At 33.3% G+C, this 122983-nt stretch overlaps 7 protein-coding genes, 2 long non-coding RNA genes and 2 pseudogenes across 11 annotated transcripts; 6 read left to right on the top strand and 5 right to left on the bottom strand.

Annotated features, from left to right (window-relative positions):
* Positions 1 to 1761: 1761 nt before the first annotated feature.
* LOC114738633 (cysteine-rich receptor-like protein kinase 2) lies at positions 1762 to 9293 on the top strand. The gene is made up of 9 exons (XM_028926701.1): positions 1762 to 1783; positions 3344 to 3743; positions 6161 to 6384; positions 6469 to 6567; positions 6944 to 7063; positions 7183 to 7310; positions 7425 to 7638; positions 8396 to 8552; positions 8727 to 9293. The coding sequence occupies exons 1-8, from the start codon at positions 1762 to 1764 to the stop codon at positions 8476 to 8478; spliced, it is 1290 nt and encodes a 429-aa protein (XP_028782534.1). The 3' UTR covers positions 8479 to 8552; positions 8727 to 9293.
* A 1224-nt stretch (positions 9294 to 10517) lies between these two features.
* On the bottom strand, positions 10518 to 16386 carry LOC114738634 (cysteine-rich receptor-like protein kinase 2; annotated as a pseudogene).
* A 17671-nt stretch (positions 16387 to 34057) lies between these two features.
* On the top strand, positions 34058 to 35966 carry LOC114738632 (cysteine-rich receptor-like protein kinase 2). Its single transcript, XM_028926699.1, has 2 exons — positions 34058 to 34496; positions 35705 to 35966. The coding sequence occupies exons 1-2, from the start codon at positions 34096 to 34098 to the stop codon at positions 35964 to 35966; spliced, it is 663 nt and encodes a 220-aa protein (XP_028782532.1). The 5' UTR covers positions 34058 to 34095.
* A 400-nt stretch (positions 35967 to 36366) lies between these two features.
* Positions 36367 to 36609, top strand: LOC114738638 (uncharacterized). Its single transcript, XR_003739548.1, has 2 exons — positions 36367 to 36405; positions 36540 to 36609. It is a non-coding gene; the product is annotated as an uncharacterized LOC114738638 (long non-coding RNA).
* Positions 36610 to 36639: 30 nt separating this feature from the next.
* On the top strand, positions 36640 to 38417 carry LOC114738637 (uncharacterized). The gene is made up of 3 exons (XR_003739547.1): positions 36640 to 37108; positions 37562 to 37718; positions 37944 to 38417. It is a non-coding gene; the product is annotated as an uncharacterized LOC114738637 (long non-coding RNA).
* A 2416-nt stretch (positions 38418 to 40833) lies between these two features.
* Positions 40834 to 45465, bottom strand: LOC114738635 (cysteine-rich receptor-like protein kinase 2). 2 transcript variants are annotated; one of them, XM_028926702.1, is made up of 9 exons: positions 44992 to 45465; positions 43524 to 43921; positions 43300 to 43425; positions 43037 to 43164; positions 42438 to 42651; positions 42095 to 42326; positions 41771 to 41921; positions 41359 to 41645; positions 40834 to 40896 (listed from the first exon to the last, which is right to left on the bottom strand). In XM_028926702.1, the coding sequence occupies exons 1-9, from the start codon at positions 45393 to 45395 to the stop codon at positions 40869 to 40871; spliced, it is 1968 nt and encodes a 655-aa protein (XP_028782535.1). In that variant the 5' UTR covers positions 45396 to 45465; the 3' UTR covers positions 40834 to 40868. The 2 variants fall into 2 exon arrangements, with proteins under 2 accessions (XP_028782535.1, XP_028782536.1); XM_028926703.1 differs by having other exon boundaries at positions 40834 to 40906; positions 41369 to 41645.
* Positions 45466 to 49721: 4256 nt separating this feature from the next.
* On the top strand, positions 49722 to 53415 carry LOC114738636 (uncharacterized). 2 transcript variants are annotated; one of them, XM_028926704.1, is made up of 4 exons: positions 49722 to 49769; positions 50535 to 50832; positions 51282 to 51430; positions 52862 to 53415. In XM_028926704.1, exons 2-4 carry the CDS (start codon positions 50748 to 50750, stop codon positions 52937 to 52939), a joined length of 312 nt encoding a protein of 103 aa, XP_028782537.1. In that variant the 5' UTR covers positions 49722 to 49769; positions 50535 to 50747; the 3' UTR covers positions 52940 to 53415. The 2 variants fall into 2 exon arrangements, with proteins under 2 accessions (XP_028782537.1, XP_028782538.1); XM_028926705.1 differs by having other exon boundaries at positions 49735 to 49769; positions 50539 to 50832.
* A 602-nt stretch (positions 53416 to 54017) lies between these two features.
* LOC114738631 (intermediate cleaving peptidase 55, mitochondrial-like) lies at positions 54018 to 60096 on the bottom strand (annotated as a pseudogene).
* A 1068-nt stretch (positions 60097 to 61164) lies between these two features.
* LOC114738630 (cysteine-rich receptor-like protein kinase 2) lies at positions 61165 to 78989 on the bottom strand. Its single transcript, XM_028926698.1, has 8 exons — positions 78598 to 78989; positions 63720 to 64120; positions 63136 to 63252; positions 62834 to 62961; positions 62325 to 62538; positions 61980 to 62211; positions 61504 to 61654; positions 61165 to 61407 (listed from the first exon to the last, which is right to left on the bottom strand). The coding sequence occupies exons 1-8, from the start codon at positions 78987 to 78989 to the stop codon at positions 61165 to 61167; spliced, it is 1878 nt and encodes a 625-aa protein (XP_028782531.1).
* Positions 78990 to 84827: 5838 nt separating this feature from the next.
* LOC114738628 (putative receptor-like protein kinase At4g00960) lies at positions 84828 to 88070 on the top strand. Its single transcript, XM_028926697.1, has 8 exons — positions 84828 to 85222; positions 85455 to 85600; positions 85950 to 86072; positions 86172 to 86299; positions 86619 to 86832; positions 86940 to 87171; positions 87454 to 87604; positions 87756 to 88070. Exons 1-8 carry the CDS (start codon positions 84828 to 84830, stop codon positions 88068 to 88070), a joined length of 1704 nt encoding a protein of 567 aa, XP_028782530.1.
* A 22349-nt stretch (positions 88071 to 110419) lies between these two features.
* Positions 110420 to 114671, bottom strand: LOC114738627 (cysteine-rich receptor-like protein kinase 2). Its single transcript, XM_028926696.1, has 8 exons — positions 114247 to 114671; positions 113551 to 113954; positions 113300 to 113425; positions 113038 to 113165; positions 112644 to 112857; positions 111757 to 111988; positions 111259 to 111415; positions 110420 to 110650 (listed from the first exon to the last, which is right to left on the bottom strand). The coding sequence occupies exons 1-8, from the start codon at positions 114669 to 114671 to the stop codon at positions 110420 to 110422; spliced, it is 1917 nt and encodes a 638-aa protein (XP_028782529.1).
* Positions 114672 to 122983: the final 8312 nt, after the last annotated feature.

Here is a 122983-nt window from a genome sequence, read left to right as displayed (position 1 = left end):
TTATGAAAAGAGATTAATTTGGTTAACGTTTTCCACTTATATCAGGGGACATACCTGAAGCAAGCACGCTAAAAGGCCCAGTTACTTCTAGTTACAATGTTTTGAAGACCGCAACCAAGAGTTTTAGTGAAGAAAATAAAATAGAAGGTGGATTTGGCATGGTATACAAGGTATAGTTATTTTTCTTGAGTTTCAATATTTCAATAAGTATGTCCCAAAGCTAAATGAGGTTTATATACGGTACGTTAAAAGGTTATATTTCTAAAAGGACAAATGCATTACTTGAAATAAGTAATAAAGATATATACTTACATGATTATATTGAAATTCTAATCATCGCATGTAGGGCACTTTGTGGAATGGTAAAGTAGTTGCAATCATAAAATTAGCTTCACACTACTCCAAAAAAGTAGATGAAGAATTTGAAAGTGAAGTGAAGCTGATAAGTCATGTCCATCATCGGAATCTTGTTCGACTTTTGGGATGTTGTAGTAAAGGCCATGACAGAATTTTTGTTTATGAGTACATGAAAAACAATAGCCTCGACAAATTTTTATATGGTATCTTATTTCATTCCACAAAACTTAATTACTAATTACAATTCCTTACGCATTATTAGTTTTTCTTCATAATACCATTATGATATGTGAACATATTTCAACTTAAGAACAGAACACATCGTTGACTCATCAAACAAAACTTGACTTCGTAGTTTTATTAGAGAATTTACACGTTTATATATCAATTATCTTTTGTATATTTGACCTTTTGTCTTTAATTACTTACATTCCAAATTATGTGAACCTGGAAAATAGGTGACAAGAAATACTCTCTCAAGTGGAAGCAACGATATAAAGTCATTTTAGGAATAGCAAGGGGTTGGCTTATCTACATGAAGAGTTTCATGTTCGCATTATACATAGAGATATAAAGACTAACAATATCCTCCTAGATGATGATCTACAACCTAGAATTGCTGATTTTGGCTTGGAGAGACTTATACCTGAGGATAAAACTCATCTTAACACAAATTCGCAGGCACATTGTAAGTTGAAACTATTACTTTTGTTTAATTTAATTTTCAATTCTCTTGATAAAATTATAGTACATGGATTGCCCAAGGTATATTGATAAAATCTATATATAAGACTTCAAGAAAGAATTCATACCCACGTCAAACATAACATAATATATATACTTTATATTTTAGATTTTGTAATCAGATTTTAGTTTGAGATATTTTATTCTAATTTCATTATATCATATATATTATTTTGTTAGAGGATACACGCTACCGGAATATGCAATTTATGGCCAATTATCAGAAAAAGTTGATGTCTACAGCTATGGTATTGTAGTGTTAGAGATAATCAGTGGTCAGAAGCGCAATAAATTAGAGACTGATGGTGATGTCGCAGGCGAATACCTCCTCCAAAAAGTGAGAAAATTCTCATGACTATTTTTAAATCGTGCAATCTTTTATTTTGAGAAATTTTAGATAAAAAGCCTTTTAACGGGCTAATTAGTCTTTTGCAAAAGCTATTCCTTCTTTACGTAAGAATCTATATCTAACCTATGCTTTCTCCTTTTTTGCCCACTTGACAGGCTTGGAATTTATATGAGAGGGGCATGCACTTAGAGTTGGTGGATAATGCCTTAGACCCTAAAGATTATGATGCAGATGAAGTTAAGAAAATTATAGAGATTGGTTTGCTTTGCACCCAACCATCTGCAGAAACAAGGCCAATGATGTCTGAAATAATGGTTGTGCTCAAGAAGAAGGGTTTATTAGAGAATATGAGGCCAACAATGCCTATATTCATTGAAACTAATTAAAAATTCATGCATGGAAGATGCCTTTGCCTCTATGGTTTCCAATATATCCAATGCTATTATTTGCCTTCATTTTTATCTATCACCAAGATAATTCTATTTTGTGTAGGAATATGTATTATGGGTGACTTCAAATTTTGAATCCATAAATTAAATAAAAGAACTAATAACATAGAAAGAAGGTATAATAGAACGTGACTGCCCTTCATTTAATTCCATTCTGCAACTTTTAGGTGCAATTAATTATAAATCACTCGGACATTATTATGTATGAATGTGTGAATAAATTGTACAATTTTGAGTAATAGTTTTGTTGGATTATTGCATATGATATTTCTTTTATTTTTAAAGCGCGATCATGAATCAAATTATATTATTTTTCTTTATAATCACATATGGGGGCGACTATATTTTGGAGTTTAGCATCATCTCCATTACTTTTATGATCACATGGAGAATAAATGACAATTAAAGATGCATGTCATTAATTATAAGAAAAATAAAGTTGTCGAGAGCATCATATGAAATAATAGAAGAAGGCAAACAATTTCCAGACCATACATGTTAAATGTTCATAAATTTGGATATAAATATAAAGAATGCACAGTTTTAGAACTATTGGTAACCTTGTATAATCGAGCTTTAACAAGTAGTGGCCAATCAAGTATAAAAAAACTCGATTCCTTATTCGTATCATATGTGCTGTCATATCATAGGACTCGACTCTTTATCTTGTCTTGATAATGTTTCTGGCAAAAAAAAAAAAAAAAGAAACAGAAAAGAAAAAAAAATCATAATGTTGTGATTTAATCGATAATACTTCTATGATCTTATTTATAAGACATTTTCAGTATATTTTGCATAGACCAAAAAATTTTTAACTATATTAACTCTCGATTAAAAATATAACTTTTTAATTTTATCCTTATTTAATATATATACTTTTCAAAGAGAAAATAAATATATCTACATTATAATCAATAAAGAATGAAATAATATATTCATGCTAAAAATTTAATGAAATGATTTATAAATAGGATCAAGAAAAAATTTCACTTCTTTTTAAATAGGATTAGAAGAGTACTTAGATAAATATAAAAACATAAAAAATTGTTCTTCCTACATTTAATTTTCTGCAAAGGAATGCATGTGTATTATCCCCTCCCTCAAAAAGGGCCTACCACCACAATATAAGGTCGCTATCAGTTACCACTTGCAGTAGTCTGTTTTCCTTTATGTCATTATTGTTAGAAATTTCCCAATTCTTGTTGACCCAAGAAGCAAATTAGAATTGAACAAGTCAATGGTCAACTCACAATTCGAAAGCGTGTGGAAATTAAACTTCTATTACATGGAACAGTCAATTTCTTATTCATTTGTTTTCCACAAATTGCTATTGAATCCTTCAAAAAAAAAAAAAGGATTAACAGTTCCAGCCACTGGTTTCCCAATATTTATAAAATTTGACCCATTACCTCTCTTTGCTTCTTCATTCTCACTCTCTCAACAGAAGATGCTTCAAGGTCGTCCTCATCTCCTTCTTCGTTCATCTTCATATTCTGTTCATGCTGCTCCATCCTCAACGGCGTCGTTTCGGACCCACAGACCAATCTTCTTAAGAGCGAGTGTAATCCGTCCTTCGTCTACCTCGTGTCCAGCATCTCCATCTTCGACAGAAACCTAAACGCGACGTTGAGAGATATCAGAGGGCAGATCAGTGAACAGAACAAGCACTTCGCCACCGCACATGAAGGTAACGGAGGAAACCCAGTTTCCACTCTTCTCCAATGCAGAAACTACCTCTCCATCGCCGACTGTCTTGATTGCTTCGACGTCGCCGCCGCTCGAATACTCAGCTGCACCGCCGGAGCCTCGGGTGCCCATGTTGTCTACGACGGCTGCTTCCTCAGGTACTTCTACCCAAAAAATTTCAAATTTTAGTCTCTCTCTTTACTACATACGCACGTATATATGGATATTTATGTTGGATTTTGGATTCGTTGTTGAAGGGTCGACTTATTTAATGAGATTATTTAGTTTCATCAAATAATATTAAATTGATTAGTATTTAATTTAGTATGAGTTAAATTAGTGTTTAAGTTAGAGAGATTGGATGAGAAGAGTATGTGTGCCCAATCATATGGGACAATCATGGCAGGGAGATTGTGGGGATGTTGGGCATTTGAGAGAATCGCTTTTAAAAAGTATTTTTAACAAATCAAGATAAACTCTTTTAAATATTTACTTCATATATCATAAAATTACTTTTAAAACTATAGTTTAGGTTTTGTCCAAACATTCAATAATTTTATCCCCCAGGTATACTTCAACAAACTACGGACCACCATTTTACAAAAATGCTAATTCATTTAATCTTGCTTAAGAGTAGAATTAAGAATTTGACTTTATTGTAATTATAAATATTATCCTCTCATTCTATTCATAGGGGGAGAGAGAAGAAAATTTTTAGTTATATTTATAAGGCAGAGAGAAAAAAAAATTTGATCTTGTTTATAGGGTAAAGAAAGAAATTTTTTATATGAATGTATAATTTTACTTTTTCATTTATTATTTTGTTGATTTTGTTCTTATAAAGTGTAATATATCTTAAATGGGGATAAAGTTGGAATATTATTGAATTTTAAAAGGGAGTTAATAAAGTTTTAGATTTTATTGATCTGTATGAAATATATTAAAAGTAACTTATAAATAGGATTAGAGGAATACTTCTTCTGGTGTTTTGTAGAAGTCACTTCCTGCACTCGCATCGGAATCAAAGAAAGGCTTCAAAATTATTAACGTTGTCTGAAAACTAACATAATTTTCAGTTACGCCCTTAATTTTCATAATTATTAATTACTACGTCAACTCCTCAATATAAATGTCAGTTAGGGATTAAATTTGGGCAAAAATATAAGAATCTCTCATCTTTTTTTAAAATATCCCTATTGATTGCAAGAAATTTTTACTAAGAGATAATTTTAATCATCCAATATATATAGATGAAAATGATAGTTTAGATAAATCAGCACACATTTTTGACAAATAACTAATTTAATTAATTTTTTCAAACATATCCTTTGAAAAGTCAAAAGGCCAAGTTTGAAAAACTGACTTTGAATAAGGGGGAGTTTGGCATCTCATATAAGCACTTAAAAAGGGGGGGAAGACATTAAGATATCCTCAAAAATGCTAAAAGATAAATTAGAGTTGGTGAATTTCAAAATCCTAAATCAGATCCCTTGTACTATTTTGAAATTTTAAAATACTGTTAAATGACAACGTAGCCTTTACTTTCAGTTACTCTTTCATATAACTATTGACTATTCTAATTTTACTATTGATTACTTTTTTCTTCAAATTTTGATGACTACTTTTGTATAACTATTGACTACACAAAGACAGTAAATGACTGAATTAAAAGTAGTTACCAGATCTCCAACAACACTTAATATATTTTTTGAATTTTTAAAATAAAAGTAGTCAATAGGTAAACAAAAGTAGTCACCAAATTTTTTAAAAATGAAAATAGTTAATAACAATAGTAGAGTAGCCAGTAGCTAAATAAAAGTGTCATCGGCGTTTTAAAAACAAATATAATTCATAGCTAAAAAAGTAATCAATACATAAGAAAGAGTAGGCACTGGAGCTCCGGCAGCTAGCCCTTGGCAGGGTTGTTGGTGGTCAGAAACCGGCCAGCTAAAAGTGCTAAGGTGACAATATTTAAAAAAAAAAAGAAAAAAATAGCGAAGGGCATTTGCATAATTTTGGTAGACTTGAAAGTTCTAAAATAATACAAGGGGTTTGAATGTTTGAATTGGAATTATGAAATTCACCCATATCGATTTGTCATTTAACAATTTTCAAGGTATTTTATTGTCTTTTTTCCTTAAAAAAATGCTTTGACGTAGGTCGAGACAAGTTTTCTAACATATTTATCCTGAACTCTACAAAATTACTTTTAAAAAAGTTAATCCAAATAGCGCAATGTGGTAAAGATGTAATAAATGTTCCATATATTGCCTTATAAAAAGACCCAAAAAAAAAAAAAACGTATCCGAGTACCTTGTACAATGGACAAGAGGGAGTATATCATAATAATATATGAATGTTAATGACATAAAGAAGAAAGACATTATTCTTCATAAGTATAAAGGTTAAATGACTATATATTTATGTTATGTACTAAACACTCCATCAGGTAAATGAGAAGCATTTCTCAATTTCCCTATAAAACTCTCCTTTTCATTAGCTTTCTGATCTGTACATATTATAAACTTGAAAAAAAAAAAAAAAAAGATGATATGGTAGACTCTGGCGTGTTCAGGTTCGACATTAGCGGTGCTTTCCTTGATGAGACAACACAAACTTTCAACACAGCATATTGTGGTAATCAGACTGAAGATGACGATGGAGCCACAAGACTCACATCAGTTGCACAACAATTGCTGATGAATCTTCAAACTGTAACACCAAATATCAGAGGATCTTCTGCAGCCATGAAGATGACAGTGTCTAACGTTGGTCCAACTATTTATGCCTTTGCCCAATGTATTGAAACCATATCACAAAATGAGTGCCTCAGTTGCTTGAATGCTGGATACAACAATATAAAGACTTGTCTTTCCTACTCAGATGGTAGGGCTTTTGCCGATGGGTGTTTCATGAGATACTCCACAACTTCCTTTTTTCCTGATAACCAGACTATTGATATCGTACCTGCCTTCAAACAAGGTAAGGCTTCATTTAGATTCTTTGTCACCAGTTTATAAGTCTGATAAATTAGTTTGGAAAAAAATTATGCATGATAAATATGATGTAAAATGGATTAAAGCATTATATTTATGATCAAAATCCACTCTCCAACTAATTCCTACATTTAGGATATACAGGAGGAGTAAATTTTCAATTTGAAAATTTATATGAATCCTTAGTTTGAATGTTTATTTAGGTTATTAGAATGATTTGATCAAGTATTATTATTGACATTTTAATTTTATACTTTAGAGCATGATACGTTTCAAAATAACTTGGTATTATTTGAAATTACATGTACATATATTCACTCATATATGTGTACATTTGTATTTGTACAAATCTTTGTTCGTAGGTTCAAGTAACAAGGGGGCCATTGCTGCTGGAGTTGTTTCAGGTGCTGCTCTTGCTTTGCTCCTCGTTGCATTATTTGCTTGGATGAGACGAACTAAAAGCCCAAAGAGGGTTCCTAGAGGTAAACAAATTAAAAATTATGAGGCTACTATTTTATCAATTTGGAAAATGAACAAAATCTTCAACTGCTAGTTATTTTAATTTATGAACAAAAGGTTTGATTTTTGTTTTCCATGGCAGGAGAGATACCTGGAGCGAGTAAGTTGAAAGGCTCAATAACTTTTAGTTATAAGGATTTAAAGTCTGCAACTAAGAATTTTAGTGACGAAAATAAAATAGGAGAAGGTGGATTTGGTGTTGTATACAAGGTACAACTTTATTATGAGTTTCAATGTAAGGATATCTTTAAGCGTGGTTTATATATTATTTTTGAAAGATAGTCTGATAACAATCTCATGTTTAAAATTCTCAATTATGATTAGGGCATTTTGGGGAATGGGAAAGTAGTTGCAGTAAAGAAATTAGCTTTACGAGCCTCCAATAGGATCGATGAAGATTTTGAGAGTGAAGTGATGCTGATAAGTAATGTTCATCATCGAAATCTTGTTCGACTTTTGGGATCTTGTAGCAAAGGTCACGATAGAATCCTTGTTTACGAATACATGAAAAACAACAGTCTTGACAGATTCTTATTTGGTATGTTATTTCAATTACCAAAGCTTATGCACACTATCTTAAGCATTATGAGATGTGGACATATTTTCAACATGACAACATTTCATTCGCTCGTTAGGAAAAATGTGCTCATATGTCATGGTTTCATTAGATAATTTGATTGGAACATAGATATTGAAAGGACATTGTTATGTTTCGCCCTTCGTTCTTTTTTCTCACCTTTCAAATTTTGGAAACTTGGGAAATAGGTGAAAGGAAAGGTTCTCTCAATTGGAAGCAACGATATGAAGTGATTTTAGGAATAGCAAAGGCTTGACTTATCTTCATGAGGAATTTCATATTCGCATTATTCATAGAGATATAAAGACAAATAACATTCTGTTAGATGATGATCTACAACCACGAATTGCTGATTTTGGGTTGGCAAGGCTTATACCTGAGAATAGAACTCATCTTAGTACAAAATTTGCAGGAACATTGTAAGTTGATTGAAATAACTACTTTGCTCCAGTTAATTTTCAATTCTATTAATTTTTATTACAGTAAATGGATTGTTAAAGGTATTAATGAAATCTATACATTAGTCTATTAAACAATCCTATGACATGGACAATACATGATTATGCAAGAAGGAATTCATACTTATGTTGAAGATGATGATGACACAATACTTTATATTCCATGTCTATTTTGGATTTTGTAGCATCACAATAATTACATGTTTTAGTTTGAGCTATTATTCTAATTAACTACATCATAAATAATATATGATTGACAGAGGATACACTGCACCAGAGTATGCAATTCATGGACAACTATCCGAAAAGGCTGATATTTATAGTTATGGTATTGTTGTCTTAGAAATCATTAGCGGCCAAAAAAGCAATGAATTGAAAGTTGATGGTGATGTTGAAGGCGAATTCCTCCTCCAAAAAGTGAGAAAATTCACATGCCTATTTGAAAAAGCTTTTCTTTATTTTGAAAAAAAAAACTTAGATGTTGGATTTTTTAACAGCACATCTAAAATTCTTTCAAAAAAGCTTACTTTATGAGAGAAAATAATCTTATGATAAATGCTTATTTCGTTTCACTTTCATCCTACTTGATAGGCTTGGAAACTATATGAGAGAGGCATGCATTTAGAGTTGGTGGACAATGCCTTAGACAGTAATGATTATGATGCAGAAGAAGTGAAGAAAATTATAGAAATTGGTTTGCTATGCACTCAAGCATCTGCAGAAATAAGACCGGCAATATCTGAAATAGTGGTTTTGCTTCAGAACAAGGGTTTATTAGAGAATATGAGGCCGACTATGCCTATCTTGATTGAACCTAATTAGAGCTTCATGGAATACACCTCCATCCCTACTGCTTCCGTTACATCAAATGATATTGCTTTTACTTTTTAATACCATCAACAAGATAATTGTACTTTACAAGAATGTGCTTTTCTAAATGGCTGATGAGAGTAGTCTTAGTCGCATCAGCTACCAACTAGTTCTAGATCCAACTATAAATACAATATAGTGTAAATCATTCTCTTAGGGATCAGTTTTAGAATTGTAATTGCAAAGGGGACATAGTTATTTATATGCAAATACAGTACAGCTACTCTAGAATGATGCAAGCATACTCTAAATGCAATTTTGTTATGATTATGCACCTAAGTAAACTAATGCAGACTACAGCTATATGCTTAATGCACATAGGGATGTGATCCCAAATGTAGGACCTGGCTTAGGTTCCCGGCAATGGATGGGCACAAAAAATAATTGGGACCAACTTATGGAAGGTACTGAGAGGGCGGTTCTTCTCCCCGCGCCCCCCCCCGGGGGGTACTGTTAAGTGGAAGACGGAAAAGCATGACATGTTCTCTCTCAGGTTTGCCTACAATATGTGAAGAAAGCTTATGAAGCCTTGTTTAGTAGCTAATGTTTTTCTCCGCAAATCTCTGGGAATGGTGGACAATGGGAAGACTGGCTGTGGAGGCACACTGAGATTACATGGGAAAGTAGTTATATACTTTTATGCTTAGTTTTTTAATGGGACTAAGGCGTGGATGGGATGGACTTGATAGATGATTCTACAGATTCTACTTCGTTGACCCAACAAAGTGAGACAAGAGAGACAAACTCAAAAGAGATATAATTTAAATGATTAATTAAATTATTATCTCTTATCTTAAATATAAAAACCAGTTTGTTGTGTAAATTAGCTCTTATATTTAGAATCAGATGTTGTATCTAAAGCTTAAATTATATGGTATTATGTTAGTTCTCAATAATGGTAAAATTAAAATTTTTATTTTAAAAGTAACATCAAGAATTAAATTTTTATGTTTAAATTCTGAAACAAATTTTTGCTGCTTTAGGAGGCTGTTGTTACCCAAGATTAGACATCCTCTCATGGAAATGAGTGTTCAAAAAATGGCTCGGGCGAGCGACATAAATTTGGTTCATGTAGCTCTTAAACTCCCGCAGCAATATAAATTAACCTGGAGCGATCTCTCAGTCAGCTACTGCTAGTTGATCTGAGTGAGTGCATGGTCCCCTTATAGCAACAGTAGAATATAGGTAAAACTTAGTGTTATTTGAAAAACCCAAATGATCAATTACGTTGGTATACTATCTCTGCCTGAAGACCTTTACAGAAACTACTTTGCCGTAATCAAGTACCTATAATAGGGTGATTCTTTTGAATGTTCTCTATAACTCTGAAAATTATCTTCCTCATTTATTCTGCGTTTCCATATTTAAGGGGAACCCTTTTTTGGGTGGGTTTGATCACCATCCTTGCAGTTTCGTGCATGAAATTCCTCCATCAATATTTCAGACAAGACATGACATTTTCCTTCTCTGCTTCAATGCTATGTTCTGGTGATAATGTATATCAGCAAAAGATGAAGGCACCCAACTAGACTTGTTGAACAAGGATAGCAGTGTTACAACAGTATAGTCGTGGCAATCACAAACTACCCAAATTATATTGCACAATTCATGTTTCAATGTTTCATTGTACTGAAATCTTCAGTAATGAATGAAAGCGAATGCGTACTCCAGTTGTTTCCTTCTTAAATATTATTATTGTTATTTTCTGGGGGTTCAAAATCACATCGCCTTCCTGATGCAATAGAAGCGGAGACAGTAGCATTTGATAGAGATGAACTATTACTGAGCATCTCTTCTATTCCCCACATTAGAATCAACATAAACAGGCATAGCGGGTCGCTTGTGATCCATTAAGCCACCTTTGCTTTCGATCATATCAACAACTTCAAACATTGTTGGCCTTGCTGCAGGAGATGCTTGCGTGCAAAGCAATCCAATCTCTATGATTTTCTTTACTTCTTCTGCATCATACTCATTTAGATCTAAGGTTTCATCCACAAACTCCATGTGCATTCCTCTCTCGTACAGTTTCCAAGCCTGCCGAGGGGCATCAAAGTCATACAAGATAGAGGAAAAAAGATTGCGTGGTGTTGAGCAGTCAAAAACAATCGTTTGTCACGCTATATTGAAAATAATTTGATTAGTTATATCTGCATTTGTAATTTCTCCAAATAAAAACCTTTCCTTTGGTATATCGATTTTGAGAATTCACTTACTCTTTGAAGAAGGAATTCGCCTTGATCATCATTCTTTAATTCACCACTCTTCTGTCCGCTTATAATTTCTAAGACTACAACACCATAGCAATAGGTGTCAACCTTCTCAGATAATTGTCCATGCATTACATACTCAGGTGCAGTGTATCCCCTATATAACAGAAGCAAAAGGATCAAAAATTACCATATGTAAGAGACGAGTCACAACAAGACATGGAAACTTACACTAACAATGATAAAAACAAATTTCAAATATTCGTGTGCAACTTAAAAGTGTTGTATCATGTTTCTAGTGAGTCATAAACATACACAAGTCTTCATGCTTTGTAGAAACAACTAAACATTTGAGAAGAGATCTAGTTGCTAAAGTAGTGTCACGTTTGATCAACAAATGACTTGTTACAATCATTTGCGTTAATATGATATATATTGAGTGCAGAAAATATGAATAGTTACATATGTTACTACTTACATTGTTCCTGCAAATTTTGTGTTCAGATGAGATTGGTCCCTTGGCAAAAGCCTTGCCAATCCAAAATCTGCAATTTTAGGCTGGAAATCAACATCCAAGAGGATGTTGCTGGGCTTTATATCTCTATGTATGATGCAAATGTGAAATCCCTCATGAAGATATGCCAAACCCCTTGCAGTGCCTAAAATTATACCATAACGTTGCTTCCAATTGAGAGAACCTTTATTGTCACCTATTTCCAGCACTTTAGATAGTAAGAGAGAGGGGACCAAAAAAAACATAAAAATAGAGGAAGCAGATGAATTTCAAGTACAAAGGAAATTTCTTCAAGTACTAAATTGAATATACCAAATAAGAACTGGCCAACATTGTTGTTCTTCATGTACTCATAGACAAGGAATCTCTCTTGGCCTTTACTGCAACATCCAAGAAGTCGAACAAGATTTCGATGATGAACATTACTTATTAGCTTCACTTCACTTTCAAAATCTTCATCCATCTTTTTGGATTGCTCTAGAGCCAATTTCTTTATGGCAATTACTTTTCCATTTTTCAGAGTACCCTGTTCAATGAAGAGATCACATTTCTAGACTATAGAGTGTGCTTGAGGGAAGTGCCATCCTTTTATTAAGAATTAGACACATTTTCCTGTGTATTTCATGGAATCTAAGAAATACATTGTACTTTCTATATATCTGGCAGACAAATATTATATTAACAAGTGTACCTAAATTGAATTTATACAAAAAAGCCTCTATACAAAGTGTCTCTCAAAAAGATATGGACTGTAATAACACAAATGACTGTTTATATTTGTGTGTGTGGGGGCGTGGGGTATACCTTGTATACATCACCAAAACCTCCTTCTCCTAATTTATTCTCTTCACTGAAATTTTTTGTTGCAGACTTCAGATCTTTATACCTGTAGTTAACCGGGCCTTTCAACTCAGTTGCTCCCAAAATGTCAACTGCAAGAAAAACCTCAGTCAGAAATCTCTCAATAAAGTATGAAGTAGTTAGGGGTTCATCCCTTTCAAATTAAAACCGTCACATCCCTTTGGCAGGAAAAAGTTAAAACTAGAGCATCACAATGAATCATTTCAAATTGAATAATAAAGATTTTTCTAGTTATCTTACCTCTATGAACTCTCTTGGACAATGATCGTCTATACAAAGCAAATAATGCAAGGAGAATCAAAATAAAAGATGCACCTCCAACGACCCCACCAATAATGGCCTTCTTGCTTGAATCTCCTACGAGTCACAATTGTTTGAAGTTAAATTGTACTATATTTGCTCATGTCAATTGTTTCTTGGTATGCAATGCACATAGTCATTCGGGAGTTTAAAGTTAAGAACTTTACCTTGTTTCAAGATGTGTTTGATATCAGTGGTCTGATTAGTGGCAAAAAATGCAGAGGTGGAGTATCTCATGAAGCAACCAGCATAAAAAATCTTAGCATTTGAGTTGGGAATACAAATCTGAAAATTTCTTAAGCCAGACTCCAAGCAATCTTGGCAGCCACTTTGAGTGACGGTCTCGAGACATTGAGCAAAGGCATAAATATTTGAACCATTACTTTTAGGTACTGGCGTTACAGCGGCTGCAAAGAAACCAGGTATTCTTGGTGTTGCTTCCACCAGATTCTTTAGCACTTGTTGCACAGTTGAAGCAAGTTCTGTGGAGCTTTTAGCCACAAGATTCCCACACATAATGTGGTTCCCACCGTCTGTGGACTGGTCGAAGAAAATACTGCTCTCATACCTTGAAAAACACACAAAAATATGCCATCTTTATGATTGTAAAAAATGTCACTGTTTTGACCACATTAAGAGACATCGGTTACCTGAGATGTTAGTGATATGATTGTTTTATGGTGTTGCAAACTATGCAGTTGTCTCTACTGTGGAACACTTTTCAATTAGTTGAAGGATTTTATGTGTTTAGAATTAATATAGAGTATGAAGCAAAGCAAAGCAACTAAGGATTTTAAGCATAATGAGGACAAAGTACAGCAACAACAAAGTTGTCAATTCCATGATTCATCAACCCAAAATCATTGGAGCTCAAGGTTTTGTCCCATAGGTGAGCAACGGCAGAAAAAATCCGAACACACAAGCTTCTTCGTCATGCGCTTCCTGGTAGCAAATTTCTCTGTCACAAACCGGAACAACAAGAAATGCAGAACCAAAGATCGCATGGAACAATTAAAATACAGCAAGACTTCGTCGTCGTCGTCGTCGCTCAGCATGATTTGAGGGAAATTTCAAAAAAAATTCCGCAAAAGTTTCAGGGCAAGAGCAAGGGGGAAATTTCAGAGCATAAACACGAACAAAATTTATCGAAGAAGAAGAAAAATTCATCGCCGTCGTTGTGCATGCTCTGGTTAATCACTCCGTCATCCTCCTTCAGAGCAAGAACAAGATAGCCGAGAAGGCAGGAGGAAGAGCGGCGGTCGCCGAGACGGCGTTGGGCAAGCGACTGTGACGAGTGTGGCGGTGAAGTGGTGACATGCGACGGTGACTGGGAAGACAGATTGAGGGCAGTGCCGAGAACTCCCTGTAATCGGGCCCATTCGTCTTTGGAAAACAATATCATCAATAAAAAAGGTAAACATAGGTATCCTTCAGAGATTACCTTCGAAAAACACTGTTAAATATTAGATGTGATACCTCTCTTAACAGGAATTAGAATCTTAGGGCTTGTTTGTTTTTGTTCTTTCTTTTCTTGTTTTCAAAACAATTTTATAAAATCGTTTTTAGAACAAGTTTTGAAAACAAAAAACAAAAGAATTTGTTTGGATAATAATTTTAAAAAAAATTATGTTTGAAAAAAAAAACTCATAAAAAACCATACTTGTTAGATGATAGTTGTGATTGATAATAATAAGTAGTGAATAGTAGATGAGAAGAAAATAAAATTTCTCAAAATTTTTCAAAACAAAAACAGAAAAACATATAAAAATTGTTTTGGTTTTTTGGTTTTTAAAAACTTGTTACTGTTTTTTGTTTTTTAAAACAATAGACTAAAAACAATTTACCAAACAAGTTTTTTGATTTTTCTGTTTTAAAAAACTAAAAATTGTTTCCAAAACAAGAAACCAAACAACCCCTTAGTCTTTTAACTTTTAAATGATAAGTTTTGGTCTTTTAAAATCTAAAATTATCTAAATTTTTATTAAATTATAAAGACTAATTCTTAAAGAATTAAAACTAAAATAAAAACGAGTATGTCAAAAATTGTGTTAACCTCAAAATAAATAAATACTTGAAATAAAATTTTTCTCACATATTATTATTATTATTTTATTTTTGGCAATGGATTTTACACATTGGATTTTAGTTACGTTTCCAGTTTGTCTTTCAAGTTTCAACAATTCTTTTGTGCAAACATAGCCTGAATCCTCAGAAATGACTTATATATCTTAATGGCCAAAAGCATATCTTCATGTTGTAACTTCGTATACTCCTTTCCCCGTAATCTTTTAACTAAATTAAGTATTTTTTAAAAAAAAAGTTAAAATTAATTAGGAGCAATAAATATATAAAAATTAAATCTTATTTTTTTTAAGTAAGTCATTATTTAATAAGGAAGCAAATAAATAAGAGAAATACCATAATGAAATAAAAGACTAAAGAAAATATAGCATGAGAAAAAGATGATGAGAATGAATAAAAAAAATTAAGGAGTAAAATAGTGAAAATATATTTAATATTAAGACACTCCTTCGCTGAATCTTATAGAAAAAACCAAGTCAATTCAAATTTTTATAATCTTGCAAAAAAGAGCAGATGGAGTAACATTTTAGCTTAAACTCTTAATTTTAATAGTATTTTTCTTTTTGAATCATTAGTTTCAACTTCAAATCATGAATTTTACCGATTATTGTTATTGAGAAGGGAAAACCATCTTGCATATACCTAAAGTTTGCCTCAATTTCTAATTTAGTACCTCTGTAGTTTACCCTGTTGGCATAATTAACCTTTACACAAGGATTAACGGTACTAATAAGAAAAAAAATACACAAATACCAAATGAAAAATTGAAAGAAACTATAGTTACCTTCAAAATGATTTTTCATTTAAAACAAGGAAAACAAGAGCAATTTTGCCTATCCTAGACTTTATACAAATATGGGTCTCATTCTTTAACTTCAGTGAAATTCTTCTTTTAAATTTTACAAAGGAATATTAAAAACAAAAGTTTAAAAAAATGTCCAAGTTGGTCAGATACCTGAGGAAGCAACCTTCGTATATGACCCGGGCACCAGTGGCGGAGACGGAGCAGTTCTCGTATATATGAACGGCGGCGAAGTCGAAGCAAGCGAGGCAGTCTTTGATAGAGAGGTAGTTTCTGCACTGAAAAACGCCGTACGCCGGATTGTTACCCTTCACGGCCTGCGCCACCGCGGAGTGTTTGCTCTGGTTGCTGACCTGCGCTCTCAGGCTTCGCATCGTCGCGTTTAGGTTCTTGTTGAAGATGGCCACGTCACTGACATTATAGCTGCTGCAACCTGATTTCACATAACTGAGCTGCGGCTCTGAAACGACGCCGTCAAGAGTCCACCACGTCCAGATTGTGAAGCTCAACAAGAAGGTGAAGAGCAAGGGATTTTGTTGCAGGTTTAGCAGCAGCATGGTGTTTTACTTTTTCCTTGCAGAGTATAGAGAGAGAGAGAGAGAGAGAGAGAGAGAGAGAGGATGAAGAATGAACAATGAAGGTGGAGATCTCTTTGAAAAGTATAAGCCGGCATAGTGCTTCAAAGTCACTTCAAATTTCTGAGAGAGATAGATTTTCAATTAGCATTGATTTTTACTCCCTCCCCTGATAAATATAACAGAACAGTTGGTAGATGAGTTTATTTTTATCCTAAATATAATATTTCTCCGGTTCTAAATATAAGACTCATTTTGTAATGCGAATTACATTATAAAATATATCTTGTATTTAAGATCGGAGAAGTACTTCAATCTCATTTTTCTTTTAAATTTATAATTTTTTTAGACTCTCTATATGGATTCCACATATTATATTAAAGATCCGTTTTCCATCTTAAAGGAAACAATTTTTCATGCAAATTTTATTAATTTATATAAATTAGTTATTTAAATCTTACATTTAGGAGTGAATATAAATAACTAGTACATCTACCACTGAGACTATTTGGTCTGGGAGTAAGATTTTGTGTATGGTGCTATAGGCTTTATGTGTTCCCTGTTTGGGAGAAGGAGGCAGTCAGCTTTAGATTAAAAACTAGAAAATTTTTAATTTTAATCTTATTAAATTTAATAATTTTTATTTAAAAAAAGCAAAGATCCTTGTTTAGCAGGGGCAGTATGAAAAATGTAATAAATATCTTAAATGGTTGGGCGCGCTTTTCTACAAGGATTGGGACGAAGATCTTGTAAATTTTTATACTAGCTTTTTTTAATATAAATTAAGATTTGCAGATTTTGTCAGGAATTATTAGTTGTCACAGTGTATGTGCGATTATAAATTCACGTGCAAAATATATTATTACCGAAAAAAAACTTTCAGCGATAACTTTTATAATAATAAGTCGTATTAATGAACAAAATTTTATTGAAATATAATTTTTTTATACTTAAATTTAAAATGATAGTAAAAAGTTAAAATAAACTTTTAACAGTGACAAAAAATCACCACTAAAAAACGCTTTTAGCACTGACATGTTGAGTCATCGTAAAAAGTCTTTTTTCCAGTGACAATAATAGGAGTCGCCACTAAAAATCTCACTTTTAAAAATTGACCTTCAGTAGAGACTCTAAAAAGCCTATGTAGAAAGTCACACTTTCCACAGGGATATTTTGTGTTGCCGTTGAAAGTCGTCATTGAAATTTTTTTTTGGTAGTGTATATGAATACTTATGATTTTGTTCTTATTAATTAGTAAAATACATATATACATTTATAAATTTATTTATGAACCTGACTTGGTATATATAAACCACTTGACTTCTCTGGAAAAGACGCATCTCAATTCTCTCTCTCTCGTTTCCTAATGCTCTTAATAAAAGTTTTTAGCTTCTACGTCTATTCTAGTTGCTGGCATAAGAGTGGGGTCAAAAAGCACAATTGATGATAAAGGGAGTTTTTCAGCAGACTTATTAATTTAAAACTCGTTTAGAATAGTTTATAAATAATTTTTTAATTACGATTTACGGAATATAAAGTAAGTATGTTAGAAGAGTTTTATCTTGAATTTATGTAAAACGTGTTTACATGTAATTTGTAATACATCCCAAACAGGGCCTTACTTTATATGCTTATGAATTCACCTACTGGCCATCAAAATCTTTATTGGATATAATATTCTCGCTTGCTTTAAGTATTATATAAATAACTTTTTCCATACGTAGATTTAAATACACATTAAACGAAAGAAACAAATGAAATTATGCAGACAAAACTATCATATAATGCTCATTTGCTGAGTTATTAAGCTACGCTGAACAAATAGCAAGTTAATTTCATCGAGGGGGAAAAAAATAGCAAGTTAAACTAGTTTGTACGTTTAATTAGAAACTTGATGTTAAAACAAATAATAAAATAATTTTCAATAAATTAATATTAACAAGCTGCATGAACTAACCATGCGGAATCTAAATCCTGTGTATATCTAGGCTTAGGGATGCATAAATTTCTTCTATCCCCCACTTTTAATTTGCATCGCCCAACATTTTTTGGGTTTTCTTTTTCTTTTATAAATTAATCCAAATAATGAGAATAGGGCATATTTTGTGTTCCACATAAATAGTCCTAATTTTGTATCAAGAAATAAAAGCATAATTAATAAACCGGTCTATCCCACAGCAACCTTCGTCACTTTTCTCAGTATGTTTTGCCGCCGCCTTTTGAAAAAGGGAAAGATTAAGGCAATAACCAAAGGCTAATCATGTGAATTCTCTCGTTTTCCTTTTGAAGAAAATAATAAATAGTGTATGAATTATATAACATATTACATCTAGTTCTTTTTATAAGATACAAATAATTCGATTATACATATAGAAAGGTTAGTTATGATTGGTTAAAAGTAATAAATATGAGGAATGGATGCAAATTATTATTTTCCAAAAAGAACACTTACTATGGGGATAGTGAAAGAGAACGAGTAAATAGGAAAAAGGTGTGATCTGAGTAAGAGAGAGACTAATCAACGATGCAAAAATAAAAAATACTCCATCCGATTTTAAATATAAGATTCATTTTGCAATGTAAATTACATTACAAAATAGATCTTATACTAGTAATACTTAAATAGGTTATTATTGTCTTTTACAAACAAGAACATGTCATTCTCACCCAAAAAGAAGAAAGAACCTTTTAGTATGCGATAGACAGAGTGTTGTTCTAAGGAGTGTGTTTTGGCATTCTTCAAAAGCAATTTAACAAAAAAAAGTATTTTCATACAAGTTACTCCTCCGGTCCTTATTATAAGACCCCATTTGATTTTTTATTTGGTTCTAATTATAAGACCCCAATCCATTTTGTCTCTTATATTTATGTATTTTTTTCCAAGATAATCCTTCTAATAATGATAGTTTTAGCCAATATACTTAATTAGCAAGGATATTTTAGGAATGACAACACTTATTTATTATAAATAACCAATTTAATTTACTTTCTTAATCTCCTCAAATAAGTCAATTGGGTCTTATAATTAGGACCAGAGAAGTAATACAAAACTTTTTTTATATAGTTATTTTGTATATCGTAAATTTATTTTTAAAAAACTAATCCAAACTTAATTAATACTATTAACATCTAAAGCCAATATCTTTGTGGCCATGTGAACATGTAGTGGCATGACAAGGACGACTAATTATGACATCATCTCCTACAATTATCCATCGAATCTCACGAGTCATTCCAAAAGCCGCGACGACTCATTTAACGTGCGTCTTTTATTAATTTGCGTGAACTTTCATAGTCGGTGTCTTTTTTTTAATCCCTGGCCGCGACGACTCAATTCATGGAAATTTCTAAGATGCCTTCATCATACGTCGTCTCAACAAGAAATGTCCTTATTATCTCTGGCCACACTAAAAGAAAAAATAACAAGCACAAGTCATTGTCATTGTTCTAAGTTGCCTCAATTATGCGTCGCCTCCATCCACTTGTTTTTCAATATCATTTTCTTAGTTGTCTTTGGAACCAAGATGAGAGGAGGAAAAAAAAAAGAATTGCAGGTCCATTCCATTTTGAGTCCAGTCGTTTTCAAAATTATCTTTGGTTGGAAGTAGACTTGGATATTTCTTAAAATAAGTCCAAAAGAATAATTAATAGGTGTGGGGTCTTTCTTTCTTTGTCACTGTTAGAAGTTCAAATATGGAGTACTAATATAATAAATAATCTTTCATGTCAATAATTGGAAAAATTATGGCATTATTTGATATTGGGGCGTCACTTTCGGCGTGCTCAATAGGAAGTTTGGTAGTTGTCTCTTTCCTAGTCGATCGGATCTAGCAAAAGGATCAAGTCGCCAATAACATAATACATTAATACTACCTCCGGTCCTTAGACCCTATTTGACTTTTATTTTGATCTTAAATATAAGACCCCAATCCACTTTGTCTCTCATATCTGTACATTTTTTTTCAAGATAGTCCTTCTAATAATTGTAGTTCTAGCCAATATAGTTGATGAGTAAGGATATTTTAGGAAAGACAACACCTATTTATTACAAATAACTAATTTAACTTCTTTCCTTAATCTCTTCAAATTAGTCAACTGAGTCTTATAATTAAGATCGGAGGTAGTATTTGAATTCTCATTAAGAGATGCTCATATTTAGATTCCGCTTACACTACAAAAAAAATGTCAATTGTAGCGGTTAGAGTGACACATTTCTAGCGGTTTTAACCGCAACAAATAACATTTGTAGCGGTTAACAAAACTGCTAGAAAACCAGGCACAAGAAAAAATTTCTAGCGGTTATGGCAACCGCTACACATCATGGTAAAAACGCTAGAAACTTTCTAGCGGTTTTTAACTGCTAGAAAATGTCTAAAGGAAAAACATTTCTAGCAGTTATAAAACCGCTAGAAAATGTTCAATGGAATAAAATTTATAGCGGTTTTATAACCGCTAAAAACATGCTAAACCAAATCTATTTTGCCGGGAATTAAATAATTTCAATAGCGCGCCGAAATTTCTAGCGGTTAGAGAACTGCTAGAAATGTTTGGGAAATTAAATTTTCCTACCAATTAAATTTTTGGAATGGCGGCAAAAAAATTTTCTAGCAGTTTGAACCGCTAGAAATTTTGGTGCAAAATTTAAATTTGACGAAATATTTCTAGCGGTTTGGAACCGCTAGAAATGTTTACCGTGCCAGAAAAAAAATTTATGGTTTTTCATATTATAATTTTAAAAACCATTAAATAAATTATATTGAAGAATTTTTGTTAATTTGTATAATTAGTTATATGTTACATTTTATATATTTAAATTTTGTAATAAACAATATGTAATTAAATTATGAGTGTGTCAAAAGAAGTGAATTTAATTTAATAAGATAATTGAATTGAATATTTAATAAGATAGTTGAATTGAAGATGATATATTTTGTAATATTGAACCTATAGTGTTAGGTTGAGGAGTATTTGAATCAGTTGAGGAAGGCATGACAAGTGTGAAGAAGAAAAATCTGAAAGAAAAGGAGAAATAAATATGTTAGTAAATTTTAAATAAAAACAAATAAAAGATACAATGAATTATAAAATAAAATTTACTTACCATACAGTAAAGAGAAAGAAACCACTATATGAGATAGTAAGAAAAAAAGAGAGAATTATGAAGAAGAATAGGAGAGGAAAGAAAAGAGATGGAGTAAATGAATGTAGAGAAGATATGGTATTTATAGATATCAGCGACACATTTGTAGCGGTGTTTTTGTAGCGTTTTATTGCATTTTGTAGCTGTTATTCATTTTCTAGTGTATACTTAACCGCTAGTATTTTGTAGCGGTTAATAACCGCTACAAATTATAATTTTGTATAATAAAATTGTAGCGGTTACACATAACCGCTACAAATTTAATTTTTTTTATTTTTTAAAAATCTGAACGAATTTTAATTTATAGATATGTATTTGTAGCGGTTAATAACCGCTACAAATTATAATTTTGTATAATAAATTTGTAGCGGTTATGTAACCGCTACAAATTTAATTTTTTTTATTTTTAAAAAAACTATACGAATTTTAATTTATACATATGTATTTATGGACGGAAAATTTTTTTAATAATTTATTTTGGATACTGCTATTCTCCATCATCATCCGGCCTGAAAGGACACATTTTAAAAAAATTTGTTAAATTTATAATGTATTTGGAAAAAATTAGTAGTTAGTAGTTAATTATTTAAATAATTTAAGAAAAGACGTGTACCTGATAATTGGCAAATTATCATCTCCTTGAGGAAAGAAGTCTTCAAAATTCGAGGGTTGGAAGGGTTCACTGTCATAAATAATGTCACCATCACCCATATCATAAAGATCCCATGGCTTGAGGTGAACGACCATATTCCAATCTTTATGTTTCTCGTTCTCGACATAGTAAATTTGGTGTGCCTCAGAAGCAAGGATATATGGCTCATCATCTTCAGATGCCCCCGTATGAATAAGTCTAGAGAAATTAACTGAGGTGATGCCCAAATGGTCAGTAGCGAGTCCCCGTGAAGTTGTCATATTTGCCCAGGAGCACTTGAACAGTGTCACGGTGAAAAGCTGGTAACTCAACTCAATAATGTCAATTAGCTTTCCATAGTAAGTGACGCCTCCAAAGCGCATATCGCCATCACTACTGCTAGCATAACATCTCGTTCCGAATGTCCCGCAAACTCCAGAGTTTTGTGTGAGCAATCCCTGATCACGTCCAACCGTACAGAACTTGAAGCCGTGGACATTGTACGCGGTAAACCTTCGTGCATGGTCTAACGGACCGAGAGAAAGAGCTTTGAATTCATCTGTGTATGGGCTGTTGTCATTACATATTCGACGTGTAAACCAACTGGGAAACTCTTTGTGGACTCTTTTATCAATGTCAGCAGAACGCGCACGGCCCCATAGCTGACGCCTGAGATAACTCCTAAACTCACTATAGTAAAGTGTAATTTGTTAAAAGAGTCAGTAAGAAACAAATATAAAGTGTAAAAGCTAGTGAGCTTATATGATATATATACTTACTGCATGAAGGGTTCAACTTGGCTGCAATTTATCAAAACTTGTCTGTGTGCCTGGAGTTTCTCTGTAGGAGTGAGTCTGAAGAATTCATATCCTCCAACTGGTTTTCCAACAGGAGGAAATAAAGTTGACGTGGAAGGACCAGGAGGAGAATCATCTACGCGACGCGGGCGGTTAAAAGATGTCTCCATGTCATCAAAGTACCTCGAATAGAAAGTTAGGACCTCATCTACGGAATAACCTTCTGCTATTGACCCCTCAGGCCATGCCTTATTCCTAACATATGATTTTAATTTTCTCAAGTACCTGTAAGTTAAAATTGCATTAATAATTACGAGTAAATGAAAGAACAATGTGAAATTTAAAGAGGCGGGAATAAAAGATAATCTAGTACCTCTCTATAGGGTACATCCATCGATAGTGAACTGGGCCAGCAACTTTGCTTCTCGAACAAGGTGGACAGTCAAGTGAACCATAACAGTAAAGAATGATGGAGGAAATATCATCTCCAAGTGACAAAGTGTAAGAATAATTTTATTTTGCAACTGATCAAGCTCTTCCGCTATCAAGACCTTTGCACACAACTTCTTGAAAAATGAACATAATTCTATCAAAACCACTGATACATCAGAAGGAAGTGTGTTTTTCAAGGCCAATGGAAGTAACTGTTGCATAAGAACATGAGAGTCATGACTTTTCAACCCAGTAACCTTTCGAGCCTGCAGATCGATACACCTTGAGATGTTGCTAGAATATCCATCTGGTACTTTTATGTTCTTCAATGTCGAGAGGAAGATATCCTTGTTCTGCTTTGTCAAGGTGAATTTAGCTGGCTGAAACTTGTCGTTTTCATCATGCCAAGCCTCTTCATGAATTCCCCAGGCCCGTAAATCTTTTCTAGCTGCGAGATGGTCTTTGGATTTTCCAGCTTCATTGAGCAACGTATATAGCACATTATCGCACACATTTTTTTCAATGTGCATAACATCCAAACTGTGTCGTAGCAAATTAGATTCCCAATAAGGAAGAGTGAAAAATATGCTTCTCTTCCGCCATTGCATAGGTTGCATATCAGATGTCCCACGAGATCGTCGTCCCAATCGTTCGGTACCAAACTCGACATTAACATCTTCTAACTGCCGCAAAATATCCATACCAGACAAAGTAACAGGAGGATCTCTCTTCTTCTGTTTCCCATCAAAGCGAATCCGTTGCAATCTAAGTCTGTGCTTGGAATCAAGGAACCGTCGATGTCCTATGAAGCACCACTTGCGACTGTGTGGAAGGCGACATGGCACAGAATCAAAATTGCACTCAGGATAGGCCAACCCAATATGCACATTCCAGCCAGACAAAGTTCCCAAACCGGGAAAATCACTTATTGTCCACATCAAGGCTGCACGGAGATTGAATAGTTGCTTGTCATGTGAGTCATATGCCTCAACACCATTCGTCCATAGGCCGATCAATTCGTGTATCAACGGTTGCAGGTATACGTCAATATCATTTCCTGGTGCTTTCTTGCCTAGAATGATCATGGAAAGCAAAAAGGAGCTCTGCTTCATGCACATCCAAGGTGGTAGATTGTATGGAATTAACACCACCGGCCAGATACTGTAACTTGTGCTCATGTTTCCGAAGGGATTGAAACCATCGGTTGCCAATGCAAGACGTACATTTCTAGGATCATTGGCAAAGTCTGGAAATTTCGCATCAAATGCTTTCCACGCCTCCAAGTCTCGTGGGTGCCTTAACCTACCATCTAGATTTTCCTCAGTCACGTGCCACCTCATGTGCTGAGCCATTTTTGATGACATATACATTCTTTGCAACCGTGGTTTCAAAGGAAAATATCTAAGAAAATAATATATTAAAAATTTAAAATACCAAATATTTAAATACTAAATATCGACTCAATTTAAAAAAATTGATGACATAATCAATTGTTTTAAGAATTTCAAATATCGAATATTTAGAGACGGAACAAGTAACACACTGTAATAATTTGTACTTGAGAATTTTGGCCGGTTTCTTCTTTTGCTTCTTGCCCTTCCGTACCGACTTATAGCGTGACGTCTTGCATCTCGTACAAATCTCTTTGTTGGCATCATCTCCCCAGTATAGCATACAGTCGTTTGGGCATGCATCTATCTTCTTATAGTTCAAGCCAAGCTTGTTAATAATCTTTTTTGCTTCGTAAAAAGATGGAGGGAATTCAGCTTGGGGGAAAGCATATCCCAGTAATTCCAGCAACATGGACATCGCCTTGTCAGTCATATCGCACAAGCATTTGATGTGATACAGCCTCACCAAGAATGACAACTTCGAATACTTTGTGCACCCAGAATAAAGAGACTTGTCAGCTTCGGTTATGAGGTCAAAAAATTCCCGAGCAGTTTCGTTTCTTAGAAACTCCAGTTGAGGTCCCTCTACTTCATCTTCGTTGAGATTCGGGCTTTCGTGAACACCAAAAGCATCACGCACAGCATCATTCACGGCATCGGCTTCATCCACTCGAACTCCCATCCGTGAAACTACTGGAACTGACTCAACACCCATATCTAGTCGTTCCCCATGTAGTTGTCAAAATACGTACTCTCGCGGAAAAGGCTTAAAGATTAAATGTTCCCTAACAATATCTTTGGGATGCCACTTTTTGAAATTACATTTAGGACAGGGACACTGAATCTTACCATTTACGGCAGCATTGGCGAAAGCAAAATCCAAGAAATAGTTTAGACCAGCCAAGTATTGCGGAGTCGACCGGTACAAGTTGATCCACGACCTATCCATCACTAATAATGCTCAAATTTCGTGAAAATATGACACAGGAAGCTCAAAGAGAAGTTAAAATGGAATTCAGTTGGAGTGCTTCAGCTTATAAAGGAGGCTGTCAACGAAGTGGAACGATCATTTTTTTGTAGCGGTTACAAACCGCTACAAATTTGTAGCGGTTTTAACGGAAATTTTCATTTTCCAGCGGTTATTAACCGCTAGAAATTCAAAATATCGGTTACAACCCGATAGAAATTTCTAGCGGTTTTAACAAGAATTTTGTCTCCAACGGTTTTGAAATTTCTAGCGGTTTTGTAACCGCTAGAAAAGTTCGCGTTGTAATGAAATTCGGTTGAATTTTGTAACGGTTTTAGAACCGCTACAAATATTTCGCTGTGATTTTCTTGCGGTTTATAAACCGCTAGAAATGATATTATTTTTAAATATTAAATATAAATACTGCGCAATAAATTAATAACATTACAAAAATAAATATTTATTAAATTAATAAATGATTATAGAATTATTTTGATTAATTAACATGTTTAATGTGTTTAATAAATTGTAATGTTCATGTTGTAATAAATAAATAAATATTTCAATATTAATTAATACTTGACATAAATAAAATTATAGAAATAAATAAATAAAGTAAACAAATAAATATAAAATTTAAATAAATATCTAAATAGTATATAAAATCATAAAATCAAAATTCTAATAAAATCCTATACAATGAAAGCAAGATAAATCATGGGTGAGGGGTAGAAGCAGCATCATCGTGATCATCCTCTGCTGGATCCTCCGACTGGGGGTGGGCAAGCCGCTCAACCTGCTGGGACTGGACTGGCGGATGGGGGGGTTAGGGGCGGGACTGGTGGCAGGTGTAGGTTGGGGGTCTCAGGAATCGAGATGTTTGGAGCTATACTGACCACCACATGACGCATAGCCGTAGCAGTTGCCAAGAGCTGGTCAAGCTGCGCCTGGAGCTGACGATCACGCTCCTGCAGCTGACGATCACGCTCCACGATCTTGGCCTCCATCTTGGCCTCGAACTCTTGTCTGAGCTCCTCTCGCAATTCCTCTGAGGATGAGGAACCCGGCCGCTTCGCTCTCGCACTCGCCTGAGAGCTCCCGGCAGTATATGAAGGGCCAACATCACTTGAGCGGGGCAACCTAGTCGGTGTAGGTCCAAGTCCAAGCCCGCTAACTCGACCATGGTGCTGCGGCCGGCCACGACTCGCTAAAAGTGAGGCGGTGGGATCCAAGGCAGACTCCTGAGACTCACGCAACTCGGTATCGACCTGAGTCATCCGTGCCTACCAAAATTAATATAAAGAAGTTAATTATAATATAATGATATTTACACTGTGATATTATATTAATATTTAATTTATTACTTACCGCTATCTCCTCAACCTCATCCGACGCACGCCCGTCTCGAGGTCTATACACCATCAGCCACATCTCGCCATAAGTGGCCGTGTATCCCCGCTCCTGCCGTATCTTTTCCCTCTGTAAATGAAATCAAAGAAATAATTAGTTACAAATTAAATACATATACATATTTAATAAATTTATTTCAAGTACTTACAATCTCGTCATAAGTGATCGCAAAGCTCCTGGATCCAGCCCTATGACGTATCGTCTAATGCCTGACGCTCCCAGCATTTCTCCTAGAAAGAGCCTGAAGCAAAATGTAAAAAAATTAAATTAAATTAGTCAAGTCAGATAAAAAATAAAGAAATTATAATTAATACAATATTATCATACCATCTGGTCAGCCGTCATTCTAAAATAGACGTAACTGGACCAGTCTTGCTCCGGGACTCCACTAGGTACATCTGCCAGTATCTCCTGGAGGGGCCTCGTCCCGTCACCTTTCTTCTCCCTCCACAGGTCGGCCCTCCTGTTCTTCCATGCCATCCCAAGCCTCTTGATCGTGTCAGCCCTCAACTTCTCCCCCAGAATAAATTTATTCTATGATTAAAATAATAAATTAACTAAATAACAAATTATAAACAAATAATTAAGCAATTTCAATAAAAATATTTAGTTTTTAACTAATTTAAGAATATTATAAATAAAATATAAATTAATAAAAAACAAATAATAATTAAAAATTAAGTAATTTAAATGAAAAAATATTTTTACTCAACTAAATTTAAAATTATTATAAGTAATAAATTAATGAAATCAATAACAAATTATTTTCATTTAACTACTTTTAAATAATTTAAATAAAAATATATATATTCATTTAACTACTTTTAAAAATATTATAAATAACAAACAAATTAAATAAATAAAAAATTATAATCAAACAATTAAATTATTTGAAAACAAAATATATAATCATTTATTTAAATTAAAAAAATTATAAATAACAATTTTATATTACCTTCATCATTTCCCAACCTTGCTGCTTCTTCTCTGAGGTGATCTTCTTCCAGTCCTGCACGTAATGGGGAACAGCGTCCACTGCTGACCAAGGAGGCGCACGTACTTGTTGTACAACTGGCCACCTTTCTTTGTCGATTGGCCCAACTCATTGAGCAGCACAACCACTCGTCCGCTCGTCATCATAGACAGCTCTCTGGCTGTCAGCCTCCTATAGGACCTATTCCCCTCAGTGTCTGTAAAATTTAATTAAGAAATAAATTATATATCAATGAATTAATACAATTTCTATATAAATTAAATACTTATCAAAATTTAAAAAAGTTAAATAAATACTAACTGACAAATTCCACCTCAAAACCAGCCTGACGTCTCGGAGCAGGACGCTGTGCAGCCTGGGGATTCTCTTTCCCCTGATCCTGCTCCTCCTCCTCCTCCTCCTCCTCGTCAGCAGCATCAGCATCAGCATGGGGTTGCTCATCCCCAGTAAAATGAGCCTCATCAGTCCTCCGCTCAATATCATTCTGCTCCATAAAACTGAAGATATCCTCCTCGCTGAGATCATAGTCATGAATGCTGGGGAATGGCTCACCAGCATCATGATGAACCTCATTGGGTCCAGCTCTCTCAGGATCAACTAGGTTCTTCCCTGGCCGACGACTCATTCTAATAATAACAAATAGTAATTATTTATAAATAAAATAAAAAGAAAAATTATTTATAAGCCACAACATAATAAATTAAATAAAATAAAACATAAAAATAAAAATTATCTATCAATAAATTACTACTTTTACCTAAAAATAAGGATCTGCAACTGAACTAGAACTCGAATATATTTTGTGGAGAAAATTCAGCAGAGCTTCGCTTCCTGAACGATTGAAGAAGTGAAAGTGAGGGGGGTATATATAGGCCGAGCATTTCTAGCGGTTTTTGTCAAAACCGCTAGAAATTTCTAGCGGTTCTGGGAAAAACCGCTAGAAAAGCCTAACGGTCATCAAGCGCCTCGGGAATTTACAGAAATTTCTAGCGGTTCATGTAACAACCGCTAGTAATTTCTAGCGGTTTTTACATGAACTGCTAGCAATTTCTAGCGGTTTCTAGATGAATCGCTAGAAATTTCTAAACTCCTCGGGAAATTAAAACCTTTTTAGCGGTTCATGTATCAACCGCTAGAAATTTTCAGTATCTAGCGGTTTATTGGCCTGAACCACTAGAAAATAAACGCTACAATTTTGGCGCCAAGTTCTCGCCAAAACCCGGAAAATTTTCTAGCTCTGAATTTCTAGTGGTTAGGTGATAACCGCTAGAAATATGCGGGCAATGGTCAAACCGTCTGTAATTTGTAGCGGTTTTTCTAAAAACCGCTAGAAATGTTGGAATTTCTAGCGGTTTTGTTGAACCGCTAGAAATGTTCCGCTGCTAATTCAACATTTTCTTGTAGTGTTAGCACGAAGTATTAAAAGTTAAAAGTAAGGATTGTCATTGGAATTGAAAAATATGTTAAACAAGTGTTTAATATAAGAAATTACTTATTACTTGGAATTAGACAAACTTATATATACGGATTGAGAAATACCATGGGAGGATACAGTATTCCTAAATCCCACCTACATAGGATTGCCTAATCCCATGTGATAAAAAATTACTCATACTAAACATTCTTTAATGATTTTTCTCAATTTTAATCTCAATTTTTACCTCGCGTTCTCAATACTTTGTACCAAAGGAGAACAAAATTTTTTCTAATAGAAAGATACCTGTGCCTAAAAAAAAACTACTAAAATCAAATGGTTCAAAATGTTAGCTAAATTTAGCTAAAAATAATAAATGTGTAAGATATATACATATGTTTCCGATTGTATACTCTTGTCTGTACAAAGAGTATATGAGAAATAATGAGTGAAAATTTATTAGAGAGAGGTAATGAATGACATATATTTAATTGAGATAAAAGTTAATTAAACGACTAATTTAAAATTTTAGACAAAGATAATTTGTTCATGATATATAAGGACATCACTATGAGAGAGATTATTTCTTATAAAAAGGAAAGGACGGAGTATGTATTTCGCTATTTCTTATTCTATTTCTTTCAAAGTATTTTCCACGTACTAAACTCTTCTGATCATTAATATAAGACTTACTTAACTAATTTAAATAGATTAAAAACATTATTTAAATAAGTTAATATGATATATGTTTTTTTTAAATACCCTAATTATTTTTCTTAATTTTCTTCCTCCCCTCCTACTTGATTATTGTGGAGGGAATATCAAGAGAATTAATTCTGCTTGTGGGAGACTGAAAGGCGAGGAGTAAGCTAGAAGATAATGAAGGCACCGTTTGGGTGACACCCCAAACCGTGGTTTGGGTGATAAGTCACCCAAACACCCACCCAATTTGCACAAACCGTGATTTTGGACTAAAACTATGGTTTTGGCTCCAAAACCATGGTTTTGGAAAAAGTAAAAAAATTTTGTTTTTGGAGAAAAAAGAGAGAGTGTGAGAGCCTATAGGATATGTATCTTGTTATTTTTTTTTATAAACATATTTTTTTATAAACATATTTAATCTTATATTTTATAAATATATATACATATTAATTAATTATTAATTATATTATCTTATGTATTATTAATTATGTTAATAAAAAATATATTATTAACAATTTTATTCCTTTAAATTAAAATATATCATAAAATCTATTTTTTCTGTAATTATCATATTAACTTATGTCTTTGTTTTAGTAATTTGTATATATAAAAAGTGCTTCTAATAACAACTATTCAAACACTCTCACTTCTCAAAATCACTTTTTCATAACATTTATTTTTTTCAGAATCTATTCTTCTCAGGATCTATTCTCCAGAATTATTTTTTCAATCTATGGTTTGGTTTCATCTAAATACATCTGAAGTGGGATAAGCTGTATACAAAGAAAGAAAAATAAGAATGGAGAGCACGAGAGGTGCAAGAAGCAACTGAGAAAACAAGAGTGATGATCAGTGTTTTCAAAAATCAAAATGCAAAGTCTGAATCTTCTGGTGCATGTGTACATTATTCAAGGGAGAGAGAGAGAAACGGGTCCGGATTGTCTCGGCGTCTTTTTTCTCAGCATCCCTCAGAAGCCTAAAATCTTGACCGTCCAAATGATCTAAAGGCCCATTGTGTATCATCCATTCATCCTCAACCTATGACTTCTCTCTCCTCTTCCTACTCCCTCTCCCTCCCAACTAGCTGTTGTGGCCTGCCCTTCACGCTTCCCGCCTATCACTGCAATCGCCTCCTTGGCTCCTTCCACTACCATGCTTTCCATATCAAATATTTTTTTTAAAAGAAAAATTAATATTAATGATTAAAGATTCATCAAAATCAAAATATCTGCAGTTTGATTGTGGTTGGGACCTAGGACCTGTAACTTTCCTCTTCCAATTCGATTATGAGAATGACGTGAAAGATGAAGAATGGGATAGACAGAATAGCTTCATGCATTTTGGATTCATGGTTATTAAGCAACTCAAGCGTAAATTACAAATTTTAAACAAAACATCACTCAACTCTCTCCCTTGGCCATTTAAAATGAAGATGTTAGAGGCAGATAAATATAAGAAATGCTCAATGCTCATATTTATGACTGGCACCAGAACAAAATGTGGCGATCAACGAGGTATTGGTGCAGAGCTCACTGTCCACCCAGTGAGTGAAGGTTTCACAACACCACCAAAGGGTCGGAACCCAACATTATGTCTTGAAATTTATGGTCCATTTGACACAAGGTCGAACACCAGCACCCATTTTGGCATATTGAACCTGAAATAGTCTACCTTCTTGCCTGACAGACTCGCGTCGCCTTCACACTCTCAAAACAGATCTCACACTTTGGCTGCCTCCGTCTTGGTCTTAACTTTCTTTCTTCGTTTTGCTTGCCCTCTTGCCCAAAAAATGATTGTTAACCAGTAGTAGTCCAATACCAGTTCTTGGGAGTCGAAAGAGGAGAGAGAAGCAAAAGGTTGAAGATGGTTGACTATGAGCCTTTGGATTATTTGGACGGCAAGAATTTCAGGATTCTGAGGGATTCTGAGAAATAAGACGCTGAGAGGATCTACTTCCGAGAGAAACAATGAAAGAAAAAGCTGACTTGGTATGCGTGTTGTGGTGGGAAATGGCAGTAGCATCACGTGAGGTGAGAAGAAAGAGGTAAAATAATAAAAAGATGGGGATTTTAATAGGTAAGAAGAAAAGGAGAAGGGATAAAATAGAATAAAAAAATAAAAAATTATATTATTTTAATAAGTACTAGTTTGATCACAGTTAGATTCCGATTTGACCCATTAACTCTTAAACCACTATATTAACCGGTTTAGTATTGTATCTGGTTTTTTGTTCTTTGCATATTAGACTAATATCAACTTTTAAAGTAAGTCCTATATCAAGTACTGAAATACATAGATTATTAAATGACAAATGAATCTAGTCAACAAACTTAGGGGGTGTTTGGATGAAATCAAACTATGGTTTGGAGAATAGATTCTGGGAAGAATAGATTCTGTGAAGAATAGATTTTGTAAAAAAGTGATTCTAAAAAGTGAGAGTGTTTGAATAGTTGTTATCAGAAGCACTTTTTATATATACAAATTACTAAAGAAAAGACATAAGTTAATATGATAATTACAGAAAATTAGATTTTATGATATATTTTAATTTGAAGGAATAAAATTGTTAATTATATTTTTTTACCAACATAATTAATAATACATAAGATAATATAATTAATAAATAATTAATATGTATATATATTTATAAAATATAAGATTAAATATGTTTATAAAAAAAATAACAAGATACATATCCTATAGGCTCTTATACTCTCCCTTTTTTCTCTAAAAGCAAAATTTTTTTGCTTTTTTCAAAACCATGGTTTTGGCTTTTGGGTGGGTGTTTGGGTGATTTATTTTCCAAACCATGGTTTGGGGTGTTACCCAAACACAGCCTTAGTCTTACTGGTAAAAATGTAGACGATAACTCATGATAGGACCATGGGTTCTGGCCCTATTGACTACTCTCCCGGTCCTAAATATAAAATCTTTATATGTATAAGACCCTTCTACATAAAAGGATCTTATATTTAGGATCGGAGGATTTTTTTTTTTTTTTTACCTGAAGCCCTGTTGACTATTTGAGACTTGCTCATATTAACTTTATTCAGTTATAAATAACAAATGAGTCTGAATATTTTTACTATTAATTTACAAATAATCTTAATTTCAACTAGGATTCAAGAAAGAAAAAATCTAGGGCTAGTTTTGCTACTCATCATTTTAAAATAAGATCACGTAGGTATTAATTTTGTTCATAAAGTTTGAATATAATTATTTATCTTAACCTTTTGTCTTATAATATGGTTCATGTGCATTACATAGAGTATGGGATAAACTACATTTTTCTTAATTACCTGGATCATGAATATGTAGAGTTTTATTTTATATTACATAGAGATATATTATATATATATTTGTAATAAAAATCATACATCTCAAAACCTTTATTATTATTAGTATTATCTATATATATATCTACAACATTATTTTCCTCAGATAATATTATTAATATATATAATAAACTCTGTAGAAAATCATACTAATTCATAAACACGGTACAAAGTTCTGAGCCTACAGTCTACGAGTAATTCTTTCCAAGCATTTGAAAACTAAAAACTTTCCTGTATTCTTTCTAACTTTTTTAATATTTTTTGTATGGTTAATATATAATAAGTATATATTCTCATTGATATGTATTGACCAACTTATGCTAGTACATATTACAAAATTGCCTTAAAAATTATTGGTAATAAAAACCAAACCTAAAAATTCAAAATTATAATTATAATTATATATATAAGTTTATATTTTCATTATTTTACAAAATATTTTGGGCCCCTCCTCTTCTGATCTCATCCTAGTTCCGCCATCACTTGCCCCTCTTTCATTCTTCATCGCTTCTGTAAAGTAAGAAAAAAACAGCATGCAGCCTCAACTACCGCAACAAAAGCCTCTGTTCTTCTTCTTATTGAGCTTCATAATCTGGTCATGGTGGACTCTTAACGACGTCGTTTCGGACCCTCAGACGAATCTAGTGCGACTATGGTGTGACCCCCAAGACGGTGACAACGATGGGTCCATCATGAAGGAGATCCTGAACGAAACGTTTGGAGATCTGAGATCTCAGATCCAAAACCAAAACAAACACTTCGCCATAGCTCAATCAGTGAAGGCTAACATCCCCGTTTATGGCCTTTTTCAGTGCAGAAACTACCTCTCCGTTGCCGATTGCCTCGCTTGCTTTGACGTCGCCGCCGTAAACATCCGCAACTGCTCCGCCAGGGCATACGCTGCTCGTCTTGTCTACGACGGCTGCTTCCTCAGGTACAACTAGCTACTCCCCCAACCTCAAGTTGGACTTTTCCTTTTCTTTCTCTGTCTTCTCCCCCCCCCCCCGGGGATAAATATTGTGAGTTGTGATATTACTGTGTTTGCGCTTTTTGCGTTAAAAGTTAGAACAGCAGAGAGTAGAGAGGGTAGAGACAAAGGAGAAAACGAGAAACTAATTAATTTCTCTGTGATGTATATATGATTCTGTAATTACAATATATACCATGATATGAAATAATAATAATTTCAAATACTACCTCCAGTTCCAAAAGCTAAATAAAGGTTGAATTTGATTATAAATATAAAAATTATAATCTAATTTATCTTTTGTATTTATCATTTTTTGTTAAACTAATTTACCTAACTTATATAGATTAATATATAATCTAATGTTATAGAAGTATTTTAGGAAGATTATCTCATATTGGTTATCATTAACTAGTCTATTTAACTTTTTTAACCAACTCAAATTAATTAAGCATTTCTTATACTAAAGGGACTGAAGGGAGTATTATAATTTTAATGACGAAGTAACATTTCTTTTGTGACTAAACTTACGTTGTATGATCATTAAATGTACGTTGTACTTTTTTCTATAAAATTTTTGTACAATACATGAATATTTAAAAAAAAAAAAAAGTATTTATATTGTTCTTAAAGAAACAAATCCATTTCAATTTGATAATAACCTTCAAGAGGCGTGTAGCCTTCGCACTTAATGAGTTGTAGAGGTTTGAGGCACCTCTATTGGTGGTGGATACTTATTTGAGAGACTTAGTGGGTGGTTTTTGTCCACGTTTTTGTTTTGTTAATGAACAAAGGTTTATAGGGTGTTTTTCCCTATTTCTTACCCAAGAAAAAAAAAATTCTTCTTTAAAAGCCGTAGGCCGCAAGTAAATTTCAAGAAACCCACTTTATCCATTCACTTTTTAATCAAAAACTGGTAATAATTATATGACACTTCAAAAAAAAATTGGTGAAGGAACTTTACTCCATCACTAATTCACTGTTTTTTTTTAAGCTTCTAAATAAAAAAAAATGAATTCACTTTTTAGACAAATGTATAAATTATACAGAGCACCCACCCTGTCCCAAATTACAAGTTAAATAGGATCGGAGGCAGTAGAAATGAGATGGCCGAACTAATTTACATCTTTTAGAAACTTACTCATTTGTTACTTTGATGTGTGTTTAAAATGAAGGTATGAGAGCAGTCAAAGCTTCGACTGGGCCACCGATAGTTGGAACAACATAGTATGTGGGAATCAGACAATAAAAGATTCGCCTGCTCTTGCTTCAACTGTGCAACAAGTGCTAAGGAATCTAGGCATAGCAACCCCAAGAATCCCTGGTTCCTATGTGGCCACTAAGACGCCTGTCCCTGACAGTAATGATCTGAATATTTATGGCTTGGCTCAATGTGTTGACACTGTCCCTACAAAATGGGTGCCGGACTTGTATTAACATTGCTTTAGACACTTTCAGAATTGCCTTACCAACACAGATGCCAAGAGTTACGACATTGGCTGTTTCGTGAGATACTCCACCACTGCCTTCTTTGCTTTTAATCAAACCATTGATATCAACCCCTTCTTGAAACAAGGTAAAGTTATAATCTTCAAATGCATAATTATTGTATATATACATATTTGCTTTGACATGTGAAATTTTAATAAGTCCCAGGCTAGCATATAAATATATATGATTATAGGGAGTATCCATAGACTTCAAATGGCATCGTTGTACTTAGAGCTTGATTAGAAAAATTTCCTGCCCTGCAGGTTCAAGCAATAAAGGGGCCATCATTGGCATTGTTATTGGATGTCTAGTGCTTTTCTTTATCTTCCTTATTGCATTATTTGCCTGGATGAGATCACGAAGAAGCCAAAGAAGGTTCCCAGAGGTAAATAAGGTCTCCATTTGATTTTTCTCAACATAAAACCTATGGGCTTTCATCTTTATGAAAGCAGAAATCTCTGGCTTTTTTTATGAAAAAATAATGATGAGAAATTGATTGACTAATGTTGTGTTTAATAGGAGATATTACTGGAATTAGCGTGTTGAAAGCCCAGGTTAATTACAATTATGGAGATTTGAAGTCTGCAACAAAAAATTTCAGCATAAACTTGAACAGAGCTTATATTGTTACTCATGCAATTGCTATTATATTTCTTAATAGCATTATGGTATATAGGATATTTTCAAATTAACAGCGTAACAAATCATCATTGATTCCTCTATTAACAAAAATGGATTCATGTGTCATAACTTTATTCAAGAACTTAATCAATATGTTGTGTGGGTAAATTTCCTATTGAAAGATTTTGTGAATAGATCACTTTGATGTTTGACCTTTTCTTTCTTCTCTGCTAGGAAAAAAATAAAGGTTCTCTTAATTGGAAGCAACGATACGATATAATTTTAGGAACAGCAAGAGGTTTGGTTTATTTACATGAAGAATTTCATGTTCGTATCATACATAGAGACATAAAGACTAACAACATCCTCTTGGATGATGATTTACAACCTAAAATTGCTGATTTTGGCTTAGCAAGACTCTTACCTGAGGACAAGACTCATCTTAACACAAGATTTGCGGGAACATTGTAAGTTGAAATAACTTCATTTATGTGATTTTCTTAAGTTCTATTGAAGTTCATGGATTCATCAAGGAAATGATAATATATATTAATTGGTTATTCTATTATAAAATCAAGGGAAAGGAACCCAGTTCTTATATCCTAAGTTCTTTTATACATGATTCCCCAACCGCAATGTTCCATTTACCCACAACCTCAGAAATGTAATATAGGAGAGGAAAACTTACAATTACCGACAATGTGGAAGAAGCTTAGTGAACCCGACGGAGATAAGTGTAGTAGTTATATATATTTTTTAATTTGCAGTAATGTGCACTGTGTCTACATTCATGTCTATTTTAGATTTCGCTGGTTCTTTTTTCCTACACATTTTCTTTGTTCCAAATACTTGCGTTTGTGTTTTTTGATGAGTCATTGTTATGATCTATTAGCAGCTGAAAAGTACTATTTATTTTTCAGAGGATATACAGCTCCAGAATATGCAATTCATGGACAACTATCAGAAAAGGTTGATGTATATAGCTATGGTGTTATAATTTTAGAAATTATTAGTGGTCAAAGAAACAATGAATTGAATGCCAATGGTGCTGCTGAAGGCGAATTCCTCCTTCAAAAAGTAAGTTCTCATGATTATTCAAAGCAGCATTTTTTTGTTGTTGAGAAAATCATAAGCAGGACTCTTTTTACAACTCATCTTAACTCTTTTCAGAGAGGCCTTTCTTTTCTAATTAGCGCATTACATTTGGTAATACATGTTTAAAAGAAATTAATTAGCCTGACTTTTTTTTCTAAAATGTTTTCTATGCTTCTTGATCCTTTTAACTTTTATCTCACTTGGCAGGCTTGGAACTTATACAAGAGAGGCATACATTTAGAACTGGTGGACGAGACCTTGGACGCTAATGATTATGATGCAGAAGAAGTGAAGAAAATCATAGAGATTGGTTTACTTTGCACACAAGCATCTGTAGATATAAGGCCAAAGATGTCTGAAGTAGTTGCATTGCTCCAACAAAAGGGTTTATCAGAGGATATGAGACCCACTATGCCTATTTTGATTGAAATTGGTTAAAGGTGCATGGAAACTAAGACACTTAGCTTTTAACCTCTGGTACCTTCTCTACATATGAAGGTGTGGCTTCAAGTTTTGAACTCAAAAAAGGAAGGGAAAAAAAAAAAAAAAAAAGAAGGAGAAGTCTCGAAATGATTGTCCTTAATTCATTCCATTCTTGTGCGTAACTATATGTCAAACTTACATAAGTGTATGTGTATTGATAATTGCATTTAAATTTTGATATGCATACGTGTATACTCATAAAACCAATTATATTTTATATCTTATGTATATGATTTCACTTGATATAAATTAATTGTTGAACAATTAGTTAGTAAATTAGAAATTTTCTCTAATCTTCCCGTGGCAAGATATGAACTCTGATATTTGAGGCTTCTGCTGTGAAGCTCAACATTAACATATAAGAATGCTTGTATCTTGAAAAGTTATTGAAGAATTTGAGATTTCAATGACCTATGATATAACGAAAAGATCATGATAGTAATGTATTATAAGACCGATTATATGGATAGCATATAAAATACAACATGGTACGGTATATGTGGGATATAATGCTTTTAAGCTATGATATTTTACATCCTATCATTAATATAAGAATTAGATAAATAATTTGTAAATACTAAGAAAATTAGTTAAGTTAGTTATTTGTAATAAATGAATGTTATTTTTCTCTGAAATACTCTTATCATGAGCATTGGAACTACCTTTAATGAAAGCTTCTTAACATGTTGTAATCACCATAAAGATTAATTGAAGACAAAATGGATAATATTGGAAATCAAATAGATTGGGGTCTTATATATTTACGAGGAAATTAAATCTTCAGCTAGCTCTTATGTTGCAAGCTGGAGGTAGTATATTCATATAAAGCTATTCATATTGACTAGTGAGTGTTAGGTAGAATAATCTTTAGGAACGGCCGGTAGTTAATGAAAATATCATCCAAGGTTAAAAAAAAAAAATGGATTGGCAAGTTCAAAAAAAATCAGTCAATCGGTCAATCAGCCTATGGTCCGATCTAGTTTAGCTTCAAAACTTGCCCCTAATCAACCCAGAACAACCCAAGACGAACCAGAATAAACCGGACAAACCGCCAGCTTGGGTGGGTTGCCCTTTTTTTTCTTTTTTAATTTCCTTCTTGTCCTTGCTGTTCATCGAGAAGCGATGGAATGACTCGCTGTTTGCCGCAGACCATGAACACTACAGAGACAAGTGCTAGAAGCAAAGGAGATCATGGGAGGAAGACAAAACTTTGTTTGGAAATCTGTTGGGTGCCGCTTTGAAGCGTCAAAGTTGTTTTGCTCGTAGAGGATTAGAAGACAAGGAGAAAATAACAGATAGAAAAGTATGGAAGAAAGAAACTGATTTAATGCAAACGAAGAGATGGTGATGTGTGTTCAAGTAGATAATCTGCTACTGCCTCTGCTTGTTCATTGTCGAAGAAAGAAAGAGAAAAGAAAAAGGGGTGTTTGGGTATCATTGCAAACCATGGTTGGGGAAAGAGTGAGCCAAACAGGGAGAAATAATCTGAAACTATGGTTTGGGCCAAACCATGGGTTTGGAGTTCAAAACCATAGTTTCAGGAGAAGTGAATCCATTTGCTTCTGACTCAAATTGGAGAGTATGATTGTGCCTGTCAGAATAGATCAACAACAATACGACTTTAACACTCTCAATTATTTTTTTACAAACATATTTAATCTTATATCTTATAAATATATATAAACATATTAATTATTTATTAATTACATTATCTTATGTATTATTAATTATGTTGGTAAAAAATATATTATTAACAATTTTATTCCTTCAAATTAAAATATATTATAAAATCTATATTTATGTAATTATCATATTAACTTATGCTTTTTTTAGTAATTTGCATATATAAAAAGTGCTTCTGATAACAACTATCCAAACATTCTCACTTTATCAGATTCACTTTTTCACAAAATTTATTCTCTCAACAATCTATTCTCTAGAAGCTATTTTCCAAACCATAGTTTGGTTTCATCTAAACATAGCTGCTTCACGTCCTACAGAGTAAAATTTTCAGTTGTGTCACATGGGAGAGAGAGAAGAAACAGTAAAAAAACTAAAAGAAAAAGGAAAGATTTTTATTGGGTCACTGGTTATGTGAGGGGGGGAAAAAAGAAAAGAAAGGGAAAAAAAAGAAAAAAACTTCTTATATATAAATGATTCATAACACGACTACCCATTTAAAAATTAAATATTATTTTTTATAATTAAAATATGAATATTTTTTATCTATTTTAATTAAATTATATTATTTTAATTATCGTTTGACTATGATTTGACCTACTGACCTTTGAAATAAACTAGTATTGGACCGGTTCAGTATCCAGTTCAGTTTTTGTTCCTTGATATTATCCTACTAGCTGCATCATATCATGAAGTGTTGAAGCAAAAGCTAAAATGTAGAATGATTTATCCACGTGTAGATATTCAATGTAAATAAGATTACCAATTTGAGTACACATAATTCAAAGGCTTCCACAGTCACTTATTTATCTTGCACCATAGGCCAAGTGGCCATCATTGCATACAAACATTGCTAACTGTAAAGTTGACGTTTCATTGTAATCAAATCTTGCCTAATGGAATGAAGAAGAAGAACAACACTTATTTACTTTTGCATTGCCAATTGTGCGATCATGCGTGTGAAGTAAATCACCTTCCTGATAAAATGGAAGTAGAGATAACAGCATTTGATGAAGTATATTTTAATTATTACCAGTTTGACTTCGATTTGACTATGATTTGACCTACTGACCTTTAAACTAGTATTTGGACCGGTTCAGTATCCAGTTCAGTTTTTTGTTCCTTGATTATCCTACTAGCTGCATCATATCATGAAGTGTTGAAGCAAAAGCTAACATGTAGAATGATTTATCCACGTGTAGATATTCAATGTAAATAAGATTACCAATTTGAGTACACATAATTCAAAGGCTTCCACAGTCACTTATTTATCCTGCACCATAGGCCAAGTGGCCATCATTGCATACAAACATTGCTAACTGTAAAGTTGACGTTTCATTGTAATCAAATCTTGCCTAATGGAATGAAGAAGAAGAACAACACTTATTTACTTTTGCATTGCCAATTGTGCGATCATGCGTGTGAAGTAAATCACCTTCCTGATAAAATGGAAGTAGAGATAACAGCATTTGATGAAGATGAACTGTGAGTCATAGAAGCGTCTCTTTTGGGCCAAGAAGTAGGATCAACATAGACAGGCATAGTTGGCTCTTTGTGCTCCATTAAGCTCTTTCTTTTGAGCATTCTAACAATTTCAGACATTCTTGGCCTTGCTGCAGGAGATGCTTGTGTGCAAAGCAGCCCAATTTCTATTATTTTCTTTACTTCTTCCGCATCATACTCATTTGGGTCTAAGGTTTTATCCACAAACGATATATGCATTCCTCTCTCATATAGTTTCCAAGCCTGAGATCAAAGTGATCATATAATGAAAAAAAAAGAGTTAATTGTTTGAACACTATACCCAGCACTGGAAATTTGTTCAATGAAATGCAATCCATTGTTATGTTTACTACTAGGAAGTTACTTACTCTTTGGAGGAGGTATTCACTTTCATCATCAACCTTCAATGCACTACTTTTTTGTCCACTTATGATTTCTAAGACTACAACACCATAGCTATAAGTATCAACCTTTTCTGATAATTGCCCATGCATTGCATATTCAGGTGCCACATATCCCCTGAAAAAAAAAAAAAAAACATATCACTGATTGCATAATGAAAAGAATCTAAAGGCGTGATAACAATGTTTCATTTGATCATCAACACATGATTTCTTCTAATAATATATTGTCTTTGAGGTGATATTAATAAAAGTAAATAAATAGGATAAATTGTATGTGCATTCACTTACATTGTTCCAACAAAATTTGTGTTAAGATGAGATTGGTCTCTTGGAAGAAGCCTTGCTAGTCCGAAATCAGCAATTTTAGGTTGAAAATCATCATCCAAGAGGATGTTGCTAGCTTTTATATCTCTATGTATAACACAAACATGGAATTCCTCATGTAAATATGCCAAACCTCTTGCAGTGCCAAAAATTATTGCATAACGTTGCATCCAACTCAGAGAACCTTTAGTCTCACCTATTTTCATCACTTTAGAGAGTAAGAAATAAGGATAAAAGAATAGAAGAACCAAAGCTGATTCTCAAAACAATAGAAGATATTCAGTTAACTGATTAATTTTGTTTGTACCAAATAAGAATTGGCCAACATTGCTGTTTTTCATGTACTCATAAACAAGAAGTCTCTCTTGGCCTTTATTGCAACATCCCAGGAGTCGAACGATATTTCGATGATGAATATTACTTATCAACTTCACTTCACTCTCAAAATCTTTCTCCATCTCTTTGGATTGGCTTAAATGCAATTTCTTGATAGCAACTACCTTTCCATTTTTCAAAATACCCTGTTCAACAAAGACACCATACTTAAGAATGAAGAACATGCTTATAGAAAGTTTTATATATCTTCATTTAGAATTGAACGTGCAGATATTTAACAATAAATTAATTTTCAAATGAACTATACCCTTTTAGTGAAAGATCAACCTTTGCTTTTTTCATGAACCCGATCCACATATAAGAAGAGAAAAATATTAAAGAGCTAATGAAATCTTGGCATAGTGTGTGACAAACAATAGCAAGCCTATGTGTGTTCACTAAAAAAAAAAAATAGCACGGCTATGTGGAATGAAAATCTATGCAAATGCCTCAACGCAACAAGCCTAACAAATGTCTCTCGATAAATGACATCAACTGTAGGAATTAAAAGAAAAGTTTTATTAGGTTTACCTTGTATAAGCCGCCAAAGGCTTGTTCTCCTAGTTTATTTTTTTCACTGAAATTTTTTGTCGCTGACTTTAGATCTTTATACCTATAATTAACAGGGCCTTTTAACTCAGTCGCTCCCAAAATATCACCTGTAAGGAAGATAAAATTAAAGTAAAAAAATCTCTCACAACAAATAAAAAATCATATGCAGAGCAAATAATGCAAGGATAATCACATTAAATCATTTCAAATTGGATGATAAAGACCATTTTCAGTTATCTTACCTTTAGGAACCATCTTCGATGACTTTGATCGCATATACAAAGCAAATAATGCTATCATAATCAAAATAAAACATGTTCCTCCAGCGACTCCACCAATAATAATGGCCTTCTTCTTGCTTGAATCTCCTACAAATCACAAGAAAAATGTTGACCCACTAAGTTTTTACCGAAAGCCTATGCAAACTATATATGGAAGCCATTTCAAGTTTACTATAATATTCCACCTTGTTTCAAGAAGTGATTGATGTTAGTGGTTTGATTATCAGCAAAGAAGGAAGTGGTGGAGTATCTCATGAAGCAGCCGAAATCGAAAGTCTTAGCATTTGAGTTTGGGAGGCAAATCTGAAAATTTCTTAAGGCAATGTTCAAGCAATTGTCGCAGCCACTTTGTGTGAGTGTCTCAACACATTGAGCAAAGGCATAAATGTTTGAGCCGTTACTGTTAGGTACTGTGGTTTTGGTGGCTGCAAAGTAACCATTGATTCTCGGTGTGGCTATTTCCAGATTCCTCAGAACTTGTTGCACAGTTGAAGCAAGTTCAGTTGAGTTTCTTGTTTCATTCCCACAATTAATGTTGTTGCCTGCGTCTGTTGACTGGTCAAAGAAGCTACTGCTCTCGTACCTGCGTAAAATGCATGAAATTAGGTTTCTAATTAATTTTAGACAAGGTACTGAAAACTTATTAGTTCAAGAATCCATGGTGTAACCGTAATTAAATTGGAGTCAACCCAATTATAAAAATAATATGTATAATTAAAATATAGAAAATATTTATGTATAACTCAATAAATGAGTAATATTTAAATAGAAAAGGCATTATTAACTCAAAAGAGTGGCGTTTCAACCTTAGCAAATAAAAAACATACTTAAAATTCAACCCCCCAACCTATTCAAAACTCTTGACTAGATCGACCAGGGGACTGATTCACTGGTCCAACTGGCCAACACAAGTTGAGTTTTAATACCATAATTTTAGGTAATTTGAATTCTAAAAAGGGTGCAAGCCTGCTTGTAATTATTAAAGACTTCATCATAACTAGTCATCCAAAATGTGTGTTCTGTGTCACATATGTATGTGCTCAACTAATATCCCGAACGACTAATTATGCAATTCAAATTCCAGGTATTATTTGACTCAAGAGCTACTCTTCTAGCATTTCTTTTTCTACTAGTAAAACCCAGACATAAAAAATTATTTAAAGGGATATCAGTCTCTTATCAACCCAATCACTGTTGACAGCATTCGAAGTGGGTCATATTTGTCATTTCCCTCATTGGATAGACTTCTTGTGGAGATGAAAGAAGCAAAATAATGTAGTTTCTCTTGTACTTGATATAATAATTAGTTGACTAATTTGTATTTAAGAAAGTTTTGAAAATTAATTATCTGTAATAATTAGGTGTTGTCTTCATTAGAATACTCTTGCTAATCATGTGTATTAGCTAGAACTACTATTTGATGAAACCTTTAACATTTGCAATTACTATAAGAATTACTTTTAAAAAAGGGATAAATATGAGATATAAAGTAGATTGGGATCTTATATTTATAATTAAAGTGAGTGTCAAACTAGTTCTTATATTTAGTATCTTGCTGGTTTAGAAAGGCGTTGTGGTCCTACCTTGAATAAATAGTGGCAAATTATACTGTCAGATTCAGCGATTTAAGAAAAGTCAAAGTTGGCTCCGCACCTGAGGAAGCAGCCGTCGTATGTGATGTGGGCACCGTTGGAGGCGGCGGAGCAGTTGCGTCGGATCTTATCGGCGGCGAAGTCAAAGCAAGAGAGACAGTCGGCGATGGAGAGGTAGTTTCTGCACTGAAAAAGGCCATAAGCGGGGTTGTTACCCTTCACTACTTGCTCCGTGGCGAAGTGTTCGCTCTGGTTGCTGATCTGCGTTCTCATGCTTCGAAACGTTGCGTTTAGGTTGCCTTGGAAGATGGACACGTCGCTGACGTTGATTTGGCTGCACCCTATCGTCACCAGAGTCGTCTGAGGGTCTGAAACGACGCCATCCAGAGTCCACCATGACCAGATTGTGAAGCTCAACAAGAAGAAGAAGAAGAAGAAGGTTTGTTGTCGCATGTGAAGCAGCATGATGTGTTTCTTAGTCAGAGAGAGAGAGAGAGAGAGAGATGACGGGAGGAATCTAGTTGTCTTCGGGAAGCATGGTGTTTGCAAAACACTGTAATTGATGTTTTACATATAGTTTTGAATACATCTTACGTTTGTGAGAGGTGACTGTATTTAAAGAAAAGTATATAGGATTTAATTATTGAGTTGGTTTTCGTTCTAAACATAAGACCTATTTATCATATTTATCAATTTTCTTTAAATTATTTTTATGGATACTTCCTCAACCATAATCAAGTAGAAGAGGGATAGGAGTATTAAGAAAGATGATTATGGTATTTTAAGAAAAACGTATCGTATTTCTTATAATTAACTAACTTACCTAATTTCTTTAATCTAATCAAATTAGTTAAATGGGTCTCATAGTAAGGATCGGAGGAGTAATAGGTAAGATGAAAATGTATCACTCAAACGAAGATATTTACATTGAGGAAGCTTCTAATCTTGCGAGTTTTAGAAGATGTTTCAGCTTGATATTGATTTTTATTTTTTTTTAAAAAAAATTAAACTTAATATGTCAATATTTGAGAATTTTTTTATACAAAATTTTGGACAAGAAATTGGACCCACCGACAAGCTTTCCAGGATACTGTCTAGATTTGAAATTGCAATATCAATATTTTATGTCAATTAAAATAATAATTAGGGTTAAAAAATTGAAAAAACACTTTATAAAATCAAAGAATTAAATTGAAATCTTATATAAAATTATAAGGCCAGAGATGCAATTTTATCTTTGTTTTATTCTTGTTTTCTTCTAAATTGTTGCATCTTTTTATATGATGCAACATTTATTATAAAAACATTTATCTTGTTATGGTGAGATGATGGAGGAAAGATGGAAAAGTAAAGCAAGAAAATGTTGAAAAATTTCTTCCGTGATTTAGAGTTGCATCTAAAACGTTTCGTTTCATTCTCTTTCATCTATACAATCACACTTCACCCCCTTTATGAGAAATAATTAATTAATTAAATATCTAAAGCCAATCTACTCATAACCTTTTACTTAGGATATATTTGGAATGACTTATAAGTAGTTTTTTAATTGTGATTTATAAAATATGAGGTAAGTATGTGAGAAGAGTTTTGTCTTGATTTACATGAAACATACTTGTAAATCATTTTAAATATCATACCAAACAAACCTTTTAATTAGAGCTAATAAAACAAGCTGGCGATGAGGATATAGACCAGCCGCAGCGGTGCGGGCAAAAAACGATGTGGGCTGGAGTAATCCGCATCTTGACGGGTTGGCAAAATACCAACCCAAGCCGGCTTTTTTTGATGGGGCTGGTGGCTCAATTTATATTACCAACTCTACTTTTAATATACATTAGAGGCCTATCTGAGTGATGTGTATTAGTATTTCAAAAGTCATAGGTTAAGCTAATTAAAATCTACATCATCAACATGTATTGGCATGAAAGCGACTCCGCAATATCACGAAATGACTAATTATCAATTTGCTAACTGTGTTCTGGTCAAAAAAAAAAAAAATTTGCTAACTGTTAACTCGAATCTCACATGTCACTCCAAGAACACCAACTTACGTCTTCATCAGGTCACCATCATCTTACACCCTACCTAGCCGCCTAAGAGGACACAATGACGATTTCACGTTGTTATCCAGAAAAAAAAAAAGTAATTCTTTTCAATAACTACTGAAATCCATTTATTCAAGGCAAGTCAAAAGTTAGTTTACCTCTTATGATCAAGGATATAAAAGTAGCTCTTTATTATAAGAGTATTAGCTAATTAATAAAAGTGAGATTTTCTCTAAAACTAGTATGGGAAAACACAACCGGTCAATTGCCATAAAAAAAAAAAAATCCAGTATCATCGGTAATATGTCTAAAGGAATGACTATTATCATAGTCGCTATTGATCAAGTCGATAGATTTTATACAATCAAGTGTTTACATTTTTATAGGAAAAATGTATTTTTACCTTTTTTTAACATTTAAATTATTTTTTGGAATATTTTAAATTATTTTTACTGACATTCATCACACAATTTTGCATCTGTTTCAAAATAAATGTTGTTTAAAATTATGCACGCATTTAAGAAAATTTATTAAATGTCTTACCATATTACAAAAATCAAATGCGATCTGTCTAAAATATCTTTGAGCTAAAATATTAAAGTAATTCTCTTATAAAAAAGGTATTATAGCATATTTGAGCTCTATCAATCATGCATGCTTTTGATTAATGAAAGTAGAAAAGGAATTAATATTAAATTTTTATTAAAATCCTGAATAAAAATTATATGGAAACAAAATTAAAACTGTACACCGCCTTGGGCCAATTATTCTGAAAGCGACAATTATTATAGAGAAAAGTAATAGGACTGCTAGTTTCCTAGCCAATCATATATATATATATATATATATATTATCTCTATCTCTTGGTTGCCCATTTATTATCTACCCCATTTCCCTAAGACTCTGTCCTATTTTGCAAGTTGATGTTTTGAGTGTGACTCTGTCCCCTCAAGTGGGACTCTTTTTGCTTCTTTTCTATTATTTGGTCTGTGAATCATTAATTGATTCTTTTAATAGAAATAAAATAATAATGTTCACCATTGCCGTTTACTTTGGAAAACAATCCTAGCACCATTTGCCCCTATTGTGGAATCGGCACAAGGATGCTAACCTATATATCCATGTTTATATTATTGACAGAATATAATGTTGTCTCTTCTCCATCGATCATTCGTGGAAATTTCTAAGATGCGTACCGTTTTTGTGATATGTCTCTATGATAAATGTTTGAAATAATCGATCAAAAGTTTCTCATTAGAAAATTAAACTATGTAAACATATATATTTAGAATTTGTTTAACAACTCAGGTTCAACTTTTTTAAAACTCTATGTGCAATAATCTTAGACATTTGCATATAAATAAATATGTGTCAAACTTATATTTCACTGTGTTATCCTCCACCTTGCGGGCAAGAGGTGGAGATGTGATGAGGGATGGTTCTGTTTTGTTTTTGCTTGCAATGCCTTCTTGTAATTGATGGTATACAGTTGTTATTAAAAAAAATATGTTGTACGGAACTAAAAAAGAGTTACTGCTTTTGAATTTGAATTGTACTCAAGGACTTTATTACTTCCTAAGTACTTTTGCATACTTAAGTTTCTAATTACTGATTTTTGACCAATTTTTCTTATTTTTACCCAATCAAGCAGGAGAACCAGGAACAACAGAGCTTTCCCCATTTTCACCTAACTCTTTGGTCCAACCTAAGAGTGGATGGCTAAGCGTTCTGCTCATTGAATAAGGTTCTATAGCCGATCTTTAATATATAATAACTAATGCGATATTCAATTTGGTTTTAAATAAAAAATCTTAATTAATTATGTGATATTGGGCCACATGGACAGTCGAAATTATGGCTAATTGACCCATTCTTCTCAGTTGTTAGCCGCCTCGTATTAATTTCTTGCGTGTCTTAATTTTGCAAGCTATATTAATTAATCTTATTTCCTCTTGTATTTATAAAATGTGTTTTTAGGGCTACTAAATTACCAACCGCCCCCAGGGGGGAACCCTCCTTACCAAACCCCCAAAAACACATATAATGAGAAGAAAAGGAGGAGAAAGGAGAGTCAACTTGAAACAACTAGTAAACGAATTGTTTTATAAAGTCATTGAATTATAAGAGAATGGGCGAGGATATCAATTGCTTACAAGAAAAAAGGAGTAGAGAAGTGCCGTGAGAGAGGTTTATCGGGAAATAGGAGAAAAAATAATAGATCAAATAGATTTTTTTTAATTAAACAAGGAGATATTCCTATTAGACTCATCATCTTGAAAAGTTAGTGATCAATCGTGAGGAGTGGATGGAAAAAACGAAGGATTTATTGAACTCTTAAAAGTAATTTTTTAATAATAATTTACAAAATACGAGATAAGTATACGAGAAGAGTTTTGTTTCAAGTTATTATAAATACTTATATTAAATAACTCTAAACAAGTTTCACTATAAGTGAAAGTCAGTAATAGAGAGGATGAAAAATTTTAATGACTTCAATTTATAAAATCATAGAAGTGAAGCTAAAAAATTTTAATTAATATTTTTTATTTTTTGTTACATATTTTTTAATTAAAATTTTACAAATCTATTTTCAAAATTTTTAAATAGAATTCATTGTAATTTTTTCTTCACTTTTGGCAGAAGTTTTTTCATAAAATATTTTAAATTGGAGGGGGGGGGGGGAAAAAACTCGCCGGCACCAAAAAGTTTCACCTGCTTCGTTCGCTGCACTCGGCTCTTATCAGTCTCCGCTGCCGGAGGGCTTTAGCGCTGCTGTCAGAGTTTTTCTTCACAGGTTCGTTATCTTTGCTTCTGCCTTTCGAAGCTATTAAACATTTAGAATCTTGGATGGTTTTTCAGGAATCTTAGTTCTATTTGCCTTTCATTTTAAATTGGTGTTCACATTCGTGTACGATTATTTTTGTTTTCCTCATTTTTCATCGATGCATATCTTTTGTAGTTTCAACTCTGTTGGCAATGTTTAGCTCTTATTGATTCAACTTTTGAATGAGGACTTTTTAAAATTGTCTTGGTACGAGGCGTTGCGACTCTCTGAATTATTGCTTCTGTCAGTGAATTTATCTCCTAATCGAGGAGGATCAATGCATGTTTCGATGCCATATTGAACTAATCGTTCAACTGACTACGTTTGGAATCTGGGCCAAAGGAATTTTCTCCCTCTGCTGGGATGTGTGGTGTTGTGTTTCTCCTATAAATTCTTACGATCTTCTTTTTCTCCTTTGCGTCTCGGTTCTTTTCAGTCCTGCTTGGTGTCTATGATTTCAACTGATTTCTTTGTCAAATTCGGGTAGAAGTGATGTAACACTACGTTGCATACATATTATACTTGTTAATGTTACTTGATCAATAGTAGATCCTGATATTAAATTATTTGCAGCATAAGACCAGACTCTGATAGGTTTTTTGTGTCGCTAAATGATATGAAGCCGCGAAACTTTGCTTAAGAATTTATGAAATTTTACTTTATTATAGGCTTTCCCGGCTAGTTCCACCAATACCAATACCAGCATATATTTTATGAACTATTTACATTGTGCAGACAGATTAGATTGCGTTTGTAGAGAGGCTGGAGAGACAAGCTGCTGCAGAGGAACTGCATTCATTGACTGGATTCACTTGAGGTCGGAGATGAGGTTGTGAAGGCTGCAGCAGCACACTTCCATCTCGCATGGGATTGAGGTTGGAATTGTCTTGAGTTATTGGTTGTTCAAAGGCTTTCCAAACGTTTAAGACCAGTGGAAAAGATGCATGGATGCAGCGAATCTTTGGGACAAATTTGGTGTCAACATTAGCCCTTTATTCCTCTAGATTCTTCTCCAAATCAACTCCATACATCAGTAATGCCTCCTTCCTTTCCCTACCATTTTATCTCCATGTTTCGTTTTCATTCACTCTTTGATATGTCCAAAACAAAAATATCAGACAGTTTTGGTAATTGTAAAAGAGGCCTTGTGGATAAGTAGATTTTAGCTTCGTGATAGCTGCTCTGTTCAAAATCTGATTATCTTCTTTTTTTCCCCCTAATAAAATCTCTCGCACCAGTTAGCGCTGCCATTCATTTGTATAAATGAGGATGAGGGTTTCATTGTTGTCTCATTGTTGAGTTTGTAGAACTTGGAAAAATAACCTGTTTTAAGCATTTCCCAGGATTAAGTATTCTGGAGTTAAATAAATGATCATGCTTCTTCGGTCTTAAATTGTCCTCACATGTGGATAAGTTTTCTTGTTTAATAAGTGGCAGACCTATGGATCAGATAAAGTCTTGTTTTGATGCTTGCTGGGGCAGCAAAGGTTGGAATCCCTGAGTTTGTAAATGGAATAGGGAATGGAGTTGAATCCCATGTTGCTAAGCTTGAAACAGAAATCGGTGACTTCCAGAAGCTTCTTGTCTGTCGTACCCTCAAGCTCAAGAAGCTGGGCATTCCTTGCAAACACGTAATCCCAGTCACATCTTGCTTTCTTTGCATGCAGATACAAGAACATTCTATCATTTGCTAAAGCAACTATATATACGCCTTACTATTCTTCCATACATGTCAGATCGTTGACTGAATTCTCGTTTCTCTAAGATATTTCTTAAATTCTTGGGAATTTCTTTTGATACATTTGTTGCTGAACTTTCATTATTGTCTGTAATTTTTGGACAAATTTATGGATTTATCCTACACTTTGTTTCAGTTAAATCCTTTTCTTTTTTTCCTTTTGGCCAGTGTCATTATTCAAATTTTAATATTTATGTTTTCCCACCAGTGCCACTTAAGCTGGACAGTTCAACTTCTTATGAACTTGGTCTGTTATGTTCTGCTCCTTTTTATTTGGAATTTGTCTTAGAATGGTTGCTCATCCAATCCAAGCAAACATGCTGCTGTCACCTTCTTAATCTCCCTTGAGGAAATTTGTTATACTGCAAAATTATTTCCCCGTTATATTGCTGGTATCATTTGACAGCATGATTATGCTCTAGAACTATGCTTCATGTATTTTTTTTATCTTTTCAGCGCTTTACTGGATTCTAGATGAATGAGCGACTGGAGTCTGGATTTACCGTTACTGAAGTCAATGATAGATGTCAACTGTCTTATTTTGCTCTGCTGCTAAAAATAGTTGTAAATCTTATTCTTGCATATTTTGTATTGCATTCTGATCTTACACGTCATTTACTTACTGCTGATTGGAAGAAAGTTCCTGATGACTTTCTTATATGTAAGTTGAACTGACTTGAGTTTTCAAGCAATTGTTTGTGCCTAGCGCTTAGTAGTGTAGGGAAAAGGTGCTTCCTTAACGTACCAAATAGTATTTTACCTCTTGATTGACTCTGTCACTGATAGAATACCACGACTTATATACAGTAGAAAGGAGAGAAAAATTTGGAGGGAATCGGGATGGTTCTATTACGGAGTGCAACTTCCCTGCTATGTTGTCATATGTTGTCTAATGTGTTGTCAATGATCTATGGGTTAGTTTATTATGCGTTGCAATTTCTCATGAGGATGTGGTGTCAATTTCCTCGGATTCGGTATGCTCAGTTATTTTGATGTCTTTGTATAACTATTATATTTGTACTAGACTGATTATTAGGGAATCGATGTGAACTATTATTCAGACCTCTTATGGGAGATTAGATTCACTTGGTGGCTTCTTTCTGTTAGATTTTTCAGACCTATCTGAAGAAAAATAGCTCCCTGGGTTGTTAAACAGGCTGCAGGGATATGATCATTTTATCATTGATAGGAATATATGTTTTGTGATGTTTCCACTATCTTGTTTTAAGACACCTTTAATTGATATTCTTTTTGGACTGTGAGACACTAAAATGCGTGGGGCCTACATGCAAACTCTTTGTAACCTATAGTTTCTGCTTTGCAGAGGAAGTTAATATTGAAATATGCACACAAGTACAGGCTGGGATTATGGAGGCCGCGAGCTGAACTGATCAAATCATGAACGGTTTCTTAATAGCTTTCCTTTATCACACCTAAAGTTCTAGATGCGCCAATATGTGAATGCTGGATTTCGCATGGAAAGAACAAGTCTATTGTTTCTGATAATACCCAACTTCATTCCATTTGGAACATCTGCATAATTTATGGTATTTGCACCATTGAAACGCAAGAGACTTGTCCTAATTGACCGTCGGTGTGGTTGGTCATTCTGTTGCATTTACTGCATTTGTTTCATTGTATGACTTGTTTTTGGCAAATAGGAGACTGATGGATTGAAAGATTCAGCAATGCTTCATTTGTTCCATGATAGCTATGATAAAACTAAAGGAATGCTCTTTATTATTGTTTCTTTTTGGGGCTAGGTTTAAATATCTTCTTGTTGGGAGCAATCTTGCTCAAGATATTGTGAGGCATTAAATGTGAACATTTCTTCTAACAAAAATCCGGATGTTGGTTTGTCACATTGTGAGGAATTAAGCCCTTATGTTTGACCCAATCCGGTCAACAAATACTCTAATTTTGCAGTCATAAGCATCCCTTCCCAATTGTTCAATGCTTGATCAGATCTATATTAACTTTGGTTGAATTATGAAAGAATGATGAAAATATGATAAAACTAAAATTAATGCATGGACAAGGAAGTAATAATGAAAAAAAAATTTAATGTTTATATTGGCACATAATGCAACTTATAAAAAGAACTAAAATTATTTCAAAAATTATAACATGTATAGGATTAAGGACCAAAGAAAGTAACAACCAACGGAATTCATTGTACCCCGCTTTTTTTTTTTTTTTTTGGGTGTTTAAGCTCATAGACCTGCTAAGTATGGGGCCATAATCCATGTGATAATCTCAAAAGCATAACCACCCAAAAAACCAGGTAGGCCTCCAAGTTCATAGGTGCCCGAAAAAAAAAGAGTAAACTTGTCGAGTCAAAAAAACACCGTCCAAGTTAGTGCCTGTCTGTTTAATTTTTTTTCCCCCTAAAAAAAGGGATGATTATTCCTGGGCTTCAAGTGTCGCTTCGTTTCTCCTTCTTCAAGGATTTATGTCCTGGCTCTCTGTACATGACATGTTTAACTCTGTAGTGTAGCTCCCACCTTACTGTGGTTTTCCGTTCCCATTCCATGGCAGTTATTTAGCAGGGATCCATTGTGCTTGATTTCCTCAGGAATTGATGGTGAGAGGACATGTGGGACACTTCCAGTATCAGTCATTGTTCATATAAGAGATAGCACGCAAACCAAAAAGAATATACGATATTATTGATACCATTAGTGTTTTGTAGGATGCATAAAGTATTTTGGGATTAACATGCTTTACTATCATTCTATCGGTCATAAAAGAGATTGTGTTTTAAAAAAATTAAAAAGACAGGCACTAACAGCCTGAGACTATAAACTACAAGTAGGATTAAATCCGTGATCTCTCATTTACAGAAGAGCTTTCATGCCGTTAAGCTACTCAACCGTTATCCATAAAAGAGGAATTTAGAACGCAGATCAAGATCATTATATAGAACACTTGCGTTATGAATATGTTGCAAACTAAAATACGGACAGTACAGAAAAATATATCAAGTGCTTAATTTAATATATATATCATATTAAATTAACAGCTAATCAGAAGATTTGACTTCCATTTATTGTGAAAGATAAAGCAATCCCAGTACATTGTTCTAACGCTCAAAATAACTGTAGTCACATCTTCTCTAGCTGTCATAGATCTGATATTTTTCAAAATAAACAATTCATGTAAATAGATCACCTCATAGCCTGTTTCCGTGATGAGAGTCTCATCTTCACTTCTTATCCCAAGTAGTTTATAGAGGACTTTGTAGAGTCAACAAATCATGTATATCCATTCCCAAGTAGTGACCTGGACCAATAAAAGATGAGCATACAGATCCAGTCTGTATTTATCATTTCAAACAAGCCTAAAAATTTGTAGAGCCAGCAAATAATTCTTCTCAATCTTTGTCCACAAAAAAAGATTAACCAAGCTGTATTTCAAAATTCCAGTCTCCTTGAGTCCTTTCTGGACCATTTCAACCAAAGCAACCAGACCATTTCAAAAAATGTAATTAAGGTAAACAAGCTTCAAGGCTGAAGCAGTTAGTTGAATACACAGCAAGATCAAGTGAAGAAGATGCCACTCAAAAACAGACAGGTCTCGCAAAAGAGATACTAAAGTCACTAGCAAACACAAATGGCTGCTCTGATCATGCAAATAGTATGATGGGTTAAAAACTTATAAGATAGTGGTCATTATGCGTAGGGTTGATTGCCTCAACCAACATGGCATAAAAAATTATAGATATTTTCTTTGTTGCGTTAATTTGAAATACAAGGGAAAAAAATCATATTGGAAATTGTTACAAATCTTTACTCTGCTCTTTTTTTTTTTTTTTTTATGTCCTTGTGTGTACAAATTTAGAGGGGGGGGACTTGATCACTAAGAATCGTTATCAATCTCCTTTTAGTGAGTCACTGTACCATTCTATAACGTCATAGAGTTCCTAAATACTTCCTTTGGTCCTAAATATAAAACCCATTTTGTAGTATAATAAATATAAGACTTATTTTGTAGTGTAAATTACACTACAAAATGGGTTTTATATTTAGGACTGGAAGAGTACTTTGATAGTTCTGTAAATTTACTCTAGCAACTACTTATATCTAAGCACATTGAAAAAAGAAAATGAAGCACAAAACAGTTTGCTTTTCAATTCATGCATGTATTGGCAATAAACAGCAGCAATATAACAAGAAATATGGCTTCGAATAATAATGGCTAATGATTAAGAAAAAGGTGCAACGATTAAGGTACCAAATGATTGTGTATTTGTCGAATGCCAGGACCAGGTTTACAAAGTTCCACACAATGCTTGTTTGTTTCCAATATAAGCTCATAAAGCTCTTCCTGAAACATACAAAAAGGCATGATATTGGTCTGAAAGGTAATTTTAACCAAAAGACGGAGACAAATGATGTTATGAGACTAGCTTAGAATTAAGGCATGTGTAGCTTGGGTGGCTTTCATCTCAAAATTCACTAGGCATGAATGAAAAACAAAGACTTAGGCTCTGTTTCTCATCACGATTGAAATCACTTATAAGCACATTTCACGTAAACCGAGACAAAACTCCTCTCACATATTTACCTCGTATTCTGTAAATCACTGACAAACTCAATTATTTTTATATATTTTGGTATCTTTTATATGAGTTTTGTCAGCTTAATTGGTCTCTTTTTGCCTTAATTGATTTATTTTATTTTATTTTGAATTATTATTTTATAGGGGCAAAATTGTCATATTTTGGTTTAATTGTGAGTAATTGGTTTTTTTGAGGATAATTAATGCTACCTTACTTTTGAATTTTGTTTCAAGGTTTTTGGAAGATTTAAAAAGAAAAAAAAATATAATTAAATAAAAAAAGAAAAAAATATAATTAGAAAAAAAAAAAAATATAATTAAAAAATTAAATATATAATATAATAAAAAGAGGGAGCAAAACGTTGAAACACAACGTTTTGCTCCCCCAACCTAATATACTATAATCCATCATGGGCGGGAGGAACTCACGAGCTGGAGGCGGCGTGAATTGAAGAGACCAGACCAGCGGCGAGGAAGAGAGAACGAAGGACCATAGCTTCACGGCAAAATCACTTCTGCAGATTCCATCTTCATTGTTCTTCATGGCTGAACCGAATTGGAATTTTGGTGGAGCTGTGGTGATGGTTAGGAGTAGCTAAATCCTTCCAATTCTCTAGAGCAATGGTTATGGCTTGAACTTAGAGCTTCAAAGGGGAGTTTCAACTCTTCTAATATTTACTTCTTTCATTATAATTGTGATTTCTAGGTCTTAGAATGAATTTTATAATGTTTGAATGGGCTGTGATGATTTATATTTGTATTGAGATTGGTTGTAGTTGTTGGAATTTTTGATTAGCATTTAACATTATGCTATGATTAGCTTTAATTTCTTTACATTGTACTGGGTCAGACTATGTTTTGAAATTATTGTAAACATTTAGTGGTAATTCAAGGTGGCTTGGTTATTGGACTAAAAATGTTAATTGCTTTTCTTTGATTTTCTTTTTGGCTAATTGTGCTGAAACAGTTTAATTGTGAGTAATTAATATGCAAGGTGGCTTGGTGTTGATTATTCTAATTAAACCAAGTCTAAGGGGTGGCCCTTAGAGTCTTTTGAATTTAATTAACTCCCAAATTAATTGAAGTAATGATAGCCTAAATCATTGTACTAGAGAATTGCTCTTCCATTTACTGTCACTTGTTAATTCACTTTGCTTATTTCATTCATATCCATTTTATAAACTAAAAATCCAAAAATTATTTACTCATTTTACATTCTTTTAAATTTTGCCAATTAGTTAGTTTAAAAGAAAATCATTCCCTTTTCAACTCAATTCTTTGTTTTTGATATTTAGTTGCTTAGGATTTCAAATAAAGACTCCTCAAAGTGAAACGACCCGAGTTTTGCACTATATTGCATTGCTTGGATTTATTTTTGATTGGGAACCCCAAGGCAAACGACAAAGGCTCTCATCAATCACAATTGAAAAACTACTTATAAGCTATTCCAAACAGCCCCTTAGTAGTTTTCCCTGCATCCAATCAACAACAATATAAGGTAAGCATATCATAGGTGCTTGGTTTACATCAAAAGCACATTTGAAAAGAAATTCACACAAACCGAGACAAATCTCATCTCACATACTTATTTTGTATACTATAAAATCACTTTTAAAATAATGGTTTGGTTTTCATCTAAATACCTATTAAGCAAACTTCATCCATCTCATCAGCTTGCTTTGAATGAATATGGGGCCCATTCTTCACCAACTGCCTGCTGATAAAGCTTATTTCTTCAAGTCTTGAAGCAGAGAATGTCCTCAACTAAGTGTAAGCACCCAATTACCAATCAATTTAAAGGTCTCCTCAAACTTCCCTCTATTATGCTCCAATAGCTTTAACTGCTATCAAGCAACAAGTGATATTAAATGGAAAATAGCAAACACATGTGCTAATTCTCAAACGAAGACAGGTTGGAATCATGCTGATTCTCAAATGACTTCAAGATTTCACACCAGCAAGAAACTTACAGTAGCAATGGCTAGGCCTTGAGAAGAATACTTAACAAAGTATCATGCAATCTCAAGAAGTTTATAGTAATGCCAAGAATGAGGAACTGAAAAGTCTCTTAACAATTCAAAAGAAGCAATCACGCCCCAGCAATGAAACAACTAGTTGATATTAAACATTCTGAAAATCAGAGCAGAAGTACAAGGGAGATTGACACTCCATATAACTTAACCTTTCGATCAGGGCTTCAATAGGCAATATTCATTCTTATGGTCTCGAATTGATGCCAAAACAAGACCCAATGGCTAATCCATGAAATGGCTATTAGAGATGCGAAAAGTCACGTGAAAAAGATGGGATTGCATAAATAATAAACCAAATTTTAAAGAACTTCCTAGGATGATAAAGAAAATGAGATAAACATTTATTCAGTGACACTGCAATAAATAGAATTGATTAAAAAAACTGGTTATTCTTGCCTTGGCAGACAAAAAGCTACCACAAGGTGGCCAAGTGCAGGTAAGGTCACTGGTATTCCCATGCAACTCACAACCAACATCCATCAAAACAAGATCTCCACCTTCAATCTGCCAGGCATGTGGTACAGATTCAAAAACAAGAAAAACCCACAAAATCTCCATCTTCAATCTGCCAGGCATGTGGTACAGATTCAAAAACAAGAAAAATCCACAAACCAGGTGATCTCGTTTAGAAAGTGACTGACCTTTTGATCATTCCTAGAATAATGTGTAATACTTCCATTTGGTCCGCCACCAACCACAGGATTGAACCTGGGAAAAAAAATAGTTGGAAAAAAGTTGCGCATGAACAGAAGCCAATAGCAAACAAAAGTCAAACACCAAGAATTTGAAATTTAAAGGTCGAATTGTAGAATAATAAGAAGCTTACTACATTTGCTGAGTACCTCTCATTTTGCATTTATGTTCGACCCTTGCAGCCAGCATATTCAAAAGGGTACATCTTCGAGTGCAACATTGTCGAATGTAAACAGAAGAGCCTACCAAGACCAAAAGATATTAAGAATATCTCATCACAACTCCAGAAAGATTTCTTACTTGAAACGCCATTAGATAAGAGCATCCACAATCCTATAAAGTGGTTGACCATTGACGTCCAAGAATCCTCAAGCTGCCTAGTATATAGGCATGAAAAAGTAGTTGCAGATATCACATTCATCACACGTAGTTCAAAGTACCTGGCATGCAATTGATGCAGATTCCTTCATTAACTCGATCTTTGCAGGTGACTTTATCCATCGTAGTTGATGGCTATAAATAGATAGATCCGATCCCTCGCATTGCTAGAAGAAAATAGCTTTTGGAAGGCTTCCAGATTGGTATATGCTGGAATTGCAGTCTGGACATTGTGAAACAATTTTGAGGATCCCCTTAACATATCTGAAAGAGTCAGATTACATTACTTAAATATGTTGATAAAAATATATTTTTGAAGAATAAAAAATAACTGTTTCACCTGGGAGATAAAAATATTTCATAAAAAAGTAAATGGAAATTCATGTTAACTACAAGCCAAAATGGAAGGTATCACATCACGTTCTGGTGCCCTAAGTTTGAGGCACGTAAGATATTCTTCCTAACTCTTACCAAGCTGCAGTGGAACTCTGATAATCAAATTTCTATACTTTGCACATTGATATCAAAGAGATAGTTGCTATTAATTAGCTATTTGTATCAGTATAAAAAAAAATGTTTAGCTAGCTGAATTTTGGAAACACTGAATGCAAGAAAATTGTGAATCCCAAAAAGCACTAAAAAAATACTTTCATGTAAGATGAGACAAAACTTCTCTCACGTACTTAACTAGAACTTTGTGAAATCATTTTTAAAAAGCTAATCCAAACATGCCCTTTGACATCTATCTAATATAAAATCAATTATACTTTTTAATTTTTAGTAGTCAATGATACGCATGACTTACCTCATGCAATTTTCTCATAGGATATGCCATGTCAGCCTTGAACGCGTCTAATGCTGCATTAACTCCAGCTATTCGCCCTTGCCAAATCATATCCTACATAAATTGATGTTACAATTACTTTACATTAAAGAGTAGGTGCTTTGTCATTCTACAATTGTAAAAGAAGCCACAAAAGGAAAATCATATGGGGTGTCACAATGTTATCCGGAAATCACATATACTATTCACACCAGCCATTAGAGTTGTCTAGGACCCCCTTATATAGCATCATGGACCCTTCCTGAAAGCTACTAACTGACATAACAAGCCCTTATAACTAACTTCCATAACTACCTTACTAATATACTACCATGACATCTTAGCACAGAGGACAACTACATGCATGATGGAATATCAGTATGCATTCTCATTTGATGAATAATTGAGAAGGCTACATAAATTTCTATAGATGACGTACTAGTAATTAGGTAAACAAAATCATTATTTTAAAAAAAAAACAACTGAAGAAGGTTACATGCAAATTTTTTTATAAAACAAAACAAGTTACGTACCAGAATTTGTGACAAATTAACAACGAATTAGTAAAAGAATAAAATTCCATCATTATTTTCCTCTTTTTTTATGTGCCGAAAGACTTCCAAGAGAGAATTCCAACAAGTGTATAAGCAAGTTGGACATCATAATTATCTAATAAGATCCAACTAGAAAAGGAGAGTGAAATCTTTGTTATTTTATAGTTTATCAGTATTTACTAGGCCTATATATTAAGTTTTTACTCCTTTGATCACCACAGGTAATATTCTAGCTCCGGTATTAATTAAGGATCTCCATATCTGATGGATAGATGCAGAGCTTACCTGCGACACAAAGTGTGGAAGAAAGAGTTCAAATATAGAATGGTTCTGTAAAATATACGGATCAAGATATTCGTGGGTAGACTCACAGTAGGTAAGACTATTAATTTAGCGTTTTAACACACATAATTCACAGTCTTTACTACATCTACTAATTTATTTTACATCACAGGCTCAAATGGCCACTATTTTACATAAACTTTCCTGATTACAGAATTTATGTTTCATTTTGAACTCAAATCTTCAGTGATAGAATGAAGGAGAACTAATTAAAAGATGAATTATTAGACTAAAATTTTCATCTTCATGGCCTCAAATTAGGATCGACATAGACAGGCATAGTGGGTCGCTTGTGATCTATCAAGCCACCCTTGCTTTCCAGCATATCAACAACTTCAAACATTGTTGGCCTTGCTGCGGGAGATGCTTGCGTGCAAAGCAATCCGATCTCTATGGTTTTCTTCACTTCTTCTGCATCGTACTCGTTTGGATCTAAGGTTTCATCCACAAACTCTATGTGCATTCCTCTCTCATATAGTTTCCAAGCCTTCCAAGGGACATCAAAGTGATAAAAGATAGAAAAAAAATTATTAAAAAGAAAATACTAAGGAAATAGGTATGTTAGTTTTGAGAATTTGCTCACTCTTTGAAGGAGGAATTGGCCTTCATCATCATCCTTCAATTCACCACTCTTCTGCCCACTTATGATTTCTAAGACCACAACACCGTAGCAATAGGTATCAACCTTCTCAGATAATTGTCCATGCATTATATACTCTGGTGCAATGTATCCCCTATATAACAAAGGCAAATGATAAAAAATTTAACATATATATGGCGTGAGACACAATAATGCATGAAAATTCATAGGGACAAATGATAAAACAAATTTGAAATGTTCATGTGAAACTTTTAAAGTGTTGTATCATATTTCTAGTGAGTCATAAATTGACACACAAGTCTTCATGCTTTGTCTAAACAACTGAACATGTGAGAAAAGATCTAGTTGTTAAAGTAGTGTCCCTTTTGATCAATATAAGGCTTCTGTTACAATCTTTTGTGTTTGTATGATATAAATTAAGTGCAGAAACTTGAATAGTTACATAAATTGTGACTTACATTGTTCCTGCAAATTTTGTGTTGAGATGAGATTGGTCCCTTGGCAAAAGCCTTGCCAACCCGAAATCAGCAATTTTAGGTTGGAAATCATCATCCAAAAGGATGTTGCTAGGCTTTATATCTCTATGCATAATGCAAACGTGGAACCCCTCATGAAGATATGCCAAACCCCGTGCAGTGCCTAAAATTATACCATAACGTTGCTTCCAGTTGAGAGAGCCTTTATGTTCACCTGTTTGCAACGCTTTAGATAGTAAGAGAAAGGGGACCAAAAAATAGAGAATAGAGGAAGTAGATTATTTTCAACTATAGAGGAAATTTATTCAAGTCTTTAATTGAATATACCAAATAAGAATTGGCCAACGTTGTTGTTCTTCATATACTCATAGACAAGAAATCTCTCTTGACCCTTACTGCAACACCCGAGAAGTCGAACAAGATTTCGATGATGAACATTACTTATTAGCTTCACTTCACTTTGAAAATCTTCTTCCATCTTTTTGGATTGCTCTAAATCCAATTTCTTTATAGCAATTACTTTTCCATTTTTCAGAGTACCCTGTTCAATGAAAAAGAAATCAGACTATAGAGCATGCCTGTAGGAAGTCCCATCTTTTTATAAGAATTAGACACATTTTTGTGTGTATTTTATGGAATCTAAGAAATGAATTGTGCTATTTACGACGTGTGAACAATAAAGTGGAACTATATATATATATGCTGGCAAACAAATTCTATTTTAACATGCTCACCTAAATTGAATTTAGACAAAAAGCCCTCTATACGAAAGTGTCTCTTGAATAGTGTATCTATTGCAATAATAATAAAAATGACCGTCTATATATATGACCTACCTTGTATACATCTCCAAAACCTCCTTCTCCTAATTTATTCTCTTTACTGAAATTTTTTGTTGCAGACTTCAGATCTTTATACCTATAGTTAACCGGGCCTTTCAACTCTGTTGCTCCCAAAATGTCAACTGCAATAGAAACCAGTAGAAATCTCTTAGTAAGTATGAAGCAGTTAGGGGTTCATCCCTTTAAAATTAAAACCGTAATATTTCCTTTGGTAGAAGAAATTAAAGGTAAGTCTAGCGCATCATAATGAATCATTATTTGAAGCTGAATAATAAAGATTTTTCTAGTTATCTTACCTCTATGGACCCTTCTGGACAATGATCGACTATACAAAGCAAATAATGCAAGGAGAACCAAAATAAAAGATGCACCACCGACGACTCCACCTATAATGGCCTTCTTGCTTGAATCTCCTACAAGTCACAAGACAAAAAGTTTTTTTTTTTGTTATAATCTTGTAATTAAGCAACAAATCTCCTTAAACGTATCGATATATGATGAGTAAATGTATATTTCAGGTTTTTATAATCCAAGCGCATGTAAAATATGCAAGAGCTATAGCTATTTAACTACGAGAGTAGAAGCACTTCGTTCTTAATTGAGTGATTTGAATCTAAATAATTTGAAGTTTAATTGCACTATATCTGTTTATCTCAATTGTTAGTTTTAATCCCTCAAATTTAAAACCAATAATTTTAGTCCTTGAAATTTGATCTCATTTTGGTTTTGGTCTTTTTTTGGGGAACCAAAAACTCTATTTCCTTGATCAAAAATCTTAAGACAGACCAAAATAAAGTTAAATTTCAATGACTAAAATCACTAATTTCAAATTTCAGGGAGGTGGCTTAAAAATAGTATTATGCCAACTTTATAATTGTACCTGGTTTCAAGATGCGCTTGATATTAGTGGTCTGATTAGCAGCAAAAAATGCAGAAGTGGAGTATCTCATGAAACAACCAGCATAAAAAATCTTAGCATTTGAGCTGGGAAGACAAATTTGAAAACTTGTGAACCCAGATTCCAAGCAATCCTGGCAGCCACTTTGAGTGAGAGTCTCGAGACATTGAGCAATGGCGTAAATATTTGAATTATTACTGTTAGGTACTGGGGTTATAGTGGCTGCGAAGAAACCAGGTATTCTTGGTATTGCTTCTACCAGATTCTTTAGCACTTTCTGCACAGTTGAAGCAAGTTCTGTGGAGTTCTTAGCCACACGATTCCCACACACAATATGGTTCCCACCGTCTGTGGACTGGTCGAAGAAAATACTGCTCTCATACCTTGGAAAACACACGCAAAAGTACGTCATATGTAATAATTATGGGTCTTTTTTAAATGTGACTTTTATGATCCACCACATGAATTAAGGGATATAATTATGTGAAACAAGGAGAAAAATCAATAAATTGGGGGAGACAAAAGAGGAAATTAGGAAAGAAAGGGAGGCAGTAGAGAAAACTAAGAGAGAGTTAGTAAAATTCAATTGTATAACACAGTTTGACTACAAATGAAACCCTAATAATGTTTTATAACCTAAACCAATAATAAATAAAAAAATTAATAAAAATCAGAAAATAAGTAGTAGAAGAGTGGGGTTAAGATAATTGCCCACTAAGTCACTAATCACAAAATAAATAAATAATTCAGATAAACTGAATAATAAAAATGAAAATGAAAAATAACAGAAAGTCCTAGATATTTGCATCACATACACTACAAAAAAATAATACACATGGATATGTGAAAATATATTACATTAATAAAAAAATTATTGCAAAAATATGATGGTTTTTTTAAAAGAAATTCAAAAAGAAACTGTCGCCATTGAAAGTGCTTTCCAATAGCGACTTTATTTTGTCTCCGTAAGTTTTGGCAATGGCATATGGTGTTATTGCTGAAAGTAAAATCCTTTAGCAGCAATACGAAAAGTTACCACAGAAAGTAGAAATTTTTGTGGCGACTACCTATATCACCACTAAAAGTCATTGCTGAAAGTCATATCTTTTGTAATGATATCGGTTACATGAGATGTTATAGATGTGATGTAATTATTTTATGGTTTACAAACTCTGCTGTGGAACCGCTTGAAGAATTTTATGAAGAGAAGTAGAGCAACTAAGAATTTTAAACACAACGACATTGTGCTTTATATGTATAGAGTGCTTCACCTCCTTTATGCTATTAATCTTATGCCTTGAAGCATGAAAATTATTTATTTTAATTTATATTATTTATAAAATTCATAAAAAAGTGGTGATAATAACATATAGATTTAAAGATGTATCAAATATGGTATGCCAGGAAAATAAAATTTTGGATAAACTTTTAACAACTAAGATTACATATTCGTCTCTTGGTAAATAATTGAGATTGCGAATGAGAAAAAGTGTGTGATATTTTAAGAAGTTTCCATACCATTATTGTAACACCCCGAATTTTATGATTTAAGATGAGCAGAAAAGAGAGAAATTCATTAAAATTATTTATTTGCAAAATAAAGTGGGGAAAATTATGGAATATTGATTTTTAAGATTTAGAGACATATTGGAAAAGGTATTTCCCCAAAAATAGCTTAAATATTTTTAATAGATAATTTTAAGAGAAAAATGGTTTATTTTCTCTGAAAATTATGGAAAAATACTTAGAGATTTATGTTTAATCTGAAAATTTTAGGATGATCATTTGAGATAGTGAAGAAGATATTTGAGGCATAAAATCCTTAAAATGGGTTAAGGATTAATTTCTGGAATTAAGAGTTATTTTCTTGGAAAATTCAAGAAAAATAGTTATGAGTTAATTTTTGACCTCAAATTTTTTTGAGAAATTATTTTCAGGGTCACAAAAGCTAATGGATAAGGAAAATCCATATAAAACGTGGTGGAGTAATTTCTGTGTTTATTCTCTAGGTTCAGAAAAATATAGAAAGGATCAAAGTGAAGACAAGGTTTATTGTGAAGGGCAAAATGGTCCAGAAATTTTTCTTACACAAGTCACCCGTGCTGCCTCCCTCATTAATCATCTGATTCATCTTCCCGTCTTCATTTCCACTGCCATTCAAAGAGAAGAGAGAGAGAGAGCACGAGAGAGGGGGAGACCGAGAGAAGGAGAGGGCGACGGAGGTGGTGATCGGAGGTAGTTTTCTTGCATGCAATCAGCGAATCTGCCTAAGGTGAGCCTCCTAAGCACTCTTCTATTGTTGTTTTCTGCAAATGATGGTTAGACATCAAGTTTTGAGTCGCTGGAGTTGGAGTTCTAGTGAGAGAAAGAGAGTAAAATGATAGGAGTTTCGGTGAGCTAGTGTCCTATGGCAGATTGAAGTGTGTGATGCTGGTTTCTGGGCTTGCATGTAAGATTGATGCTCTGTTTTTGAGATTACCGAACAGGGGTATATGGCTTGGGAAGATTATATATATATATATATACACATATATATATATAGTGTCGGACTCATGCATATATAGGAAAGGTTTCGGCCTTAGTTTGCCGTATATCATGTGCGCATATAAAGAAGCTTGAGAACGCGGTTTATACAGATGGATTTGACTGCATGTGGAGTTCTGTTTCTCGCTAGTAACCTGGTGATGAGTTTCAGATCTATAAAAAGGTTTCATTTTTACCAATTGGGAGATCGAAACATTCAAGTGCTTAAGTACCTAAACTATATGTATATATGTATATTAATTGTTATTCGAAATTGATGAGCTGAAAGGTGAGAAGCCAATCTGATTTCTTTTCATTATTATTATTGAGCTTCTAGCTTTCGAACGAACCATGCTGACCGGCGGAGTATCATTTGCTCTTTCTTCTGAAAATCTTATATCATTAGTCGAATGTTAATAAATTCTGGAAATTTTCCATATTATGTGTAAGGTTCTCGAAACATTATCCATTTAGGGGAGTTGAATTTGAAGGTATTTTGGAAGGGATAAGAGGATTTTGGGGATTCCCTTAATTATTACATATGCTGTCAGGTTAGTTGTTTACTTCGAAGTGGGGAAGTTTTTAATGCACAGCATGCCAATACATGAGTGATTTTGTTGCTGTTGCAAGCGAAATATATTTCATGGCAACGCTTGAGTGTTTGATTGAGAAATGTAAGAATGCTACGGGGATTGTTGTTTATGATCAAATAAATAGTGGTAATTCGGATGTAGTTGTTGGTGAATTAGTGAAGATAGGAAATTTGCCAATTAATGTTATATAGTTATTTTAAATGATTGATTAAGTTATCTAGCTGTATAAGAGATATTAAAATCAAGATTTGGGACACTAAAGTAATGATTTGAGAGATGCTTATGAAGCTGGAATTTCAGGAAGCGTGGAAGAAATGTTGTTGCCGTCATGAATATTAAGTAAGGGCCTAGAAAATGTTCAAGAATGCTGATTGATTGTTGAAAGCTAAGAGAGCTCATAGAATTATTTTGGAAGAAGGATTAAGCTATTAAATGATTTGAAGATTAAGATCGTTAGAAATGAAATCAAATCAAAATGATGTTTTGGCAATGTATAAGAAGAGTACGGAGATGACTTGGTAAGCATATGCATGTGCTGTTTGGTTGCTGTTGTCCGTGAGGTTGATAATTGGGAAAGTTGGAATTTTCGAATTATTGAAGTTAAATAAGGATCTTAAAGGTATATGAGTTGCTAATAATAACTAGAAAAGTTTGTAGATTTATTTTGGAGTGTTAGGTTAAATTATTTGGTGGAATAAGGAAAAGTAAAGTAACGCTATGGGTCGAGATAAGGAAGGAATCGTTCCAAAGAGAATAGTTTGAATAAGAAAAATTATCAAAGATGACCAACTATTATGTAAGGGTAGAGATTAAAGAAGATTTGGGGTTTAAAGAGAATTATTTAATTTATGAGATACAGTTGGATCAAGTACTGATCTACCCTTACTAATATGATAGGTTTTTATATCTGCTCAAGCCCACCAAGAAGTAGAAAGAAAGGAGAACGGTAAGGTTTGATTTGGAGGGATGCGGACCAGGTAGTAGTTCTTTCCTCCCTTACACTTGTGTATGATTGCTGCATGTCTGTTTGTGCCATATTGCTATTCAAAAAGCATGAGAACATGTAATCCTTAATTCCTTGCATGGATTATTTAGCCATGATCACGTGTAGCTGATAGACATGGGGCAGTGATTGCCAATTATTTGCGCATTATTTATTCAGCTTGTCTATCTGTCATTGCGCATAAATGCTTAATTGCATTAGCTTGCAAGGTTATGTTCCATATGGCTTGTTTTGCATGCTTTATGTGATCTGCACATTTGTTTGATGGAAATTACTACTACGGGGATTCTTCGGAATCTCACCCCCCAATTTATGATGAACAGTGAAGGCTAGTAGCTAGAAGGACAAGGAGGTTATTTAAGAAGAAGGTGGGCTGGTTGAAGAGCAGAGATACCTGTTATAATTCTGTAAATTGTATAGCAAAATATATGGGCAAGTAACTTTACTTACTCTATGGAAATATTATTTTGTATCCTCTAGAAGAAGGAAGTGAGCATTGCCAGGTGCACGTATATGCTGTCAACCAAGAGCGTTGCTTTATTTTTAATATAATATTATAAGATTATATAGTATGAAATTATTTTAGATGATAATAGATTGAGTTGAAAGCAGGGTTGATTTTGGATCACTCATCAGTTATCTGAAGCTTTGAAATATTTGATCAACGGATTCCAATGTTAAAAAAAAAAAATTCCCTGTCTTTTCCCAGGACGGAAACCTGGCGTTAGTGATTCACAGACGTTAAAATGATCCTATTAGTATATAAAAGTGAGGTGTTGCAATTATTATTCCGCATACCTAAGTTCAAAAGGTAGTTAAACTAAATTTTGCAAATGTATTTATGTGACTTTATATATATTAATATGAATTTTGTATAATTTAACCAGAAAAAACTTATAGAAACTCACATCATTCATAAGTCATAAATATCATAACTAATATATATTTTCTTAAAACGTGGGATTATAAGTTTCCTAAAGTGAAGAGAGCAACAAACTTATAATAATAGTATATCAACTTCTGACACATGGGGCTATGTTATCACTTTTCTCAAGTAATTAGTAAAATAATTCTAAGGAATTTAATGACCTGTCTTTTTTTGACCAAAATTTAATGACCTGTCTTGAAAGTGTATGTATGGGTCTCATATTTTAGTTTCAATGAGATTCTTAATAACGACAAATTTTACAAAGGAAGATTCGAAATAAGTTATCGATGAAAGATAAAATAAATGGAGGGGTAACTCCCCAGTTCATTAAATACACATCTAAATTAAATTGATAATTATATTAATAACAGGGAGAACAATATAATAAGAATTTTGAAGTTATACTGACCAAGAGTCCAAGACCCCCTGATATATTGATTTTGAATAATCCTACTCAAGTGCTACAATATCTAGGTGGGATTTTCAATTCAGGAAAAAAACACAAAAGTACTGTTCATTTAAAACATAATAGTTATTTTATATCTTATTTTATAATATTTTAATTAAATAATTTGTTTCGTCATAAAAAAAATTTTAGAATTCAAGAGGTGATGAAATTAAACCCCACCTTTACCATTTTACCCCAAAATCAAATCCCTGTCACTGACGAAACCAATCTCGGCGTTCAAGTTTAATATGAACGACTAAGATTTAATTATTTTTATATTTTTTTTAAATTTTTTTATAAGTACATAATTCAAAATAAATATAATCTTCTAATTGTAGGTTTTTTTAAAAATAATTTTTATTTAAAAATTATTATGAAGTTGAACTGCCCTTAATTGTCGCTTTGGGGTTACTCCAAAAATTAACCGAATTAATGCAATATAGTGCACAACCCGGGTCGTATTCACTTTGAGGAGCCGAAAACGAAATTAAATCCTAGTAAATAAACGCAAATAACCTAAACTATATAAAAGGGATTTTTGATTTTGAAAAACTGTTAATTAAATTCTACGAATCAAATTGAAATTAAAATACTTTTGTTTCTTTTTTTGTTTTTGTATAAAAGTGATTAAAATGAATGAAGATTAAAGAAATGAAAATTAGACACACAAATAATAATAATAATCAATCTTCCAATTCAACAACTCAGGCAATCATCACTCTAAAAGATGTAGGAATTAAAACAATGAATTAAGAATTATAATTAAGCTTTTAATCCAACAACCGAGCCACCTCGAATTGCCTCAAAATATTTTCCCAAAAATTCAAATTACTAACTGCAACCAGAATAGTAAAATGAAATTAAGGATACTAAAAACCAATGCTCAATTAAATTCTTAAATTCACAACAATAGACTTAAAGCTAGCAAGAGACAATATGATCCAAGATTCTAAGCCACCTTAGAAAATCACAATATATTAATTCCAAAATCAATACAAATGTCATAACCACAACATTATAATTGAGATCAAAACTATAAATAGCTCAATGTCAAATACTAAGCAATAATCCAGTCACAATAATCTCCAAATATAATCAGATTAAGCAATACAATTATTTTCTAATAATTAGAATAACTATCCTAAGACCTAGGAATTGTTAAACAATTATTAGACAGGAAATTAAAGCAACTAAAACTCCCCTTTGATGATCTAAGCTCCTGCCATTATTGTTGAATTGGAAGATTGTGAAGCTAGCCACGGTTTGCCATCAAAAGTGCCATAATCAGTCTTCCGCCGTATCCAGCCATGGAGAACACAGTGGAGATATCAAAGACAGCGACGAAACAGTGCACACGGTGAAGACTGGTCCTTTGCTCTGTCACTCTCCCTTGCCGCTGGTCTCGTGTGCGTCGCGTCTTGTTGCTCTGTTTTTTACTTCTCAGCCGCCGTCCAACGTGTGTCTCCGTCGAGCGCCCCCTGCCACCAGGAAGGTTCAACGGAAAAGATGATGAATGGTCCTTCCTCTCACGCTGTCGGCCAGCTCTTTCCTCTGTTTCGCCTCTCCGTGCCCTCCAGCCGCCTCGCGTGTGTGTCGTTCTGTTTCTTCTCCAGCGTTCGGCGTCTTCTGTTTTTCCGCTGGTCAGCTTCGCCGCCTCTAGTTCGCTTGCGTCTCCCCCGCTTTAGTTGAAGATGATAATAATATATATTAGGGGTGGAGCAAAACGCAGCGTTTTGCTCCCCCTTTTATTATTTTATTATTTTTCTTTTTTTTTAATTTATTTATTTTTCTTTCCTTTTCCTTTTTCTTTTAATTTTTTTTATTTTTTTTATTTTCAAAATCTTCTAAAAACCTGCAAGCAAAAATTCAAAGATAAGGTAGCATTAATTGTCCTCAAAAATCAATTAGTCACAATTAAACCAAAATATGACAATTTTGCCCCTATAAAATAATAATTCAAAATAAAACATATTAAATCAATTAATCAATCAATTAAGGTCAAAAGGGACTAATTAAGTTGACAAAACCCATATAAAAGATATCAAAATATATAAAAATAATTGAGTTTGTCAACTCCCCCACACTTAGCCTTTTGCACTCCTGGGCAAAACTTTATTACAGAAAAATTCAATAGAGAGACAATGCATGCAACCATAAAATTAACTAAGCATGGATGTGCAATTAACTCAAGCAATCCTTACTCCTCATTAATCAACAATCATAGAATACTTCAGTGCAAAGAAATTAACACAAGAAACATAGCAAGATAAAGGGAGAGAAACATAATAGAGCTCACATAGGGTACAAGTATTTCACTCATCTCTCAAATGAGAAAAATTTCACTCAGACCACCTAGATTAGCACCTACCATAAGCTTGTAGAGATTCTAATATCTCCACCACTAGCATACCTTAGATTCATGATCAAGGGGACTTGAAGGGTTGTAATGTTGAAAAATAAGGCCAAATAAATGAATGGATTAACAAGTGAAATGCATGAGTAATAAAGTATCAACTCAAAGTGAGCTTAAAGTACAATCATGAAACAACACCAATGTGCAGATTTTAACCTTCTGAGACAGAAATCCTTGCTCTTCAAACCACCATGGAATGCCTTATTTCAAATTTATTCTTTTGTTGCAACTTATTTTCTCTCTCTTTTTTTTTTTATAACTTTCTTTCTTTGGCTTTTTCTAAACATTTTCTTCTCTTGCCTTTTTCTATTTCTTTTTCTTCTTTTTTTTTTCTTTCCTTTTTTTTTTTTTTTTTTTTTTTGGCTTCCAAACCCACGAAGGCAAAGATATAGACATTATGACATACTTTTCAAAATGAAAAATCAGATAACTCATGCAAAACACTTGTTAAAAAGCAATGAATAGAATGAAAGTGAAGGCTCAAAGGGGTGAACAAAGGTTAAATGAAGTGGTTTGTGTTTGGATAAAGGTTTAGAAATGAATGCCCCTATCATCTTCACAAACCTAGGTATTAATGCAGCTTTGAAAAAGAATCTAAACAAGTTCTAGAGGTTAACCAAAACTAGGTGAAAATCACACAAGATGAGAAAATATATGGCTCAACAATCCTTCCATCAAGGCTTTCTCCAAGATGTTTCCTCCTTAAGTATCAAGCTATGAAACAAGGTTAATAACACTGCACTAAAGGCATTCTACTATGCTAATCAACTAAGAACAGAAATCACTCAAATCAAATGCAATCCAACTCAGCCGTGCAATATTCACAAGCATTGTTCAAAAAGATTTTAAAAGAGATGCCCAAGGATTACAAAGGTCAAGAGTCAGCAACAGAGAGAACAGCAACTCGCTCATACAGTAGTGCAGAACACTGAGGCGAATGAAAATAGGAGGACACAGAAACTAGCAGCAAAATTCCCAAGCAAGAATCACTCTCAAATCATGCGATGCAATTCAGAAATCAACCAATAAGGCAAAGAAGAGAGCAATTATAGCAGCAATACTTATGAAACAGAAGCAAATCCAAAGGAATTTTTTTTTTCAAAAACAGCTCAACAACTCAACAATAATCTCTCCCCCACACTTAAATTTTGCATTGTCCTCAATGCAAAATCCAAGGACAAGGTAATGACAAGAGAAAAAGAGGATCAATAAGGGAGTAAACAAAAACAAGGTTACTTTTCTACTAGAATAGCTCCCCCACACTTATCCTCTTCAATAATTCAGTTAAGCACAGTTAATCAATGCAAAGTTAAGAGAAAATAAGTGAGGAAAGAGACAACCTTGTGCTTAAAGCGCCTTAGACTCTTAAAAGAGAAATTCTCATCAATAATGAGAAACATGAAACTTAGCAAAAAGGATTGCTCTTGATGATTGCACTTTCTTGGTGGTGGTTCAGGGTCAATTGAAAGAGGTCCAAGAGCATATGGTGGAGTTTGGTGTCGAGGAGATCCCTTCCAATTATGTGCCTGCACAGAAAACAACCTAGCAGCAGTACCAAATCTAACAATATAGACTTCGAGAGATTTCAAATAAAGTAAAGACATTTTATGATCTAGGCTCTTCAAGTAGCTACAGCATCCAAGAAAGTCAATGATACTCCCATCAGTAGGAGTCAAACAATCATTTAAAGTTTCAAAACATTTAGGTTCATGTGACGTGGAAACTGAAGAATCCAATTGACAGTTATTGGAGTACAGCACATCACTATCACATTCACAAGAGCTGGGAGGTAAAAACATGAAAGCAGAAGAAGATTCATGCAGAATACTACTATTGACACAGCTAACTAAATCAGGAGGCAAATCACAAGACAAAACTTGTTGAAAAGACTCATCTACATGCATAATTTTGTCAATCAAAATTTCAGAGTCTTTCTCAACAACACTAGAAGCTACTAACTCAAAGGAATCATCATGCAATTGGTTCTCAAGGCAATGATCATTCTCACATTTGTCATTAATAATTGCACTCAAACAAGATTTAGCAATCTCAATGTTCTCATACTTATCAATAACAACGCTTCCAACACTGTGAAGAGGAACATGATTGGCATGTAAATCATCACACAAAACAGCATCTTCATCCAAATCACTACCACTAAGAGCAACAAGATGAGTATTAGCATGTTCAAAAACATGAGGGGATTCACAGACAATTTCTTCATCCACCTCAATATCACTCATATTATCAGAAGCTTCAACAGGAATAGTAGTTATAGCACAAGGGTCAATCTCCTCAAGAAGAGGAGCAATATTACCTGATGTAAGGCACGAGTCCTTGTGAGTTTGTGGATGTTCTTGCTTCATCTCAGTCTCTTGCATGAGTGAATTTGGATACTTTGATTCATCCTTCCCCATCCCAGATTCAATTTGCGCTATATCACTCAAGAACTTTCCCAATGCACTTTGACATTCTTCTAACTCTTTCTCTGATTCCTTAGAAATTCCAGATATTTCTACCTCTTCAAGTAATCCATGGTAGTATGAATTTAAGCGGTCGTAAGCTTCTCTTAAAAATTGTATCTGTTCCTTCTTAGGAATAGTAAGAAACGGGTCATGTTCATTGAATTGATATTCATAAGATTGGGGGAGAGAATGGTACTTGGATTGGGACGAGGGTTGGTGGTAGTATTCATATGGAAAAGGAGGTGGTTCTTGGTGGTGTGCATATGGTAGAGATATATGATTAAAGTATGGTTGGTGAGGTTGGAGTGATGGGTTAGGTGATTGATGTGGAGGATGGTTCATCCAAGAGGGATCATGGGTATAGATGTGGTTAGGCAAAATTGATGATACCTCTGTCGTTAAAGCACTCAATTAAACTAGGTCCTAATTAATTTGTAGTTTAGGATCGACCCAAGTCATTACTTCCAAGGAGCAAGTTGTGGGTTTCTTTAGATGAAAATTTAGGTGATAAAAAAAAGTAATAAATTGGACCTAAACTAAAATGCAAAATTTTAAATCTAAATGCAAGATGCAAATGCCCTAAAATATATATGAAAATTAAATTAAACTAAATGAATGCAATGCAATTTTTGAGGGCTTTTTTTGAAGGAAAATAAAAATAATGAATAAAGAAAATTAATCAGAAAGCAAAGAAAATTAAAAAGTGAAAATTGAGAAGTTCTCTTCAGGTAAGATAAATGGGACAACTTAGGATTTGCATGGATTTAACCTTCATAACCTTAATCAGTTAATTCGACCAAAGGGAAGTGATAAGATAGTGGAATTAATAAACTTAATCACCTATTTGAAACAAAGGGAACCCTTAATTTCAAAAACCCTTAAACTATTAGAGAACTCATAACAGTATAAGGTTGGTTAATTAAGCTTATTAAAACCAATAAAAAAAATAACTCAATTAATTCTGGAAATTATGTTTGAAATTATCCAATTAAACAATTAGACAATTAACCAACTTAATCAAACAATTAAGAGGCAAAAGAACCCAAATTTTGCAATTCAAACCGCATTGATAATTAAACTCATAATGAAAACTCAATTATAAATTCAATTAACAATGCAAAGGTTCTAAACATAAATTCCAACAAGTGTCTCAACACACATAAAATCCAAATATCAATCCAATCCAAGAATAAAATTGACAATCTAGAACTAAATTGTCTCACAAAATTACAACTTAAAATTATTTAAAACTAAATAATTTCAAATCCTTGAATTAAAAAGATAAATGGAACATCACTCCCTTGTGGTTTTCAAGTGCTAGCCCAAGGCTCTAGTCTTTTCCATGCTCCTCCCAAGTTGCCTCCCAAATAAGCTTAAGCTTCCATCAAAATGTCTCCTCCTCCAAGGTTATTAGATGCCATAGCCATGAATGATAAGATGTAGATGGGAGTTGGCCGTGCAATGAGAAAGGAGAGGAATGATTGAAATTGGTGGGTGAATGAGGGGGAGGAGATTTGGCGCTCAAAAGTTTTCTCCGTGCGTCAATCAATGGACAATGGGAAAGAGGTCTCCTTAGGCATGAATTCCTTGCTCTCAAATAAGGAAAATATTTTAATGGGAGAAAAGGAAATTTTTGTGGATCCAAAGCTCAAGCCCATTAGTAATTAATTGATCCACTTGATATTAGCCATTCGATTGTGCTTAAATCCCAAGAAACAATCTTGCACCATTGGATTTTCTATATGCTCTTTCTTGACCTACAAAAATTTAAGTGCATCCATTAATGTAGATTATATCTAAATATAATCAAAAATTAAATATTAAATCTGCACAAAAATTAGGCAAGAAATTGCAAAACTTTCTAAGAATAATCTTTCTAAAAATATGAGACTTGTTTTCAAAGAAATGGGAAAAATTAATTCCAAGTCAAAAATAGGAAAGCACAAAATATCTATATTTTTAATCCAAAATCTCAATTTTTATGCAAAATCCAAAAATCAACCAATTTATCCAATAATGCATAAAAAATCTAATTAAGCTCAAAATTATCATTTAAATTCTAATTTAATGTGGGATAAAATGTATAAAAATTGGGCTTTATCAGCATTTGAGACTCTAGCTGAGCTTGGAAGGAGTCCAACTGTTGTAACAACTCTTCAATCTCTTGAGAACACGTTGAATTAGAAGGTGCTTCATTCCATGTACTATTTCCTGCAAAAAAGTGAGAGTGCGAGGGTAGATCATGATTGCTATTAAACCAAGCCATGAAAAAAAAAACAAAAAAACAAAACAAATGCAAACTACTAAAAAAAAAAACTAACAAAAATGAAAACTAAAAAGGCTCAACAAATGAACCACAATCAAGGCTACTTGACACTTAATTACTAGGGAACCAATTTCTTGGCTCCCCGGCAACGGCGCCACTTGAAGTTGAACTGCCCTTAATTGTCGCTTTGGGGTTACTCTAAAAATTAACCGAATTAATGCAATATAGTGCACAACCCGGGTCGTATTCACTTTGAGGAGCCGAAAACGAAATTAAATCCTAGTAAATAAACGCAAATAACCTAAACTATATAAAAGGGATTTTTGATTTTGAAAAAATGTTAATTAAATTCTACGAATCAAATTGAAATTAAAATACTTTTGTTTCTTTTTTTGTTTTTATATAAAAGTGATTAAAATGAATGAAGATTAAAGAAATGAAAATTAGACACACAAATAATAATAATAATCAATCTTCCAATTCAACAACTCAGGCAATCATCACTCTAAAAGATGTAGGAATTAAAACAATGAATTAAGAATTATAATTAAGCTTTTAATCCAACAACCGAGCCACCTCGAATTGCCTCAAAATATTTTCCCAAAAATTCAAATTACTAACTGCAACCAGAATAGTAAAATGAAATTAAGGATACTAAAAACCAATGCTCAATTAAATTCTTAAATTCACAACAATAGACTTAAAGCTAGCAAGAGACAATATGATCCAAGATTCTAAGCCACCTTAGAAAATCACAATATATTAATTCCAAAATCAATACAAATGTCATAACCACAACATTATAATTGAGATCAAAACTATAAATAGCCCAATGTCAAATACTAAGCAATAATCCAGTCACAATAATCTCCAAATATAATCAGATTAAGCAATACAATTATTTTCTAATAATTAGAATAACTATCCTAAGACCTAGGAATTGTTAAACAATTATTAGACAGGAAATTAAAGCAACTAAAACTCCCCTTTGATGATCTAAGCTCCTGCCATTATTGTTGAATCGGAAGATTGTGAAGCTAGCCACGGTTTGCCATCAAAAGTGCCATAATCAGTCTTCCGCCGTATCCAGCCATGGAGAACACAGTGGAGATATCAAAGACAGCGACGGAACAGTGCACACGGTGAAGACTGGTCCTTTGCTCTGTCACTCTCCCTTGCCGCTGGTCTCGTGTGCGTCGCGTCTTGTTGCTCTGTTTTTTACTTCTCAGCCACCGTCCAACGTGTGTCTCCGTCGAGCGCCCCCTGCCACCAGGAAGGTTCAACGGAAAAGATGATGAATGGTCCTTCCTCTCACGCCGTCGGCCAGCTCTTTCCTCTGTTTCGCCTCTCCGTGCCCTCCAGCCGCCTCGCGTGTGTGTCGTTCTGTTTCTTCTCCAGCGTTCGGCGTCTTCTGTTTTTCCGCTGGTCAGCTTCGCCGCCTCCAGTTCGCTTACGTCTCCCCCGCTTTAGTTGAAGATGATAATAATATATATTAGGGGTGGAGCAAAACGCAGCGTTGCTCCCCCTTTTATTATTTTATTATTTTTCTTTTTTTTAATTTATTTATTTTTCTTTCCTTTTCCTTTTTCTTTTTATTTTTTTTTATTTTTTTTTATTTTCAAAATCTTCTAAAAACCTGCAAGCAAAAATTCAAAGATAAGGTAGCATTAATTGTCCTAAAAAATCAATTAGTCACAATTAAACCAAAATATGACAATTTTGCCCCTATAAAATAATAATTCAAAATAAAACATATTAAATCAATTAATCAATCAATTAAGGTCAAAAAGGACTAATTAAGTTGACAAAACCCATATAAAAGATATCAAAATATATAAAAATAATTGAGTTTGTCATATTACTTAAAAAGTTTAAATTTAGATGATTAAAACTGTACTTGAATGATGTAGATTCCACTACAATAATAAGCATCGTAGTATTGAATACTATGTGATGGGTACCAAAACTGAGTCCGTCGTCAACAGGGACTAGCCACCGACTGCTGGTAGGGTAACCAACGAGGATGGCTAGCTAATGTGACTTTAATTATCATTTTTAAGTGAGGAGCATTTTCATCGCTTTTTGACCAAATTTCAAAATCCCATTACTATTTTTGGTAATTTAAAGTTCTTTTACTATCATTTCTCCTCAATAATATTTTCTAATTGATAAATATTTTTTGTTTTTGTTTTCCTGAAAAGAGGTCAAAGTTGGTCAGTACCTGAGGAAGCAACCTTCGTAAATGACACGGGCACCGGTGGCAGCGACGGAGCAGTTATTTTTTATTTGGAAGGCGGCGAAGTCGAAGCAAGCGAGGCAGTCTTTGATGGAGAGATAGTTCCTGCACTGAAAAACGCCGTACGCCGGATTGTTACCCTTCACTGCCTGCGCCGTGGCGAAGTATTTGCTCTGGTTGCTGACCTGCTCTCTCAGGCTTCGCATCGTCACGTTTAGGTTCTTGTTGAAGATGGTCACGTCACTGACGTTATAGGGGCTGCAACCTGATTTCACTTCACTGAGCTGTGGCTCTGAAACGACGCCGTCAAGAGTCCCCCATGACCAGATTGTGAAGCTCAACAAGAAGGTGAGGAACAAGGGGTTTTGTTGCAGCATGATCGAAGTTTAATTATTAGAAAAGAAAAGGAATTTGATCACTTTAAGGTTTCTGTTGTGATAATTCAAGCCACAATGAGGAGCTGAGCCTCTGGTGTTATATTTATATATCCAGTACAAGATGGTCAACAGAATAATATACGCTACAGCAGCCTAGCTACTAATTACAGGATTTATTATCTTAATTAATTAATTATATGCTTTAATAAACAAAACAAGAGTTGACATTGGGAGTGATAATTAAATAAGTTAATAATTGAGAAATTAAGGCATTATGTAATGTTAAATTGTGAAATTATGCACTCCTTCGTACAAGTTACGTTGTCAATTAGCCGCCTCATATCAATTTTTCTGGCTATATCAATTAATCTTGCTTATTTTTCCATTTCTGTAATAGTAATAATGTGTTGTCAGTTCACTAAATTATATATAAATATTAAATTACGAAAAGATCTAAATATTTTTGTTTATAAATGATATTAAGAATAAGTGAGATTCGGCTGCTTCCTTATGAACAGTTAGTCCACCAACAAGAAGTTTGACTTTCTTGTTTTAATAACAGAGCATCATGGAGATAAGGTATTTCTTAGGACATCCTCTTAATAAGTATTGTGACCTGGAGAGTAGAGGCAGCAGCCAGGTGGCCTTTTCAATTTCTTTAGGGATAGGGATGTCCATGAGACTTTAACCTTGTCCTTAATGTATGTTATGATTCAGAGTGATATTGACTATCTTTTGTTTTTAATTTTTTTTCAACATTCATAATATGAGGACTAAGTCTAGTATTTATATAATTGTTTGTCATGCTAACTGATGATTAAGAATTTTGCAAAATCTCAAGTATCATGTTTTTAAAATTTTCATCAGGACTAAGCTTAGTATTTTTGTTTTTGAGAAAATCGCCATGAGAGATTTTTAAAAAAATGATGATATGATTATAAAAAAAAATTTCAATAACAAAAGAGTAGCATGAACTTTGTGTATCAATTCTTGCATCGAAACTTGTTTTTCACTTATTATGAATCTTTTTGGTAATTATATTTTTTTTCCCAGAATACATAGTTATTTTCCAAAAAATTTTATGATACTTAACCACGAAAAATTTGGCCTTGATGAATGGGTTTAAATATTAGATTTTGAAGGTACTGGCTGCATTTGATCGCTGCATGGGGGTTCTTTGGAAGGCAGCCAACCCATAGATAAACAAAATGTATAACATTTGACAATTTTGTACAACAACCGTTAAATTGAAGCACATACTTGACTGTTAAAGCACTTAGCTATCAAATATGGCCCCGAATATTTTATGGACACTTATTAATAATGATCAAATAAAGCTTCTTCCAAATATAATACGAAAAAACTAAGCTAAAGGACTTGTATTTGACGATTGTCTAAAAATTGTCAAATTTCTTGAGATTATTTTACGGTTAGAAAACCATCAAATAAGAGGGGGCCCATAAATGACATTTCATAACAATCATTTATATGGTAATTTAGTCGTCATTGTTGTGCTTTTTCTGTGATAATGTTGAACCAAATCAATTTATCTGATGGTTAATTATTTTTTTAATATTAATAATTTTTGTAAATAACCATCAAATAAGCATTTTTCTCAATCTCGGCCTCAATTTATATGAATTTTTTTTTTATATTTTACTGTTAAGAAACAGCAATCTGGACTTTTTTTGGAAAAAAAAATCAATTTTTTTGCCTCTTCATTGGTTCATCCTCCTTCGTTGTAACATCCATATATATGATTGCCTCCATCTTCTAGTCTCCGGCCGCTTTAAATCAGCCTTCTCAACAAGAGCTTAAAGCCTCTCCTAATCATGCCATCGTTGTGGCAAATCCTAGGGTTTTTGAACTCTTGACAAATTTGGTGGTGTTTCGTGGTCAATAATCGACAATTCATTGTGATTTGGGGTAACAACGCAGATTTTTTTTTTTATATAGATTTGTATAATAGCTGTATAACCTCTACTCCAATCTTATTCAGAGGCCTCTATATTGTTTGATTTACCATTCTTACTAAGTGTATTCAGTTATCTTCTTTGAACATGTTCGAACCACTCAAACGATTTTTCACTCTTTTTTTTTTTCCAACAGTAGATGTCAAGCCAACTCTTTCGTATGTATGATCATTACAAATCTTTTTTTTTTTTGTATCACCATAACATCCTTATCAGGACTATTCTCATTTTCTTTGTATGCTATCCTTTAAAAGTCTAACATTCACTGTCATATATATGGTATTGTTAGTCTAATATTTTCCTTTTACCTTGTTAGTTACTTCCCGATCACAAATAACTTTGATATGTATATATATAGTTTTTTTCCATTTAAATCACTCAATTTGAATTCCTAAAACTTATTTGAAAATAATATGAGAAAATTAATTCCTAGTTAAAAGAAAGTAGGACATAGTGAAGAAAAGATCGACATTTCCATTCTTTTTTAATGGCCAGAGACAGCTATATTTGGACATTAATTTATAGTTAATGATGGTGTATTATCATAAACGCATCTTAAATATAGGCAGCTCGGATGTGAGATTAGGATGGTCAAGTTAATAGAATATAGGTGCCGATCGACGGCCAAGAATGAGATTCCACCCACTTAATAATTGGGGAGTGCCTGATAATTAAGGAACGTAATATTCCACTTTATTACTATTTATAAATCACTCGCAAATTAAAAAATACATTACTCCCTCAATTCCTTCGGTTCAAAATATAAGAAAACTTTATTTATTTACGTTTATCAAGAAAATCAGTTAAAACTAATTTAAAACAAGAAATACGTAAGGCATATAATTGTTTTCCTCAAATATGCTTTTATTAACAAAGTTAATAAGTAAAATGTGCAATACGCTAATCAAAGAGGAAATAAAATATATAGGAGCGATATTGAAAAAAAAAGAGCCCCTCCACCTCCAAATTCCACATTTGTTCTCATTTAAAAAAAAGTATTAGAAATGTTTTGTTATATTTCCTCTTACCTATATATTTATTTTTATCACTTTCTATATTTATGAAATCAACAGGGTGAAAATAATAAAAACTCATTAATTACCCGACAAGTAACTTATATTTAGAAACAAATTTTTCTCTATAAATAATTTATAAATAAGATCAGAGCGATATATGAAATAAAAGGCTACAAACGGATCGGATTAGCTTTACGTGTGATTATGAAGCTCAACAAGCAAACAATAAGCACGGCTGCAAATCTGACTTTTAACTTCAGCTAATGAAGGATCGTAAAAACAAGTGACATAAGTTTTTAAACAGTTTAATCAACGCAAAAACTCTATTTTTTACCCCATTTTTTAAAAAGCTGATATACAGAATTTTTTTGTTTTTTAAAAAAATCTCGTATTTTTATTTTCATCTTACTTTATGAAAAATACCAAAACAAAAAAGAATCGAAAATCAAATGTAAAAACACAACATTCAGGAAAAGGATTCGTGCTAATAACTGTAGAAACACACTACCTCTTCGTTCCTTAAAAACACTTGCTAATTATGAATATTGGTTAGAATTACTATTTAATGAAACTTTTAAAATGTATAACTATTACAAAAATTATCTTAAAAAAATAAACAAATATGAGAGACAAAGTGTATTAGACTCTTTTATTTAGAACTAAATTGGATATCAAACTAGATATATGAAGGACAAGAGGTAGTATATTACAAATAATATGATCCAAAATTGTGATTGCCTAGTGCTTGTTTGGCATCACTTGTTTGGCATCACTTATATAAGCACTTATAAGTAAATTTTATGTGAGTTGAAACAAAATTCCTGTCACATATTTTTCCTATGCTCTATAAATCATAATTCAAAAGTTGTTTATTACTCATTTTAGACGGGCTGCTGGAGAATCTTGACGGCTACGTTATACTCAACATGTGCAGTACAAGATCAGCCTAATAATATAATATACCGTACAGCTGTACTTTATTACAGGATTCACTTTCTTAATTCTATGATGTAACAAATAAAAAACGAGTTGACAATTGGGGTGCTAATTAAATCATCTTTCAAGTTATAATTGGGAATCGAAATTTGAGGCATCACGTGATGTTATGCCGGGACTTGGGACATTACAAGTTGTCAATTCTGCAAGCTAATATATACTGGCTCTACTTTTTAATATAAAAGCTACTCCTCTTGTCCTACTCATAGGGCAGAGAAAAAATACATGTTTTGGTCCTATTTATAGTGCATTGAGAAAATTTTTTTGTATGGATATACAATGTTACCCTTTATTTATTATTATGTTAACTTTATTTACATGAGGTATAATATATATTGAATAGGGATAAAGTTGAAAGTTGTTGAATTTTAAATGAGAGTTAATTAAGTTTAAGGTTTTTATTGGTCTGTATGAAATATATTATAGGTGACTTATAAATAGAACCACAAAAGTATTTAACTACTTTGACTAGATTAAAAAGGTTATTTTAGTTAGTTATTTGTAATAAATAAGCATTATCTTATATAAAATATCCTTACTAATCATATACTCCTCCGATTCTTAATATAGAACCTAATTATTGAATTAATTTTGATCATTAAATATGAGACTATTTCTCATATTTATCAATTTTTTCTAAATTACCCTTATGGATACTCTCTCAACTATAATCAGGTGGAAGAGGGAGGAAGGATATTAAGAAAGATGATTATGATATTTTAGGAAAAGCATATCATATTTTTTATAATTAATTAACTTAGCTAACTTCTTTAATCTAATCAAATTAGTTAAATAGGTTTTATATTAAAGACCGGAGGAGTATATTAGCTAGAATTACCATTTGATGAGATATTTAATATATATAACTACTACAAGAACTACCTTAAGAAAAAATAGATAAATATAAAAGACAAAGACGATTGAGATTTTATATTTAAAACTAAATTAGATGTTAAACTAGCTTTTATATTAAGAACCAGATATAGTATTAATTAATCTTATTTTCTCATCCCTTTCCATAATTTTTTCCGCCCCCCAAGTTACCATATGTATAATCAAATCACAAAAAGATCTAAATATTCTTTTAAGAAATGACTACATCAATTATATTTAGTAGGATTCGGCTGCTTCCCCATGTGCAATCAGTCCAACAAGAAGTTTGACTTTCTTTTTTAAACAACAGAGTATATTTCTTGGTACATCTTTCTAATGAATAGTGACATAGAGACAATGATATAAAAGAAAATAAATATAAACAGAACAAGCGAAAATAACATCTAAATTCCTTTATGACCCACTCACGGCGTATGATCACAAAACTTAGAATTCTAAATCATATGAAAATTTAAAAACCTAATTTATATTATAAGAGATGATATAAAAATTTACGCGTATTCATAAATGAATTTATAAGCATACATAATATTTTAACAACTCACAATAATAAAATAACAACTGCGATTAAAAAACCTGACTCAATAAATATACTTAACCTAATAAGTTTTGTCCTAATGTTACGCGCACCGATGTAGAAAATACTCAAAACAGGCGGATTGGATGTGATGGTAGGCAGCTAGATGTGAGATTAGCATTGCGAAGTGAATATGATTGGCGCTTAAAATAAATTTGAATTTTTTAAATGCTTATATATGGCGAGATTATATATAATAACCCTTCTAATTTTAAGGTATTAAAAAAACGGCGGCAAACAGAATAAATTCAATTAAGATATTCAAAACAAAGATATTATTGAAACACAACACCATGTTTATTTATATATATCCCCTCCCACTACTTTCCTTCCTTCCTTCATCTCTCATCTCTCTCTCTCTCTCTGAAAGTAAGAAAACATCATGCTGCTTCGCCTGCAACAGAAGCCCTTCTTCTTCTTCTTGTTGAGCTTCACAATCTGGTCATGGTGGACGCTTGACGGCGTCGTTTCAGAGCCTCAGACGATTTTTGTGAGGATAGGGTGCAGCCAAATCAACGTCAGCGATGTGTCCATCTTCCAGAACAACCTAAACGCAACGTTTCGAGACATGAGAGCGCAGATCAGCAACCAAAGCAAACACTTCACCACGGCGGAGGTAGTAAAGGGTGACAACCCCACTTATGGGCTTTTTCAATGCAGAAACTACCTCTCCATTGCCGACTGTCTCTCTTGCTTCGACTTCGCCGCCGTCCAGATACGCAACTGCTCTGCCTCCGTCGACGGTGCCCAAATCATATACGACGGCTGCTTGCTCCGGTACTTGGCCAATTTCAGCTTTTCTTAAATCGCTTATGCACATAACACATTATAACTCATATGCTATTATATATTTGAAGCATAGATTAGCACATCTAAGTTTGCTATGTAATTATCCTGGTTTATCACTAGTATAAATACATTATATTAATTAATGTAATACAAGAAATTCAGTTTCCCAAATAGTCCGTCACAATAAAATATTTTTGTTCCTCTCTTGTGTTTTATGCAGGTACGAGAGCAATACCTTCTTTAACCAGTCCACAGACGCAGGAAACAACATTTATTGTGGGAATGAAACAAGAAATTCAACTGAACTTGCTTCAACTGTGCAACAAGTGATAAAGAATCTGGAAATAGCCACTCCAAGAATCAATGGTTACTTTGCAGCCACTAAAACGAGAGTACCTAACAGTAACGGCTCAAACATTTATGCCTTTGCTCAATGTCTTGAGACTCTCACACAAAGTGGTTGCGACAATTGCTTGAACATTGCCTTGAGAAACTTTCAGATTTGCCTCCCAAACTCGAATGCCAAGACTTTTGATTTTGGGTGCTTCATGAGATATTCCACCACTGCCTTCTTTGCTGATAATCAAACCACTAACATCAATCTCTTCTTGAAAGAAGATGGGTTATAATAAACTTTTGAAATGGCTTCCATATTTTGCGTATATATGCTCCGGTGAAAATTCGCTGGGTCAACATTTTTCTTCGTGACTTTTAGGAGATGCAAGCACGAAGAAGGCCATTATTGGTGGAGTCGTGGGAGGAGTATCTACTATTTTGATTATCCTTGCATTATTTGCTTTGTATATTCGAGCAAAATCATCCAAGACGGTTCCTACAGGTATGATAACTGAAAAGGTCTTCATTATTTAATTTGAAATGATTTAATGTCATGCTTTGATTTTGTTGAGAGATTTGTCCACTTTGGTTTTCCTTACAGGTGATATTTTGGAAGCAACTGAGTTAAAAGGCCCGGTCAATTACAGGTATAAAGATCTAAAGTCAGCGACAAAAAATTTCAGTGAAAAAAATAAACTAGGAGAACAAGCCTTTGGTGATGTATACAAGGTGAACCTTATAAATTTAAACATTTCTTTTCCGTATTTCAATGACATATCATTTAATGGTATAAATATAGGCTTGTTAATATTTGTCATACACTATGCTACGATTTCATCATACGATATCTATAATGTTTTATTTAATATATTTTCTTCTTGTATGAATTGAGCTCATGAGAGAAGCAAAGGTTGATCTTAGACAAAAAAATACTATCCTTTGCTTGATAGTTAATGTGTATCGTTAAACATCACATTACTTCAAACAAAGATAGAACTTTCTATAAGCATGTTCTACCATCGTTAAGTATAGTGTCTTTGTTGAACAGGGTACTCTGAAAAATGGAAAAGTAGTTGCTATCAAGAAATTGGTTTTAGGCCAATCCAAACAGACAGAGAAAGAATTTGTGAGTGAAGTGAAGTTGATAAGTAATATTCATCATCGAAATATTGTTCGGCTTCTGGGATGTTGCAATAAAGGCCAAGAGAGATTTCTTGTCTATGAATACATGAAAAACAAAAATGTTGGCCAATTCTTATATGGTAGACAAACTCAAACGCCTAAATGAATTTCTTCTATTGTTTCAATCAACTTTGATTCCTCTATTCTTCTTTTTCTTTTTTCTTACTCTCTGAAGTGTTGGAAATAGGTGAAAATAAAGGTTCTCTTAATTGGGCACAACGTTATGGAATAATTTTGGGCACTGCAAGAGGCTTGGCATATCTTCATGAGGAATTTCATATTTGTATCATACATAGAGATGTAAAAACTAGCAACATTCTCTTGGGTGATGATTTTCAGCCTAAAATTTCTGATTTTGGATTGGCAAAGCTTTTGCCAAGAGACCAATCTCGTCTCAATGAACCATTTGCTGGAACAATGTAAGTGAATGCATATACACTTCATCCTATTTTACCCACTTTTATTATGTCAAACAAAAACAAGAGATATTGTTAAAAAAAAAAAAATCATGTATTGACCACATGAAACCTTGTTACCTTTATTTGAAAATGATGCGTTTCAAATATGATGCAATATTTGAAAATGTGCATAAATTTTCAAATTTAGTTTGCGAGTTCATATCTTTCCTTTTCTTTATTGTGTCCTATGTATGTTTGTTGTTGTTTTGAATCCCCATGCCATAAACGATATGTTTTTGCTAGGGGATACGTGGCACCTGAATATGCAATGCATGGACAATTATCAAAAAAAGTTGATACTTCTAGCTATGGTGTTGTTGTCCTAGAAATCATAAGTGGAGAAAAAAGTAATTCATTGAAGGTTGATGATAGTGGTGAATATCTCCTTCAAAAAGTAAGTAAACCCTCAAAACAAATCTAATTAGAAAAGGAGTGCTTTTTGTAGAGGGAACTTCATGTGCAGCTCATAATGTATAAATTCAATGATCTAATGAAATATGCCTCACTTAACCCTTTGTTTCATTATATGATCATTTTGTTCCTAGGCTTGGAAACTATATGAGAGAGGAATGCATATAGAGTTTGTGGACGAAACCTTAGACACAAAGGAGTATCATGTAGAGGAAGTCAAGAAAATCATAGAGATTGGGTTGCTTTGCACACAAGCATCTCCTGTAGCAAGGCCAAAAATGTCTCAAATTGTTAGAATGCTCAAAAGAAAGAGCTTAATGGAGCATGACCTGCCTACTATGCCTATTTATGTGCATCCTAGATTTGGATCCAGAAGAGAAACCTTGGTGAATAATGGTTCATCTTCATCAAATGCTACTATGTCCACTTCCACTCTATCAGGAAGGTGATTACATCACACATGATCATACAGTTAAGGCTCACTTGAAGTTTGACCCTAGCGAGTTTACAATGGTGAAAATGGAAAAGTAAATAAAGTGTTCTCCTTCTTTTTCCATTGTGCAAGAGTTATGAGAAATCATGGCAACTTGGCATTTGGTGTAAAATAATTTATTGAATATGAAAGCCTTTGAATCATGATTGTACTATACTATATGTGGTATTTGATATCCTAAAACTGCCAAATGCTAACGTGTGTTTGATTGTTTTCTACTTCTATTAATACTATGAACTTAGGTTCGTTCACTACCAGAAAAAAGGCTTTTCACGGCGGTTAATAGTGGCTTTTCATGGCGGTTTTGAAGGCGAAGTTAATAAAGGCGACGTTGAAAGGTAAAGAAAACACGGCGGTTTGAAACCGCCGTGGAAAATCGATTGTCCACGGCAGTTAAACAAAAAGCTGCCGTTGAAATTTGACTTTCAATGACGGTTTTTTTATTAACCGCCGTTTAATATACTTTTAACGGCGGTTATATATATAACCGCCGTTACAAATATTTTTTTTTAAAAAAATTCTGCTTGATTTTCATTTTTACCACCCTGCAGTTTACAGTTCCAAATAAATGTAGGCAGTGCGGATCACGCAGAACAAGACCAATTAGCTAGTTATTCTTTTACACAATGCGAAAATAGGGAAACCGGCCAATAGAACTAAGGGGTTAATTAAGACCAAGGAACACGTATTGGCTAGGTCCAACAATTCTGAAATAGTAGTAACTACTTCTCTGTACAATAGAAATCATGAACATGTACATATAAGAGGGAACCGAGAGAAAACATCTAACAATGAATTTTTTGAGAAATGACCTAACTATTTGAAAGCTAAATTTCAATAGTTTGTACCAATGTTGTTGACAAAGTGTCCCTCATCAAGTTGATGTCATCTATGAGATATGGCACAGTATTTTGAAATATCTGTTAATAAAAAATAACATAGTAAACTTAGTCAAAAATGTGAAATGAATTGAAGAACGTCATGCAATGTAACTCATCTTTACCTCGTCTAATTTCTCAGTCGTTCCTATCTCAATTATGTCATTCATGTAGCGGATGAAATAATATCCACACTCAACATGTCCTTGTTGATAACGGTACTAAAAAAATAAGATATAAAATTAAATATTAGACATTATTGATTATAAACATTAACTTTAATTCATCCAAAAATGTTTAAAAGTTAGTTCAAAACAACATATACCTTTGGAAGAATCCATGTTGGTGCTTGTCTATTTTATTTAATCGCCACAACATTAAAAGTATGAAAAGCCCTATCAATAGTATAAGAGAAAATGATATTAGCGCATGCTTGTATAAACTTCACAAGTAATAAATATAAAAATAAAAACTAACATGTCGATGACATCTTTGGTTTCTTCGGATGGACTTCCATAGAGTGAAAAACCAGTAAACTTTGTTGTCAAAAGGGGCACAAACAATTAGAGTCCAATGATAACTGGAAAAGGCAAACCATGTTAATTATAACCCGACACATACAACTTGTATATCTCAAATACAATAATACACTTACCCTTCCATGTAAGGTGCAAAATATATTGGCTTTCTGGTCTGAGTCATTGTGGTCATAATGTAGATTGACCTTGCTTCCATAGTATTAAATTCTTTCTGCACCCTTTGAGGACACATAAAGCCATATGTTCCTTCAAGTCCTCCGTTTCGACAGATTTGATTAAAGTGCCTGTTGTTCAAGTAAAAAACATTAGGACATGCATGAAGTATAATATGTAATAAGAAAATGATATTGTAACTTACAAAATAGCGAGCTGCATGAAGGCTATATCAAGCTCCTCAAAGTTGAGGAACTGAACGAGATCCCTCTTGTCAATGGTGAAGTCGTATGTTATATCTGAACCCATAACCCCCAATGGCATCTTGAAAGTCACAGGCTTATCCATGTTTGGCACCATGGAATGAAGAACCTCCAAACTAGAATACATAAGAGCAACATCACCAGGAAGAGGCAAGAGTACAGGATCTAATGATGCGCTCGTTGTGGCCTTCTTCATGCCGCCTTCTTCACCATGGCTTTGCAATAAGTCTCTTTGGCCACAAAATGAAATGTCCTTTAGCTTGGGCCAAGAGTCGAACCTCATCAGTAGGATTGGGCACTGGTGTACACCCCTGACCACGAACAATCAATCTCTCCACTGTCACCCTTGCTTGATTGCTCGGAATTTTGTTGCCGTGAATCGTTGTGCCCATGAATGCTCGACCACTAGCAACATGAACAGGTGAATTTTCATAATCCACATAGAGAGAACCGGCATCCCATTGTCTTCGACAGGGTCAGGGCTAGGGTCAGGGTCAGACACTGTCAGTTGCTGTGTCTGATTATTACTGCCCTTTCCGCTTTTTATCACAGGTGAACCCTGAAACATAATATGAAATTAGTTAAGGAACATTAAATAAGTTTAAATGGATCAAATGAATCTTTAGAAGATTTAAAAAGATGTGTGATTATTACCTGGGAAGGTTCAGATACTCGGGCATCTGGAATCCGCTCGTACCCATCATCATCAGAGTCTGTTGAAACTTGGCATCGAATTCGTCACGTATCTTTTGCATCTCTGCCATGTGTTGTTGACTTAGTTCAGCTCGAACTCTCTCTGTTTCTTCCTGTAGTCGTTGGTCGAGCTCCTCTTTAGATACCATGTTAGCGGAGGATGATCTAGTGCTTCTTCGTGAAGCAGAGCCAAAAAATTCTTTAATACCAATCCCTTTAGGGGTCCCTCTGACTCTTCCGGATGGTCAGCCTTTCCAATAGCAGTGGCCAAGATATCCATCCGTCCTTGAGGGATGAATGTACCTTGAGATAATTGCTCCTCAAGTGTATCCTGTATCATTAAAGCAACAAATTCAATTTAAGATAATTGAAAAAAACAATTAATGAAGCATAATTCTTAAATATTACTTACAATCCTCTCAGCAACAGCAGCAGACTGTGGAGTAATGTATTGACCCTTTTTAATCCTGCCGCCTTCCATTTTTCTTGGCGAGAAGGACGCTCAATAGGTGGAATGTAGCCAGTAGGATCTGAAGCAGCAGCCATCTGTGCATTCTTCATCCGTTCCTCCATCATACTTCTTTCCAACCCACCATACCCTGCACGAGACATGGTATGTGGGTATACATTCTGCTCAGATATTTGTTTGTTCTTCTGACTCAATGCCTATGACAATGAAACCAAATCGACAAAGTTAGTTTAGTTAAATAAAATATGACCTGATTAAAAATTAAGTTTGAAGAAACCAAACCTGAAATGCAGGGTCTTCACGTTGCTTCACAAAACTCTCCATGCCTCTCGTCACTAATAAATGAATATCGTTCCTTAGGATGCTCACCCTTTCTTTTCCACGAATATAATGTTTTGTAAGCGTGGCCTTAAAATCCCTCCACCGTTCATCAAGTTGCTTAAAACCGGTCTCTCATTTGCTTAGTGGCAGGAATATCAAATGTCAGCTGCAATACAATAATAGCATAGAGTTATAAAGTAAATAAGCAACTATAATTGAAACAAGTAGAGAAAACAATGCACAATATACCAATATATCCTCCCAAATGTTTTTCTTCAAATCTTTGTCCACCTTCTTCCAGCTAGGAATGTCAATGCCAATCTTACTGCGTGCGAGATAACCCACATAACTAGTAAATTGAGCCCCAGCCTTTCCTATAGGCTTCAGATCATCATCAAACTCCACTGTAATCCTCATAGGCTGTGTGCTCTCATCACGTAAAGCTAAATGCCTCATATGGGTTGGCCCTCTACCCTTTCTCCGGCTAGTAAAAGAGCTGTCGTCACCAGAAACCTGTTGACCGGATCCGTCCATTTCCTGTTTAAAGAACAACGAATTAATAAATGTAAGAATAAGAAATATCAAGTTAATATAAAACATTATATTATTAAGTATATTTAGCAAAAAAAATCAAATAATTCATTTAAGGCTTACAACGATTATCCTCCCAAATTCCTTCACAATGATCATCTCTAACAGCATAGTCATCATCTACCAAATCTAATTCAACTGCTTTAGGTCGAGTAGCTGTGAAAGGCGGGGTTTCATCAAGATTAAGCTCTAAGTCACCATCATCTCCACCAACTCCTTGCCTTTTACCTTGAAGCACGATAGACAATTTCTTTTTGCTAGATCGGAACGAAGAACACTTGTTTTGCTTGACTTGCCAAAATAAATGGCTCGTCTCCATATCCAAACCTCTCAAGATCGACCGAAACAAATCCAAATTCTTCATCCACTTGCACAGCATTACTATTAACCCACTTACATTTGAAGACGGGAACTTTAACTTGGTATAACTAACCTCCCATATCTCTTCTATTATTCCATAATAGGACATTGCCGCCAACATTGGGTTTTGTCTTTAGAACTAGCAAAATGCATGGCTTCCGCTACTACCATCACCCCACTATTCTGCATAGTACTCTTATCGTCTTGGGTTTTTGTGTAAAAAGAATAACCATTTATATCATATCCACCCCAACACAAAACCTCAAAAGAAGGCCCTGCAGCTAGCCTCTGTATTGTCTCAGAAGGATTGCCATCTTTTAACACTTCTCGCTTGAACCACTCTGCAAATGACTTATTATGTTCATTAGCTAGTTGCATATCACTCTTTCTTGGATTCAAGTTCCTCAGCATATTCTTGTGAGCATTTAAGTAAGGCAAAACTTCATCCGTGTTGTTTAAAATGTATAGATGTGCCTGCATTACAACTTCTCTTGACATAGACCTCACTATGACACCCCGTGTTCCCTTGCTTCTTCTCCCCTGATCATGTCGAGATTGAGGAAGACCAACTGCCTTTACCCTATCAAGATATGCGTTACAAAACTCAACTGCCTCCTCACTACATATCTCTCAACAATTGATGCCTCAGGCCGATAAGGATTCTTAGAGTACCCTTTTAGGATTTTCATGTATCTCTCAAAAGGGTACATCCATCTTAAACACACAGGGCCACAAAGTCTTATCTCTCGCACAAGATGAGCTATCAAGTGGACCATAATATCAAAAAATGATGGAGGAAAATGCATTTCCAATTGAGAGAGGATCACATAACCTTCATTTTCTAATTCATCCAACTCAGCAGGATCAATGACTTTGCTGCAAATGGCACTAAAAAACATACAAAGTCTTGTAATAGTATTTCTCACATCGGTTTTCATAATGCCTCGAATAGCAAGTGGAAGTAATTGTTGCATCAACACATGACAATCATGAGACTTCATTCCCGTTATCTTCAAATCTTGCATTGAAACAAGTTTGCTTAAATTAGAAGAATAACCTTGTGGCACCTTAATACTATTGACAAAACCACAGAAACTTCTTTTCTCTTCTTTTGATAATGTGTGCGCATAGCTGGATGTAAATAAGCCCTCTTACCATCTCTTTCTTGTGGGTGAAGGACATTTCTTATTCCAATTTCGACTAAGTCTCGTCTTGTATTGATTCCATCTTTAGTCTTTCCACTTATATGCAAAAGTGTACCAACAAGGCTCTCACATACATTCTTCTCCACATGCATCACATCTAGACTATGCCTCACATCAAGACTTTGCCAATATGGAAGATCAAAAAGACAGATCTTTTTTTCCATATATTTCTCTCACCGGCAGTCTTCTTCTTCTTCTTACCGAAGACCACATTAATTCCCTCCACCCGCTGATAAACTTCTTCTCCAGTTAATGGTCTTGGAGCCATTTCATATTCTTGTGAGCCATTAAATGCCTTTTTCAATCTACGGTAAGGGTGATACCGACTAAGAAACCTTCTGTGACCAAGGTATACTGTCTTCCTGCCATGTTTAAGTTGCATATAGTGGGTGCCTTCTTCGCATATCGGGCATGCTTTATGCCCCTTAACACTGTATCCTGACAAATTTCCATATGCTGGAAAGTCATTTATCGTGGTGAAGATCATGGCACGTAAATTGAAGGTCTCTTGTTTATATGCATCAAACACATCAACACCTTCCTCCCATAATTTCTTCAGATCCTCAATCAAAGGTGCCAAATACACATCGATATCGTTTCCCGGTTGTTTTGGCCCCGAGATCATCAAAGATAGCATGATATACTTTCTTTTCATACATAACCAAGGAGGCAAGTTGTAAATTACGAGGAGCACTAGCCAACACTGTGTGTGCTACTAAGATTACTATATGGGTTAATTCCATCCGTACAAAGCCCTAGCCGAAGGTTTCTTGGCTCGCCACCAAATTGAGGAAATTTTTGATCTATTGTTTTCCATTGAGGAGAATCTGCCGGATGATGAAGCTTTCCATCACATATTTTCTCATCGAAATGCCATCTCAAGTTCTTTGCATCTGTGACATTAGCAAATAGACGCTTAAATCGTGGTATTATTGGAAGATACCATAGAACCTTCAAAGGAGAACCTTTGGTCATCTCATTATAATCACCATCATCTTTCTTCATTTTGTATCTTGAAGTCCCACATTTAGGGCACTTATTCAACCCTTCATAATCATTTCTGAATAATATGCAGTCATTAGGATACGCATGTATCTTCTCATATTCCAAACCCATCAGAGACAAAATCTTTTTTGCCTCATACATTCGTTTCAGAAGTGAATTCCCTTTGGGAAGAATATCACTCAGCAATTCAAGCAATTCTGTAAAACTAGCATCGGTCCAACCATTTCTTGCCTTCAAATTCATCAGTTTCAATACGGTTGTCAACCTTGTGTAATCATCTTTGCACCCCAGGTATAAAGGTGTCTCTGCATCACTACACAAAGTTTCAAAGGTGGAAGAGAATTGTGTAGAGGATTCATACCTTATATCACGAAACATATCCGAAATTCTATCACCAAAGTCTTCATTCACAACCTTCTCATTTACAGACAGTGTAGTCTTTCTAATTTCTCCATGCCATATCCAATTTGTATACCTCAAATTTATCCCATCACAGATAAGATGCTCTTTTATCTCAGAAATACTCTATCGACTATTGTTTAAACATTTGACACAAGGACCATAGTACAATCCATCTCTTTTACTAGGGACATTTCTCTGAGCAAACTCAAGAAACTTTTCAACCCCATCCTCATATTCCTTGCTAATTCTCTTAGCTTTCATCCAACTACGATTCATTGCTCTACAGATTATTTAAACAACACTTTACTATCAATCAAAATTCATAACGAAGAAAAAAACACAAAATAACAAACAGATTATTTATTACTAAATTCTTATATTTATTGCAAAAAATTACCAAAAATTCGAAATAAATATCAAAAAATTATTAAAAAAAATTTAAAAACTTCACAACTAATCAACTCCAAACATTTAAACATGTTTCTAATACAATATATAAGAAGGAATTAAGGTTTTCTCACATCCAATGCCCACCAATCAACACCAATCAACGATTCAACCACATAAAAAATGCAAAATGAACAATACAAGCCAACCACAATGTAAAACTAACAAACCCATTTCATATATAACAGATTTTCATGGCCAAAACATTCAACAAACCAAGAAAAATTGAAAAGAATGAAAGAAGAGGATACTCACAGAGCAGAGAAGATTCAAATGCGAAGTGAGGGCGTTCGAACGCGGCGAACGACGGCGGACGCACCACAAGCTAATGGAGGAGTTAAAACGGTGGGATAGTGGGGGGTATGACCGGTTTTCGGTGGTGGGGACAGAGGGGACCACGACCGAGCAAGAATGACGCGAAATGAGGGGCGTTCGAACCACGGTGGACGGCGGCGGACGGCGGCAAGGCACCATAAGGTCATGGAGGAGTTTAAACAGTGGGATAGTGACGGGAATGGCCGGTAATGGCAGTTTTTCAGTGGTGGGACAGAGGAGGACTACGACGCACTGAAGAAATGAGAAAGAAAGTGACAGAAAGTCGAGTAGAGAAGGTAAAGTGAACACACTTTCCACGGCAGTTTTTAAGAAAACCGCCGTGGAAAGTGTTTTTTAACGGTGGTGGAAAATATAAGCCTCCTCAACTTATTTACAAAAATGCCACAGTGTTTTTTTTCCACGTCGTTTTCTGCTTAACCGCCGTTATTTTGCGACGTTAAAAATCTTTTTTCTAGTAGTGGTTAATCATAGTTCATTGAAAGATAAAGAATTTTTCCATAACCATGCATCCTTACTCATCAAGTATTTTGAAGGATTTCAGGGCATACCAAAATATGATGAGTGTTGGTTTGCCCACGTAATGTGGAATCACCACTACTAGAAAAAAAGCTTTTAACGGTGGGTAATTAAGGTTTTTCACGTTGGTTTTAGAGGCGAAATGGATATTGTCGATATTGAAAGGAGAATAAAATATGACAATTATTAATATAATCGCCATGATAAATGTTTTTAACGGCGGTTATACAAACAACCATCATTAAAAACTCAATTTTTTTTAAAACAAATACTACGAGAATTTCTTTTACTACCTCACTGCAGTTTACAGACCCAAATCAACCAGCAAAGCAGAAGAATATGGAGAACAATTTCAAGATGACTAGATGAACACTAACATCCAATTCTTATTGAATCACCTAATATATCAACAAACAATCAACTAGTTAATAATCAAACAATGAATTAAAATGTAAGGAATTACCTAACTATTTCACATTTTTAAAATTCTGTAGCAATGTTGTTGACAAAGTACTCTTCATCAAGTTGATTTCCTCCATATCGTATGGAGTAGCATCTTGGAATGCCTGTAAATAAAAAATAACATAGTCATCAGTCAACTTGATTAAAAATGTAAAAAGAATTGAAAAATTACATGCAATGTAACCTATATTTACCTCGTTTAATTTCTCAGTCACCCATGTATTAATGATATCATTATGTATCAGATGACATAATATCCACATTCAACACTCTTAGGTTGACAAAGGTACTAACAAAATAAAATATAAAATTGAATATCAAACTTTGATTATAAACATTAATTTTGATTATTGAAAAGATTTATAAGCATATATTTAGCTCAAAATAATATACTTGTGGGAGAATCCATCTTGGTGGTTGCCTATTTTGCTACTTGGCCACAACATTGAAATTATGAAAAGCCCTATCAGCAATAAAAAAAATGATATTAAAGCACGATTTTATAAACTTTACACGTAATAAATATATAAACATAAACTAACATGTCAATGACATCTCTGGTTTATTTAGTTGGACTTGCACGGAGGGAATCGATCCAGTAGACTTTGTTATCAAAAGGAGTACAAACAATTAGGGTCCAATAATAACTACAAAATACGAACTATGTTAATTATAATCCTATATATACAACTTGTGTATCTCAAATACAATAATATACTTACCCTTCCATGTAAGATGCAAAATATATTTTCTTTTTCATTTGAGTCATTGTGGTAATAATGTAGATCGATCTCGCTTCCACAGTATTGACTATTTTCTACACCATTTGAGGACACATAAAAGCCATATGTTCCTTCAAGTCCTCCCTACCGACAAATTTTAGTAAAGTCCCTATTGTTTAAATAAGAAACACTAGAACGTGTATAAGTATAACATGAAATAAGAAAATGATAATGTAACTTACAAAATAGCCAACTACATGAAGACTATCTCTAGCTTCTCAAAGTTGAGGAACTGAATGAGTTCCTTCTTATCAATGGTGAAGTCGTATGTTACATCTGAAGCCACAATCCCCAACAGTATCTTGAAAGTAAGGGGCTTCTCTATGTTTGCTACCATGGAATGAAGAAGCGCCAAACTAGAATACATAACCACAATATCATCAAGAAGGGGCAGGAGGACAGGATCTGATAATGCGCTCTTTGTCACCTTTTTTGTTGTCATCTTCTTTCTTGCTGGCTTTCCAACAAGTCTCTTTGGCCACAAAATGAAATATCCTTTAACCTAAGCCAATAGTCGAACCTCATCAGGAAGGTTGGGCACTGGTGTACCGCCTTGACCACTATGGATTCTATCCACCGTCACCCTCGCTTGATCCTTTGGAACTTTAATACCGTGGATTGTTGTGCCTGAGAATGCTTGATCATTAGCGACATGAATAGCTGAATCTTCAAAGTCCACATAGAGAGCACACGGCATTCTATTGTCTTCAGCAAGGTCAAGGCTAGGGTCAAGGTCAAACACTGTCAGCTGCTGCATCTGATTATTGCTGCCCTTCTTAGTTTTCATCATAGGTGAACCCTGAAACATAAAAAGAAGTTAGTTAAGGCATATTAAATAAGTTTAAATGGATGAAATGAACTTTTAGAAGATTTAAGAAGATGTGTCATTATTACTTAGGAAGGTTCAGACACTCGGGGCATCTAGAATCCGATTATGCCCACCATTATCATAGCCTGTTGAAACTTCGCATCAAACTCCTCACGCATCTTTTGCCTCTCCGCCTTGTGTTCTTCATTGAGTTGAGATCGAACTCTCTGTTTCTTCCTATAATCACTGGTCGAGCTCCTCTTTAGATACCATGCTAGCAGAGGATGATCCAATGCTTCTTTGTGAACTGGGGCCAAAGAACTGTTTAATGACAATCCCTTTAGGTGGTCCTCTGACTCTATAATGGTCTGCCTTTCCAATGGCAATGGCCAAGATATCCATCTATCTATGAGGAACAAATATACCTTGGGATAATTGCTCCTTAAGTGTATCATGTAACATTAAAAGAAAAAAATTCAATCTAAGATAATTGAAAAAAGTAATTAATAAAGCATAATGCATAAATATTACTTATAACCCTCTCAGTAACAGTAGTAGACTTTGCAGTGATATATTGACCCCTTTTAACCCTCATTGCCTTCCATTTTTCTTAGCGAGAAGGACACTCAATGGGTGAAATATAGCCAATAGGATTTGAAGCAGCAGCCATCTGTGCATTCTTTTTCTGCTCCTCCATCATACTTCTTTCCTACCCACCGTACCTTGCACAAGACATGGTATGTGGATGCACATTCTACTCAGATATTTGCTTATTCTTCCTACTTAATGCCTATGACAATGAAACAAATTCAGCAAAGTTAGTTTAGTTAAATAAAATATAAATTCATTAAAAACTAAGTTTGAAGAAACCAAACTTGAAATGCAGGGTCTTGACGTTGTTTCACAAACCTCTCCCATGCCTCATCACTAACAAAAGAATATCGATCCTTAGGATGCTCACCCTTTCTTTTTCCATGAAGATACTCTCTTGTAAGCATAGATTTAAAATCCTCCTACCTTTCATCGAGTTGCTTAAATAGATGGTCTCTCATTTCCTCAGTTACAGGAATATCAAATGTTAGCTGTAATACAATACAATAGAGTTACAAGTAAATAAGCAATTATAATTGAAACAAATAGAGAAAAGAATTCGTAATGTGCCAAAATATTCTCCTAAATGGTTTGCTTCAAATCTTTGTCTACCATCCTCTAATTAGGAATGTCAATCCCAATTTTACTATGTGCGGGATAACCCATATAACTAGTAAATTGAGCCATTTTGGGATCTACAACTTTCAAATCATCATTAAACTCTACTGTAATCCTCATGGGCTATATGGTCTCATCACATAAAGCCAACTTCTTCATACGAGTTGGCCCTCTATCCTTTCTCTTGCTAGTAAAGAAGCTGCCATTGCCAGAACCTTGTTGACCAGATCTGTCCATTTCATGTTCAAAGAATAACCAATAAATGTAAGAATAAGAAACATAAAGTAAAGTTAACATAAAACATCAAGTATATTTAACAAAAAAAATCACATTATGAATACATGATAAATATGAAATGAATTTAATAAGAAACATCAAATAATTTATTTAGGTCTTACAACGATTATCCTCTCAAATTCCTTTACAATGGTCACCTCTAACAACATAGTCATCATCTACCAATTCTAATTCAATTGTTTTAGATTGAGTAGCTGTGAAAGGTGAGGTTTTGTCAAGATTAAACTTTGAGTTACTGTCATCTCTACCAACTCCTTGCCTCTTACCTTAGACCATAATAGACAACTTCTTCTTTGCTAGATCGGTAACATAAAATACTTGTTTTGCTTGACTTGCTCAAATAAATGGCTTATCTCCATATCCAACCCTCTCAAGATCGACCGAAACAAATCCAAATTCTTCATCTACTTGCACAACATTACTATTAACCCACTTAAATTTGAAGACGGGAATTTTGAACTTGATATAGCTAACCTCCCATATCTCTTCTATTGCTCCATAATAGGATATTGACACCAATGTTGGGTTTCTATCTTTTGAACTAGCAAAATGCATAGTTTCAGCAACTAACATCATCCCACTATTTTGCATAGTACTCTTATGGTCTGAGGTTTCTATATAAAATAAATAACCATTTATGTCATATCCACCCCAACACACAACCTCAAAACAAGGCCCTGTGGCAAGCTGTTGTATTGTCTCAGAAGGATTGCTATCTTTAACACTTTTTGCTTGAACCACTTTGCAAATGACTTGTTATGCTCATTAGCTAGTTACATATCATTCTTTCTTGGATTCAAGTTCTTCAGCATATTCTTGTGAGCATCTAAGTAAGGCAAAACTTCCTCAGTGTTATTTAAAATATATAGATGTGATTGCATTACAACTTCTCTTGGCATAGACCTCACTACGAGACCCTGTGTTCTCTTGCTTCTCCCCTGATTATGTCAAGATTGAGGAAGTCCAACTATCTTTACCATATCAAGATATGCATTACAAAACTCAACTATCTCCTTAACTATATATCTCTCAATAATTGATACCTTAGGTCGATAAGCATTCTTAGAGTACTTTTTAGGATTTTCATGTATCTCTCAAATGGGTACATCTACCTTAAACACATAGGGCCACAAAGTCTTATCTCTCACATAAGATGAGCTATTAAGTGGACCATAATGTCAAAAAATGATAGAGGAAAGTGCATTTCCAATTGGGAGAGGATCACATAACCTTCATTTTCTAATTCATCTAACTTAGTAGGATAATGACTTCACTGCAAATGGTATTGAAAAACATAAAGTCTTGTAATAGTGCTTCTCATATCATTTTTCACAATACCTCAAATAGCAACTGGAAGTAATTGTTGCATCAACGCATAAGAATCATGAGACTTCATCCCCGTTATCCTCAAATCTTGTATTGAAACAAGTTTGTTCAAATTAGAGGAATAACCTTATGGCATCTTAATGCTATTAAGAAAACCACAGAAACTTGTTTTCTCTTCCTTTGATAATGTGTGCATAGCTGGATGTAAATAAGCCCTCTTACCCTCTCTTTCTTTAGGTGGAAGAGTTCTTTTATTTCAATTTTGACTAAATCCTGTCTTGTATTGATTCCATCCTTAGTCTTTTCACTTATATATAAAAGTGTATCAACAAGCTCTCATATACATTCTTCTCCACATGCATCACATCTAGACTATGTCTCACATCAAGACTTTGCCAATATAGAAGATAAAAAAAGATAGATATTTTTATCCATACATACCTCTCACCGACAATCTTCTTTTTCTTTTTACCGAAGACCACATTAATTCTCTCCACTCTCCAGTTAATGGTATTAGAGCCATTTGATATTCTTGTGAGACGTTAAATGCCTTCTTCAACCTAAGGTAAGGGTGGTGTCGACTAAGAAACTTTCTATGACCATGTTAGACTATCTTCTTTCCATGTTTAAGTTGCATGTAGGGAGTGTCTTCTTCACATATCGAACATGCTTTATGTCTCTTAACACTATATCCTGACAAATTTCCATATGCCAGTGTTAACTCTAAGAAATTGATATCTTTTTATCATATTTTCCTTCTTAACTTCTTGTTTTAAGAGTTAAATTGTGTATAGAAATAAAGCCTTTAAGGAAAATGTGTTTAGTTTAGCTTTTTAGAACACTCTTGAGATAATTGTGATTATTTGGAATTATTTAGAACTTACATGTTTCTTTTTTAAGTAGGAGAATGGAGACCAGTGTTTTCAAGCTATGTAAGACACTCTTGAAGAGTAGATTAGCTGGAAGGAAGCATGAAAGAGCTCTAAAGACTAATGTAGAAAACTCTCATTTTTCAATACATTTGTTGTTGGTTTGCCATAACCATTGCTATAGCAAACACAAGGAAAATGCAGCCCGAGAGGGGTGAAATTTATGGCGATTCATTATTGATTTGCCACAACTAATCCATAGCGAGTGAAGAAAATCTGCTGTAGTACGTTTCAATTATTAACGCACTGTTAGAGTTAAATGGAAGGAGAAATGTGATGGTTTTGGCATTCTGGACTTCTTGGGCACTCTTGAGAGCTTTGTGTGCTAGGGTTTGGGTGTTTGAAAAGTTGGAAGCAAGGGATTGAGCTTTGGAAGAGATTTGGAGCTTCATTTTCTTGGTTTTTCTATTTCTCATCCATTCCCTTTCTTGTAATCTACTATGGCTGTGAATTTCCTTTATATTTATAGCTTGTGGCTGACTATAAATAGCTAAATACTTTGTTCTAGGATTATTTTGAATCCTTGTGTGGATTAACTCTTGACTGCTCCTCTCTTTTTGTGGTTAATGACATATGTCTGTTTATTTTACTCTTCTCTTAATGCTTCCAAATGCTTGATCACCATTTAGTTGATTTGTTCACTTGATTGATACTTAAGAAGGTTAGATTAAGTGTAGAACTTGGGTAAAATTGTGCACAAATTTGAAGTTTGCTTGTTGAATGGATAGTTTTGTTGGTAAGATAGAGATATACTTATCAACCTTGCATAGTCACCTTAGGATTGAAGCTTAAAAATTGGGTTTTATTAATTGTAATAAGAGATTGAGCAATTTATGGAAGTAAATACTTGTGCTTGACTTGAGAAAGCTTTTACAAGTACTTCTCGAATCCTAGACTAACACATATTTTCATTAAGAACAATTATGAGAGGAGATAAATCAAAGGTTTTGAAATACAAGGGGAATGAATAATCCTGGGCCCTTTTATCCCTTGAAGTTTAAGAATCAATTATTTTCATTACTTTCTAGATTTAAAAATTGCTTTCAAAGTTCACTTTTCCCATAAAAAAAATTGTTTGGCTCAACTTAATTAAATTCACTCAGTCTTTTGTTTGGTCTTGATTTTTGCATAAATCTTTGTGGGAACAATCTTTTCTCATCACTTTATTACTTGTAATGACCCATGCACTTGCGGTGTGAATAGCTAGAAAATCATTTATTATGGTTAAGATCATGGCACATAACTTGAAAGTCTCTTGTTTATATGCATTGAACACATCAACACCTTCTTCCTATAATTTCCTCAGGTCCTCAATCAAAGGTGTCAAATACACATCGATATTGTTTCCTAGTTGTTTTGGCCCCAAGATCATCAAAGATAGCATGATATACTTTCTTTTCATATATAACCAAGGAAGCAAGTTGTCAATTACGAGGAGCACCGACCAACCACTGTGTGCTTCTTAACTCCAAGAAGTTCACATCTTTTTATCACATTTTCCTCTTTAATTTCCTATTTCAAGAGTTAAATTGTGCATAGAAATAGAGCTATTAAGGAAAATATTTTTAGTTTACCTTTTTGGAGCACTCTTCAAATGCTTGTGATTATGTAGAGTTGTTTAAAACTTACACATTTCTCATTTACGTAGGAGAGTGGAGACCAACATTGTCAAGATATGTAAGACACCCTTAAATAGTAGATTAGCTGGAAGGAAGCATGGAAGAGATCTAAAGACTAATGTAGAAAACTCTCATTTTCTAGTACATTTGTTGTTGGTTCACCGCAACCAATGCTATAGCTAACACAAGGAAAATGCAACCTGAGAGGGCTAAAATTTGTGGCTATTCGCTGTTGATTCATCACAACCAATCCATAGCAAATGAAGAAAATCTGCTGCTGTGGATTTCAATTATTGACGTGTTGATAGAGTAAAATGAGAGGTGAAAAGCGATGGTTTTGGAGCATTCTGCACTTCTTGGGCATTCTTGGGTGCTTTGTGTACTAGGGTTTAGATGTTTGAAGCATTGGAAGCAAAGGATTAAGTTTTGGAAGAGATTTGGAGCTTCATCTTCTTGGTTTTTTTCCTGTTTCCACTCCATTCCCTCTCTTGTAATCTGCTATGGCTGTGAATTTCCCTTATATTTATGGCTTGTGGCTGACTATGAGTAGCTAAATACTTTGTTCCAGGATTATTTTGAACCCTTGTATGGATTAACTTTTGAGTACTCCTCTTTTTTTGGGATTAATTATATATATATATATGTATGTGTTTATTTTACTTCTTTCTTAATGCTTCTAAATGCTTGATCACCATTTAGTTGATTTGTTCATTTGATTGATGCTTGAGAAGGTTAGGTTAATTGCAGAACTTGGGTAAAATTGTGCAAGAATTTGAAGTTTGCTTGTTGAATGGATGGTTTTGTTGGTAAGATAGAGATATACGTACCAACCTTGCATAATCACTTTAGGATTGAAGCTTAAAAATTGGGTTTTATTAATTGTAACAAGAGATTGAGCAATTAATGGAATTAAATACTTGTGCTTGACTTGAGAAAGCTTTTACAAGTACTTTTTGAATTTTAGACTAACACATATTTTCATTAAGAACATTTATGAGAGGAGATAATTCAAACGTTATGAACTACAAGGGGGATGAATAATTTTGGGCCCTCTTATCCCTTGAAGTTTAAGAATCAATTACTTTTATTACTTTCTAGTTTTAAAAGTTACTTTCAAAATTCACTTTTCCCATCAAAAGAATTGGTTGGCTCAACTTAATTAAATTCACTTAGCCTTTTGTTTGGTCTTGATTTTTATACAAATCTCCGTGGGAATGATCTTTCTCATCACTTTATTACTTGTCACGACTTGTGCACTTGCGGTGCGAACAGTGCTACTAAGATTATCATATAAATTAATTCCGTCTATACAAAGTCCTAGCCGAAGGTTTCTTGGATTACTACCGAATTGAGAAAATTTTTGATCTATTGTTTTCTATTGAGAAGAATCTGCTGGGTGACGAAGTTTTCCATCACATATTTTCTCATCAGAATGCCATCTCAAGTTCTTTGCATCTGTGGCATTAGCAAATACGCTTAAATCGTGGTATTATTGGAAGATACCATAGAACCTTCAAAGGAGGACCTTTGGTTATCTCATTATAATCACCATTGTCTTTCTTAACTTTGTATCTTGAAGTCCTATATTTAGGGCATTTATTCAACCCTTCATACTCATTTTTTAACAATATACAATTATTAGGGCACGCATGTATCTTCTCATATTCCGAACCCATCGAACATAAGATTTTCTTTGCCTTATACATTCATTTTGGAAGTGAATTCCCTTTAAGAATATCACTTAATAGGTCAAGCAATTCTATGAAACTAGCATCTGTCTAACCATTTCTTGCCTTCAAGTTCATCAATTTCAACACGGTTGTCAATCTTATGTAATCATCTTTACACCCTGGGTACAAAAGCGTCTCTGCATCATTACACAAGGTTTCACATGTGGGAGAGAACTATGTAGAGGACTCAGACTGTATATGTCACAAAACATATCTAAAATTATATCACCAAAGTCTTTATTCATAACCTTTTTCTTTCTAGACATTGTAGTCTTTCTAATTTCTCCATACCATATTTAATTTGTATATCTCAAATTTATCCCATCACAGATAAGATGCTCTCTTATCTCAGGAATACTCCGCCAACTATTATTTAAGCATTTGACACAAGGACAATAATACAATCCATCTCTTTTACTAGGGGCATTTCTCTGAGCAAACTCAAGAAACCTTTCAACCCCATCCTTATATCATTTGCTAATTCTTTTAGCTTTCATCCAATTATGATCCATTATTCTACAGAGTCAATGAGCATAGTTGCAATTATTTTTAAAAATTAGATTAAATCATTTCCAAAAAAAAATAGTTACATATAATGAATGAGCAAAAATGTTGATAAAAATATATAATTAGACAAACATATATAAGTTTTGTAAAATAGTTAATAATAAATTATTTTTATTATTTTAATCAAAATCAAAACTATTCTTCATAACATATTTCAACATGCATAAAGTTTTATAAAAATTTTAAATTAATTTAATATAATTTCTTTTAGAACACTTGCTTCTAATTTAATGTCATAGAAAAAATAAAATTCGATTTGTATATAAAATTTAGCTTTTTGTAAAAATAAATTAAAACACATACTTAAAGAAATAAATTTTTGTAAAAGTATTATTCCCTTTAGGTCCTTCATTCTAATTTTCCCTATAACAAATCCCAAATTATTTAAAAAATAGACAAATCAATCAATCAATCAAACTAACAATGTAATAAACAAAGACACGATAAATTTGAAGGAATATAACAAATAAAACAAAAGTAACAATTCAATTTCAAACCAATTTAATGAATAAATATTCTTAAAGCTGAAACTTTTAAATCCAAATCGAGAACTAGTGAACAAAAAACCGGTTCAGACCGGCCGGTTCAACCGGTAAATCAGTGAACCAATCAATGGACTAATTCGGTTTGGATACTAAACTGAGAAGGAGTTGAACTGACAAAGAACTGGTCAAACTGGTGTGAACCAGTGAAAACCAAAAAAAACTTGTGTGAACAGGTAATAAACCGATTTGAGTGATTATGTTGTTATTAATCGTATTTTTCTCATACAGCTCCTAATATATTAGCCCATATAAATTTAAATGAATTTTAATGATAATTTTGGTATCAATGATTATTAATTTTAATTAATGATGAACCATAAAGATATACATTTTCAATGTTGTTATACTTTGTTATTGTTACAATCAAATTATTATCATATTTTCTTATATTTTGTTATTAGTGAGTGTTAATGTCATTTTATTTTGCTATTTTTAATTAAATTATATTATTTTAATATGACTGGTTGGACCCTGAGTTGACCCCAGTCCGACCAACTGACCCTTGAACTACTACTTCAACCGATTTAGTGTCCGGTTTGGTTTTTGTTCCTTGGATGGGAGCACAAAAAATATCCATTTAACATGAAATTTTAAACAAGAATTTATTATCAATCAAAGTTCATAGTGAAAAAAAAGTTCACAAAACACTGAACAAATTATTTATTAGTAAATTCTCAAGTTTATTATAAAAAAATACCAAAATTTCGAAATAAATATAAAAAATTATTAAAAAAATAAAAAACTTCAAAACTAATCAACTTTAAATATTTACACATGTTTCTAATGTCGTATAGAGGAAGGAATTGAGGTTTTCTAACACGAAATGGCACCAATCAATACCTCAAGCACATAAAAAATGCAAAATAAACAATGCAAGACATCCAAAATGTAAAACCAATCAACCTATTTGAAATACAATAGATTTTTATAGTTAAAACATCCAAGAAACCAAGAAAAAATGAAAAGAATGAAAGAGGAGGATACTCACTTAGTGGAGACAATTCAAATGCGAGAAGATGGGCAGCGAAGATGGTGGCAAACAATCACAAGTGAAATGGGGGACTTTAAACGATGAGAAAGAGGGGGGAATGGCCAGTAATGGCAGTTCAGTGGTGGTGGAATAGAGGGGGACCATAATGCGCTAAGGGGAAACTATGACAATGTGAAAAACTGAACCCTATCACGGCATAATTCAAAACTTTCCATGGTGGTTATCAATAAAACCCCTATGAAAAGTGAAGAGTCACAACACTTATTTACAAAAATGCCACCACCTTTTTTTTCGCAGTGTTTTTCTTCTTAACTGCTGTTGTTTTGCATCGTTATATGTATTTTTTTCTAGTAGTGCACATGAAATACCCTACAAGTTACAAAACAAATGTCACCAGATGAAAGAGATGAGAAGCTAACTAAAAGAGAAGTTGTATGAGAGTTATTCACCAGTCTTTTCAAAATTGACTCTCTCAATTAAATCAACAAAAAAAAAAGACTCTTCAAATGCTCCCATGTCTTGCATATGGCTAGTTGTTAGGATTTAAATTTTAAATAAGGTAATACTTCCTCTCCGGACCCATATATTTCGTCATTCATATAGTAGCCTAACTTGTATTGGGTTTAGGCTCTAATCCACCAAAAATAAACCAGATATAACAAAACATATTTGAATACAATTCTTAACATGGGAAGATTCAGGCTGCTTTTGAAATTAATTCTAATGGCTCTGAAAAATATTATAAGTTAATTAATATTTTAATTATTTATTATAGAGTGGCTGAAAGGACAAGCTCGCAGTTAAGTGGCATAGCAGGTTGATAGATGTTCTATGGCCTTGAAATTATATATATATATATATATATATATATAAAGGATGATGAGATGGTCATTTAAGATTTTCATTAGTTGTTATAGATTTTTGACAAAGATGAGATGGTTGCTTTGGGTAACAAAAAGGTTGTGTATACTTAGGGATCTTGAGTTCAAAATTTTTTCTCACTCTTTTCCTCCATTCTCCGCTTACTCTTCTTGGCTCGATATCCTCGCTTCTTCATCTACTCCTTTTCCCTTCTCGTCCGACTTGTCCTTGCTGTCGCCTAGTCGTGCAGGTCATCTCCAACTCGTGGCCGCCGTGGGACCATCGAGAGTAAAGTCATCGTTGTAGGTTGGGTAGCATGGAGGGAGATGAAGAAAAGGCAAAAAAATTTGGGGCCTGGAAAGTTATAAATAAAAACTAATTAAAGAAAAGAGGTAGTGAATACACGTTGACATGTTTCAGTAGCTCTTTGTTTGGAGTTTCGTAGAGATATTTTTTTTCCCTTTTAGCATTTAATTCTCTGATATATGAGGAAATTTTTATTTTAATTTAATCTAAATTCAAATTATTTTTGTATTAAAAAAATATGTCCTGTAAATTTTTTAATCTAAATATATTTATTTCATTAAATGTAACTTCTTCCAATTTAAAATAGTTTAAAATTATTGTATTATGTAAATTGGTATCTTTTTTTTTTCATTTTACATTATCTAATAAATGTCATACTCATTTTAGTAATTTTATAAACTAAACTTACTTTGCTCAATCATAATAAAAAAAACTTTTATTTTTACTCAATCTAACTTTTTCAAAAGTCAATCCAAATATAAATCACATTATCTAATCTAACTTTTACCTAATTTAACTTTTTTTTAAAAAAAATCAAATTGAAGAGAAGCTACTTTTTTTTATTGCTATTCCAAACTGGCACAATTATGATTTTTAACTTGTCTAGCTTTAGGGTGTTTGAATTAGTGGTAGAAAAAATAATTTATTTTCAATTTGAATTTTAGAAAAGTCAAATTGGGTAAAAGTTAGCTTGAGTAATGTAATTTATGTTTGGACTGACTTTTGTAAAAATTAGTTTGTAAAGTAAAAAAGTTAGTTTGTAAAGTAAAAAAGTTGTTTGGATTATAATTGAATATGTTTAGTTTGTAGAATGACCAAAATAAGTATGATTTTTATTAAATAGTAAAAAAATAATTAAAAATATAATAATGTCAAAGTATTATAATGACAAAAAGTTATATTTAATGAATAAAATATATTTAAATTAGAAATCATAGTAATGTGGAAATTTTTTAACCAAATAATATTACATAATTAATTAGATGATGTACTCTGCCTAATTTATGTTAATATAAAATGAAAAATAATATTAAAAATTAAGAATATTATAAAAACTATTAAAAATTATTTTCACTTAAAAGAATATTAAAAATAAATAACTAAAAATTGATTAAGAAGGACAAAGAATATATAGAGAGAGAAATCTAAGAACAACATAAACATAGGGACAAAAATGCTTTTTAATTCCAAAAAGCTACTTTTGTATTAGTCATAAGTTTTATGTTTAAAAAAGCAACTTTTGACCCATGAGTTAGATTAGATAAAAGCTGTGACAAACAGCTCTTAAATTTGCAAATTAACTTATCTCACCTATAAGTTACTTTTTTCCTCCCACTGCCTTAGCCAAAAGATAAGTTACTTTTTCTACTACTATTCCAAACATGCACAATTATGATTTTTAACTTGTCTGGCTTTAGTTGTCCTTGATGAAATGATACCTTTATACTACTTGCAAACCGTACCCTTGCAGATTAAGCTAAACCATGAACAGATAAGCGTAAAAAGGGGAAAGAAATTAATGTATCAATTCGAATCATCCACCAAGCATGATGTTATGAGTTTTCTTTTTTTTTTCCCCTCCCTCATTTTTGGGTTCAAAACTTGATCTCGCCTGTAACACCTTCCTACGAGGTACAATTATCTTGCTAATTAATGATATAAAACGAAAGAGTTAAAGGTGGCTTCCGTGTACCTCTACTTAATTTCAATCAAAATAGGCATAGTGGGTCTTATATCCTCTGATAAACATTCTTGTTGGAGCAAAACAACTACTTCAGACATTTTTGGCCTTAATTCCGCAGATGCTTGTGTGCAAAGTAAGGCAATCTTTATGATTTTCTTCACTTCCTCTGCATCATAATCATTGGGGTCTAAGGTATCATCAATCAACTTTAAATGTATGCCTTTCCTATATAAGTTCCAAGCCTGCCAAGTGAGATAACAATGAAAAGGATCAAGAAGTGTAGAAAATTAAAGAGAAGGGAAAACTCATAGTAATTTTTTTTTAAATATACTCTTCCGGTCCTTAATATAAGGCTTATTTAACTAATTTGATTAGATTAAGGAAGTTAGGTAAGTTAGTTAATTATAAGAAAACTGATATGTTTTTCCTAAAACACTATAATCATCTTTCTTAATATCCTCCCTCCCTCAGTTACTTGATTATAATTAAGGGAGTATCCATTGGGATAATTTAGGAAAAATTAATAAATATGAAAAATAGGTTTTATATTTGAATCAGAATTAATTTAAGAATTGAGTCTTCTATTACGGACCAAAGGAGTATATTACCAAGTGTGCTAATAAAAAAGGAACGGCTCTTCTAAAGAGTTAAGATGAGTTGGGATAAAAATTATTATATAGGCCATGAACTTTATCAAAAACTATTATACAACTATTCGAGTTCTAAATATAAAATTCATTTTGTAGTGCAAATTACATTTTAAAGTTAATCTTATATTTTGGACCAGAGAAATACTATCTTTCATATAAGTTTTCTTTACAAAAAATGTGATTTTAAATAGTCATCTTACTTTCTGAAGGAGAAATTCGCCTTCCTCATCACCATCGAGCTTTAATTCACTGTTTCTTTGACCACTAATAATTTCTAGCACCACAACACCGTAGCTATAAATATCAACCTTCTCTGATAATTGTCCATGAATTGCATATTCTGGTGCTGCATATCCTCTGAAAAAAATAGATAATATTTTTTACATCATGGATCATCACAATGGATCAAAAAACACACAATATTTGGAATAAACAAAATGTGTAAGAAAGTAAGAACCATCAAAATCTTAAACTGACAGCTACAAAGTATTGCATCAAATCCCACATCAACATGAATTCTTTCTTCATGAATTATTGCTTGTATTGAGGAAAAGTTAATTAAAAACTATCTATCGGTGTAATATGAGTGTTCGACTTGCTTATGCATACGTTGCATAATGCTTCAAAGAATCTGTGAAAATTACGAAAATTACAGCCAAAAAAAAAAAGAAGAAGAAGAAGAAGTTATTTCAACTCACAATGTTCCTGCAAATCTTGTGCTAAGATGAGATTTGTCTTCGGGTAAGAGCTTTGCTAAACCAAAATCAGCAATTTTAGGTTGCAAATCATCATCTAATAGGATGTTGTTAGTCTTTATATCTCTATGTATGATGCAAACATGAAATTCTTCATGTAGATAAGTTAAACCCCTTGCTGTTCCTAAAATTATATCCCATCGATGGTTCCAATTAAGTGAACCTTTCTTTTTTCCTGGGAAAGAATAAAAAAGGCTAAAACTTCAAAGCGATTCACAAAATATTTCAATAGAAAATAGACAATATATTTATTGAGTTCTTCAGTAAAATTATGAGATATGAATCAATTTTTATTAGAGGAGTCAATGATTCATTGTTAAATTGAAATTATCCCATGTCACAGTAATAAGAAAAGCCTAAAGGACAATATATAAAAGGCTTTTTTGGTTGATATATATGAGATACCAAATATGAATTTGTCAACACTGGTCTTTTCCATGTATTCATAGACCAAATTATCCCATGTCACAGTGTTATTAAAACATTAAATAAGAAAAGCTTAAAGAACAATATATAAAAGGTTTTTTGGTTGATATATATGAGATACCAAATAAGAATTTGTCAACACTGATCTTTCCATGTATTCATAGACCAAATTATCCCATGTCACAGTGTTATTAAAACATAAAATAGGAAAAGCTTAAAGAACAATATATAAAAGGTTTTTTGGTTGATATATATGAGATACCAAATATGAATTTGTCAAGACTGGTTTTTTCCATGTATTCATAGACCAAATTATCCCATGTCACAGTGTTATTAAAACATAAAATAAGAAAAGCTTAAAGAACAATATATAAAAGGTTTTTTGGTTGATATATACGAGATACCAAATATGAATTTGTCAAGACTGGTCTTTTCCATGTATTCATAGACCAAAATTCTCTCATCGCCTTTACAGCAACATCCAAGAAGTCGAACAAGATTCCGATGATGAACATTGCTAATGAGCTTTACTTCACTCTCAAATTCTTCCTCCATCCTCTTTGATTGTCGTAAAGTTAATTTCTTCACTGCAACTACTTTTCCATTCTCCAAAGTTCCCTATACATAATGATCTAGAATTTCAATCTTGAAGGTTTTAAATTAGAGGTTCTACCTTTGTCCTTTAAAAAAAAAAAATTTTTACATGACTATGGAAAACTCAATTAGAAGAAACATCCTAGTACGTTTTGGATCATGATCTATGTCAAAATACTGATGAAAACCAAAATGTGTAAATACCTTATATACTGCTCCAAATCCACCTTCCCCAAGTTTATTTTCAATGCTGAAATTTTTTGTTGCAGACTTCAAATCCCTATAATTGTAGTTAACTGGGGCTTTCAACTTACTTATTCCAGTTACATCTCCTGTTAAGGACAACATTAGCCAATGTCTCATCATAAATTTAAAAAATCCTTTACTTTCATAGAGATGATAAGTCCATAACTTTTCTGTGAAAACCGAAGCACTAAATCATTGAAGAACTTTCAAGTTGTTTTACCTTTGGGAACTCTCTTTTGGCTTCTTCGTGGTCTAATCCAGGCAAATAATGTCATAAGGAAGATCAAAACCAGCACTAGACTTCCAATAACAATACCAATGATGGCTCCCTTATTGCTTGAACCAGCTGCAGGACAGGAAAATTGTGTAATCAAGCCCTTAATTACATAAGACGTGTGTGTAACAAAAGATTTAGAATTACTCAACAAAATGAAGTCATTGTGTTTTTTGATGTGCTATATAATGTTTTACCTTGTTTCAAGAAGTGGTTGATATCAGTGGTTTGATTACCAGGAAAGAAAGAAGTTGTGGAGTATCTCATGAAACAGCCAGTATCGTAACTCTCAGCATTTGAGTTTGTAAGACAAGTCTGAAATTTTTCTGATACAGATTTCATGCAATTCTGGCACCCACTCTGTGAGAGGGTCTGAACACATTGAGCAATCGCATAAACATTCAAACCATTACTATTAGGAACAGGCGTCTTAGTGGCTGCATAAAATCCACTCATTCTTGGGGTTGCTACGTCTAGATTCCTCAACACTTGTTGTACAGTTGAAGCAAGCGCAGAGGAATCTATTATTGTCTGATTCCCACATCTTATGTCGCTCCACTCGACTTCGCTGGCCAGATCAAAATGTTTGCTGCTCTCGTACCTAATCATTAATCAAATATGAAACTGACCAAGCATGTGTCTAGTGTCATTTTGGTATTGGATGGTCCCGAAACGAGATATAATGCAGCCTCTTTTGTGTGTACCTATGGCTGCTGAAGAAGATTAAATTGACATGAACTTGTTTCTCCAAGAAGAACATTTGAATTTAATTTTTTTTTGCTTATTAGACAAGAATAACGCATGGCCTTATTATCTTGTCTCCATGATGCTCTATTATCCAAGATTAAAAAAAAAAAAAGTCAAATTTGAAGTTGGTGGGTAGCTAATTGTACCTGAGGAAGCAGCCTTCGTAGACGAGACGGGCACCATATGCCGTGGTGGAGCAGTTGCGGATGTTGACGGCGGCGACATCGAAACAAGCGAGGCAGTCGGCGATGGAGAGGTAGTTTCTGCACTGAAAAAGACCATAAATGGGGATGTTAGCCTTCACTGCCTGAGCTGTAGTGAAGTGTTGGTTTTGGTTTTGGATCTGAGCTCTCAGGTCTTGAAGCGTTTCGTCTAGGATCCCCTTCAAGATGGACCCGTCGTTGTTTGTCCAATAGATGGATCCGTCGCCGTCGCCGTCTTGGTCACACCATAGTCGCACTAGATTGGCCTGAGGGTCCGAAACGACGCCGCCCAGAGTCAACCATGACCAGGTTATGATGTTCAATAAGAAGAACAACAGATGCTTTTGTTGCAGTAGTGGTGGCTGCATGCTGTTTTTCTTACTTTGCTGAAGCAAAGAAGAATGAAAGATGAAGGGGAAAGGGAAGCTATGGCGGAACTAGAATAAGGAGAGAAGCCCCAGAAATTTTGCAAAAGTATATTGGAGATCTATATGTACACCGATATATCGTAGTTTGTGTTTGATATTAGTTGTCATTAATTTTTAACGATAACTTTATATTATATTTAAGAGAGAGGTCACCAATATATAATTGAAATTTCAAAGTATAGTTTTTGTTATCTGTGCCCAGCTTACCAAATAAGAGTAGTAATAGGATGAGATATTGGTACATGCAAATGTCAAAAGTTCAATTACCCACGTTTCCCGGCTAAAATAAATAAATAAATAAAGATACTCACATTTCGTTAAAAAAAAAAAAAATTCACACACCCCATCATATATACTAGTTTCTGTTCTTAATATAAGAGTTAATTGACTAATTTGAAAAGATTAAAAAAATTTGTTAAGTTAGTTATTTATAATAAATAGGTGTTATCTTTTATAGAATATAATTACTAATCATGCATATTACCTAGAAATATCATTTGATAGAATATTTAATATATACAATTACTACAAGAATTACTTTAAAAACAATGAATAAATATAATAAACAAAGTAAATTGAGGTCTTATAATTAAATGTTAAACTAATTTTTATATTAAGGGTCGCAAATAGTATACACAAAAAAGGTCAAACTTGTAACCTCTTAATTAAAATCAAGACTTAAATAAATACTTAATGTGAGTTGAGTCAAGCAGATCTAACAATAATTATCATATATCTAATATATTAATCCTATACAAAGATTGTAATAAAAAAATTATGAAGAATAAATTAAAAATAATAATGCGTTGAAAGAACTAAACTGTAGGCACATACTTCTGCATGTTATCCCAGATGAGTTACTTTATATATAATGGAAAATTGTAATAAGATCCCGTCCAAGAGAATTAAATACAAAAAATCTTTTGAAATCATCAAATTATTCTGAAGTCTCAAGAGAATTTATTGCAAAAAATTTTATTTGTTTAATTACCGAATTATCTTTTTTTTAAGTATATATTGACAACTGAAAGAACAGTCGTTAATAAGTTAAGGTCTAATGATTAATAGCTATCGCGGCAGCTATTGACAACTCATGTATTATATTTTTATGATGCGTTAAGAAAATGTGTTGTTAATACCTTAGGTTGTTAAAACCTGTACTTTTAGTTTTCAATATATACTTAAAAAAAAGATAAGAATAATTTGGTAATCAAATAAATAAAATCTTTGACAATGAGGTCCCTTAAGACTTTAGAATAATTTGGTGATTTCAAGTGACATTTTTGTATTTAATTTTCTTAGGTGGGACAGGATTGCAATTTTCCTATTATATAAATATATTATATATATAATATTTTTTTCAAGTATCATTAAACCCCAAAAAGTAAAGATAAATAATTCGAATAGAAAATTAAGTTAAATATTTCAAGCATTTCTTAGAATTTTATTTGTTAGTTACATATTTTGTATTGACATTTGTTTATAGCTATGTTTGCTTGTTTCCATCCCATGGAATCCATATCTCTCTCAGGCGTCTCCTTTATTATACAAGAATTATCAGTTGAATATATTTTATTATTATACAAGAATAATGTATCCTTCATGTAAGGGTGCAATAAATCAATATAATATATTCTTTTTTTGGCCAAAATCAATAAAATATTTTCTAAAAATTGGCATTTATTCCGACAAAATTATATGACTTAGAATTCTAGGTTTTATGATCGTGTGTCGTCTAAATAAAGGACTTTAGATGTTATTTTTGCTTGTTCTGTTTATATTTGTTTTCTTTCGTATCATTGTCTCGATGTCACAATATTCATTAAAAAGATGTCCCAAGAAATATATTATCTCTATGATATGCTCTGTTATTAAAGAAAACCAAGTCAAACTTGTTCTTGTTGGCACTAATTATACATGAGGAAGCAGCCGAATCCCACTTAATGTTAATATTATTTGTTTAAAAAGTATTTAGATCTTTGAATTAATTATATATATGGTAATTTATTGGGCTAACAACATTATTACAGAAATGAAAGAAGAAAGAGGGTGAGAGTAGCCGCCAAACTTAAAGCCTAACCTAGCTTATTTTATGACATTGTGCGTGTATCTTTTAATCATAGAATCATATATTCTATAGAAGTTAATTAGTACTCCATACCATCTTAAATATAAGTTTGAAATAGGCCAACACCTTTTATAAATTACACTTTGTAACTTGGCTGAAAATTTAATTCACTTATTTTGTTTTTATTTTTAATTAATTACATGTCTCTTTCATCTCTCTTTTTTATTTATTTTCTCTTATCTATTTTTTACCCATTCTCTCTTAGTCATCCTCTACATAAATAAGTGTATATTTGGAAAATATTATAATACATATCTTTTACATGTTTATTGTCTTTAACCAACTTTTTATCTACATAGTATCACAGTATCTGTTATCCATTGTCTCTACTCTTTATAAGTCTTGTAAAAAAATAAAATAGATGCTTTCTAAATGTTTGCCATCTTTAGTACAAACCTGTATGATACAACAGTCATTAACAAGTGAAGTAGCAATACTCATAACTATCACGGCCTATATATATTGACAACTATCACGGCGTATATTGACAATTCTCTCTTTTTAAAGCTTTTCTATCTAAATTACTACTCTTTATAATACATTTTTTTTTTACATATTTATTGTCCCTAAGAAATATATTACTCTACTCCTATTTATAAGTCACTTGTACATCAAACCTACAAACTAAGAAATACATCAAATTGAAATTTTTTTACATGTACTCTTATTAAAGAAAGAGTATTAATGTTATATTTTATATTTTCTTTCACTTATTTGCTTTATCTCCCTATACATTTATTAAGACAATAAGGATAAAATTAGAAAAATCTCATTAATTACCCCACAAATGACTTATATTTAGGAACATATTTTTTTTCTATAAGTGACTTATATTTAGGAATATTTTTTTTTCTTACAAGTGATTTATAAATAAAAATAGAATGACATTATCCCGACGCTCCTTTATTTAAAAAAGAAAGTCAAACTTGTTGGTGGACTAATTGTACATGTGGAAGCAGCTGTATCCTAGTAAATATTAATGTAGTCATTTCTTTAAAAAATTACTCCCTCCGTTCCTTATTATAAGAGACGAATAATCGAATTACGTTGATAAAAAAAAACAGTTAAAATTAGTTAAGAACAATCAATGTGTAAAAAGTATAATTTTTTTTTCCAAAAATGCCCTCATTAATAAAGAGAGAGAGCATGAGAGAATAATTAAATTATTAAAGAGAATAGGGAGATGAGTTGGAGAAAATAAATATGGTTAAAATAGGAAATCAACACAAAAAATAGAGACAACTTTTAAGTGTCTTTATATATAGAAACATGCTATAAGTATCAAATGTCTTTTATAATAAGGAACAGAGGGAGTATTATGGAAAGGGAAGAGGACGAAATAAGACTAATTAAATATAGCTTGCAGAATTAATACGAGTTGGGTGACAACTTGGAATGTCCCAAGTCCCGACGTAACATCACATGATGCCTCAATTTTAATTCCCAATTATTAACCAGAAAAATTATTTAATTAGCACTCCAAATCTTGGTGTTTTTTATTTGTTTTAGATCACAGAATTAAGAAAATGGATCCTGTAATAAAGTAGACTTGCACATGAACTTGTCAAACTCGCTAGTAAAAGACGTGACTTCAAATCGTGAATTCGGACCATAAATTCATAGGAGTTTATTTTTATTAATAAGTAGCTATTAAAATATATGATTAAATAATTAAAATATAAAAATTGACCATACTTTTGTTTAAATATATTCAAATTCAATATAGTGAAATCAAATCGATCAACATTCATAATTTATCATAGTAAACGAAATATTTTTATTAATTTCATATATGAAGTCACTAATAAATCCAAAAATATTTTTAAATTCAGCAAAAATAATCAAATGTAGGATTATCATAATTTCCATTGTCCTTAAGTTCTTTATCTTCACGATTGTAATCTCCACTTGCCTCATCCCATCATCATTATTGTAAACTCACAAGAGTTTACTTTAAAAAAAAATCAATACTAAATGTATGAACTTATTATAAGTGAGAAAAATATTATTTATACATTTTAATATATGATACTATTAAATTTTTCATTAAAATAATAGGATAAAAATATATTTATAAGAAAAAATTTTAAAATTAAATGTTCTAACTGTATAGATTCAATTCTAGGAGCTTCATTGGACTCGTGGATAGGCCACTGCACTCGCGAATTACAATAGGCTACAATTTTTTTTTTTTTTTTGAGTTTGCCACCGACTCAATTATTAAGTGGATGGAATCTCATTCTCAGCAGCAGTATTATATTAACTTCACAATCCTAGTCTTACATTGGAGCCGCCTATATTCTTAAATACACATAGTCACCATTTAACATTTTCCTCCTAAAAGACAAGGTCGTCGTTTTGCTACAATTGTGATTGCTAGTGAAATAAGCATCAATGTGACCTATTGATGTCAATTATTGACTGAATTTAATTTTGAGATGGTTTGAACATGTTTAAAGAAGTGGTTCGAACATTTTCAAAGATAATTATTGAATACACTTAACGAGAAGGGTAGATCAAACAGTATAAAAAAATCCTTTGAATAGGAAAAGAAGTTATACGGCTATTATCAAAATCTATATATGAAAAAAAATTTCTGTGCTGTTACCTCTAATCACAATGACTTGTCAATTATTGATGACGAAACACTACCAAATTTGTTAGAGTTCGAAAACTCTAGGATTTGCCCCAATGATGGCATGATTGGGTCCATTTTAGTTTTGATTCTACTCACAAACGATGAATGCCAAGCGAAATCTGCAGAACTACGGCTTTTGAGGCCGAAATATTACGGGGAAAGGGATTGCAATGAAGATGGTGATGAAGCACCTGTTTGGATCAACGTTTAAAGTTCTGTAAACGTGCCTGAGAATTTGTGAAATGAAGATTTGACAAAGCTGTAATGAAAAAGCTCATCTCTCCCATATCACATGATAAAGCCAATGCTACTTTTGTTGCTTTTCTCCACGCTAGCGCTACATCTAGCTTTAAAAATTTTCACATGCAAATCTTCTCCTTCACACTCATCGTCTCATGAATAATGGAGAAAATCCCTATTACTATTTTTATTTTGTTTTTAGTCACTATTATTTTTGTGCCCTAAAAAATTTTAAAAAATTCACTGATTAGAATTAGAATTTTTATGTTTGACCAATAAAAAAATTATTAATATCAACTTTTTAATTACAATATGAAAAGTATATTTTACAAACTTTCCAATATTACATGGACTCTTTTTAATTCATTCTCATAATTAATTTTAATATTTGTCTTAAAATTATCACATTATATACATATAATATAAATATGTATTCTTAAATATAATTTATATCCTGTTCTATCATTTTATATCTAAATGTACTTTTTTCATTAATTATCCAAGCAAGTTTTAAATTTTCAAACTTACTTTTTATAAACGTTAATTGAAATATAAATCACTGACTTTTACTCTAACTCACGTTTGCAAAAATTAGTTCAAATAAAAGTTAGTTTTACTAGTGTTAATCTAAACACCTGAAATAGGTGGTAGGGATGACGGTCATTCATGTTAGAATCAATCTCACCCAAGAGGGGGGTGAATTGGGTGAGTTACAAAAATTTTAAAATTAAAACGAGACAGTATTGAAAACAGAGAGTCAGAGTCAGGAGAGATTTCACCGCAGAGGGAAGACACAAGATTTATACTGGTTCGGTCTTAACCACTTAACCTACGTCCAGTCCTCAGAACACTTCTGAGTATTTCACCATCTTCCAAGATCGACAGGGCTCTTGGTGCCTCGGTACAGTAATTGAATCGCTCAATCACTCCCCCTTACTCCTGTAAGGATACAAGTCCTCTCAAGAGTCCACACTCTTGAGTATTACTCAATAGTAATTAATGAAGAGTAGTTATCGACTCTCTTACAGAATGAATTTAATGATGAACACTGACGCTCAGTAGTATTGAGGAAAACAGAGTATTGAATGCTAGGCTTAATAATCACAGGTGGTAGTTCCGCTATTCAATCCCTTCATTAATGCTTCTTCGCGCCTTTATAGTTGAGATCGTTAAGTAGCCGTTAGACGGAAGAGCTTCTAGCCGTTGTGACTCCGTTTGCGTGTTTCGCCGGTTTCAACGGTTCCGCCATTAATGAGTCTGAGCTTCTGACACTGTAGGTTGCAGTTTTACGTAATCCCGTTGAAGAGCCGTTGCAGTCTTTCTTAGTGATCTGCATATTTTAAACTCTAAACAAGTAAAAGCTTTGCGGTGTATGCTTTGGTCATGAACTAAGAAGAAAAATGAATCGATTATACAATGATTCTAGATGAAATAATTTATCTGTAAAAAGATCAGAAAGAGATCCTGGACATGCTTAATCGAAGTGGTGATCGATTACTTGTTGATCGATCAGGTTATCGATAAACTGAGGGAAAGCTTTTGAATTACTTCAACATGATTATCGATCAAGTGTTGGATCATTGATTTTAAGAATTATCATAGTAAACGGAAATCGTTCCATGATCGAACAAGTGATCGAGCACTTGTTGATCGAACAGATTATCGATAATTCAAATGTTACAGAAATGAAACTTCAGTCATTGATGATCGAACAACTTATCAATAAAAGGCTGATGGATAAGGTTATCGATAAACCATGAGTATAAATATATTCAGCGAAAGACACAGACTATCTGAAGTGATCGAACAGGTGATCGATCAATGAATATTCGAACAAGTGATCGATAAGGTGAGAAAAGAATTTTAATCCTGTAAGGTAAAGAAACTGATTATCGATCACGTTTTGTGAAAGCATGAGTTTCAGGAAATTGGATGATCGATCATATTATTGGAAAGTCAATGATCGATTAGGTGATCGAAAAAATGGTTCAACATAAGTTAATGCGAAGATAGCAATCCTTAGACTCTTTATCGATCAAGTTATGTGAAAAGATATTATGCAGACAGTTAATTATCGATAATGTTATCGATAATTTGGTTGCAGAAAAACTAATATGAGCAGATAAAAACATTGATTATCGATCATGTGATCGATAACTTTCTGATCGATAATGTATCGATTCAGCAGTTATGATGGCTTCCTGCATCCAGAGAGTTAGAGCATAATGTTTGATTATGTTTTCGATAAATAAATGATCGAAAATATGATGGATAACAGAATTAATATACAGAACGGGTAGAGTGTTACCTCTTATCGAATTCGTTATTGATAACTGATTTATTGATCATGTGATCGATAAATGCACTTCAGATAACTCGATTGTTTATCTGATGTTATCGATCAGGTGATCGATAATTAGCGGTAACCTTGTGTGATTTCCATGTTAGAGATAATCGATCATTTTATCGATTAACCACTTATCGGATAGTTCTTCGATCAAAATACCTACTATAAAACTGATTTACACCTGAACATTATCTGTAACCTTGGCGATAAACGTTTGATCGATCAGATGATCGATCAACATACTTAACTCATTAATCTAACTTTGTATCATCAAAACGATAATCCTAACATTCTCCCCCTTTTTGATGATGACAAAACATAAGTTTAAATCAACTATCAAAGAGAACATCAACCAGTTTCATAACCTCATAATAAGTGAAAAAGAAAATAAATATTAGGAAAATATTATCGATAAAACCACTATCCAGGTACACAAAAGTGACAGAAAACAAAGACAACTAAAAACATAAAGTCATAAGAAATATCATACGACCATAAAGCAGCTACGAAACATCATCAGTTTTCTTCTCTCCCCCTTTTTGTCAGCATCAGGTGAAGGAAGAGGTATGAACAGAGGGAAGGTCAGGGGAATAGGAAGAGGAGGAGGTGAGAAAGTGGAGAAAAGGATGGAAAATGAAAGAAGGAACAGGTTGAGATACTGTGATAAGAGCAAGAGTGGTAGGCACTGGGACAGAGGTAGATGGGACAGAAGGGAGAAGTGGAAATTAGAAGTGGGTAAGGGAGAGGAAGGAGGTACACTTCTCAGGCATTAGGAGGAGAGGGTGGATGGAAGAGGAGATCCTCATAGCTGAAGCTAGTGCTAGGGGTAGGGAAATGGTGGCAGAGAGAAGTAACCAATCCTTTAAGCTCTTGAAGTTCCTTGTCCCACTGAATTAAAT

This window comes from Neltuma alba, unplaced genomic scaffold, assembly GCF_004799145.2.
Source record: "Neltuma alba isolate B1F8T4 unplaced genomic scaffold, ASM479914v2 tig00013641_pilon, whole genome shotgun sequence".
Taxonomy (NCBI): domain Eukaryota; kingdom Viridiplantae; phylum Streptophyta; class Magnoliopsida; order Fabales; family Fabaceae; genus Neltuma; species Neltuma alba.
The sequence above is the reverse complement of the archived record's forward strand: the minus strand, read 5'-3'. Positions and strand labels throughout refer to the sequence as shown.

Coding starts and splice junctions, on each gene's coding strand:
- LOC114738633 (XM_028926701.1), top strand. CDS start 1,762: ATGGTTGTGCTCAAGAAGAAGG. Junction 7,064..7,182: donor CCCAAAGAGGGTTCCTAGAG/GTAAACAAATTA, acceptor TTTCCATGGCAG/GAGAGATACCTGGAGCGAGT. Junction 7,639..8,395: donor TCTTGACAGATTCTTATTTG/GTATGTTATTTC, acceptor TATGATTGACAG/AGGATACACTGCACCAGAGT.
- LOC114738632 (XM_028926699.1), top strand. CDS start 34,096: ATGCAGCCTCAACTACCGCAACAAAAGCCTCTGTTCTTCTTCTTATTG. Junction 34,497..35,704: donor TACGACGGCTGCTTCCTCAG/GTACAACTAGCT, acceptor TTTAAAATGAAG/GTATGAGAGCAGTCAAAGCT.
- LOC114738635 (XM_028926702.1), bottom strand. CDS start 45,395: ATGCTGCTTCACATGCGACAACAAACCTTCTTCTTCTTCTTCTTCTTG. Junction 43,922..44,991: donor TACGACGGCTGCTTCCTCAG/GTGCGGAGCCAA, acceptor CATTTTACGCAG/GTACGAGAGCAGTAGCTTCT. Junction 40,897..41,358: donor TCTTCATCAAATGCTGTTAT/CTCTACTTCCAT, acceptor AAATGCTGTTAT/CTCTACTTCCATTTTATCAG.
- LOC114738636 (XM_028926704.1), top strand. CDS start 50,748: ATGCAGCGAATCTTTGGGACAAATTTGGTGTCAACATTAGCCCTTTAT. Junction 50,833..51,281: donor CAAATCAACTCCATACATCA/GTAATGCCTCCT, acceptor TTGCTGGGGCAG/CAAAGGTTGGAATCCCTGAG. Junction 51,431..52,861: donor TGGGCATTCCTTGCAAACAC/GTAATCCCAGTC, acceptor TCTGCTTTGCAG/AGGAAGTTAATATTGAAATA.
- LOC114738630 (XM_028926698.1), bottom strand. CDS start 78,989: ATGCTGCAACAAAACCCCTTGTTCCTCACCTTCTTGTTGAGCTTCACA. Junction 64,121..78,597: donor TACGAAGGTTGCTTCCTCAG/GTACTGACCAAC, acceptor GTGTTTTCCAAG/GTATGAGAGCAGTATTTTCT. Junction 61,655..61,979: donor ACAAAATTTGCAGGAACAAT/GTAAGTCACAAT, acceptor TTTGTTATATAG/GGGATACATTGCACCAGAGT.
- LOC114738628 (XM_028926697.1), top strand. CDS start 84,828: ATGCTGCTTCGCCTGCAACAGAAGCCCTTCTTCTTCTTCTTGTTGAGC. Junction 86,073..86,171: donor ATCCAAGACGGTTCCTACAG/GTATGATAACTG, acceptor TTTTCCTTACAG/GTGATATTTTGGAAGCAACT. Junction 86,833..86,939: donor TGTTGGCCAATTCTTATATG/GTAGACAAACTC, acceptor TGTTGGAAATAG/GTGAAAATAAAGGTTCTCTT.
- LOC114738627 (XM_028926696.1), bottom strand. CDS start 114,671: ATGCAGCCACCACTACTGCAACAAAAGCATCTGTTGTTCTTCTTATTG. Junction 112,858..113,037: donor GATTTGGAGCAGTATATAAG/GTATTTACACAT, acceptor CATTATGTATAG/GGAACTTTGGAGAATGGAAA. Junction 111,416..111,756: donor ACAAGATTTGCAGGAACATT/GTGAGTTGAAAT, acceptor TATTTTTTTCAG/AGGATATGCAGCACCAGAAT.